Source organism: Somniosus microcephalus, chromosome 9 (genome assembly GCF_052327205.1).
Source record: "Somniosus microcephalus isolate GS21.2 chromosome 9, FLI_Smic_1.0, whole genome shotgun sequence".
NCBI lineage: Eukaryota > Metazoa > Chordata > Chondrichthyes > Squaliformes > Somniosidae > Somniosus > Somniosus microcephalus.
In genome coordinates, this window is record NC_140995.1 from 9,157,093 (window position 1) to 9,262,301 (window position 105,209).

Sequence of the window (105,209 nt, forward strand, 5' to 3'; positions counted from 1 at the left end):
CTTAACCTGAGCATTAACAGTGAGCTGCAGCCATAGCCACAGATCACCTGCAAAGGGTAGGAGGGATTAATAGAATCCTTGCTGCCTGTAGGCCTGCCAGAATTGATGCACAAAGAATAAATTATAATACAAATAATCCTGCTTATTTTAACACTCAACAATAACCGGGAACTACATTGTTGTCTGCCCTGAAGAAATGCAAGTAAAAGATTCAGTTTGATTAAAAAGCATTCCCCAACTGCAAATCAGATGAAGTATCTGTGCAGCCACTTCAGTTTCCAATAAAAGCACTTGGAGCCCATTTTAGAAATGTTTCAACACAACTTTTAAAAAACATATGTACAAGCATACAAAGATATACAACAGGAAGAAAAATGTACGATAGCAAAATATTGCAGATGTTGGAAATCCGAAATAACAGAAAATGCTGGAAAAACCTCAGGTCAGGCAACATCCGTGGAAGAGCCAAACGGAGATCCCGTCGAAGAGAAGAGCAGAACTTCGTCAAGGTAGGCATTCCTAGAAGAGGTGTGGCAGTGAACCAAACACTAGTACCATAGCAAAATACTGCAGATGTTGGAAATGTACTATTTTCTGGAAACTGCCAGACTGCAAAATTGGCAATATTAAATAAGTATAACAAATGAATAAAGGAAGCAGCTGAGGATTTGAATCATTTGAGCAAATAGGCACAGATAACAGGAGAAATTAAATATTTATAAAATGCAAACTTTGCAAATTGGAGGAAATAATATACAACACACATTGGTAAAAAAAAAAACACACCAGGAGACTCAGACAGACCTGCGAACAATAGAACTCATCACTCTCAATGTCTAGACCAGTGCTTCCCAAACACGGTTAACAGAGAGCATGAGGACACATGTTTAGTCCCTCAAATCCTGAGATTAGTACCAAAGCATCATTGACCAATGTGCTCATGCCATGTCAGCAACCCCCCCCTCCCGCTATATAACTGATGTCAGCTTGGTGTTTAATAATTGTGAATGAATGGAGAATTTTTTGCAGTGTATCGTTGATCCTGGGGAAAGAACAAGTAGAGCCGGCAAAATATGATCCTTCCTACTTGTTGTTGGGATTCACATTTACTGGTTCTCAATCGCAATGTGTTGTTTCTTGTGGGTTGGGGGAGGGGGGGGGGGAAGCACACGTGGGACATGAGGTGTAGCGAAAATGTTTGGGAACCTCTGATTTAGACAATGCAGTAACGCAATTTAAAAGTTAACATTGATGTAATCAGAACTGTTGAATGCCATTTTACTGAGGTTATGGTGAGGCTGTACAATGCACTGGTCAGATAAAAAATATCAATCTCTAGAGACTAGAGAGATGATTAAGGGGATGGCCTCATTAAGCAATATAAAATATTAAATGGCTTAATGTAAATCCTGAATACTTCAAAATAAAGCAGTATGGTAGGATGAGAAGTTGTTAACTATAAACTAGTAAAATGTAAATTTAGATCAGATGTATTTGAAGGAACGTCACACAAAATGTGATTAAATGTCAAGAATAGTAGACACAGATATTGCAGATGTTGAATACACAGTTGGACGCTAGAGTGGGCTGGGAAATATAAATGGCCTTTATTCATCCTTAACTTTACTAATACAGATGATAGAAATCCACTCACAATTCACAATTCACAATTCAAATCGCTTTATTGGCATGATAAGTTACATCTTATGTTGCCAAAGCATCAAAATACATTTATGGTTTACCACATAAACGCAGTTCTATTCATACAGTGTATAAACAGGTATATCCCTGAGTGTATAAATATACATTCGCATTGTTTATATATATTCTTTTCTTAGTTTACTGGTTGGCTCTCTGTTCATGGCAAGCTGTAACATAGCGTGCCGCCAGTGTTATACAGCTTCTCTCCTCTCCCAGTAGGAATGGGAGTTTTTGGTTGTCATTCAGATTTCTGAAATCAGGGCATATTTGTGAGAATTTTTGGTAGAAATTCTCCCTGATGCCCTGATATTTTCCACAAGCTGTGAGGAAGTGCATCTCTGTCTCCACCACTCCCTGACTGCAGTGCGAGCATATCCTGTCCTCTCTTGGCAGCCTGGTCTGCCTGTGTCTGCCTTTTTCGATCGCTAGGCTATGTTCGCTAAGTCTGTACCTTGTCAAGGTTCTTCCCAGTTTGTTATCCTTTACCATGGTCAGGTAATCAGCTATGTTGTATTGTCTGTTTAGGGCCAAGTAGCAATTGAGTTTGCTTTGGGTTTTTGTTGTTTCTGCCCAATATGTCAGATATTTTTCCTTTTGCTTAGCGACGATTGTGTTGGGTCGAATTCTTTGTGTTACCCTGTCACTGTCCTGGGGCTGGTTATTGTTAGTATTGTTAGTAGTTACTTCACTGAGTCCCAGGACTAGTTGACTGAGGGTATTCTTCTTTATGGTCAGCTCTTGGCATTTCAGGGCGTCGTAGTGATAGCATTGGGGATTGCTCATTTGTAGGTGATTCCAAAATTTGGTGGCTCTTTTTTGGATAGTGATTATTAATGGATATTGGCCTAGTTCCGCCCTGCATGCATTGTTTACTGTTTTCCTTTGAGTCCGGAGGATACTTTTACAGAATTCTGCATGTAGGATCTCAATTGGGTGTTTGTCCCACTCACTACCACAAACTAATTCTATGACCGACCATTGAAAGACCAACACCACCAAGGCTATTAGAAATAAGGGCATGGAAAAGCACATGCAATAGAGTTCAATTTTGGGCAGTTAACATTAATATACTGGCCTTAGAGGGAACTTCGTGCTGACAATAATGATGCATGGAACAAAGGTACTTAATGATGACAGACTTGGGTTATGAAATGAGGTGCCCTGATTCAGGTGTTTAACATAAATGAAGAAAACAGACTGGATAGCTGAAACGTGAATTTTCTCTATCAGGGAATCTGGAATTAAAGGACATAATTAGAAATAAGCCAGTTCAAAGTAAATCCAAGAAAAATGTCTACACTCAAATGGTTATGAGAATGCACTGCCCCAGAAGACCACAGATACACAAATCAAGTGTTTAGAAGGGAGACTAAGGGAGTGAGGCTATTAAGGGATAGAAGTGACTATGCAATTTGGTGCTCCCAGACAGGGAGCAGTGCTTGTATAGAGTGCCATATCACTGAATCATCCTTATAAAGTATAACAAATTGAGATTAAAAAGATATGGTGAGATTTTCTGCATAATCATAGTCAATAGGTAGAAAATCTAACCCTACAGAGAGCTACCATGGCTTACAAAGTGGCAGAGCTGACTCAATGGGTCAAGTGGTCAACTCCTATCTGTTTTTCTACACTCAATGCATCTTTGAAAAATTTGCACTGTCTGGCCACAAAAAGCAGAAGGGGAAGCCCAGGATACATGAAGTTCCAGCAGACTTCAGACTGGATCACAGCCTACCACTTTAGCAATAGCAGGCAAGGGTATGTCTTTAAAAGCAAAAAAAATTGCCATTGATTTGGTCAATCAAAAGAAGCTCTCCCCCTCATCATCATCTTTTAATGGTCTTCGTTTGACTAGACTTTGAAACTTTCAACAATGTTGGTCAAAGGAGGCTGGAAGAGGTGGAGAGTTGCAGGAATCAGCATTGAAGGCTCTCATCAAGACAGCAATTGAAACCAACATTAATGACAGTTAATGCTGAAGCCAACAATGAAGTCAATCCTTTCTGGATGAAGTGTTCTAACAAAATCATAACTTTATTAAATTATAATTGCCATTAGAACATCTAGGAGAAATATTTAAGTATTAGATTCTTCAAAAATAAGTTATGAAAGCATTGACATAATTATAATATTCTGTGTCAAAATGACAATGTGACATCTTAGCACAAAACACTGAACTACATTAGAATGTGTACACTTCAACAGACTGGTTTAATGGAGGCATATCATGGCTATTGGGTTGTGTAAGGAGGTATTCCTCTTTGCAAAATGGATTTGAAAACACAAATTCCTTTCCCAATAACTAACAGAAATAACGAGGTTGAACACAGCAAACATAAAACACATCTTACTGAAATCGATTTTTCACCTTTTTGAGGGGTGTACAGTTATTCTCATTTGCCTATTTTTTTTTCCCCCAGAACTATTATCTGAAGGACTGGAACAACACATTTTTAAATCAGCCTTCAAAAAATGATTTTGGTGCAATCTTAGCAACCTACAGTAAAACAGCTGAACTTAAAAAAATTGTCAATTTCAGATTCAAGAGTTGTTTGTGCCATGCAGTCTTCTCTCTTCATAGAACCCACAGTTATTTAGCTTTCTTGCATTTTCTTTTAGGTTTGAATGCTTCTGGTATATCAAACAGTCGAAGTTCCAGCTGACAAACTTCCTTGTGTAGTACGGAGAAGTCCATCCCAAGCAGGAAGGAGAACAGTTTTAGCACAAACAGGTAACTTCCAGGAAATTGTTTTTTTTCAGACTTTGTTAAGTGTCTGCAGTACCTGGTAAGGGAAAAAGAATAATAATCAGAATATTTTCAAAGTTCTCTAACATTCTGCAAAGTATTAAAAAAACCCCCAAGCTTTTTAACACTGAATTAAAATTTATAAAAAGGTAAAGGACACGCCTTAACTTCAACATCAGAATAACCTTCCTTCCCCTCCCCACACCCCCATCCCACCTCCCACAAACATCCCTACAACACCATAACATCCTTATGGTCTTTGAGAAAGACTGCCACTTAAATGCACCAGGAACTGACTTGAAACAGGCAAAGTTATTTCTCTTGGGATCCTTGCAATCAGCAGAGAGGGGAGACTTTTATCCTGTTAATCTTATAACTAGATCCTAGATGTGAAAGGATACATTTCCAAACTCATTCTGCAGAGGAGTACATCATTGCACTAGCCTCTTATTTTATCCATATAAAGTGGGAAGACTTAAGTCCCAATATTTGTCAACACATGCTGTCATTTACCATTCCTAAAGAAAATTACAATATTTGTTACAAATTCCAGGTCTGCTCCAGATCGTCCCTCAGGTTCAGTGTCACTGGCTGTCCTGTAAGTGGATCCTCATGATCAGAAGTGTACCTTTATTGCCCATATCTAAATCGAACAATAGGGTGACCTGAGGCCTTAGTGAGATAATGCCAGATGCAAATCACCAAGCTGCTTTGCATTACAGTTAGTGAGTGAACATAGAGTAAAAGTTATAGTACATCTCATCTTAATTCAACTTAATTTCAGGAACATAGGAACAGTAGATAATTCAGCGGCTCAAACCTGTTCTGTCACTCAATTAGATCAGGGCTGATCTGCACCTCAACTCCATTGATCGGTCTTTGTTCCATATCCCTTGATACCCTTGTATAACAATCTACCAGCCACAGTTTTGAAACCTTCAATTGACCCAGCATCTACAGCCTTTTGAGGGAGTGAGTTCCGGATTTCCACAACCCTTTGTGTGAAGCCGATTCCTGATTTCACTCCTAAATGACCTAGTTCTAATTTTATGATGCCGCTTTGTTGCTGGATTCCGCGCCAGAGGAAATAGTTTCTCTGTACCTACCCTATCGAATTCCTTCATAATTTTAAACAGCTCAATCAGATCATCCTCAACCTTCTAAACTTAAGGGAATACAAGCCAAGTTACCTCGTCTGTCTATGTCCCTTTGTAACTTCCTGCTCCCATGCGCATGTCACTCTGTTATTTAAGAAAGGTGAGGGGGAAACCTGGGAATTATAGACCAGTTAGCCTAACATCTGTCGGGAAATTACTAGAGCCTGTCAGTTGGAACATAGACTGTTTGAACATCTTGAACATTTTCAGCTGATCAGAGAGCCAGCATGGATTTGTAAAGTGCAGGTCATGCCTGACAAACCTGATTGAATTTTTTTTTGAAGAGGTGACTAAAGTAGTGGACAGGGGAATGTCTATGGATGTTATTTATATGGACTTCCAGAAGGCATTTGATAAAGTACCTCATAAGAGACTGCTAGCTAAAGTTGAAGCCCATGGAATTGAAGGCAAATTATTGACCTGGTTAGGAAATTGGCTGAGCGATAGGAGACAGAGAGTAGGGATAATGGGTAGGTGCTCTAATTGGCAGGATGTGACTAGTGGGGTCCCACAGGGATCCGTGTTGGGGCCACAACTATTCACTGTATTTATCAATGACTTAGACGATGGGAAAGAAAGCCACATATCCAAGTTTGCAGAAGACACAAAGATAGGCGGCATTGTAAGCAGTGTAGATGAAAGCATAAAATTACAAAAAGATATTGATAGATTAAGCAAATGAGCAAAACTGTGACAAATGGATTTCAATGTAGGCAAATGTGAGGTCATTCACTTTGGACCTAAAAAGGATAGAACAGAGTACTTTCTAAATGGTGAAAAGCTAGAAACAGTGGAGGTCCAAAGAGATTTGGGGGGCCAGGTACATGGATCATTAAAATGTCACAAACAGGTACAGAAAATAATCAAAAAGGCTAATGGAATGCTGGCCTTTATATCTAGAGGACTAGAATACAAGGGGGTAGAAGTTGTGCTGCAGCTGTACAAAGCCCTGGTCAGACCACACCTGGAGCACTGTGAGCAGTTCTGGGCACCACACCTTAGGAAGGATATATTGGCCTTGGAGGGAGTGCAACGTAGGTTTACCAGAATGATACCCGGACTTAAATTACAAGAAGAGATTACACAAACTAGGGTTGTATTCTCTGGAATTTGGAAGGTTAAGGGTGATTTGATCAAAGTTTTCAAGATATTAAGGGGAACAAATAAGGTAGATAGAGAGAAACTATTTCCGCTGGTTGGGGAGTCTAGGACTAGGGGATATAGACTAAAATTAGAGCCAGGCCTTTCAGGAGTGAAGTTAGGAAACACTTCTACACACAACGGGTGGTAGAAGTTTGGAACTCTCTTCTGCAAATGGCAATTGATGCTAGATCAATTGTAAATTTTGAATCTGAGATTGATAGATTTTGTTAATCAAAAGGTATTAAGGGATATGGGGCAAAGGCAGGTTAATGCAGTTAGGTCACAGATCAGCCATCATCTCAATGAATGGTGGAACAGGCTCGCGGGGCTAAATGGCCTACTCCTGTTCCTATGGTCAATCCACACAACTTGCTCTGTAAACTTGGATATACAATTCTCTATTCCTTCATCCAAACTTCCTCATTGTATAGAAATTACAAAGCATGGATAAATATTCACCCTTTCTAGCTTTCCGTAACCAGCTCTACATTAAACAAGGCAATTTGTCCAACCATCGTCTCCCTTACTGATCTCACAAAACTGACGATCATTTATTTTTGTCCTTTTGGCCAGAGGTGAACACGAAGCCAGTTCAGCCTCTGACGCAATCCCTTCCCAGGAGTTGGCCAGCAGAGCTATCAATTATAAACAGAAAATACTGGAAATACTCAGCAGGTCAGGCAGCATCTGTGGAGCGAGAAACAGAGTTCACGTTTTAGGTCGATGACCTTTTGTCGAGCTAAAACTGGAATGCCACATAAATAATTGCTTTAAAATAGAATGCATTTCAAGGGAATACGAAAATTACAAAAGTAAACGTGAAAGTGAAAGATGAGGGGAAAAAAAGATTTAAAAAACTCAGGTGGGACTTGAAAAGAGCAGCACTATGTAAACCGAGTGCTAAAATCAGCAAGACCTGAGGCTACGACTGACATTTGGACTAAAGGAGCAATGTACTTCAACTAAAGCCACTAAAATACTTATTTTTGCAGCCAGATCCTGTCTGAATGAACCATGTTAAAAAGTATGTTTCCTTTAACATGTATACAGGAAACACTCCTTTTACCGGCACCTAAATATCCGGAAATCTCTCTTAACCGGCAAAATTCAGGAGTAGGTTCAGGTAAGTTTTACTATATGATGGCCCAGAACTTGGTGTCGGGGGCTTGCCGCGCGTGCAAGCTCCCGATGTGCGCTCACCCTGCGCGCCGACATCTGAAACCGGGCCCGCAGGATTTCCTGTCAGTGGCCCGGTTCTGATGTCGGCGCGCTGTGCTAACCTGACCCAGCGGCGTAGTTAGTGCGGTGTGCCGGCTGGGATCAGGTGAGCACTGTTCAGCCAATCAGGGGAGGGGAAACTTCATTCATAAGTTTGAGTGTAAGAACTGTCAAACTCATGAGAAGTACTGCACCCCAAAACACTACTTAAACTTTAAATAACATTTTAAAAAACATCCCAATCATTAAATTAAGTATAAATAAGTTTAAAAAAATAATTTAAACAATAATTTTTTTTTGAAAAAATAAATTTTTAATAAAAAGGGTCTAAAACTAAACTTACCCTTATTGTAGATTCTTTAAAATAATAAACTTGTGGAAAAAAAAAATTCTAAATTGCACTAAAACACCACTTACCTGTAAAAATAAATACTTACGTGTGCTTTTTACAAGCGTAAAGACCGGAGGCCTTTACACATGCGCAAATCCTCCAAAACAGAGGAAATCCAAGACGCACGCACTGCCCCCTACAGCGCACGTGCTAGCCTCTTCACCTCTTGGGTTAGAGGAGAGGAAATGCTGGTTTTCAGCGCATGCGCTGTGCATGCTGAAAACCGGCATTTCCGCCAGCCAGACGCGTGAGTACCCCTTCCGTACTCACGCGTTTGGGGAGGAATTACTGCCCCATTAGTGGCCGTGCAACCGGGGCTCCTGCACCTGTGGCCGTGCAACCGGGGCTCCTGCACCTGTGGCCGTGCAACCGGGGCTCCTGCACCTGTGGCCGTGCAACCGGGGCTCCTGCACCTGTGGCCGTGCAACCGGGGCTCCTGCACCTGTGGCCGTGCAACCGGGGCTCCTGCACCTGTGGCCGTGCAACCGGGGCTCCTGCACCTGTGGCCGTGCAACCGGGGCTCCTGCACCTGTGGCCGTGCAACCGGGGCTCCTGCACCTGTGGCCGTGCAACCGGGGCTCCTGCACCTGTGGCCGTGCAACCGGGGCTCCTGCACCTGTGGCCGTGCAACCGGGGCTCCTGCACCTGTGGCCGTGCAACCGGGGCTCCTGCACCTGTGGCCGTGCAACCGGGGCTCCTGCACCTGTGGCCGTGCAACCGGGGCTCCTGCACCTGTGGCCGTGCAACCGGGGCTCCTGCACCTGTGGCCGTGCAACCGGGGCTCCTGCACCTGTGGCCGTGCAACCGGGGCTCCTGCACCTGTGGCCGTGCAACCGGGGCTCCTGCACCTGTGGCCGTGCAACCGGGGCTCCTGCACCTGTGGCCGTGCAACCGGGGCTCCTGCACCTGTGGCCGTGCAACCGGGGCTCCTGCACCTGTGGCCGTGCAACCGGGGCTCCTGCACCTGTGGCCGTGCAACCGGGGCTCCTGCACCTGTGGCCGTGCAACCGGGGCTCCTGCACCTGTGGCCGTGCAACCGGGGCTCCTGCACCTGTGGCCGTGCAACCGGGGCTCCTGCACCTGTGGCCGTGCAACCGGGGCTCCTGCACCTGTGGCCGTGCAACCGGGGCTCCTGCACCTGTGGCCGTGCAACCGGGGCTCCTGCACCTGTGGCCGTGCAACCGGGGCTCCTGCACCTGTGGCCGTGCAACCGGGGCTCCTGCACCTGTGGCCGTGCAACCGGGGCTCCTGCACCTGTGGCCGTGCAACCGGGGCTCCTGCACCTGTGGCCGTGCAACCGGGGCTCCTGCACCTGTGGCCGTGCAACCGGGGCTCCTGCACCTGTGGCCGTGCAACCGGGGCTCCTGCACCTGTGGCCGTGCAACCCGGGCTCCTGCACCTGTGGCCGTGCAACCCGGGCTCCTGCACCTGTGGCCGTGCAACCGGGGCTCCTGCACCTGTGGCCGTGCAACCGGGGCTCCTGCACCTGTGGCCGTGCAACCGGGGCTCCTGCACCTGTGGCCGTGCAACCGGGGCTCCTGCACCTGTGGCCGTGCAACCGGGGCTCCTGCACCTGTGGCCGTGCAACCGGGGCTCCTGCACCTGTGGCCGTGCAACCGGGGCTCCTGCACCTGTGGCCGTGCAACCGGGGCTCCTGCACCTGTGGCCGTGCAACCGGGGCTCCTGCACCTGTGGCCGTGCAACCGGGGCTCCTGCACCTGTGGCCGTGCAACCGGGGCTCCTGCACCTGTGGCCGTGCAACCGGGGCTCCTGCACCTGTGGCCGTGCAACCGGGGCTCCTGCACCTGTGGCCGTGCAACCGGGGCTCCTGCACCTGTGGCCGTGCAACCGGGGCTCCTGCACCTGTGGCCGTGCAACCGGGGCTCCTGCACCTGTGGCCGTGCAACCGGGGCTCCTGCACCTGTGGCCGTGCAACCGGGGCTCCTGCACCTGTGGCCGTGCAACCGGGGCTCCTGCACCTGTGGCCGTGCAACCGGGGCTCCTGCACCTGTGGCCGTGCAACCGGGGCTCCTGCACCTGTGGCCGTGCAACCGGGGCTCCTGCACCTGTGGCCGTGCAACCGGGGCTCCTGCACCTGTGGCCGTGCAACCGGGGCTCCTGCACCTGTGGCCGTGCAACCGGGGCTCCTGCACCTGTGGCCGTGCAACCGGGGCTCCTGCACCTGTGGCCGTGCAACCGGGGCTCCTGCACCTGTGGCCGTGCAACCGGGGCTCCTGCACCTGTGGCCGTGCAACCGGGGCTCCTGCACCTGTGGCCGTGCAACCGGGACTCCTGCACCTGTGGCCGTGCAACCGGGACTACTGCACCTGTGGCCGTGTAACCGGGACTCCTGCACCTGTGGCCGTGTAACCGGGACTCCTGCACCTGTGGCCGTGTAACCGGGACTCCTGCACCTGTGGCCGTGTAACCGGGACTCCTGCACAAGTGCCGTGTAACCGGGACTCCTGCACAAGTGCCGTGTAACCGGGACTTCTGCACCTGTGGCCGTGTACGGGGCTCTCATACCTTGGTAACTATACCTCTCTGTAATCCGGACTTTTTGATCAACCGGCACCACGTCAGTCCCGTCGGTGCCGGATAAAAAAAAGTTTCCTGTATAAAAATAGATATTTTATTGACCGGATCTTTCTAGCATTGCCAGGAGTACCATTTTGGAATTAGGTCTAGAAACTGCTAGGTCCCTCCAGGAGACTGTATTGCAATTAATAAGGCATCATACCAAGATATAAATAAATATATAATTGCTTATAAGCAATTGTCTTATAAAAATCTGTAACTATTGAATTTACATTATGGAACCAGTCTTGGTTGAAAGGATTATGTTTTTGCTGGAGTTTCTGATGCTGTGGAATTTGCCTCATTTACATGGCAGGACAGGCTCCACAGCCCAGCAGCAACACAAAAACAACCAAAATTTACGACTTTCATTTTTAACTACATTTTCCCCAGTGCCATTACCAGACATGGTAGAAGACCCATTCAGCCCAACAAATGGTAAACCACATTTGCTGGCCATTAATGGCAGGCTGATGCCCAGCCCACCTGTAACGAAAGAATAAAATGATGAGTAACAAGACACACATTGATAGTTTGGCACCTTTTCATTAAAAAAAAAAAAAAAAAAATTAATAAATCTTTTATTAAGTTTCCTACAAGGAGATTTTTCATTTGGGAAAAAATTCAACATTGTGCTTAACACAGAGTACCCTTAAAAGACTTTTTCCAGTTATGCAGGGTCAAATGGACAGGGTTTGAGATAGTTTACCACTTGCCTAAATTCATTTCAAGTGGCTCTGTACCACAGATTTTGCATTGATGCAAAACCAAAGATGTCACTGCAGAATAAAATCCAATTTACCGGAAACACCCTCTTTATACCAGCAGCAGATACGGGAATAGGTTCTTCATTACTGCTGTCTTGGTTGAACATGGGTATGTAGATACTTTCATTTTATTAGGTCTTCAGAAGCCTCGACAGCAGTAGACCTCTTAGTTTTTCCAAAGATGAAATGTATATACTATCCTTAACAGCATTTGGTTACCAAACAAGATACTGGACTCAAAGTCCTTATAAATGAGCACCCAAGTCAGAAGGTTGTGGGTTCAAGTCCTACTCCAGAGACTTGAGCACATAACCCAGTTTAACACTTCAGTGCAGTGCTGAGGGAGTGCTGCACTGCTGAAATTGCGGTCTTTCGGATGAGACGTTAAAGCGAGGCCCCATCTGCTCTCAGGTGGATGTAAACGATCCACATGGGTACTATTCCGAAGTTTTCCCTGGTGTCCTTGCCAATATTTATCCCTCAACCATCACTAAAACCGGTCAGTATCTCACTGCTGTTTCTGGGAGCTTGCTGTGCGCAAATTGGTCACCGCATTACAACAGTGACAACACCTCAAAAGTATTTAATTGGCTGTTAAGTGCTTTGGGACGTCCTGAGGCTGTGGAAGGTGCTATATAAATGTATGATTTTTTTTTATTTCTTCAGTTAACTTTGCCATGTTTATCAGCACAAAAAGGATTTAGGACACAAACTAATGCAACTGTAAAAAAACAGGACAGCTATGAAGAGCTGAATTTACAATGTAAACAGGGTAGCTCCACTGAACTTGGCACTAGAAATAAATATTGAGCAAAGGTTAAGACACCAGGACTCAGTGTAAACAAGGCACCGGTTCAACAGAGGAATTGAATCTAAAGCCTACAGCATTTATATTCATTCCATTCCAATAAAAGATGTCACATGATATATTGTATGGTGTTCATTATACATTTAACTTGTAGCCAAGTCTACTCATTTTATTCCTCAATGATACCCCTAGAAAAGTACTTTTAATGCAGAAAAAAAGAAAAAAATTTAAAATTACTCATAACTTGGCCTCTGCGCAAAAGTTTAGTCGTACGAAGGAACAGAAGAGCACTTGGGAAGTGTGTTTACTCTAAGGCGTACATGACTTATCATTTCTTTCACTGCTGGCTGGAAAATTCTGGATCACCCAGAATAATGTACTTGTACAACAAAGCCCATGTAATACAAAACTGTGTTTACTTTTCATCTGCCATACACGTTCAATAACCAAGACTACATTCAAGCATGTGCAAGTACGATAAAATGCAACAATATAGGCCACTGCTACCGACATGCACCACAGAATATTTTGCCAAACATAGACCAAATACTCATTTTTAAAAATCTTTGCCCGAGAGAGGACTTGAGTTAAAGCAGCGGCAGCGGTGAGAGGATAAAGAACGGCCTGGGAGCGGACCGGAATTAAAGCAGTGGCGAGAGGATAAAGAGCGGCCCGAGAGCGGACCTGAATTAAAGCAGCGGCAGCGATAAAGAGCGGCCCGGGAGCGGACCTGAATTAAAGCAGCGGCAGTGGCGAGAGGATAAAGAGCGGCCCGAGAGCGGACCTGAATTAAAGCAGCGGCAGTGGCGAGAGGATAAAGAGCGGCCCGGGAGCGGACCTGAATTAAAGCAGCGGCGAGAGGATAAAGAGCGGCCCGAGAGTGGACTTGAATTAAAGCAGCGGCGAGAGGATAAAGAGCGGCCCGAGGGAGGACCTGAATTAAAGCAGCAGCGAGAGGATAAAGAGCGGCCCGAGAGAGGACCTGAATTAAAGCAGCGGCGAGAGGATAAAGAGCGGCCCGAGGGAGGACCTGAATTAAAGCAGCGGCGAGAGGATAAAGAGTGGCCCAAGGGAGGACCTGAATTAAAGCAGCGGCGAGAGGATAAAGAGCGGCCCGAGAGCGGACCTGAATTAAAGCAGCGGCAGCGGCGAGAGGATAAAGAGCGGCCCGAGGGAGGACCTGAATTAAAGCAGCGGCGAGAGGATAAAGAGCGGCCCGAGGGAGGACCTGAATTAAAGCAGCGGCAGCGTCAAGAGGATAAAGAGCGGCCCCAGAGCGGACCTGAATTAAAGCAGCGGCAGCGGCGAGAGGATAAAGAGTGGCCCGAGGGAGGACCTGAATTAAAGCAGCGGCGAGAGGATAAAGAGCGGCCCCAGAGCGGACCTGAATTAAAGCAGCGGCAGCGTCAAGAGGATAAAGAGCGGCCCCAGAGCGGACCTGAATTAAAGCAGCGGCAGCGGCGAGAGGATAAAGAGCGGCCTGAGAGCGGACCCGAGTTAAAGCAGTGGCGAAAGGATAAAGAGCGGCCCGAGAGCAGACCTAAATTAAAGCAGCGGCGAGGCTCCGATTCAAAAACAATCAAAGAATGATGTCTCAGGAAAGCAGGTAGGTGATTGGTTGGAGCTTTTTTTGCACTCTAAGTTAGTAAGGCGGTTAAATTACGAGCTGAAAAACTGTAACTTGCTAGTACTTATTAAATTAACAAACTAGATAAAATAAAATACAACTAAAATATCGATTGAATAAAAGCAAATTAATTAATAAATAAAACAAGGTTAGAGATGGCGGGGCAGGTGGTGCGTCATAACTGCAGCATGTGGGAGTTTGTGGAGAGCATCGCGATCCCGAGCAACCACGTCTGCAGTGAGTGTCAGCAACTCGAGGAACTTTGGCTGAGAATTGTTGAGCTGGAGTACAAGCTGCAGACATTGCGATGCACCAGGGAGGGGAAGAGTTACCTGGACACTTTGTTCCAGGAGGCAGTCACACCCTTTAGGTTAAATAGTACGAGTTCATCAGTAGTCAGGGACAGGAGGGTGTGACTGCGAGTCAGGCAGGTATGGGGACCCAGGGTGTAGTGATGGAGGAGCCTCAGCCCTCAACCACCTTCAACAAGTACGAGGTAGTTACTAGCTGTAGGGATGAGGAAAAGGACTGCAGGGAGGATGGGCAAACTAACTACGGCACTGTGGTACAGGGGGCCATCCAAGTTTGGGGGGGGGGGGGGGGGGGGAAAGAAGGAAGGAATGTGGTAGAGGTAGGAGTTTCAATTAATGGGGCACTGGCACCAGTACTGGGGAAAGAGGGAGCTGTTCCGTTGGGACGGGCTCCAATTAAACCGGGCTGGGACTAGCGTCCTGGCGAATCAAAAAGCTAGGGCTGTAGATAGGGCTTTAAACTAAAAAAAGTTTGGGGGGGGGGGGGGGGTCAGGTGAAGGGAAATTTAGAAATCTAAAGAGAAAGGTCAAGACAATTGAGCAGTGTTGCGATTTGGGTAAAAATAAGCAGAGTGTGACAGGAAGGGACAGAGTTTTTAATGACATCAATGCAGCAGAGAATAAGGTCAAAGCAGGGGATAATGGTAAAAAATTTAAATTAAAGGCTCTTTATCTTAATGCACAAAGCATTCACAACAAGATAGATGAACTGGTGGCACAAATAGAGATAAATGGGTTTGATCTAACAGCCATTACAGAGACATGGTTGCAAGGTGGCCAAGGTTGGGAACTAAATGTTCCAGAGTACTTGACGTTTTGAAAAGAGGCAGAACGGAAAAGGAGGGGATAACCCTGATATTAAAGGATGACATAAGGACAGCACAGAGAAAGGATCTCGGCTCGGAAGATCAGGAAGTAGAATCAGTATGGGTGGAGATTAGGAATAACAAGCGGCAGGAAACACTGGTGGGAGTAGTATATAGGCCCCCTAACAGTAGCTGTACCGTTGGACAGAATATTAATCAAGAAATAGTAGGAGTTTGTAACAAAGGTAATACAATAATCATGGGGGACTTTAAATCTTCATATAGACTGGACAAATCAAATTGGCAAAAGGTAGTCTGGAGGGACGAGTTCATTGAATGTATTCGGGACAGTTTCCTAGAACAATACGTCATGGAACCAACCAGGGAACAGTCTATTTTAGATCTTGCATTGTGTAATGAGACAGGGTTAATTAGCAAGCTCATAGTAAAGGATCCTCTGGGGCAGAGTGATCATAATATGATAGAATTTCACGTTAAGTTTGAGAGTGACATGCCTAAGTCCGAAACTAGAGTCTTAAACTTAAATAAAGCCAATTACATAGGTATGAGGGGCGAGTAGATTGGAAAAATTGATTAAAAGGTATGGCGATAGATAAGCAGTGGCTAGCATTTAAAGAAATATTTAATAATTCTCAACAAAAATATATCCCATTGAGAAACAAAAACTCCACGGGCAAAGTGATCCATCCGTGGCTAACTAAAGAAGTTAAGGATAGTATTAGACTGAAAGAAGCAGCTTATAATGTTGCGAAGAATAGTAGTAAGCCTGAGGATTGGGAGTGTTTCAGAAACCAGGCTGGAGTGTCTAGAACTAGGGGACATAGTCTCAGGATAAGGGGTCGGCCATTTAAGACCGAGATGAGGAGGAATTTCTTCACTCAGAGGGTTGTGAATCTTTGGAATTCTCTGCCCCCGAGGGCTGTGGATGCTGAGTCTTTGAGTGTATTCAAGGCTGAGATCGATAGATTTTTGGACTCTTAGGGGAATCAAGGGATATGGAGATCGGGCGGGAAAGTGGAGTTGAGGTCGATGATCAGCCATGATCTTATTGAATGGCGGAGCAGGCTCAAGGGGCCGTGTGGCCGACTCCTGCTCCTATTTCTTACGTTCTTAGAATGTGGTTATAGAATTTGAATGCCCTTTCCTGCACAGAAAAATGTGCTGTACCTTTTCATCTTTTGACTTATATTTTAGCTTATTTATTGAGACTATTGGATATTTTTAGCAAATAGGTACATCAAATTGTGTTACATCAATATTGACAGTTATATTTAACCTCCACTACAGAGGTGATCTGGTACAAAACTGAACATGCTATTATTTGTTAATTCATCATTCAGAAATTTGATGTCAATTTCTTCTAACTGCAAAGTGCAACAAATTCAGGAGAACTGGAATTATTAAATAGGAGTACGTTTTCTTGGAATGAAAACAAATACATACTTATCTTTGCAAATTTTCAGACAATTGAGCCAGTAGTGCTCATTGACGGTTGCGATCTTTTTACTTTTTTCATCCTCCCATCCTTCTAGGCTGTCTCCATGAAAGCAAGGTCTCTCCAAGTTGCCTTCACTCCAACTGAACCAGAAAGTGGAAGGTCTCTTTTCCATCGCCTGATGGGAACTAGTGAGTCTAACAAATTGCTTCTTAAGACTGTGGATCATACCTAAAATTAATTTTAAAATAAAATAACCTCAAATTTCAAACCAGGAGAAAGCAATGCTCCATTTTTTTAAAAAAATATAAAAGTGGTGACTTCTGGCTACAGAAACCCCACAGTGCAGATAGAGGCCATTTCGGCCCATCGAGCCTGCACCGACACATATCCCACCCGATCCCCGTAACCCCACGTATTTAATCCCCCTAACACTAAGGGTCAATTTATCACAGCCAATCAACCTAACCCGCACATCTTTGGACTGTGGGAGGAAACCGGAGCACCCGGAGGAAACCCACGCAAACACGGGGAGAATGTGCAAACTCCACACAGACAGTCGCCCGAGGCCGGATTCGAACCCGGGTCCCTGGCGCTGTCAACTCATGTCAAAATTTTACGGTGGATTTTTTGCTCATCAAGGTGTGGGATATCAGTGCTCATTTCAGGTACCTCCCATCAGTTGCAAACACACCTGGGTCAGCAGCTCCAATGGCTAGTGAGTAAATACACTGCATGACATAACACCAAGCCATATACAGCAGAAGGTTTGATCTCCAAACTATTATAGATTGGGAGAAGGGGAAGTGCAACGAGACCTGGGTGTCCTTGTGCACCAGTCGCTGAAGGTAAGCATGCAGGTGCAGCAGGCGGTTAAGAAGGCAAATGGTGTGTTGGCCTTCGTAGCGAGAGGGTTTGAGTACAGGAACAAGGATGTCTTGTTGTGCAGGGCCTGGGTGAGACCACACCTTGAGTATTGTGTGCAGTTTTGGTCGCCTTATCTGAGGAAGGATGTTCTTGCCGTGGAAGGAGTTCAGCGAAGATTTACCAGGCTGATACCTGGGATGGCAGGAATGACGTATGAGGAGAGATTGGGTCGATTGGGCTTATACTCGCTGGAGTTTAGAAGAATGAGAGGGAATCTCATTGAAACTTATAAAATTCTGACAGGACTGGACAGACTAGATGCAGGAAGGATGTTCCCGATGGTCGGGGAGTCCAGAACCAGGGGTCACAGTCTAAGGATAAAGGGTAAGCCATTTAGGACAGAAATGAGGAGGAATTTCTTCACCCAGAGAGTGGTGAACCTGTGGAATTCTCTACCACAGAAGGCAGTGGAGGCCAATTCATTAAATATATTCAAGAAGGAGTTAGATATATTTCTTAAGGCTAAAGGGATCAAGGGGTATGGGGAGAAAGCAGGGACAGGGTACTGAATTTGGATGATCAGCCATGATCGCATTGAATGGCGGAGCAGGCTCGAGGGGCCGAATGGCCTACTCCTGCTCCTATCTTGTATGTTTCTATGCTGAGCTCAGCCAGGACATCAGTTGGGCCACTACAATTGGCCTCAGCTCCTCTGGGCTAGGGAGGGAGTTGGGGGGGGGGGGGGGGGGGGGGGGGGGGGGGCGGCGGCAGGGGAAAAAAATCAGACAGCGTGCTCTTCCTTGACTACTAGCCAATGAACCCTGCTGGAAAGTGTGGATGTCAGGTGAGGGTAATAGGCTCAGCTATAGTGGCCCTCCTCGGTCCAATATTGCACCAATGCTCACTGCCTAGGCTCACACATGAAATAGCTGTCTGGAAATCACAGTTAAGGAAGAGTCAGTACCTTAACAATTGAAGAGAAAACTGGGAGTTAAAAAAAAACCAAGTCAATTATAGCACAGCAGCCCCTCAACTTAGCCCCAACCTCATTAAAATATCCCCTACTAGAAAGTATCAATGACTATGTATTTTTCCACTTCCCCAAGCAGCCACCCTTCTGCACGGAGTGACGCTCTTAATTTGTGGCAGATTGCCAATTTTGTGCTATGGTTCTGCACTCACATAGAATTGAGTCCAGAACTAACTTGCATCTAGCTATCTGCAAACCATATATTACAGTGCCCTACCTCTACACTTGGTGGACCAAACACCAACTAGCCACCTAGCCCGTGACAAAATTCTATGTTATCCTGACTCTACATACTTGCTTTAATATGACGGTGATTTTAATTATGATCCAACGCCAAGTATTGATAAACTAATTAAGTGGCAGTTCTTTGCCATGCCTAGGGGCCTGTAATACCACTGTGAAGCCAACTTTGGCAGAATCGGAATCACAGAAATCACAGAAACCCCACAGTGCAGATAGAGGCCATTTCGGCCCATCGAGCCTGCACCGACACATATCCCGATTCACTGGCAGCCTTTTCTGAGACGGAGTTTGTCCCCATATTCATTTTTAATTTAATTCATTCCTGCAACTAAATTTGTCATTGAAAATCACCCATGTCTGGGAAAGCACCAAATTATCTCTTAGGCCAAAACTATTGCCTATTTCAAGAGGCAAAAAAAAAAATTGCTAGAATCTAGAATATCCTGGAAGTATGGATCTAAACACAACAACTTCACACCCTGGCTCTACCTCGTTGATACTGCAAAGATGGCATACACAAGATTCTCTTCAGACAACTGCGCAGGACTGTGACCAAGTTCAGCTCGACATTCCCCAGATCTTTAGAAGCCAATATAGCCATACCATCATATTTTTCTCCATTAAACTGTCTGGGCCATGCTCATACATATTCTTGCACTTTAGAAACTTTTGAAAATTGAAAAGGTTACACAAGAAAGATTTTCACGTTTCAAAAAAATCAATTTCATCAGGATCACATACACACAAACAAAATAAATCTACTTACGTTTCCTTTTGCAGATCACTGACTTGTCTTTTATCGAAAAGAATAGTGGTTTTTCACATTTCCACAAGTGCCTGTGAAATCCAATGCATATCTTAGCAGTGTTTTTTGGCACGCATGTGCTACAATTTATTTCATATGCTGAAATTTTTCCAATTAGAAAATCCACTGATGTCATTTGTCACCACATTTCCTCCGTAATCTGTGACTAACTAATGAGTGTGTTTCTTTTGGACAGGGCTAATCCTGTTCATTTTATTTCCCAGCATAAGATGAAGCACTCTGCCAGTCAGATGTGCTCCATTTACATATAAAGCTAAAATCCAGCAAAAAAATTAATTCAATGACACATCAGAACTATATTCTGGTAAAGCTTTCCCAGTATCTCTTTGCAGAAGAGTTATTGGGTAACTCAATTATCAGTCAAAACCAAGACATAATCTCCACGTTCTCCACTGAGATAGTTTAAAATTACAGGAAACTTTGTGCTATCCGGCACCGACGGGACCGAGCTGTTGCCGTCCCATCAAAACTGCCGGACAAACCAGCGCTAATGTTAAAACATACGGAAGCTTTTGAGCTCCGCATCTAGCAACAAACCCTGTTGCTTAGCAACAGCTTCTAAACAGTCGGCCGTAGCTTGCAAGCGTCTCTGTAGCTAAGCAACAGCTTTAGCTAGACCTTGCAGAGCCTGACTAGTGGAAAAAAAAAAAGCAATGAAAAGAAAAAAAACTTACTGAACCGACTCCTGAATTTCCAGTGGCTCGAGCATTCCGGACAGTTAACCTCTGGATAAACCAAAGTTTCCTGTAATTACTTTCACTGCCAATACCAGATATGGTTCGTCATCAATTAAGTGAAATGTTATAAAGTTAAATTTTTCCTGGGGCAAATCTTAAAGCAGACTCTACAATTCGGATTACAACCCAAGTCCTCCTAATAGGAATATTGATCAATATAACCCTAAGAGCCAAGACTGGGACTCATGTGGCATTTGTCAAGGAAAGACATCCTATCCTTTAAAGATTCTCTCATAGCATTCGCCACCACATCAAGTCTGTTTCAAAAGATTGAGAAATTGATCAAAATCTTAAAAGTTGTGCCGAGTGGAAAAGCAACAAAAGTAGAAGCTGTAATCGTTAGTAACTAGAAAGTTTTTGCAACAGGAATGCAAGTACTACAAGATCAGAAGGCAAAGACAATGCATCATCACAAAGTACTGTTTTACAAAACAAACAATACTCTACAGAGAATGATTCAGTACTACACACACGAGTTTCAGACTGAAGTTGACAAAAGGGAACACAAGAAAGTAAATGGCACCACTAATGGGAAACCTGCAAAAACACGAAGGTGCAGCCCAGGGTATAGTATTTATACTATGAACACTCCAGCGCAGTGCTGCACTGTCAGAGGTTCCCTCTTTCGAATGAGAAGTTAAACCGAGGCCTCGTCTGCCCTCTCAGGTGGACATAAAAGATCCCACGGCACTATTTTGGAGAAGAGCAGGGGAGTTATGCCTGGTGTCCTGGCCAATATTTATCTCTCAGCCAACATCACTAAGACAGTATCTGGTCATTATCTCACTGCTGTTTGTGGGAGCTTGCTGTGTGCAAATTGGCTGCGGCATTTCCAACATTACAACAGTGACTACACCTCAAAAGTATTTAACTGACTGTAAAGTGCTTTGAGGTCGTGACAGGTGCTATATGAATGTAAGTTCTTGCTTTGTTTTCTTTCTTTCTAGGACAACAGGGATAGGTTAATTTTAAGTCTTCAAGACTGGTTGCAAAGAGACCACTTCCTGGTGATTTCTCCAATTAGATCATTAGGTCAAGATGGAAGGTAAGTGATTGAGGAAGAATGTATGGGTATAGGTTCCATGAATCTTCACTCATCTTGAAAGAAACAGGGAAAAAATTTAAATGGAGAAAGGATACTATTTTCACAAAATAATCAATCTGTTAACCTTAATTGCCTAATTTTCTCAGTGGCTGTCTCCACGTAGAACAGATATTTGCAAATAATTATAAAGCAGTAACTTCTTCAAGATAAAAACCTGAGTGAAGCTTCAATAATTTACAGTAGTCAACTGAAATAATAATTCTAATAGGTCTAAGAGCGTTAAAAAAAACAAGCCTGAAGGCTTTGTGTCTTAATGCGAGGAGCATTCGTAATAAGGTGGATGAATTGGCTGCGCAAATAGAGGTAAACAAATATGATTTGGTTGGGATTACGGAAACGTGGCTCAAGGATGGCCAAACTGGGAATTCAACATCCAGGGGTATTCGATATTCAGGAAAGATATGCAAAAAGGAAAGGGAGGTGGGGTAGCATTACTGGTTAAAGAAAGAATTAACACAATTGTAAGGAAGAACATTAGCTTTGATGATGTGGAATCTGTATGGGTAGAACTGAGAAATACCAAGGGGCAGAAAACGTTAGCGGGAGTGGTATATAGACCTCCCAACAGTAAGGCAGAGGTTGGGGATGGCATTAAAAGGGAAATTAAAGAAGCGTGCAATAAGGGCACAGCAGTCATCATGGGTGACTTTAATCTACATATAGATTGGGCTAACCAAATTAGTAACAATACTGTGGAGGAGGAATTCCTGGAGTGTTTACGGGATGGTTTCCTGGACCAATATATCGAGGAACCAACCAGAGATCAGGCCATCTTAGACTGGGTATTATGTAGCGAGAAAGGATTAATTAGCAATCTTGTTGTACGAGGCCCCTTGGGTTGGAGCGATCATAATATGATCGAATTCTTCATTAAGATGGAGAATGAAGTAGTTGACTCAGACTAGGGTCCTCAATTTAAATAAAGGAAACTACGATGGTCTGAGGCGCGAGTTGGGTAGGATTGATTGGGGAATGGCACTCAAAGGGTTGACGGTGGATAGGCAATGGCAAACATTCAAAGACTGCATGGATGAACTACAGAATTTGTTCATCCCAGTTTGGCATAAAAATAAAACAAAAAAGGTGACTCAACCGTGGCTAACAAGGGAAATTAGGGATAGCATAAGATCCAAGGAGAGGACATATAAATTGGCCAGAAAAAGCAATAATCCTGAGGATTGGGAGCAGTTTAAGATTCAACAAAGGAGGACAAAGGGATTAATTAAGAAGGGGAAAATAGAATATATGAGAGTAAGCTTGCAGGAAACATAAAAACTGACTGTAAAACCTTTTATAGATATGTGAAGAGAAAAAGATTGGTGAAGTCAAGCGTAGGTCCCTTGCAGTCAGAATCAGGGGAATTTATAATGGGGAACAAAGAAATGGCAGACCAACTAAATACATATTTTGGTTCTGTCTTCACAAAAGAGGACACAAATAACCTCCTAGAGATGCCGGGGAACATAGGGTCTGATGAAAGGGTGGAACTGAAAGAAATCAGTATTTGTAGGGAAATTGATGGGACTGAAGGCGAATAAATCCCCAGGGCCTGATAAGCTACATCCTAGGGTACTTAAGGAAGTGGCCCTAGAAATAGTAGATGCATTGCTGATCATCTTCCAACATTCGATGGAATCTGGAACAGTACCTATGGATTGGAGGGTAGCTAATGTTACCCCACTATTCAAAAAAGGTGGTAGAGAGAAAACGGGGAATTACAGACCGGTAAGCCGGACATCGGTAGTGGGGAAAATGCTAGAGTCCATTATAAAAGATGTAATAGCAGAGCACTTGGAAAACAGCGACAGGATCGGACACAGTCAACATGGATTCACAAAAGGTAAATCGTGCTTGACTAATCTACTGGAATTTTTTTGAGGATGTAACTGGTAAAATAGATAAGGGAGAACCAGTGGGTGTGGTGTATCTGGACTTTCAGAAGGCCTTCGATAAGGTCCCGCATAAGAGATTAGCATGTAAAGTTAAGGCACATGGGATTGGAGGCAAGGTATTGACTTGGATAGAGAACTGCTTGGCAGACAGAAAGCAAAGAGTTGGAATAAACGGGTCTTTTTCCGAATGGCGGGCAGTGACTAGTGGGGTATCGCAGGGATCGGTCCTTGGACCCCAGCTATTCACAATATATATAAAAATGATCTGGACAAGGGAACTAGATGTAATATCTCCAAATTTGCAGACGACACAAAGCTGGGTGGGCGTGTGTGCTGTGAGGAGGATGTCGAGAAACTCCAGGATGATTTGGACATGTTGGGTGATTGGGCAGAAACATGGCAGATGCAATATAACGTGGATAAATGTGAGGTTATCCACTTTGGTGGCAAAAACAGGAAGGCAGATTATCTAAATGGCAATAGATTGGGAGAAGGGGAAGTGCAACGAGACCTGGGTGTCCTTGTGCACAAGTCGCTGAAGGTAAACATGCAGGTGCAGCAGGCGGTTAAGAAGGCAAATGGTATGTTGGTCTTCGTAGCGAGAGGGTTCGAGTACAGGAACAAGGATGTCTTGCTGCAGTTATACAGGGCCTTGGTGAGATCATATCTTGAGTATTGTGTGCAGTTTTGGTCGCCTTATCTGAGGAAGGATGTTCTTGCCATGGAAGGAGTTCAGCGAAGATTCACCAGGCTGATACCCGGGATGGCAGGAATGACGTATGAGGAGAGATTGGGTCGATTGGACTTGTACTCGCTGGAGTTTAGAAGAATGAGAGGGGATCTCATTGAAACTTATAAAATTCTGACAGGACTGGACAGACTAGATGCAGGAAGGATGTTCCCGATGGTCGGGGAGTCCAGAACCAGGGGTCACAGTCTAAGGATAAAGGGTAAGCCATTTAGGACAGAAATGAGGAATTTCTTCACCCAGAGAGTGGTGAACCTGTGGAACTCTCTACCACAGAAGGTGGCGGAGGCCAGTTCATTAAATATATTCAAGAAGGAGTTGGATCTATTTCTTAAGGCTAAAGGGATCAAGGGATATGGGGAGAAAGCAGGGACCGGGTACTGAATTTGGATGATCAGCCATGATCGCATTGAATGGCGGAGCAGGCTCGAGGGGCCGAATGGCCTACTCCTGCTCCTATCTGCTATGATTCTATGAATAATCCAACAGATCAAATGTAAAATCTCTGCAAATTTCTACACCTTTATGCCCCCTCGGTCCAGGCTCCGGCCTCCTACGCATGGTCCCTTCTTTCCATACCACCGTTGATTGTAAAACTTTCAGTCACCTTGACCCTACCCTTTGGAACACTCTTCCGAATCTCCTTTTGCCTCTCAACTTTCCTCCCAACCTTTTAAATAAGTTGCAAACCCATCTCTTCCATGAAGCTTTGGGTGACGTCACTCATTCTTCCCACTGCGGCTATATTGCGATATTTTCAATTTTATACAGAAAGCTTACTTTTTTGGTCAAGCTTTGGGCTGATCCTCGGTATGGATACCAGCTTTTAATCCAGCTGTATGACATTTATACAAGAGGATTAACAATTAGAAAGCTATTACTGCATTTTATAAATACAGGAAACTCTTTTTTATCCGGCACCGACGGGACCGGCGTGGTGCCGGTTTATCAGAAAGTTCGGATTACAGAGCGGTATAGTTAAAAGGTACGAGAGCTCCGTACACAGCAACAAATCCAGGCTTCCCTGTTGCTTAGCAACAGCTGCAGGAACCCCGGCCACAGACCAAGCGTCCCTGTTGCTTAGCAACAAGTGCACGAACCCCAGTTACACAGCCACAGATCCAGGAACATCCACTAATATGAAGTAAAACTTACCTGAACCTACTCCTGAATTTTGCCGGTTAACAGAGATTTCCGGTTATTTAGGTGCTGGTAAATCGAGAGTTTCCTGTAATCTGTAGTTGCTTACGAGAAAAATTCAATGTTCAGTAAATGTTCTATGAAAGTAATGGATACTTTACCTGGCTGTCTGCTCTTCCACTTCCTTCTCACTTTCATCCAAACAGTGTCTCATTACCTTGTACCAGTTTCTGTATTGAAAGAGTTTAATACCTAACAAAAAACACGAACCATGAAAGAAAACGTTCTAATGAAGGTGGATACTTGAAACATTAACCTGTCTTTTTTCTCAACCGATCCTGCCAGGATTGGGTGTGTATTTTCTGGTTTTATTTTATATCACCATGTTTCTTTTAACTTTAGAACCTAATTTTTTTGCTTAATTTACACTCTTCAAGGACAATGTACCAGAAGCAGGTTGGTATATTCAATATAAAACATTTCTTTCCCATCCCAATAATGTATACAAGCTTAAATTTTAAAAACTTGCCACTCATCAGTAGAAGCCCCCAATTAATTATTTCTCTACTGGTGGACCAGGATTGTTACTTCACTTGCAGATGCATATTCACACATATTTACCCCTCAGGGCTCAGTCCATACCAAGCTGAGTAGAAACTGACAGTCAAAATGAAGTAGCCAGTTTATAATTAATTAAGTGACTCACTGCGTTCCTTTCTCAATTGTATTTGAAAACAAATGTAGCCAACATTTACTTCCCTTTAGAAATGGAAAAATAACTACAGTAAAATGCACCATGAGAATGTGTGATGCTTAATATTGGAGACAAGAGAAGAAATGCAGAAAGGCCAATTCAAGATCAACATAACAATTACCACTCCCCACACATGCTCTAGACCAGACGACTGCTGGACAGACTGAATCTAGAAGGGGACCCTCCTACACAAAAACTGGTCATGCCTCCGGAGTCGTCTCCTGGATAGCAGCCCAGGAGACTACAAGGGCCATGACCAATCTTGCAATTGCACTGGACCCAAACAGACATTGCTGGGATGCCCACTGAAGAGCGAGGCCTCCCTGCAGGCTAGCACAGCTCTACAAGCTGCATTCCCCTTCTGTGGTGAAGTGCAGCCCTCCCCACAACAAACATGTAGCTGAAGCACATGCAAGACATATCCCAATCATAACAAAGGATGTACATCCTCCAACTGGAACTGGGGAAATACCGAGCCAGCTATGGAGGGGGTCCTGGAGGCTCACTCAGCACAAACTGCCTTCCACCCCCTCAGCAGATCAACTCACCACTGACCATGAAGGGCAATGGTCCCAATTAATAATACCACTAACACGCAAGGGTCTTTTCCCACCCTACTGCCCAGTCCTCAAGCCTAACTAATCTCAAGAACCAAGACAAAACGCGCTCTTTCAGCTGCTTGGCCCACCGTACTCGTAGTGCAAACAAGAGAGATGCCAAGAAACCTAGATTATCAACGCTTTCCTCTGCAAGCACTACTTAAGCCGTTATATAAATTTTATGAATCAAAATGTACATGTGAATGCACTTTTTCCAAGAGTTAAATTAATTAAAAAATGCAAATAAAGGACCAATAAAAGAGAGCCAGCAGAGATTTGTTAAGGGCAAATCATGTTTGACTAATTTGATTGAGTTTTTTTGTTGAGCTAACAGGTGGATGAGGGCCACGCAGTTGATGTTATGTATATGGACTTTCAAAAGGTGTTTGATAAAGTACCAAATAATAGGCTTGTTAGCAAAATTGAAGCCTATGGGATAAAAGGGGCAGTAGCAACATGGATACAAAATTGGCTACGGGATAGAAAACAGAGTTGGGGTGAATGGCTGTTTTTCAGACTGGAGGGAGGTATACAGTGGCGTTCCCCAGGGTTCAGTACTAGGGCCACTGCTGTTTTTGATGTACATTAATGACTTGGACTTTGGGATACAGGGCACAATTTTGAAATTTGCAGATGACACAAAACTTGGAAGTGTAGTAAACAGTGAAGAAGATAGTAAGAGACTTCAAGACAGACAGACAGACAGGCTAGTGGAATGGGCAGACACATGGCAGATGAAATTCAACGCAGAAAAGGGCGAGGCGATACATTTTGATAGGAAGAATGAGGAGAGACAATACAAGCTAAATGGTACAATTTTAAAAGGGGGATGCATGAGGAGACCTGGGGGTGTTTGTGCACAAATCTTTGAAGGTGGCAGGACGGGTTAACAAAGCAGTTAATAAAGCAAATGGGATCATGGCCTTTATAAATAGAGGTCACTGACCATCATCAAAGACCCTACCCACCCCAGCCACAGTTTGTTCGCCCCCCTGCCATCTGGGAGACGCTGCAGATGCATTCGCACCCGAACGACCAGATTTAGGAACAGCTTCTTTCCCAGGGCTGTCATCCTACTGAACTCCACAAATAAACTCTAAAGCCTGCACATCTGCCAATGCACTTTATTATGTTTATGTTTATGTTAATGTATTACAAGCCAAATGAATGTTGAATGTTAAATGTCTTAATCAAAATGTACACTCTCGGGAGCCGCAAGCCTACATTTCGTTGTACTGCACTTGTGCACTAACAATGACAATAAAGTTGATTATTATTACAAAAGCTAGGAAGTTATGCTAAACCTACATAAAAACATGTGTTTGGCCCGAGCTGGAGCATTCTGGGCACCACACTTTAGGAAAGACATGAAGGCTTTGGAGGGTACAGAAGAGATGTATTAGAATGGTTCCAGAGATGAGGGATTACAGTTACATGGATAGACTGGAGAAGCTGGGCTCGTTTTCCTTAGAGCAGAGAAGGCTAAGAGGAGATTTGATCGAGGGGCTTAAAGTCATGAAGGGTTTAGATAGAGTAAATAAAGAGAAACTGTTTCCAATAGCTGAAGGGTCGCTAACCACAGGGCAGATTTAAGGCAATTGGCAAAAGAACCAGTGGCGATTTGAGGGAAAACGTTCTTACACAATGAGTGGTTAGGATTTGGAATGCACTGCTCGATTGGGTGATGGATGCACATTCAATAGTAGCCTTCAAAAAGGAAATTGGATGAATACTTGGAGAAAAAAATGCAGGGATATGGGGAAAGAGTGTTGGAGTGGGACTAACTGGATTGCTCTTCAAAAGACCGGACGCAGATTTGATGGGCCGAATGGCCTCCTTCTGTGCTGTACTATTCTATTATCCTATGATTAGAAATTAAATTTTTTTTAAATGCTGGAACTGTACAGCAAGTCGCTCTATAGCTAAAACCCAAAATAAACAAATCATGTTGATTATTAAATGAGTTTTTAGTATGAGTTATAGAATCCCTGCCTCCATGACCACCATAAAACTGAAATGTAGATTTGCATATTCTACAGCAATGATAGTTAAATACCTTCACAGCTTTGTTTGTTTATCTCATCCACTCTGTTAGATAGCAACCTGTTAAATGATACAAAATTACAAAACAAAACTTTTAAAATCAGAGCGCTGCACCTTCTGCAATATTTTACTACAGTATATGCTGTACATCAAGTGACTTACCATTCATGTTTGTCATCAAGCACAAACAGCAGCTTCAGGGCCACCACAATTACTGCCACAGCCTGAACTTCATACTGAACGGTCTTTGCTTCTCCAGATAATGGGTGAAAGGTCAGAAAGTCCACCTCTCCGATGCCCATTTTCTTCACCAATCTTTGTATCCAAATATGCATGCTCTCTGGTTTTAGATTACCCCCAAAAAATTAAAACACAAAATACAATTTACTCAGTGGGAACTGCCATCGCAAAAGATTATTTAAACTCATAAGTAATTCGTAAAGCTAAAATAAAATGCTTAATATATATAAAATATATATGATAGATGTTGGGGGGGGGGGGGGGGGGGGGGAGGGGATTGCCCATCTTCTCCTTGTGCTTTTTCCCAGTAAAACCGGTTTGAGTACCACTGCAATCACACCTCTCGCCTGTATCGCCAATTCAAGTTTAAATTAATTTTTTATATTTATTTATAAACCAGATAGCAGGATTTGTTTTCATCGTCAGGCTATACAGTGCCAGTTTGCACTGGCCCTGTGGTAGCCAGCCTTTTAGTATTAATGACTATAAACAGTACTGACTGTAATGACTGTAAACTGGTGCCAACTCGTCTTTACAACTGTAACTGAAGGCAAAATAAAGAGTCTGCTGGAGTAGGTGGAGTTCACAGGAAAGTTGAGGTAATATTGTATTGCTGACTATTCTGGAGGTAACATCTTCAATCATCCAAAGCTGTAAAAGAGTTTATCCCCTTGCATAATGAATGCTTTGTGTACGGTTTATCGTGTATGCCGCAATGCAATAACATATACTTTTGTAAGAGACTAAATAGATGGAGAAGTATTGTTTGTGTCTGTTTCATACAACACCTAATGGGAAGTAAACAACATTTAGGGTATGTTGGTATAACTATTAACCTATTTACATGCCTGAAATTACACCTATATCTATTTATGCACAGTATCAGATAACAGTATTATTGGATAGCATTTTCTAAGAGACTGGGGTTTCACATCATTTGTAAAGTAATAAATGTATGTAAAGAGAAGTTAATATAGGGCCAAGTACTATGTTTGAAAGTACTTCACAACCTCTTCCCACCCATTTACCTTCTCAATGTACAAGAGCTGATTATTTTACACAGAAGGTAATCCCGCCAACCTAACGAAGGTTAAAATAACTATTATCACCTCTCCCCTGCCACCATGAGACCTGCATCTTAAGGATCCATACTCAGAGAGACGAAGAGCTAACTTTGACTATTAGCTCCGTCAGTAACTAGACAGAATGACGATATTCACGACTTTGTGGAGATGCTGATCAACAGGTCTTGAAACTGCCTGCTGAGTAGCTACCTCCCAAATAGCAAAGAACCAACAAACTTCGGAAAACTCTTACTTTGTAAGAGATTCCACATTTAAAAAAAAATTAACTTAACGAGTTGGGGGCGAGGGAAGAAGTACTTTTCACTGATGATCCTTCCCCCCAACACATCTGGTTCTGAACCTCACTGTTCCAGAGATGTATTTGTAACAGTCTACCTGGCAAGTTAGCTTCCATCAAATACTTGATGCAAAGTATATTTGGATGGAGAAAACACTTTTCAGTTATTTCAGGAAAACGAGGCATGTCCAGAAACACAGCAAGTTGGTGCATCTTCCTTTGGACCTCATCATAGGATGGAATGGACTGCAACAGATCAGCACAGGAGGATCCGGTATTAAATTAGCGATATAACAAGCATTTAACGTAGAAAAACATCCCAAAGCACTAAACAGAGATGTAATCAAAATTAAGACATTTGTGGTCATTAACATTAATTAGTTACTGCCATTTAATCCACACAAAAGAACATGGGATGCGAAACAGTGAGGGAGCCCACACTCCAGTCAATTAGGTATTCAAAATTATCACACAACTTTGCTCATGTGATTGAATTTAATTCCTAGAGCAAATAAAATTCTCATTTTCCTTTCACCTCAGGAACCTAAGATTAAGTCCACCCAGGACAAATGAGATGAAAGGCTTACGAGGATGGCTGTTGTGGGAAATGGAAATCTCTGTGTGATGAAGCACTCTTCTGAGACTGGGGTTAAGGAACATTGTAAAGGCAACAGAGGGAAGCCTGATGTGCACTCTGGATGCAGGAAATAGAAGGATGTTTCATTGTCCAGCACAGACATCCCTCACTCATTCTCGCCCCAAAAAAGTTAAAATCGAAGGATCAGGGAAGTGCTTTACGCCAGGCCACAAAGCAAAAACAAGATGACAAGACAGACACTGATCTGCAGCTTTCATCTTGAGATCATCTCAGCAGAATATTATTTACAGATGTCTGCCTGGCAGAATGACAGTTCCAATCTAGGAAGTACTTACAATGTACTGTCCTTGTTTAAATTTAAAAAAAGATCTCCCCTATTTGTTTGAGCCCAGCATTTCACCATCATGGAGTGAGCCGAGTCAGCAGTTGACTAAACTGAATGCAGTTCACCATCCTTTTCATTCTTATATAGCCAAGCCACAGCAGAGGTGGATTCCATAAACCAGAACACGACCAAAATGGGATTAAGGAATCAATCGGATCTCTGGATTAGCATTTGCATTTTCAACCCTTGCACTTGCTTCAATAGGCTAATATGAAAAATCCTTCCTTTTCCCAATTATATGATACGCCCACACTCCTCATAGGAATAACATTTCTATTGTTCAATGTTTTATTAGCCTCAGGCTGGTTTCATAAAAAGAGCTACTTACAGCAAGCACAGCAACTGTTGTGACAATTCATGTAAGGGTTAATCAGTCTGGCTACACTAAGTCTGAAAAACCTGGCGTTGGTATAAATGATCACACCCACACAAACATGGAGTTAGACTAGAACTCGTCACCGCAACAGAGTTAGCTTCATTTAAGTATCCTTTTCGTGATGAATACTGTTCCTCTTTTTCCAATAACTTAACATTCACCATTATGAAGTCACTTTCTTGCTATAGATTCCCCCCCATCTCTCATTAGCAACTTCCAAGACACCTCACTGCAGTAACATATTCAGCTATGATCTAAATAAAAAAATACCATACTTCCTTTGGAAGAACTTTGGGCAAGATGACAAAACAATTGCATCATGATACAAATGGGCTCAAACAGCATTCAAAAATGAGGCATGCAATTCTCTGATCCTTGTAGCAGATGCCAGTGCTACGAATGGGGCATTCAGGTAAGGGATTTAAGGTCACAGGAAGATATAAACTCAAATAGAGGACTAGGTTACAAACAACAATTAATTCAGGGGCAGAAGGGTTTTCAGACTTAAGTCTGGATATATGAGCAATATACTCCCCTGGGTAGCCATCTTCCACAAGGAACTGGGTGATTAAGATGAGCCTAATGCGCCAAAGTTGCATTCCAGGCCATTGCTCACTAAACTTGAGGTACCAAAGGATTTGCAAAATGTCACATTTGATTGGGCAGCAAAACATGCTGGAAAGGACGTGTTAATTCAGAGCAGCAATAACTAGTTTTTCTTCTTCTCAACCCATTAGGAAATTCCACCTGATTTTCTTTCTTTCGAGGATATCCACTATTCATTAGTGTAAACCACTGCAAGTTTAACAAACTTGCTATTTCTCAAAACTTAAAAAAAATACAGAGCATGATCGACTGGTGCTATATAACCCTGTCTTTTAAACTGTAATAGTACTGTGCTTGATCAATGTGATCAGATACAATCCTACCTTTTAGGAGTCAACCCAATCCTGCCCCCTCCTCCACTGCCACCCCCACAAAAGTTAAATAGGCTGGCAGGATAACTGCACACATGCTCGGTCTATTTTGACAATAGAGCAGAAGGTACTAAGAAAATAATTTGTTTCCCTTTGCTAAGAACACAATATGCAACTTCACAGATATTCAGAAAACCAGCCAGGGGTTAAAAAAAAAAACTTAATTGAAATACTACTTCTCGTGCCAAAACCACAAAACTTGAGTAAAACTAGATTCACAAGCCCACAATATTACATCACCTTAGTGTACTGATACAAAACAAGTTTATTTTTCTTCCACACTAATTTCTTTCCTTCCTCATCTAAAGGATTGACTGACTCCTCGCTGAGACTGCGATACAGTTTTACCAATGTCAAATGCCCTGTAGTACCTTGCAGGGAGCCATTACTTGTATGAGAGGAATGAGATAGTTGATGTTCAATCTTTCTATTGTTAATATTCTGTGGGGTTTTCTGATTTTAAAATACGTTCAAAAATAATAAACAGAATCTTGAGATTTTGCAAAAAAAGAAACTTTTAGTTGATAATGATTTAAGTCATTGAAGATTAAATGTAACTGTGCTCATCTATCACCTCAAGATTAGCACATATATGAGGGAAAGAATGCCTTGGAAGAGGGGGAAAAACAGGAAGAGGAACTTACATCTGTCAAGATGGAGAACAAAGCACTTGCAACAACAATTGTCAATACTTAGGATCGCAGTGGTCTTTCTGAAGAATATATTGCAAACCACCCAAATAAACCAGTACTACAACCACTAGATCATAGGTCAAAAATACCCCAAAAAGTTAAACTGCCTCAAGTTCAAAGTACCTCAAAATCCAGTGCACGTCATACCTTCATGTAGATGTGTGATCATACACCAATCAGTGCAATTCATTCCTTTTCCTCAAATTGGTGTAACAGTCATACATGCAAATTTTACAAAAGTGAGACGAATCCAGTAGATTTTAAGATATCAAAATATCACCGTCCATTTTTGTAAAACACATTTTACTACAAAAGCTCGACCCTAAAGGAGTAACTGCCGTCCATAAAGATCACAGAATCACAGAAACCCCACAGTGCAGATAGAGGCCATTTCGGCCCATCGAGCCTGCACCGACACATATCCCACCCGATCCCCGTAACCCCTGCACGAACACAGATCTCCAACCTTTGATCTTAATTTTTGCATCAGATGGATTTTCAGTGCACAAACATTGCACTCTACATTCACCATTATCTTTGTCCATATAAAAATGCAGTACTGCTCGGACCGGTTGGAATTAATCTTCTACTTAATTACATGCAAAATCAAAACAAGGAAGATGAAACCCTACACTTTTTGTGGTGGGAATACTAGACATAAGATCACAAGGCAGTGCAGCAAGCTGCGAAGAGATATATTTTAACAAGGTACTATTGTGACAATATTACCCTTGTATTGCCGACACAATTTTTTTTAAATTTAGGAAGACGTAAAGGTTTAGTCCAAGATAATAAGCCTTTACCTGTACTTGAAAGATTCGAACATCGGGTCCATACAGTTTCATCTCTTCAGGAAAATACTGGAATGTGTTTAAATATGGTACATGTCGTTCTGAAACAAACCTTGCAAACAAATTAAAAATGTATTGAATAAAAATTTATGGTTAAATTGGACTTCAGAATACAGTGAAGTTGCATTCCCCAACAAATGTTTATTTCATTGAAAAAAATGGTAGAATTTAAAGAGATACCAATGAATTCAAGTAACACCTGGCAGCCTAGAGTTGGAAAGTGTTAGTGACTTGAATGGTTAAAGAATAGTTACCATCTCGTGGAACAAATTCTCAGAACAATGATTTACCATTAAAAATCAAGCATGTGCAGTTGAACATATACAGGAAACTCTTCTTTATCCGGCACCGACGGGACTGGCGCGGTGCTGGTTTATCAAAACGTCCGGATTACAGAGAGGTATAGTAAAAGGTACGAGAGCCCCGTACACAGCAACAAATCCAGGCTTCCCTGTTGCTTAGCAACATGTGCAGGAACCCCGGCCACAGATCCAGGCTTCCCTGTTGCATGGCAGCAGGTGCAGGAACCCCGGTTACACGGCCACAGATCCAGGAACGGCCGCTAATATGAAGTAAAACTTAGCTGAACCTACTCCTGAATTTTGCCGGTTAACAGAGATTTCCGGTTATTTAGGTGCCGGTAAATCGAGAGTTTCCTGTACCAATAGAGGCATATAGGGAGAGGGAGGAATAAAACAAACAGCACAGCTGCAAGGCACTACGCCGGTAAAAATGTAGCAGAAACCTCCCCCCAGCCCCTTCATGGGATGATGTTTTTGCCTCCTTAACCTAGCAAAAGGCATCCAGATCACTGAGATCCTGAGCTGAGCTCAGACAGCCAGCCAAATTACTACTGAGCTCACAAACCAGGGAACCAAGAGTAGAGATTCAGAGCTAGTAAACCCAGTCACAAAATCAGAGACACAGAGTGAAAATCAGGACTTGTCCAAAATGCATTTCTTAGTGATGCGAAATGAGATCAGCAACACATAGGAGATTAATTGGGTAAAAGACCAAGATATAAATCAAGCGTTTACCATTGGAAAGAAGAACTTAGACGATCCAAGAGAAGGAGCTTTAGGCAATTCAAGAAAACTCTATAAATCAAAATGATAGACAATAACAACTTGCATTTATATAGCACCTCTAACGTAGTAGCGCATCCCCAATGTGCTTCACAGGAGCTTTATCAGACAAAATATGACACAAAGCTACATAAGGAGATCCTAGGACAGATGACCAAAAGCTTGGTCAAAGAGGTAGGTTTTAAGGAGCGTCTTAAAGGAGAAGAGATGGAGAGGTTTAGAGGGGGAATTACAGAACTTGGGGCTTAGAACGCAGGGCTGCCAACGGTGGGGCGAAGAAAATCAGGGATGCACAACAGGCCCGAATTGGAGGATCGCAGAGTTCTCGGAGGGTTGTAGGGCTGGAGGAGGTTACAGAGATAGGGATGGGGCGAGGCCATGGAGGGATTTGAACATAAGGATGTTGTTGGACTGGGAGCCAATGTAGGTCAGCAAGCACAGGGCCGATGGGTGAACGGGACTTGGTGCGAGTTAGGACACGGGCAGCAGAGTTTTGGAACAGCTAAAGTTTACGGCGGGTGGAAGATGGGAGGCCGGCCCGGAGAGCACACAGCCGTTTCTGACTCATACTGGAGCCAGGGTAAGCAATATAAAATGGTTGGAAAAACGAGAACAAGTAGAACAACCAGAAGTCATTGTATATGTAAAACAGGCGACATGGTAAAAGCAGGAAGTGATTGAGGAGCTAGGGATGTACTAAAGTTTAAAACCTCAAGGGTAGCAATTTCATGATTGCTCTCTAAGGTTTTAGATTGCTGGATCAGTATCATTTTTAGGTAAGATGAAGCTGGATAGGTGTGGCCGGCTTCACTTGAACCAGATTGGTATCAAGGTCCTTACAGGGAGGGTGCATTGGAAAGTCAGGGAGGATTCAAAATACAGGAAACTTTGTGCTATCCGGAGGTGAGCTATCCGGCAATCAGGAGCCACCAGCAAAAATCAGCCGCCGTTTTTTATTCTTGGTTTGGTTTTTTTGCTTTGTTTGAACAGTCAAGCTGTGCAAGGTCTGTAGCTATAGCAACAGCTTCAGCTACAGAGCTTGCAGGCCACACCCGAGTGTTTAGAAGCTGTTGCTAAGCAACAGTGTTTGTTGTCAAATACGGAGATAAGAATCTCCGTATCTCTCAACATTAACTCTGGAGAGTACGGCAGTTTTGAGGCAACGGCAGCAGCTCGGTCCCGTGGGTGCCGGATAGCACAAAGTTTCCTGTATTAACTTTGTTTACTCTTTTCTACAGACTTAAGTGTAAAATACAGAATGATGAAACTAGGAAAAGTACAAAGCCAGATGTTACAGAATAGAGGGTATGATAAAGGTGATAAACGTATAGCAAATCAAAGATCAAGGTCAATGCCTGCAAGGGAGACTATGATATCATGAACATGGCTAAAAATAATATAGATTGCCGACTGGAATTTATCCGAAGGACATGACTGAAATGACATTAGAAAATGCTTGAAAAACACCACAGGTCCATCAGCAACTGAAAAGAAAGAAGGTAGCCTACTGTTTTAGTGTAGAACTGTAATCACAACCCAACCATAACAGAGATAGATAAATTTGGACCAGGTGCAGATGAAGTGGAAATGTTGTAGATCAAGGCAAGTGAGAAAGAGAAAAACAACTGGGATCTGTTATAGGCCACAAGTTCAAGAACATGGATGCAACCAGGAATTTATACTGAAACAACAAAAGCACAAGATATCACACACAATCGTTATGAGTGACTTCAATTTACCAGTGATAAGATGAGAGGATTAAAATGCGATAAAATGAGCGAACATACACCTCGACATGATAATGACAGATGATTCAAACGGTCAAGGAATCAACAGGTGTTATAAATCTCATCATCATGAAGAAACGACTCATGAAATAACGCTGGACGGCCAGCTGGTGGCGCCGTCCAAGGAGTATAAATACTCGGGCGTGGGCCCAGCTTGCCCAGGGACATTTTGTAAGACAGGAACTAGTGAAGGACAACTAGACCTCCATGTTGTGAAACAAGTTGATTTAAGGCTTGCTTTATACTCGAACCAAGTGCGTAGTGAGTTTTCTTACGTCAACAGGTAAGGGGTAGTTTCAGACCTAATAATACGTAGCAACGAGAGGTTGGTAGGGAAGATTATGGCTTGAAAGCAAGTTGGAAATAGTGATCACAATATGGTTGAATATAAAGTCAGCCTAACAGTGAAGGCGGCGAAGGAATAGAAAAGAAATTCTTAACTTTGGGAAGATGGATTTTGAGGAAATAAGAGAATGGAGTGGGGTGGGCTGAATTGAAGCATACTTTTAGGAGAGGAGCATGAAGAGAAATGGAATTCTCTACAGAAAATCGAAAGTAGCCGTGTAAAACTGTGAAAGCAGCAAATCATTTTACTGTTAAGGGAAAACAAATACTTCACCCCAACATGAAACATTAGCTGCCTGGGAGCAGGGCCTGGCACATACATCAAAATACCCATACGCAGAGCTCTTGTTGCTGCAGCTCAGTGCCAGTCAGATTTCAGCTAGTGTACACCAGTGTTGTCCAATAGAAATTGGCGACGAGCCACAGGTGCGGCTACGGTGACACCCTTTTAGCTACGTGCACTAATTTTAGTCGAAAATGCCTTAATACACTCACAACACAGGTACATGTACGTCACACGTGTATATTTACTTAACATCTACTACCATCCAGTAACCAACAAAATAAAGCACTCAATGATCAAAAAACACTTTTCGTCTTACCATTTTAACCAAATGCACAAAAAAGTTAAAGTATACATTCATACACCGTGCAAATAGGAGTATTGGAAACACAAGGACTTGTTTATTACTCATTTTTATTTACTAATCAGAAATGCAATTAGTCACATTTGAATTCCCAATTAGCCACATGTGGCCAGTGGCTAATGTATTGGACAACACTGGTGTACACTATAAAAAAAGTGTGCCAATTGTGCACTGCCACTGGGAAATAATGCTCAGGACATTAGTTGCAATATAACTGCAGCATTAGTCTGCACAAAAATAGGAACAAGTGGACAAACTACAGATAGAATTGCAGGAGGCTGACAAGTGGCAAATGTTTAATGTGAATAAATTTAGAGTGATGAAATTATGGCAGGAGAATAGGAGATGTGAATATAAACTAAACTGTGGTAGTCTAAAGGACACAATAACGCTGTCTACGGAGGTCACGGACCATCATCAAAGACCCTACCCACCCCAGCCACAGTCTGTTCGCCCTCCTGCCATCTGGGAGACGCTACAGATGCATTCGCACCCGTACGACCAGATTTAGGAACAGCTTCTTTCCCAGGGCTGTCATCCTACTGAACTCCACAAATAAACTCTAAAGCCTGCACATCTGCCAATGCACTTTATTATGGTTATGTTTATGTTAATGTATTACAAGCCAAATGTATGTTGAATGTTTAAATGTCTTAATCCAAATGTACACTCTCGGGAGCCGCAAGCCTACATTTCGTTGTACTGCACTTGTGCACTAACAATGACAATAAAAGTTGATTTGATTTGACAATACAGAGGAATTCAGGGGTACTGGAGGATAGATAACTTAAAACACCAGCACAGTATGCAGCAGCAATAAACACAGCAAACAAGACTTTGAAGCATGTAGTTATCATACAGAATAGGTTCCAGGAAGGGAAAAGGAGTTTGTACAGAGCACTGATCAAGCCATACCCAAGAACTGCAAACAATTTTGATTGGTTACTACAATTGGGTCATTGTTGTTTTGGAAAAGGGTGACAATTAATATCTGGCATTCGGCTTCTCAGCTATACAGAGACGACAGTAATTGGTAGTGGTTACACTGAACTGGTGACTCAGGGAGATCTTACTGAAATATAGAAGACGCTTAGACAGAGAGAATCTTACTAAAATTTTTGGTTAAGTCATAAATTTGACAAGGGGGCACAGATCAAGCTGAGGAATTACAAGAGTGATGAGAATGTGGAGTGAGCTGCCTTGGAAGACAATGTGCGCTGGTAAATTTAACAGGAAGTAATGATAGGCATAAGAAAAAGAGGAACAGAAAAAATCTCTGGTCCATCGAGTCTGTTCCATTCAGCTGTGCTGCAATTAGGCAACACAAGTCCCAATACGTCCCACCCACCAGCAGTAATTTCATCTACCAGAGAAAGATTGGTTTTAAATCCCGAGATCAATTCAGAGAAAGAACAATTCTGGGTAATTCCTCTCCAACCCCTGTAGGTGAGCAGAAATGAGTTCCAGGAGTACAAAGCAAGGTATATCGGCCAACACCCCACCTAATTTTTGTGTACGGCAATATCAGCCTCCTCCAGGACCTTGTCCAGCTCCCTTTTGAACGTTTACTATGAATCTGCAATCACTGCATAAGCTGGCAACTTATTCCCAAGGTCAATGATCCTCTGGGAAAAGAAGAACTTCTAGATATCTAACTTAGTTCTATGCCTACATAGTTTGTATGCATGTCCCCTCATTCTCCCTAATTTATCCAATTCAAATAATCTGTCAACATGTACACAGTCTAGTCCCTGAATCATTATAAATACTTCAATTAAGACTCTCGGAAGTCTTTTTTAAAATAAAAATACCCACCTCCTTGAGCCTATCAGGATAGATTAATACTCAGTGTAAAAGTCTTTGGCTAACAGTCCTCTGAACCTTTTCTAGGGCCTCTACATCTCTCATCACACAAGATGACCAGAAATGGACACAGTATTCTAGATGGTGCTTAACCAAGGTCTTGTACAAGGCTACAAGATGGATATTTGGCAAGGAAATTAATCGAAGGGAATGAGGGAGGGAGAGAGTGGTGCATGATATTTACTAAACTTTGGGGCCAACTTAGTGGACTAGAATGCTCTTCTCTGGTTCTGTACATTTCTAATATAACCTGCTTGGTGGAGGGGGGGAGGCAGGGGGAGAAAGAGAGAAGGGGGTTGACAGACTGGAGATAAGGAGTTCCATTTACTTATTAGGCTACACTATTCTACTAGCTTGGTCACGCTCAATTTTTAAAGAAATATGTGGAAGATTTGCAAGCAATTTTTTCATGAATGAAATCCCAATAGCAGTTAAATGTAAAAACTTCAGTTTAAACTCCCACTTGTAAGAGCAATTTTTCTTGCCCTGATGGTGGTGTCACATAATGCAATCTGTGGCACCATCCGACTCTTCCTGTAATCACTTTCAGAATGCTGTGGGACTCAAAAATGATTATGCATAGCGAGCAATGAGAGTGTGAAATTCATCCTACTGATAACTTTAGTGCAAAAAAGTTGGTTCGAGTACAAAATGGCTAGACTCTAGTTATATGTTTTACATTAATGCATTGGCCCGAGAGATATTAATGACACCAACACTTGTGTGAAAATAATGCCTTCAGGAAAGGCAGCATAATATCTTCTTAAAATTCATCAGAACTGGAAAAAGTTAGAGATGTAACAGGTTTTTAAGCAGGTGTCGGGGCTGGGAAAGGGGGGAGGGGAGGAAAGAACAAAAGGGAAGGTCTGTGATAGGGTGGAAGGCAGGAGAGATTAAACGACAATAGGTATGATAGTACAAAGCAAAAAGAGATGGCAATGGGACAAGTAAAGAAACAAGAGGAGTCTGGAAGAGGTGCAAATGGGAATGGCAGAGACATCAACAGCTGCCATGTGGAAAAAAATAGGGGCCGAGGTTATGGTCTGAAATTGTTGAACTCGATGTTGAGTCCAGAAGGCTGTAAAGTGCTGAATCGAAAGATGAGGTGCTGTTCCTCGAGCTTACGTTGAGCTCCATTGGAACAGTGTAAGAGGCAGAGGACAGAGAGGTCAGAGTGGGAGTGGAGCAGAGAGTTAAAGTGACAGGCGACCGGAAGCTCGGGGTCACTCTTACAGACTGAACGGAGGTGTTCTGCAAAGTGGTCACCCAATCTGCGTTTGGTCTCCCCAATGTAGAGGAGACCGCAGCGTGAGCAGCGAATACAGTATACTAAATTGCAAGAAGTACAAGTAAATCGCTGTTTCACCTGGAAGTAGTGTTTGGGGCCCTGGGCCGTAGGAAGGGAGGAGGTAAAAGGGCAGGTGTTGCATCTCCTGCTCTTGCACGGGAAGGTGCCAGGCGAAGGGGATGGGGTGCTGGGGGGTGATAGAGGAGTGGACTAGGGTGTCGCGGAGGGAGCGGTCCCTTCGGAATGCTGAAAGGGGAGGTGAGGGGAAGATGTGTTTGGTGGTGGGATCACGCTGGAGGTGGTGGAAATGGCTGAGGATGATCCGTTGAATGTGGAGGCTGGTGGGGTGAAAGGTGAGGACAAGGGGAACCCTATCGTGGTTCTGGGAGGGAGGGGAAGGGGTGAGAGCAGAAGTGCGGGAAATGGAACAGACACAGTCGAGGGCCGTGTCAACCACGGTAGAGGGGAATCCTCGGTTGAGGAAAAAGACAGACTATCGGAAGCACTAGTATGGAAGGTGGCATCAGCAGAACAGATGCGACGACACAAAACAAAATGATGTTTCAAAATAAAAGTGCACTTAAATAATTTACAAAAACTGCACGAGAATTTCAACACAAACTATTAAAAACGTTCCTATAATAAGAACACAAGATCATAAGAAATAAGAGTCGTCGGCCATTCGGCCCTTCGAGCCTGCTCTGCCATTGAATAAGATCATGGCTGATCTTCGACCCCATCTCCACCTTCCCGCACTATCCCTGTATCCCTCGATTCCCTTAGTATCCAAAAATCTATCGATCTCTGTCTTGAATATACTCAACGACTGAGTCTCCACAGCCCTCTGGGGTAGAGAATTCCAAAGATTCACCACCCTCTGAGTGAAGACATTTCTCCTTATCTCAGTCCTAAATGGCCGACCCCTTATTCTGAGACTGTGACCCCTGGTTCTAGACTCCCCAGCCAGGGGAAACATCCTCCCAGCACCTACCCTGTCAAGCCCCTTAAGAATTTTGTATGTTTCAATGAGATCACCTCTCATTCTTCTAAACTCCAGAGAATATAGGCCTAGTCTACTCAACCTTTGTTGCACTCCCTCCAAGGCAAGTATATCCTTTCATAGGTAAGGAGACCAAAATTATCTATGCTTAATTTACTCCAAGACTATGACTAGAGAAATAATCTAATCATTTTATAGATATTATTACAAGATGGAAAAAGCATATTGTTTAAGGCTGAAAAATACAGAATATAGGTTTGATCCACCCCGCTGCTGAGAACACCCACACCATCATACTATAAGAGGCAGGGTAGGGCAGCAACTTGAGCATCGACTGATCTAGTCAAGACCAATGATAATAGTAGAACATCTTCCTACAACATCAGGTTGATAGTGGCCTTGGAGGCCCTTTACTAAAATAGAAAAGTTCAGGGTATTATCAGTCACAGTGATCCCCACCAACTCGGTGAAAGACAAAAAATAGCCAATGCATATACCTCAATGGGACTGAAGTTCTAGCTCAATGGGTCTTTTAAATTGTAAAGGACTTGAACCCGACAAGGAATCTGATTCTTATTTTTGTACAGCTTTTTCCAGTTACAATTAAATAATTCTTGAGGATAATAATCTAAAGAGTCTATTAAGGTAGTTCTGATATTTGAGATTTTCCTATTCAGTCGCTAACTAGCTCACAAAATGTCCTCCACTATACACATTGGATGGCAGTACGGTAGGAGACTCTGGGAGGATCAGAAGTTCTGAAAACAACAGTTTAATAAAAACTACTTGCATTTATATAGAACCTTTAACATAGTGAAATAAAACAAGGCCCTTCACAGGAGTAATATCAACAAAATCCGACACCGAGCCACATGAGGAGATATTAGGTGGTGACCAAAAGCTTGGTCAAAGAGGTAGGCTTCAAGGAGCATCTTAAAGGAGGGGAGAGAGAGAGAGAGAGAGAGAGAGAGAGAGAGAGAGAGGTTTACGGAGGGAATCCACAGCTTACGGCCTAGGCAGCTGAAGGCACACCGCCAATGGTGGAGCGATGATTATCGGAGGTGAGCAACAGGCCATATTGGAGGAGCGGAGAGATCTTGGAGGGTTGTAGGAGTTTACAGAGATAGGGAGGTACGAGGCCATGGAGGGATTTGAAAAAAAAAGATGAGAATTTTAAAATCGAAGCATTGCCGGATCGGGAGCCAATATACGTCAGCGAGCACAGGGGTGATGGGTGAACAGAACTAAGTGCGAGTTAGGATATGGACAGCAGAGTTTTGGATGAGCTCGAGGCTCGAGTTTAGGGAGGGTGCAAGGTGGGAGGCCGGCCAGGAAAGCATTGGAATAATCGAGTCGGGAGGTAACAGGGGCATAGAAAACAAGCCTCTCACAAGGCTTTGCATGATCTTGTAGTATCATTAATATTTCAACAACCTTTAAAAGGAAGAGGAAACTGTCTTTACAAACCGTTAACTTTCTTGATATTTCTATCTATCTACATATACAAAACAGTTTTGAGAGTGACCATCACACTCCAAAGTGTCAAAAGTACATTTAAAAATAAATGCAGTCATTCCATACTTTTTTTTTTCCTGACCTGGGAATTTACACGCATCTTTCAATCTGCAAACAGCAATTAAACCCTGCTTGACCTCAAGCTACAGTTCCTTACAGGAATGAGACTTTATGACCTTGGAGGCAATTCAGCTAAAATACAACTGCATTTCAGTAGCAGAATTATGCATTGCTTGATGCAATGTTCCTGTCCTTAGAATAGTGTACTATCCGATTTACAGTGAATAATGCCACAGAAGATCCATTAGTTTACTAAAAAATCAACTTGAACATTTCACTTTTAATATGAAACAGTTAATGTAGCAATAACAGTTCTATAAAAGGTGAAAAGTGAGTGCCACTGCCTTACCGTAGGAGGTCTGCAAGAGTAATTGATTCTCGAAGCCATAGCAGCGCCAGATAACAAAATGCCAGCGTCATAGGCATGGACATCAATAATCCCTTATGACATGCAGCACGTAGATATAGACGTCCATCAATAGATCCTGACTGTATTGATGTTGCTTCATCCTCTAACAAAGAAATGCATCACAATATTTATGTATTATTTTGAAGACATGAAATCCCTCCAGTCCACGAGACTCTCCCCAACAATTCTTCCACCACATTCAGAGAGACACTCCTAGCCTGCCTCAACACCTCACTACAGCAATAGAGCTAAAATTAACAGCACAGTACAAGAAACAAACCATATCATCGATCACACTGCTTCGTCAAGCTGCTCCATCAGGCTCTCATACTCAAAATAACATTACAATGCATACAAGATGCTTTTTCAATTTCCAATTCAAACAAACACCATTCTCCCACAACCAGAGAAAACAGCTGACCTCTGCCCATTCCACGAGATAACCAACCATAAAGAACTAAGTGGAATTGATCTTGCTCAGATGTTTCTTTTTTCCATGTGGGTGAACATCAGATTAAATTGGGAATTCTCTGTGGAAGATTATGGATGTGAAATAGTTCGTACCAATCTGGTGCAGTGTGGTTGGTACACCAACCTGCAGCTCTCTCGGACTGCCCTATGAAGAGGTCTCTCTTTTAAAACAAACTTACAACTGAACAACATATCAATATTTCTATACAACTCAAGACAGACTTCAGGACTCTACTGCAAACAGTAGAATTTGCTGTTTTGCATTATTTGCAAAACATTGAATTGGGATGGATGAATATACCATAGTACTGTATGATGTCCCATCAACTGATCATTACAGCCATTAATTTGTTACCGTGAACACCATCATACACAATTGCACATAGGGTTCTTGTCGTCAATGTCTGCCATGACACCCACTGCCAAACAGAAGTCTGTTAATACTAATCCATCCACATGAATGCCAAGAGTATATATATTACTAAAAAATGAAGAAAACCAAACCTACATGGGAATGACTGCAAGGAAGTGATCTCAAGGTACACAGTTATTGGGGGGGGGGGGGTGTGGGCAGGAGAAATGAGAATAAGTAGATGAGAAAGAGGTTGTAATCTTATGGCAGGAGATAGATGGTCTAGCATAGAAACAGTAAAATATCACAAACACCAAACACATTAAATACAGGCAGAGTCTCATACCTGATCCAGGATTGGATAATTGAATACTGCTGTCTTGACAGACACTGTCAGCTTCACTTTCAGACAATGAAGACCATCCACACAAGAGTGCCAAATCTGACTCGCTCTCCAATCCTGATGAACCAGAACTGACCTCTGAAATCTGTATTAAAGTAAACGTTTATTAAATTTCAGCATTTGGAAAGGGGAGGGCGATAAGAGAAAATTAAGTTTATGGAAAGCACTTAATTTCAGGAGCTTACTTAGGCAATATGGTAATGCAATTAATAAGCCTATGAATACTGACTTAAAAAAAATAAAAGCACATAACTATATTTGCTTTGTAAGAAACCTACTTGGTTTATATCCATTTAATTTCATCCTACTTGTTCTGCATAATTCTGTTCTCCAATTCACCTTTGTTTAATGTCACATATTATTAAACAATGATTTGCTCCATTTAATTTAGAACCATGTTGGGTAAAACAACTTATTCTATTACTCTGCCAAATGTTTCCTTTTGCAGTAGCAGCACTGCATTTACTACAAGCCCACTGACTCCCACAGCTACCTGGACTACACTTCCTCCCACCCCGCTTCCTGTAAGGACTCTATTCCATTCTCCCAGTTTCTCCGCCTCCGCCGTATCTGCTCCGACGATGCCACCTTCCACACCAGTGCTTCAGACATGTCTTCCTTTTTCCGCAACCGAGGATTCCCCTCTACCGTGGTTGACACCGCCCTCGACCGTGTCAGTTCTATCTCCCGCACCTCTGCCCTCACCCCTGCCCCTCCCTCCCGGAACCACGATAGGGTTCCCCTTGTCCTCACCTTTCACCCCACCAGCCTCCACATTCAACGGATCATCCTCCGGCATTTCCGCTACCTCCAAAGTGATCCCACCACCAAACGTATCTTCCCCTCCCCTCCCCTTTCAGCATTCCGCAGGGACCGCTCTCTCCGAGACACCCTAGTCCACTCCTCTATCACCCCAAACAGCCCTTCCCCTTCGCCTGGCACCTTCCCGTGCAAGCGGAGGAGATGTAACACCTGCCCCTATACCTCCCCCCTCCCCACTGTCCAGGGCCCCAAACACCCCTTCCAGGTGAAACAGCGATTTACTTGTACTTCTCGCAATCTAGTATACTGTATTCGCTGCTCACGATGCGGTCTCCTCTACATTGGGGAGACCAAACGCAGATTGGGTGACCGCTTTGCGGAACACCTCCGTTCAGTCCGTAAGGGTGACCCCGAGCTTCCGGTCGCCTGTCATTTCAATTCACCGCTCCATTCCCACTCGGACCTCACCGTCCTTGGCCTCTTGTACTGTTCCACGGAAGCTCAACGTAAACTCGAGGAACAGCACCTCATCTTCCGATTAGGCACTCTGCAGCCTTCCGGTCTCAATATTGAGTTCAACAATTTCAGATCATAACCTCGGCCCCTATTTCATTTTCACTTATATTTTTCCACTCCTTTCCTTTCCCCCCCCCCCCCTTTCCTTTTGTTTCTCTCTCACACCTGGCAGCTATCTTTTACCCTGCCAGTACACTTTACACCTAATCACAGCCTATTACCATCTCGTCTAGCTTCTAATCTCTTTTACTTCTTTTGGTTCTTTTATTCTTTTGTCCGATCGCAGCCCTGCCTTCGATCTAGTTCCTTTTCTCTCCAGTTTTGAAGGGTCAAACCCGAAACGTCAACTCAAATTTCTCTCCACGGATGTTGCCTGACTTGCTGAGTTTTTCCAGCATTTTCTGTTGTTATACTGCATTTACATTGTTGGTTTGGTGCCAATGGAGAAGAAACAGGCGTTATGTCACCATTAAAGCCTCAAATGTTTGTCATTTGTGTAGATAGTTCAGTACTATCATAGTGTGAACTTGTACTGGGAACAATCAATTATACAGACAACAGTGAGGAGACACCTTCACACACATATGCCATTTCGTTACTAACATCCAACAGTTTACAAGACTACCTCCAATTTACGTTAAATTAGAAATGAAAATCAAGTTTAAATGGCAAGGAGACCACACCCAGTGTTCAGTTTATTACTGTTGCACAAACTTTCTGGTGTCTAAAGGGCAATTAAAGAAACCTCAAACATATCGAACCTATTTCACTTTTTTTAAATGCAAATTCAATTGGCACCGTAACATGTTTAACATGCAGAAAGCATATTTCAGTAGTTTGTGGAACATCTTCATGAAATTAGGTGTACTCAAAATGTATTTTATATATATTTATTTATCTTTAAATAAAACCACTAATTATATACAATTGCTGTTAATTACTACTGTATTTAATCCTTACTTTTTGGTAATTTCCAACAGTTAATAATGGATACAGTCAACAAAACAAAACTGCAACTTAACTGCTGAAGCGCGTGATTTCTTACTGCAATGATTCATCCATTGGGATTCAGCTTCTGGGCTTATCTATGATTATTATATCTGATTTGGTTTGAGATGGTTATATCTGATTCTGTTTGCTAGTTTACGGGCAGCAAAGTTGTGCCAAGTGTTAAAGCTCCAAGACCTGACACTGCCAAGTGGTGAGGCTGTGCAGTTGCTAATGAACAGGCACTAAATGAATGCCAAAAACTTCCTCGCACAAAAGAGAAAAAAAAAAATGAAGGGACGGTGAGCACCAAAATACTCATGCGCTTCCAGCTGCTGGCTCAAGAACAGTTGTGGCAGAGACATCGGAGCCAAACACAGGGGTATTACGTACAGAGCGGTCTGCTCATTTACACAATACGCTGGCCGGAAATGAAAACCAAATGTTGCAGTGTAGACTTTTTGGGGTAGATTTTCTTATTGCACTTGGGTTTCAAGAATTATTTGAGCACAGCGCACAAAGAAAAATCAGGTAGGAAGGATTGAAAACCTGTAATGGAGCATGCCTGGCCACGGTCATGTGGTCTTCCCCATTCTCTATGCGCTGCAACCAGATGATTTTTTTTTTACACTGTAAATTAAGGAAAATCTGCCAATTTATTTTTAAGTGACTTGATTAATGCATAAAATTAACTTACCACTCAAGTTTAATCAAAATCAGTGCTCACCAAATAAATTTTATAAAGAACAGAAATTAAAGTACAGAGCGTACCAGAGAGGAATGGACGGTTTAAAAAACAGAAATAGAACAAACACGCTGCTTCAGCTTCAAGGAAGATCTGGGGAATCTCGAGTTTGTAAACTTAATTGCTCCATCAAATCAATCTGATCAATTAACTCTATCCTAGCCCTTGTGAAAAAATATGTAAAGCATATTACATTCTAAGTACTTAAAAGAAAAAATGTGTCCTGTTGGCGCCATCAGTTTCTATAGCCACAGCTTGCTTTTTAAAGGGCTATATTATGCCCCTGTACAGCTCATTGTAGGTACTTTGTTTCAGCGGGGAAAAAGTGCACTTGCTGGAATCAACCTCCTGCAAGGTTTTTGAATGGCAGGGATTGCGTTTGATTCATGTCCAAACATGTAAAAACATGCATGTAACCAAAACAAGAAATAGATCTACATATTAGAGTATAGTGTGCTACACCAGGTATTTTACTCTGCTCTATTGGTATTCCTATATCTGGACAAAAGCAGCACACACAATAATCCCGAGAGAGTTTTTTATCCAGTATTTAATGACTTCTGACAGAAGATTGTTTTGATTCCTTCCAAAAGTAAGGACCTATTTAGAGCGTTCCCTTGTAGCACAGGAAACTTCCAAAAACTGCACTAAAGGGCAATAGCAATAATCTTTTAGATCTAGAGAAAGTAGAGCCAATACATATATATATATATATTTTTTTATAAAAAGGGTGACGTAAGAAAACTACTAGGCACTTGGTCTAAGCGTTAAACAAAGCTTTAATCAACTGTTTTACAACATGGAGGTCTAGTTGTGTCCTTCACTAGTTCCTGTTAAGAATGTCCTGCGCAAGCTGGGCCCGTGCCCAAGAATTTATACTCTCCCTGGACAGCGCCACCCGTAGGCCGCTCAGTATTATTTCATAAGTCTTTCTTTCATGAATGACTGATTCATGTCAAAGGCCATTGCTTTTTTCAGGTATATGGAATACAGCAAATCCAAATATTAATGTTTTTGCTTTATACAAAATTAAACTGGCCAAAATTGTGCTGGGACAACTTTCATTATGCAAAAATTGATACACAATTCAATAGGATAATTACAGGGTGGTTAGGTTAACAGCTGTGATAGAGAAAAGGTTGAAATCTTTAATTAAAGAAGAAAATGACTAAGTAACTAGGTAAAGAAGCAGCCATCACAGATTTCAGAAGGGATGATTGTGCTTGACAAACCTGATGGAGTTCTTTGAGGAGGTGACAGATGTGATGGATCGGGGAAATGTAGTGAAGTAACAGAAAGCATTTGGCAAGATACCACAGAGACTATTGAAGAAAATTAAAAGTAATGCAGTTAAGGAAAGAGTATTGGTTAGAAGAAAGGAACCAGGGAGTAGAGGTTGAGGACAGATTCCAAGACTGGTTGGAAGTGGGTAGCAGTGTCTTACAGGGTTCTGTTCTGGGACCGGTTCTGTTCACCGTGTACATCAATGATTTGGATGTAGGGCCAGAGCGTGTTGTCCAAATTTGAAGACCATACTAATTACAATATGGAGACAACAGTAAATAATTCTGAGGACCAAAGGAATCTACAAGGGGATATTCACAAGATGAGGGAATGGGCAAAACAGTGGCAGATGGAATTCAGTGTCAGTAAATGTAAAGTGGTACATTTTGGTTAAAAAAATTATACTTCGAATGGGAGAAAGACGGGTGATATGGAAGAAGAGAGGCATTCACAGGTTCACAAGGCATTAAAAAGCAACACCTCAAGTGGATAAGGCCATCACTGCAGCAGTTTCTCAGGGCAGTGTCCGAGGCCCAACCATCTTCAGCTGCTTCATCAATGACCTTCCCTCCATCAGGTGGTCAGAAGTGGGGATGTGCTCTGATGATTGCAGAGTGTTCCGGTCCATTCGCAATTCCTCAGATAATGAAGCAATCCATACCCGCTTGCAGCAAGACCTGGGCAACATCCAGGCTTGGGCTGATAAGTGGCAAGTAACATTCTTGCCATGCAAGTGCCAGGCAAAGATCATCTCTAACAAGAGAAAATCTAACCTCAGAGGCAGAGTATTCTGTAGCAAGTGACTCACCTCCTGACTCCCCAAAGCCTTTCCATCACCTACAAGGCACAAATCAGAAGTGTGATGGAATGCTCTCCCGTTGCCTGGATGAGTATAGCTCCAACACCACAAGATCCAGGACAAAGTAGCCCGCTTGATTAGCACCCCATCCACCACCTTAAACATTCACTCCCTCCACCACCGGCGTACCGTGGCTGCAGTGTGGACCATCTACAAGATGCACTGCAGCAACTCACCAAGGCTTCTTCAACAGAATCTCCCAAACCCGCGACCTCTACCAAAAGTTTTCATTAGAAGATAAAGAGGTGATTGGTTAGTGGTGTTTAAAATTATGAAAGGATGGGCCACGTTAGGCAGAAACAGATTGTTTGCAGTGATCGAAGGGTCTAGAATGAGAAGATATAAATATAAGATTAAATGCAAGAGATTTAGGGCAGACAGCAGTTTTTACACAGTGGGTTGTGAGACTGTGGAATGCACTACCAGAGTTAGTGATTGAAACAGAGGCCATGTCCAGATTGAAGAATAGATTAGAATAGGTGATTGAGGGAAAAGAAATAAAGGTATATGGGAACAAGCCAGGCATACGGAATAGGGCTACTGCTTGTGTTGAAGATAACCACCAACATGGACTAACAGGGCCAAACGGCCATTTCCATATTTATATTTCTAAGTACAGAGGTCAAATATTTCCAAATGTAGTTGGGAATTAAGCAGCTCCTACTCAATGCCAAAAACACAGAAGTTTTCTTACTTTTATTTGAGACCACCAATATTTTTCGTTTAACCAGACTTACCGTTCTGTTTCTGCTATGGTCATCAATTGGTTTGTTCGTGTAGGCCTGTTGACTTTTTTGCAAGTAACGCCGCCAAATATTGCACAGAATTTCATCCTAGGGAAGAAAAATACATTAATCCATTATGCTGCAATTCAGGGAGTGGCTCAGTGACAGTGTACTGGTGTTCAATTGCACTGCACAGTGAAGGGTTAGAATGCAAGTTCCCACAACATTCGAGATCACAATCTCACTCTATTGGGAAAGATTCAGAGCAGAAAATCAGGATGGGAAGAAGCCATGAGAATCAGAGGCAACTAACTCACCCAGAACCATTCTAGCAAATTTCCCAGTGATGTTTTACAGATCAGCACTGCAAAGTTGGAGAACTAGTGTGCATTGCCTCCTGCTAGGATACAGTTCCAGAGACACTGGTCATCCTTTGGTAGCTCATCCTCATGGCCATTCTTCATATGCAAATTTAGATAGGTTATTCAACTGTGGGCGCCATCACATCCAGGCCACAGCCCAATCCAGTCCTTACCAGACATGCACACAGACACTTTCCAGCAGGGATTACTGGATTCCAATCAAGAGTGGGAACCCTGTCTTAATTTCCCTGCCTATCTCAGGGACACAGAAACTACTGTAGCATATTTGTGGTCACCTAACTCAGCGCAGACTGGAAATCAAACTCAAAATGTTCAATGGACCGCCTCTAGCTGAGGTATCAGGAAGCAGATACCTCCTGTATTGTCTGCAACGAGGCGAAAATAAGAAATGTGCAATTGTCCACTTTGCCACTTTTAGTGTAGGGAATTTAATTAATCAACCACATTGTTTTTAAATCCTGCCCTTTGCATTGTAGTAGTCAAAGCTAACTACCGAACACGTGAAGATTCCAAAAGCCTAGTGCAGCTAGAGTGTAGCCCAGACTATTTACTGCCCCTCCCCCAAACAATGGTCCTCAAGGGAGCTACTAATTTACTTCCGATTTTACCTTAAACAAATACATTAACCAGAGAGAACATCACTGCTCACTGAAGATCCATCTATTCCTCAAATCGAGCATATTCTGCAGTATTTATACTGGGACTCAATGGAATAAGTTCAGAAATACAACTCACTTTAGCACTCTATTTTCCTGATTTGTAACGGACATCATTGCTGGGGTCTCCTCTGTATATTGAGCACTTTACTTTCGCTGTTTCATGCTTGCAAAAATGAAGTGCAACCTATAAACCTGATATTTTGTCTGAAACTTTGCATTGTATGGGTCAGAGAACCATAATATTGCACTTAAGATATCAGGTATGTCTCACGTCTTCCTTGAGCTTTAGAACTCCTGCGATAATTCCAAGCATTTTCAACAAGCAAAGTAACATAGCTATTCTATACCCTGTATTTCATAGGATTATTGGAGAAGGATTCAAGCTGTATGGAGTACCTGTTTTACAACCACTAGCTTTAGCATTAATATATCATTTGCTATTATCTACCTGCTTACATTTGGTGTGAAAAGCGATTTGTCTAAATGCCATTTAAAATGGATAATAAAAAATCAAAAATTAGTCAATATGTTGTAAAATTATTGCTAAATTAACTTCAAGAAAAAAAATAAGTCCATGCATACAGATTTAAAATTAAATAAAATGTGTAGAGTACAATAAGTTAAATAACCCGATCTTAAAGTCAAAGAGTGCCCCCTGCTGGAATTTTTTTAAATGGTGAAGGATGCTACATACTTTTCTTTCTCCCCCACCCCCGTCATAAAAACTTGATATCACAAGATAGGCAACTGGAAAACATCAGAGTGTCACCAGTCCCTTTAAGAACATAAGAAATAGGATCAGGAGTAGGCCATACAGCCCCTCGGGCCTGCTCCACCATTCAATAGGATCATGGCTGATCTGAACATAGACTCACGTCCACTTCCCTGCCCTCTCCCCGTAACCCCTAATTCCCTTATCTGCTAGGAAAATGTCTATCTCCATTTTAAATTTATTTACTGTCGCAGCTTCCACAGCTCTCTGGGATAGCAAATTCCATAGATTTACTACCCTCTGAGTGAAGAAGTTTCTCCTCATCTCAGTTTTGAAAGGGCAGCCCCTTATTCTAAGATTATGCCCCCTAGTTCTAATCTCACCCATCAGTGGAAACATCCTCACTGCATCCACCCGATCAAGCCCCCTCACAATCTTATATGTTTCGATAAGATCGCCTCTCATTCTTCCGAGCTCCAATGAGTAGAGTCCCAACCTACTCAACCTTTCCTCATACGTCAACCCCGTCATCTCTGGAATCAACCGAGTGAACCTTCTCTGAACCGCCTCGAGAGCAAGTATATCTTTTCTTAAATATGGAAACCAAAACTGCACGCAGTATTCCAGGTGTGGCCTCACCAATACCCTGTATAACTGCAGCAAGACTTCCCTGTTTTTATACTCCATCCCCCTTGCAATAAAAGCCAAGATTCCATTGGCCTTCCTGATCACCTGCTGCACCTGCATACCAACTTTTTGTGTTTCATGCACCAGGACCCCCAGATCCCTTTGTACTGTAGCACTTTGCAGTTTCTCTCCATTTAGATAATAACTTGCTCTTTGATTTTTTCTGCCAAAGTGCATAACCTCACACTTTCCAACATTATATTCCATCTGCCAAATCTCTGCCCACTCACTTAGCCTGTCTATGTCCTTTTGCAGGTTTTTTATGTCCTCCTCACTCACTGCTTTCCCTCCCATCTTTGTATTGTCGGCAAACTTGGATATGTTGCACTCGGTCCCTTCCTCCAAATCGTTAATATAGATTTTAAAGATTTGGGGTCCCAGCACTGACCCCTGCGGAACACCACTAGTTAAGAGTTCCCCCCGCCCCATCCCACAGAGGAACACTCATTCTCTCAACAATTACCAGAGCAGTGTGCCATGATTATCAAGCATGCAATCTTCCAGAAGGAAATAAATGTGCTAATCTTCATTTTTTTTCTTTTTCAGAAGTATTAGATATGACAGAATCCTGCTGTCCTTTTGGGATAATCACAAAGTAATAGAAGTAACACTCACCTCTCTTTCATAACTACGTACTGTGTATGAAAATTCCTTTATAACCCAGGATTCCAACACATTTCAATTTTTAATAGCATTCCTTGGTGTACACACAAAAACTTGGGTGAGTGAACAGTAACACCAACCCTATAGATGAGGCTACCCTGATGCAGGTATCTGTGGCAATTTCATCCCCTTAAATAGCTGAACCTGGTTAAAGGCCCTTCCACTGGAAACAATATTCTTTGATAGTCATGAATCAGGGCAAACCACCCTGAACCGCAATATCAAGCAAAAGAAGAAAAACCAACCAACCCTCGACCTTCCTGCTCTGTAGAGCTCAACTACGCATATAGAAACATAGAAGATAGGAGCAGGAGTAGGCCATTCAGCCCCTCGAGCCTGCTCCGCCATTCAATGAGATCATGGCTGATCATCCAAACTCAGTACCCGGTCCCTGCCTTCTCCCCATATCCCTTGATCCCTTTAGCTCTAAGAAATATATCTAACTCCTTCTTGAATATATTTAAAGACTTGGCCTCAACCGCCTTCTGTGGTAGAGAATTCCACAGGTTCACCACTCTCTGGGTGAAGAAATTCTTCCTCATCTCTGTCCTAAATGGCTTACCCCTTCTCCGTAGACTATGACCCCTGGTTCTGGACTCTCCGACCATCGGGAACATTCTACCTGCATCTAGTTTGTCCAGACCTGTCAGAATTTTATAAGTTTCGATGAGATCCCCTCTCATTCTTCTAAACTCCAGCGAGTATAATCCCAATCGACCCAATCTCTCCTCATATGTCATTCCTGCCATCCCAGGGATCAGCCTTGTGAATCTTCGCTGAACTCCTTCCATGGCAAGAACATCCTTCCTCAGATAAGGTGACCAAAACTGCACACAGTACTCAAGGTGTGGTCTCACCAAGGCCCTGTACAACTGCAGCAGGACATCCTTGCTCCTGTACTCAAACCCTTTTGCTATGAAGGCCAACATACCATTTGCCTTCTTCACCGCCTGCTGCACCTGCATGCTTACCTTCAGCGGCTGGTGCACAAGGACACCCAGGTCTCGTTGCACTTCCCCTTCTCCCAATCTATTGCCATTCAGATAATAATCTGCCTTTCTGTTTTTGAGGAGAGATTGGGTCGTATGAGGAGAGATTGGGTCAATTGGGCTTATACTCGCTGGAGTTTAGAAGAATGAGAGGGGATCTCATTGAAACTTATAAAATTCTAACAGGACTAGACAGACTAGATGCAGGAAGGATGTTCCCGATGGCCGGGGAGTCCAGAACCAGGGGTCACAGTCTAAGGATTAGGGGTAAGCCATTTAGGACAGAGATGAGGAGGAATTACTTCACCCAGAGAGTGGTGAACCTGTGGCATTCTCTACCACAGAAGGCAGTGGAGGCCAATTCATTCAATATATTCAAGAAGGAGTTAGATATATTTCTTAAGGCTAAAGGGATCAAGGGATATGGGGAGAAGGCAGGGACAGGGTACTGAATTTGGATGATCAGCCATTATCTCATTGAATGGCGGAGCAGGCTCGAGGGGCCAAATGGCCTACTCCTGCTCCTATCTTCTATGTTTCACTGTCTTAACCAGCTGAGCCACTATGGGAACCGGCGACAGGCTGGACTTTATTGCAACTGCAAAGGAAGACAGTGATCCTACACTGAACAGGGGTGGGGTGGAATCCACTGTGATTCATATTTAGAGGTCAGTCATCTTATATTCGTGATTTGAATCCAAATTGCAACTGCAAATGTTTGAATCCATTTCGCAATATATCAAAGTTAACTTAGCATCAATGCAGTTGAGAGTTCCTGAAATGCCTCAAAACTTCTACACCTGTAATGGCAGTAATCCGTTAACCCTAATCTCTAATAATTACAAGTAATCTGGTCTAGCACTGGTTTAGGTCAAAAATGTGATAAGCAAATAGAAAGCATTAGTCTTGTGGGTCAGAATGCCAGCCAGAAATGAAAATTTTGAGTGTAGCATAGAAAGGATTTTAAAAGACATATATGAACATTTAACAAATATTAGATTTCACAGTATATCTTCAGGAAACATCCTCAAATGATAAAAGCTATGTGCTAGCACAAAGACAACAAAAAAAAACTTGACTGCTGTATATAGGGCCAATCCAAAAGAAAAATATGAGCAGCCGTTAACTCGAAGATAACAGATCAGAGGCCGTTCAGCCCTTCCAATTCATCCTTCCATCGAAATTTAAGAAAGCGAATGGAAGAAAGGAAAGACTTGAGGGAGGTAAAGAAAGGGGGAGAAAGGAAAGTTAGGGGAAAGGACAGAAATAACTTGCGTTTCCATAGTGCATTATCAAGTCTCCCAGCAACATCTCAAAGCACTTCACATATTAGTTACTTTGAAATGTAGTCACCATTTTATAGAGACACATGGCAGCTAAAATATACACACAGCAAGATCCCATCGGCAGCAATGACATTTATGGCCAGTTAACAAATTATTATTAGTATTAAAAAGCAGAAACAAGGTGCACAGAAGACTGGGAGAGGCAGTTAGAGTTAAAAATACTACAGAATTAGGTGGTATCATAGAAAATACAGAGGTCCGTTAGGTTTGGAGTGCATGTGTGTAAATGCACAAAGTTTGGTTAATAAGGTTGGTGAGCTGCAGGTGCAAATAGCCACAGGGGAATGATATAGTGGCGATAATGGAGACCTGGCTTAAAAAGGGGGATGATTGGATGCTTAATATTCCTGGGAACAAGGTATTCAAGAAAGATAGGGAAGAGAAAAAAGGAGGGGTAGCAGTTTTAATTAAAGAAAATATTACAGTGCTAGAAAGAGACAGTCATTGAGGGGTCAAAGATAGAATCTATTTGGTTAGAGTTAAGAAACAATAAAGGTGCTATTATGATACTTGGTGTATTTTATAGGCCACTAAATAGTAGGAAGGAGCTAGAGGAGCAGATTTGCAGGAAAATTACTGAGAGGTGCATCGACTATAGAGTCGTGATAATGGGAGACTTTAACTACCCTAATATTGAATGGGGTAGTGATTGTGTTAAGGGCAGAGGGGGAGGATTTTCTGAAGTGTGTTCTGGAGAACATTCTTGATCCGTAGGCTCCCTTCCCAATGAGGAAGGAGGCATTGCTGGATCTAGCCCTGGGGAATAAGGTGAGTCAAATGCAGAATGTCACACTGGGGGAACATCTCAGGAAGAGTGATCATAGCATCATAGGTTTAGATTAATTATGGAGCAGGACAAGGAGAAATCTAGAATAAAAATACTTAACTGGAGGAGGGCTAATTTCAGCAAATTGAGGAGAGATCTGGCCTGGGTAAATTGGAGTCAAAGACTGGCAGGCAGAAATGTAATTGAGTAATGGGAGGCCATTAAAGAGATGATTCGGGTACAGTCTGGGTACATTCCCACAAGGGGAAGGGGAGGGCAACCAAAGCCAGAGCTCCCTAGATGATGAAGGAGTTAGAGAGTAGGATGAAGAAGAAAAAGGGGTTGTATGACAGCTATCAGCTTGATATTATAAGGGAGAATCAGGCTGAATATAAAAAAAGCACATAGGAGAAGTGAAAAGGGAAGTAAGAGGGGCAAAGAGACAATACGAGAATAGATTGGTGGCCAACATAAAAGGGAATCCAAAGGTCTTCAGCAGGCAAATTAACAGTAAACGGGTCGTCAGTGGAGCAGCTGGGCCAATAATGGGCCAAAATGGAGATCTACTGGTGGAGGCAAAAGGCATAGCTGAGGTACTAAATGAGTATTTTGCATCGGTGTTTACCAAGGAAGATGAGAAGGTTGTCAGGATGCCGGACGAGATAAAAACAGATAAAAAGGAGGCACCAGAAAGGCTGGCAGTACTTAAAGTGGATAAGTCACCCGGTCCGGATGGGATGCATTCTAGGTTGCTGCAGGAAGTAAGGGTAGAAATTGCGACAGTGCTGGCCACAAGCTGCCAATCCTCCTTCGACACAAGGGTGGAGGCCAAAGGACTGGAGGATTGCAAATCTTACACCCCTTGTTCAAAAAAGGGGAGAAGGATAAACCTGGCAATTACAGGCCAGTCAGTTTAACGTCAGTGGTGGGGAAGCTTTTAGAAAGAAAAATCTGGGAGAAAATTAACAGCCTCTTGTTAATTTTCAAGTGGCTGTTAATTTGAATTCGCTGCCCGATAGGGTATTGGAAACAGATTCAATAATAGCTTTCAAAAGGGATTAGATAAATACTTGAAGGAGAAAAAACTGCAGGGATATGGAGGTGAGCTGCAGGTACAAATTGCTACGTGGGATTACAGGTTGAACCCCGGTAATCCGGCACCTGACGGTCCGGCACCTTCAGTGGTCCGGCACGAATTGAAACCGGCGGTCTTTAGTTTGCGGAGCAGCCGCTCAGTGGCGCCACCGTTTCCCGCGATATAAACAAACATAATATTGTACCTAATATTGTTATTTTAGGTGTTTTACTTAACCTTCAGTGGTTCGGAATTTTCAATGGTCCGGCACCGGCCTGGTCCCAAGGGTGCCGGATTACCGGGGTCCAACCTGTATGACGCGATTGCATTAACATGGCTTAAACAAGGCCAGGAATGGGTTCTTAATATTCCTGGTTACCAAGTATTCAGGAATGCTAGAGAAGGGAAAAGAGGAGAGGGCGTGGCAGTATTGATAAAGGATGATGTTACAGCTATAAATAGAAAGGATTTACTAGCTGGCTCTAGGATTGAATCTATTTGGCTTGAGTTGAGGAACAGAGGGAGAGCGGTTACATTGTTGGGAGCTCTATAAAAAAACTCCCAACAGGGAGGAGAGAAATGAGCAAATTTGTCAGCAAATTTCAAAGGCGTGTAACAAAAATAGAGTAATAGTAGGAGACTTTAATTACCCTAATATAGACTGGGAATAAACACAGTGCTAAGGTTAGGGAAGGAGAATAATTTCCGAGATGTGCACAGGAGAACTTTATCGATCAATACGTCTCCGGTCGAACAAGGAAGGGAGAAGTGTTGCATCTGGTTCTGGGAAATGAAGTAGGACAAGTGGAGCGTGTTACAGTAGGAGATCATCGAGCTAACAGTGACCACAACATAATCAGTTTAAAGTAATTATAGAACGAGACCAGAAAATATCAAAGGTAAAATTGCTAAACTGGGGAAGAGCTCATTTCAGTAGGGACCTAGCACAGGTGGATTGGGAAAAGCGATTGCAGGGTAAAGCAGTAACGCAGCAATGAAGGGCATACAGTGAAGAGATAGTTCAGGTACAAACTAGGCAGATTCCTTTGAAGGGAAAAGGTAGAGCATCCAAAGCTAATGTGCCCTGGATCACAAAAGAAATTTAAAAAAGTTAAAATAAGACAGAAAAAGGAGGCTTGACAAATGCCAGGAGCAAAATTCAGTTAATAAACAGGAAGATTATGGAAAGTACAGGAGGGAATTGAAAAAGTTAATTATGGGAGACAAAGAGAGGTTACAAGAAAAGATTAGCAGGCAACATTAAATTGAACCCTAAAACTTTTTATAAACATATAGTGTAAGCAGTTTTCTAGGGAAAAAGTTGAACCTATTAAGGACCCAAAGGGAAATCTTCATGTGGAGGCAGAGGACATGGCAAAATTATTAAATGAATACTTTACATCTGTCTTCACAAAAGGAAGTGGATGATGTGAAGGTTACACTAAAAGAGAGGGAAGTTATGGATAAGATAATAACAGATAGAGAAGACATACTAAAAAAAAATCAGCATTATTGAAAGTTGGTAAGCCACCTGGTCCAGAGGGAATGCATCCTAGGTTACTGAAAGAAGCAAAGGTAGAAATAGCAGAGGCATTGGTCACAATCTTTCAATCCTCATTGGATACAGGAGTAGTGCTGGAGGACTGGAGGGTTGCTAATGTTATACCACTTTTCAAGAAAGGGGAGAGGGCTAAACCAGGAAACTACAGGCCAGTCAGCTTCACATCTGTGGTGGGAAAGTTATTGGAAACCATCATCAGGGACAAATTGGACTTTCACTTGGACAGGCATGGGTTAATCAAGGAGAGCCAGCATGGATTTGTTAAAGGCAAATCGTGTCCGACGAACTGGATTGAATTCTTTGACGAGTTAACAGAGAAGTTTGATCAAGGTAGTGCAGTAAGTGTTGTGCATATATGGACTTGCGGAAGGCATTCAACAAAGTGCCACACCAGAGGCTTATTAAGAAGCTGGAAGCCCATGGAATTAAGGGGAAAGTGGCAGTATCAGTAATGCCAACTTCTGCAATTTAATCGCGAGACACGCGATTTTTAATGAAAATTCTCCCCAACTCACGATGCCATTCATAAGTCTTAATTATTATTTTGGCTGTATTAATCTTGCTCACTGCCTCTTGTAATTGGCTGCTGGGGACACGTGGGTTAGGTCAGGGGTTCTCAACGAGCGAAGTGTTGTGTCGCCCTCTGAGAAGCAGCACGTGCTGCAGGCAGCAGCTGTCGAGGAGCCAAGCTCAGCCATTAAGAGTTGTTGAGAGTTTTAGCAGGATGTCTGGTCGCGATAAAACTGGCGAGAAAGGAAAGGACGTGCCAAATCAAAGACTTGTTCATCCAGAGCCGGTCTCCAATTTCATGTCGGCCGCATTCACCGGCTACTGCGCAAGGGTCACTATGCTAAACGTTGTCTGGGCCGGAGCCCCCGTCTATCTGGTCACTGTTCTCGAGTACCTGACCGCCGAGATCCTGGAGCTGGCAGGCAACGCAGCCCACAACAAGACGACGACCAAGATCGCCTCCCATCACCTGCAGCTCGCCATCCACACGACAAAGAGCTGAACAATTTGCTGGGAGGGGTCACCATAGCCTTCACAACAACTTCGCAAGCGAGGGGAAAAAAAAAAATCAAAACAAATACTCCAAGACAAAAAAAAAGTTGTTGAAAGAGGCTTCTCGTATCGTACGCAAATAGTGCTGCAGATGTTCGCGATCATGTGCTTCGGCGTATCTCCCCTGTCCGAGGTTTCCTTCTGCCTCTTCTTCTGATTTTGCTACATTTTTGCATTTGATTCATTATCGCCAAGAAAGAGTTACACGGCGACGTATTCTCTCGCCTCTCGGGATCCCACAGCAGACCAGGCAAGAAACTTTAACCTCCCCCTCCCCAAGAGAGAAAAAAACACATCATCCATACTCTGCTGGCCCTGCACAGTCCGGGACCGGCCTTTCCAATGTTAAGTTTCGCGCATGGGCTTAAAGGGACCACACACCCAAAAAAAATTAGGGGGAACATTGCTACTGACTGTTCCTAAATTCTACATATGCAGTTGAATTGTAGCCATTGCTGCTATATGGGTTTATATTTTGTGTTTGCTTGTAGCACAAACAACGTTCCAATAAATTAACAGCCATTCTAACACCTAATTTCAATCTTTCCTGGTCTGTTGCGGTTTAATTACACTGGTACATTGAAGAGTGTTGAACACTGGCTTACAGGTTATGTTATCTGAAAGGAGGAAATTAATTGGCCAGAAGTCAAAACCAACAACAACTTGCATTCATATAGCACCTTTAACATAGTAAAGCTTCCCAAAGCGCTTCATAGGTGCAATTATCAAACAAAATTTGACACCGAGCCACATAAGGAGATATTAGGGCAGGTGACCAATAGCTCAGTCAGAGGTAGGTTTTAAGGAGCATCTTAAAAGGAGGAAAGAGAGGTAGAGACACGGAGAGGTTTAGGGAGGGAATTCCAGAGCTTAGGGCCCAGGCAGCTGAAGGCACGGCCGCCAATGGTGGAGCGGGATGCGCAAGCGGCCCAAATTGGAGCATCGTAGAGATAAGAACATAAGAAATAGGAGCAGGAGTAGGCCACACGGCCCCTCGAGCCTGCTCCGCCATTCAATAAGATCATGGCTGATCATCGACCTCAACTCCACTTTCCCGCCCGATCTCCATATCCCTTGATTCCCCACGAGTCCAAAAATCTATCGCTCTCAGCCTTGAATATACTCAAAGACTCAGCATTCACAGCCCTCTGGGGTAGAGAATTCCAAAGATTCACAACCCTCTGAGTGAAGAAATTCCTCCTCATCTCAGTCTTAAATGGCCTACCCCTTATCTGAGACTATGCCCCCTAGTTCTAGACACTCCAGCCAGGGGGAAACAACCTTTCAGCATTTATCCTGTCTATTCCCTTCAGAATCTTGTATGTTTCAATGAGATCACTTCTCATTCTTCTAAACTCCAGAGAGTATCGGCCCATTCTACACAATCTCTCCTCATAGGACAACCCTCTCAACCCAGGAATCAATCTAGTGAACCTCCGTTGCACCGCCTCCAAGGGAAGTATATCCTTCCTTAGATAAGGAGACCAAAACTGTGCACAGTACTCCAGGTGTGGTCTCACCAAGGCCCTGTACAATTGTAGCAAGACTTCCTTACTCTTATACTCCAACCCCCTTGCAATAAAGGCCAACATGCCTTTTGCATTCCTTATTGCTTGCTGTACCTGCATGCAAGCTTTGTGTTTCTTGCACTAGGACACCCAAATCTCTCAGCACCAACATTTGAAAGTTTCTCACCATTTAAAAATATTCTGTTTTTCTATTCTTTCTACCAAAGTGAATAATCTCACATTTCCCTACATTATACTCCATCTGCCACCTTACTGCCCACTCACTCAGTCTATCTATATCCTTTTGCAGACTCTGTTCTCCTCACAGCTTACAGTCCCACCTAGCTTTGTATCATCAGCAAACTTGGATACATTACACTCGGTCCCTTCATCTAGGTCATTAATATAGATTGTAAATAGCTGGGGCCCCAACACTGATCCTTGCGGCACCCCACTAGTTACAGCCTGCCAACCTGAAAAAGACCCGTTTATCCCTACTGTTTTTTCTCCATTAACCAATCCTCTATCCATGCTACCATATTACCTCCAACCCCATGAGCCCTAATCTTGTATAACCTTTTATGTGGCACCTTATCGAATGCCTTTTGGAAATCCAAATATACTACATCCACTGGTTCCCCTTTATCTACCCTGCTAGTTACATCCTCAAAAAACGCTAATACATTTGTCAAACACGATTTCCCTTTCATAAAACCATGTTGACTCGGCCTAATCATGTTATGATTTTCTAAGTGCCCTGAGACCACTTCCTTAACAATGGATTCCAGCAATTTCCCAAAGACTGATGTCAGGTTAACCAGCCTGTAGTTCTGTTTTCTCTCTCCCTCCTTTCTTGAGTAGCAGTGTTACATTTGCAACCTTCCAATCCGCTGGGACCAATCAAAACTATCTCTTCAGCCACCTCTTTTAGAACCCTAGGATGTAGGCTGTCGGGTCCAGGGGATTTGTCAGCTTTTAGTCCCATGAGTTTCTCTAGTACTTTTTCTCTACTTATATTAATTACGTTAAGTTCCTCACCCTCATTAGACCCCCACCATTTTTGTTTTGCTTTTTGTGTCTTCAACTGTGAATACAGATACAAAATATTTGTTTAACGTTTGTGCCATTTCCTTATTCCCCATAATAATTTCTCCAGTCTCAACCTTTAAGGGACCAACATTAACATTTGCTACTCTCTTCCTTTTTACATACTTGTAGAAGCTCTTACAATCTGCTTTTATATTTCTTGCTAGTTTTCTCTCATTCTATTTTTTCCCTTTATCAATTTTTTGGTCATCCTTTGCTGGTTTCTGGAACTCTCCCAATCCTCAGGCTTACTACTATTCTTCGCAACATTATAAGCTTCTTCTTTCAATCTAATGCTATCCTTAACTTCTTTAGTTAGCCACGGTTGGATCACTTTTCCCGTGGCGTTTTTGTTTCTCAATGGAATGTATTTTTGAGAATTATGAAATATTTCTTTACATGCTAGCCACTGCTTATCTACCGCCATACCTTTTAATCTATTTTTCCAATCTACTTTAGCCAACTTGCCCCTCATACCCATGTAATTGGCTTTATTTAAGCTTAAGACTCTAGTTTCGGACTTAGGCATGTCACTCTCAAACTTAATGTGAAATTCTATCATATTATGATCACTCTGCCCCAGAGGATCCTTTACTATGAGATTGCTAATTAACCCTGTCTCATTACACAATGCAAGATCTAAAATAGCCCGTTCCCTGGTTGGCTCCATGACATAGTGTTCTAGGAAACTGTCCCGAATGCATTCCATGAACTCACCCTCCAGACTACCTTTGCCAATTTGATTTGTCCAGTCTATGAAGATTAAAGTCACCCACGATTATTGCATTATCTTTGTTACAAACTCCTACTATTTCGTGATTAATATTCTGTCCAACGGTACAGCTACTGTTAGGGGGCCTATATACACGACACCCACCAGTGTTTTCTGCCCCTTCTTATTTCTTATCTCCACCCATACTGATTCTACTTCCTGATCTTCTGAGTTGAGATCCTTTCTCTCTACTGTCCTTATGTCATCCTTGATTATCAGGGCTACTCCCCCTTTTCCATTCTGCCTGTCTTTTCGAAACCCTGGAACAATTAGTTCCCAACCTTGGTCACCTTGCAACCACGTCTCTGTAATTACTATCAAACCCATTTATCTCTATTTGTGCCACAAGTTCGTCTATCTTGTTACGAATGCTTCATTCATTCAGATAAAGAGCCAATTTAAGTTTTTTACCATTATTCCCTTTGACCTTATTCTCTGCTGCACTGCTATTAAACTCTGTCTCTTCCTGACACACACTGCTCATTTTTACCCAAATTGCTAAACTGCTCTATTGCCTTGACCTTTCTCATCAGATGTCTAAATTTCTTCTCACCTGACCCCCCCCACCCACCCTTTTTTAGTTTAAAGCCCGAATTATTCGATTCGCCAGGACGCTGGTCCCAGCCTGGTTGAAGTGGAGCCCATCCCGATGGAACAACTCCCTCTTTCCTCAGTACTGGTGCCAGTGCCCCATGCATGGAAACCTCTTCTTCCCACACCACTCTTTGAGCCATGCATTTAATTCTCTGATCTGCTTGACCCTATGCCAATTTGTGCTTGGCTCAGGTAGTAATCCAGAGATCATTACCCTCGAGATTCTGCTTATTAATTTAGACCCTTGCTTCTCAAACTCCCTCAGCAGAACCTCATTCTTAGTTCTACCTACGTCGTTGGTTCTTACATGGACCATGACAACTGGATCCACCCCCTCCAAGTCCTTCTCCAGCTACGAGGAGATATCCTTAACCCTGGCAGGCAACACAGTTTTCAGGACTCTCTTTCGCGGCTGTAGAGAACGGTATCTATCCCGCCTGATCTCGGAGGGTTGTAGGGCTGGAGGAGGTTATGTTCCAGAAAGAGTAACGGTCAAAAGCGAAGCCAGCCTATGAGTGATGCTACAGCAGGGCCACCGATCCACCTACTCCTAGTTCTTAGGTTATGTCAGTAATCTGTTAGTGACAGCCAAATGCGCTTCCTGTCTGGGAGCAATGGTTGTGAAATGCACTTCCTGTCCAGGAGCAACGGTCAGCAAGGGGTCAGGTCAGGAAAAAAAGAGCCACTTATGATTTCTATAGAAAATCTCGTTTTTTTTTTTTTTTTTTTTATAAAAGAGTTTGTCTTCTGATTTATGAGGCAGTGAGGTTGGCAATATTGTGGTATGGATAGAAAATTGGCTCAGTGGTAGGAAACAAAGGGTAGTGGTGGGTGGATGTTTTTCAGACTGGGAGGTGGTTTGCAGTGGTGTTCCCCAAGGGTCAGTTTTGGGTCCATTACTCTTGGCAATTTTTATAAACGACCTAGACTCGGGTGTAGAGAGCAGCATTATAAAGTTTACAGACGATACGAAACTTGGCGAAGTATAGATCATGCGGAGGATAGTTAAAGGCGCCAGGCTGAGAGACAGGATGGTGAAATGGCCAGGAGCATGGCAAATTCAATGTGGAGAAGTGTGAAATGATGCACTTTGGGAGGACCAATATGGAAAGACAGTATGCTATAAATGGCACGTTTTTTAAAAGTGTAGATGAGCAGAGACACCTTGGTGTCCATATACACAAATCCTTAAAGGCGGCAGGGAAAATTGATAAGGTGGTCAAAAATGCTTGGGTTACTTGATTTTATAGATAGAGGGATAGAATATAAAAGCAAAGTGATCATGCTAGAACTTTATAAATCATTGGTTAAGCCTCAGCTGGAGTATGGTGAACAATTCTGGCACCACACTTCAGGAAAGATATAAAGGCATTAGAGAGGGGACAGAGGAGGTTTACTCGGATGTTACCAGGGATGAGGGACTTCAGTTATGAAAAGATGTTGGAAAAGTTAGGACTGTTCTCCTTGGAAAAGAGAAGGTTAACGAGCTAATAGAGTTTTTCCCCAAGATGAGGAGGGGTTTTGGTGTAGTAAATAGGGGGAAAATATTCCCTCTGGCGAGTGGGTCAATAACCAGAGGTCATAGATTCAAAATTATTGGAGATCTCTCTAGAGGGGCGATGAGGAGAATTTTTTCCACTCAGTTGTCGGGATCTGGAACGCTCGACCTGAAAAGGTGGTGGAAGCCGATTCAATAAATTATTTTAAAATAGAATTGGACAGGTACTTGAGGATGAGCAACGTACAGGGTTAGACAAAAAGCAGGGATGTGGGACTAAACACGACTGCTCTTTCAAAGAGCCGGCACAGGCACAACGGGCCGAATGGCCGCGTTCTGTGCTGTAAGTTTCTACAAATCTATTCTATGAATCTATGGATATGGGGAAAGAGTGGGGAAGTGGGATCAATTGGATTGCTCTTCGAAAGAGTTGGCGCAGACTCGATGGGCCGAATGGCCTCCTTCTGTGCTGTACTATCCTATGATTCTAGTGTTGGGTGAGTGAGGATTGTCGGCCAGCACAGAATGAAAAATCCCTGTTCATCGAATAGGGCTGTGGGGTCCTTAACACTCATCTGAGCAGCAAACATCTCGGTTTAATGTCGCACCCGAAACACAGCACCTCAGATAATGCAACATATCCTCAATATGGATTCAGCCTAGGCTGGGGCTTAATTGCACAACCTTCTAGGTCAGAGGCAAAACTACGGTCCGTGAAATAGTTCTTCCTCATGCAAACACAAAACACCTATGTATTTATTTGATTGTCACAACAGTAGGTTTAAGCATGAAAGGTCAAGTTTGTAGAAAGGTTTGCAGGCTGCACCATATTCCCTTTTTGACAGAAGAATAGTGTGGAAGCATAAAGGCAATTTGGAATGGGGAAGAAACAGTAAATAGAGAGGGGGGAAATAAATAAAAGGCCAAAAAAAAAACAAATACATTTTGGAAAAAATACCAAATTGCTGAAGTGCAACTGAAGTGTTAAATATAGTTTACAGAATTCAAAACTGATTCAGTGACTAAATTCTCAATGCAGACAATTAAAAATGATTGCAATGTAATTTAGATGCATGAATAGCACGATGCTATTTTAACATTTCACATGGTTGAGTCTGCAATACTGGATGCAGTGATCACTTGTCCATGTGCATTTACACTTAACAAGTTTCTACATAATAGAACTGAAGTGATAGTGACAAAACAGGCAACATGAAGATGAAAATACCATCCATCACAGCCAAGTTCAATTAACCCTGCTGAACTTACTACACGGGGAAATGGCTTCACTTACGGCACTACAAATGTAAGTTTAAAAATTACAGTCTCCCATTATAAACAGAAGTTTCAAAATAACATGATCATCAGTGTGTAGAAAAAGGGTAACCTATTCCTTTTTTTTTAGTGCTGTGGATGATCCAATTGTTGTTGGGTTGTGGGAGGATGGATAGGGGTGTATCGGAGATAATACTGTTGACAATTAGATCTTTGAAGATAGCTTTTAACTGGCCAGACAGCAGTTTTTGCAAAACTGCTTCCACCTACAAAACAAACTGTGCAAACTGGGAGGCAGAAAGAAAAAGGTAAGTGATTGGAGTTAGAATACTAAGGCAAAAGGTTAGAATAGGGAGAATATCAATTAGAAAAAAGACACAGAAAAGGGAATAAGGGAGAGAGGAAAGGGCAAAAGTACAACAGGGCAAGCAGAGGTAAAGGTTATAAAAATGTTTATGCAAAATTGTGTTTTAGTACTTAGTTTATTATATCATTACAGTAGGCTGATACCTGGGATGGCAGGAATGACGGACGAGGAGAGATTGTGTCAATTGGGCTTATACTCACTGGAGTTTAGAAGATTGAGAGTGGATCTCATCGAAACCTATAAAATTCTGTCAGGCCTGGACAGACTAGATGCAGAAAGGATGTTTCTGATGGCCAGGGAGTCCAGAACCAGGGGTCATAGTCTAAGGATAAGGGGTAAGCCATTTAGGACTGAAATGAGGAGGAATTTCTTCACCCAGAGAGTGGTGAACCTGTGGAATTCTCTACCACAGAAGGCAGTAGAGGTCAATTCATTAAATATATTCAAGAAGGAGTTAGATATCGTTCTTAAGGCTAAAGGGGTCAAGGGATATGGGGAGAAGGCAGGGACAGGGTACTGAATTTGGATGATCAGCCATGATCTCATTGAATGGCGGAGCAGGCTCGAGGGGCCGAATGGCCTACTCCTGCTCCTATCTTCTATGTTTCTATGTAAGGTTATTGCTTAAGTGGCTTTAATACATCAAGTATTTTTTCCAGTATCATGGAGTACAAACTAAAAATAAACAAACTCCCCAAGACCGAGTTTCTCTGAAGCTGCTGGTACTCAAAGGTTAAACAGAGAGTGTTGATGACATCAATGAGAACACTTGCTTTGAGAAATTTGCTTAGCCAGGCACAGCAAGATCTGAATTATCATGCACTGTTGAAAATAAAGAATCCTGGAGTTAATCATTGTATCTCTACTAATCTTAACACATTGTTGTGTCATGCAAATCTTTCAAGTTCGTTCCCCAATGAGGTCATCAGGTCTCTCACTGATGAACAAAAAAAAAATCAGAAGAAACATACGTAACGTATTCTTAAAGCCTCGTGGGATTAGTATATTAATTTTCAATATACTGTGCTACACATTTTTATACATATCTAAAGCATTGTAAAGGATCCCATCAATGTTTATCTAAAGAGCACAGAAACAATAAGCAGTAGTCAGCATGGATTCAAAGACATTTGCTCATGCCGCGAGTAATTCACTGGAATTCTCGGAGGTGGTAACTAAACTAATGGATGAAAGCTTTCCAGCAGATATAATTTAGCTGCATAAAAGTTTTGCATATAAAGATTTTAAGAAAGGTTAAATCTCACTGAATTAGATGGCAAATTAGTTCAATGAGTTGAATACTGACAATAAGCAGATGATAAATAGAAAAATCACTAGCTATGGAGTAGCAACTAATGGCGTTCCACAGGGGTCTGGTTTGGGTCCCCTGCTGTTCACACTGTCACATAGAATAATTATGAAATTTGCTGAAAATACAAAGCTATGTGGCCCTATGATGAACACAAGGGACACTGATAAGATTCAAAGGCATCTGTTTCAATTAATTGGATGGGCTAAAGAACAGCAAATAGGATTTAAATTGGATAAATCTAATTGAAACTAGGTGAATGAAATGTGCATATAGAATGAGCAATTTTTTTTTTTTTTTTTTTTTATAAAAGGGGCAAATACTCAGTTGACTGCAAGTTACTACAAAAAAAACGATATCGTAAGCATACAATACTGCCCCAAATTTGTCTTTGGGGCAGTGTCACGTGCCCACGATATAGCTGCGTTCTTTGTAGTAACTTGCAGAATACAAACCAAAAATTAAAAAGCAGCATATAGAACTTGAATAGAGGCAAATGTCGGTCACAGGTCCACCATGGGAAATAGAGAAGTAATTGACAACCACTGAAAGCTTCTAGTCATTATGAAGCCATTATCAAAAAGGTTAATCAAGAACTAGGATGCCTCTCAAAGGCATTTGAAGTCAGAACAAATTATTCAAGCCTTGTGTAGAATAGATCATGGATGAGGTAACATTTCGAACAGTATGTACAATTTTTGGCACCTTGTCTTTAAAATAACACTGATGTATTGGGAGTGCTCAGAGGAACGCAAGTATAATTCTGCAATCTAGGAGTTTTAAGTTATGAAGACAGACAACACTGAACTGAATTCTAAAATGGTAATAAGGCTTAGTTAATGTAGGTAAGCAGACTACTTAACATGGACTGTCAGCAAAGAGCTAACGAACACAAGTAAAATTTAACCAGCCTCAGGCAAAACTAAAGGTTAAAAGCAACCCCCCAGAGTACTGGATATATGGAACAGATGGAAAAAGCACTGTGTCACAACTCCTTCAAAAAAGAACTAGACAAATATTGTATCTGGTTAGGAATAGCACTGAAAGTTAAAGATAACTAGATAGATAGATATCAAATAATCTGTGAAACATTAGTTTCAGTGCTGCCATCTGTGGTGTTGGTCAGGTTTGAATAGTGGGAATGTGGGGATGAAGAGATATTTTAGAGTTTCATTGGATCACCTTCAGCGTTCTAGGAGAAATTATGCGGCGTTTTGCTCCAGAGATTAAATATATGCAACAAAGTCCAAGATGTGGGATATAATCCTATCTTTGTTTTAGAAGTGGATTGATCTGTTGTATATTTCCGGTATCTTCTGTTTTTATTGCCGGATAGATTGTACCCAGTCTGTGGAAGCAGCCAGTTTATGAACCAAATGTCCTTTCCTCACTGACAAAAGGTCTTCGACCTGAAACGTTAACGCGGTTTCTCTCTCCACGGTTGCTGCCTGGCCTGCTGAGTTTTTTCCAGCGTTTTCTGTTATTTCATCCTTTCCTCATTCTATACTTGGCTGTTAATTGAATTTTACATAATTTGTCACAATTTGGCATGAGATGTTGGAATATTAATGTTAGTACAAGAGTTTAAAAACCACAAGATTGAACTCATCACCAAAAAGAGCTCTAGGACGCAATGTGGATTCCGTAAGAATTCTTCTCACAACCTGGAAGACAGCTTAAACTAGGTACAGTAGCACTCTACAATAACTAAAGAAGCTGGAAGGCAGGCAGAATAACCTCACTTCCAAGCTAAAGTAGGGATCTAAAAGCACACCCACTGCCTTCTAGCACTGAACAGGCCTCCAACCTCATATCCTAGCACCCATGCTCCAGCTACAAAGAAACAGGCTAGTCTGTGCTTCTCAGCAACTTCCCTCCAGCAAAACACAGGGTCCGTCTCCTCAACTGACCTGCCAGCACTCTCATATTTCAGGCTCCCCTTCAATGAGCCAAGCTGATTAATAGGCCACCAGCTTTCGGAGGAGTGCACATGCACCATGCAGACCTCACACTTCCAGCAGTATCTTCACCTTCCCCAGTCAGGCCTTGTCTGATGAATCCACAATACTGTTGAATCTGACCTCAGGAGCAGTTAGCTAAATGAAAGCAGCTCCTAAATGCTCCTTTAGGGTTGCTAAATCTTGCCACAGAAGATGGCCAAGCAGGAGCCTTTCTGAAGCATAGTTCAACACACATCTCCAATTCCCTTCTCAAACTTAATCAACAGAAATAAAGCCCCTCAAAAAGGAAACAATATTCCCTCCTCCTTACAGATACACCCCGAGAGACAGCTCCATGTCAGTAGTAACCAGACATGAGAGTATAGCTGCAAGTCCTAGGAATCCCATAATTAATCTTCCCTAGGGACCAAGAGACTCTACATCAAGCACACATTTCTCACAATCCATCAATGGCTAAGCCACCAACCCAAGCAAACCTCAATTACAAAAAAATAAAGGCAAGGACCTTACCTCACCCCTATCCTATAGATTCGTACCTCTTTTCAATAATAATGACTACAAAATTCTGGCCATATTGGACGCGGTAGCCTTCAAACTATTCCATCCCATCGGAGCTCTCGGAAGAGGAGGAGCAGAAGGAACGAGGCATGCCGATCGAGAACATTAGGGCCCCGATTTTCCCCGAGCCGTTGGGTGGGGTTTCAGGCGTTGGGGGGGGGGGGGGGGGGATCCCGAATTTGGGGTCCCAACACCATCCCGCCCAAAACCCCGCCCCACACAACTTTCAGGGGCGGCAGGTACCTGCCCCACACTGGGACCTGCCGAAACCAGGCGGGAAGGGATTAGTGCCAATTAACTGCCTGTTAACAGGTAGTTAACAGGCAGTTTTTAGCCTAATCCCTATTTTGAAGGGTGTCGTGTGGGATTCCCGACGGCTCCAAACCACGCCAGGTTAGAGTAGGCGGGCCGTCGGGTTGAAAGAGTTGGAGGGGTCGCGATGTCGGTGCTCAGGTGAGTGATGGGTGCATGAGTGCAAAGGTAAGTGTGTTTGGTGTGTCTAACGTGTGTAAAGAACTTTTACTTACCTGTACTTACCTTCACAGCCTTTCTTCCTCTAGGCGTCGGGAGCGCATCACTCAGCCGGAACTTAAAGCTGAGCGGCTGCGATGTGAAAAGTGACAGCCTTCAGCTTTTAGTGCTGCTGAGATTTCTAACTGAGTCTGCGTAGAAGGACTCAGCTTAGAAATCAGAGTGTCATTGTTTCACAGCTTCAAACAGCTGTGAAACACTGATATTTCATCTGTCAGAAATCTTGACGGATGAAATTGCAGTCTGTGACGTCACCTGTTGCCGGGTGGCCCTTAATTGGCCTGCTGAGCCCGCTGGGCGGACTCAAGGTCAATCAAGGGAAAATTGCGCGGATTGACCGGACGTCGAAGTAGGCGGGTCAAAAACCCGGAAGTTGAAGTCCCGCCTTCTTCCCGACAGGTTCGGGAAAATCGACCCCTAGGAGTCTATTTAACATGGTTCACTACTGCAGTAGCACCAAAACCTACTGCTATCAATGTATGCTCCTGCAAATACTAGGTACAACTGCACCAACATGCAAACCCAGTGTACAATCTTTAAAATATACAAAATTAATCGAGAAAATTGGATAAAATGATAAATTTAAGCTATCTATATATTTAAAGTCTTGCACATAGTTCCTGCCTACAAACCTTACTTCTTCCTATGTAAATACTTATAATGGAAATTCTATATCATTTTATTTCTAATTATTTTGAATTATTTAATATTTGGCACCACTTCACAATTCTTTTCAACTAACCAGTGAACATCTCCTAGCATTGCTCACAGCAAGTCAGAGGATATAATATTTTAAGGATATCAGTGTTATGCTTTTGGGGCGATTTATTTATTAAAGGGCAGTAGTGAGAATGGAATTTACAGACTAAGATTGGGGGAATTTATTAAATTAAGGGCAGCAATGGAATACACTCCACTGGCATTTCTTCACTTATAAGATTGATGGCACTGAGTATTTATTTATTTATGAATTTGAAGACTGGGGAGATTTAATTATGAAAAAGCATGGTAGTGGGAATATATAATTTATATATAGGGATTATTTTTTTATTTAAAATCTGGGCCATTTATTTATAAAATATGAGAGCAGTGGAAATGGAATTAATATACTGTACATAAAGATGGAGGGATTTACTTATAAGATGCTAGCATTCAGAATTATTTTTGGAAGGATGAAATTGCAAGAACTGGTTATTTATTTCTAGATACATCGAGAGCAGGGAAGTGAAAAAGAATGCAAAAAAATTGTTTCAGCTGCTGAGGGATCAAGGGATATGGGGAGAAAGCAGGGACAGGGTACTGAATTTGGATGATCAGCCATTGTGATATCCGAGTGGTAAGGTCAGAAACTGAGAGAAGTGAGATATTAGGAACAAACCCCAACTGGTTATTTACACGGTGTAGCAGAGAAACATCTCTTACCAGCTGGAGGCAAGGCACACAATTCTTACTGCACGAGCACAAGATGGAGGAACAACCTCTCAGTCATACCCATAATGCAATGCCAAATTACCGTATTAACTGGTGTACCAGGACATTGAATACATGACCCATTACCTTAAATACTGGTGAATGTAAACCCTTAATATTTGGCTCCATCTGGTGGATAACTTAAACATTACATCCCAGATTACTATAGCCATGATCTCATTAAATGGCGGATCAGGCTCGAGGGGCCGAATGGCCTACTCCTGCTCCTATCTTCTATGTTTCTATGAAGTCAAAAGACTGCAGCATCTAAAATAATTTTTCCCGGTTTTCCCTCTCCCTCACAAAATGTAGGTTTGCCGCTCTGAGATGGGAGGTTTAGAGATAGTAAACTACTTACTTATTTCTGACACAGCAGGAATTATTTATTTACTTTACAGCCAAAGCAAATGGCATATGGCACAAATGAATTATTTAATTTGCTCAATTACAGAGTCAAATGTAAAAAAAAAGAAATCCCTCAAGGTGGCAAGTAATTTAAACCAAGGGGCAATGGTAAATAACTAAATATATAAATCATAGAATGGTTACAGCACGGAAGGCGGCCATTCAGCCCGTGTCGACTCTTAGCTAGTCCCACTCTCCCACCCTTTCCCCGTAGCCCTGCAATTTTTTTTCCTTCAGGTACTTATCCAACTCCCTTCTGAAACCCGTGATTGAGTCCGCCTCCACCACCCTTTCAGGCAGTGCATTCCAGATCTTAACCACTCGCTGCATAAAGAAGTTTTTTCTTGCATAGCCTTTGGTTCTTTTGCCAGTCACCTTAAATCTGTGTCCTCTGGTTCGCGACCCTTCTGCCAATGGGAACAGTTTCTCTCCATCTACTCTGTCCAGATCCCTCATGATTTTGAACACCTCTATCAAATCTCCTCTCAATCTTCTCTGCTCCAAGGAGAACAACCCCAGCTTCTCCAATCTATCAATGTAACTGAAGTCCCTCATTCCTGGAATCATTCTCGTAAATCTTTTCTGCACCCTCGCTAAGGCCTTCACATCCTTCCGAAAGTGTGGTGCCCAGAATTGGACACAGTACTCCAGTTGGGGCCAGACCAATGTTTTATACAGGTTCATCAAAATTGCCACACTTTTGTACTCTATACATCTATTTATGAAGTCCAGGATCCCATAAGCCTTTGTAAACTGCTTTCTCAACCTGCCCTGCCACCTTCAACAATTTGTGCACCCCCTTGGAGATTGTACCATTTAGTTTATACGTCCTCTCCTCATTCTTTCCCCTAAGATGTATCACTTCACACTTTTCTGTGTTAAATTTCACCTGCCATCTGTCCGCCCATTTCACCAGCCTGTTTATATCTTCCTGAATTCTATCATTCTCCACTATACGTCCAAGTTTTGTGTTATCTGCAAATTTTGAAATTGTACCCTGTACACCCACATCCAAGTCATTAATATATATCAAGAAAAGCAGTGGTCCTAGAACTGACCCCTGGGGAACACCACTGTATACCTTCCTCCAATCCAAAAAACAACCGTTCACTACTAAATATATCAGTAAATAATTCACTCTCGGGATAAAATTTAAATGAATTGAATAGAGGATACCAGCATTAAAAAGGATCCAAATTGCCTTAAATAAAAATCTAGTATACATAAGTAATAAATAGGAGGTAAAGGGGTACTAAAATAAAGTTAACAAAAAACAAGACTAATTAGTTACAAATTAACCTGAAATCAAACTAAATCCATCTACTAAATATAATCCAGATCAAGTAATTCTTTTAAATCTAGAATTAAATTACAACTAACAAATAAATAAAAATGAGAAATGGCAGTGCAGGTTGTGTGTTGGGACTTTAATATGTGGCAGTTTGTGAACAGTGAGACTGTCCCGGATTGCCACATCCACAAGAAATTTCTCTGCCTTGATACACACCAGCTCAGAGTCCTTGATTTGGAGTGCGAGTTAGTGACACTCTGACACATACGGGAAGGGGAGGAATTTGTGGGTAGTTTTCTCCAGAGTACAGTCACACCGCAGAGGAAAGCACTGGTGCAGGAAGGGGAGAGAGTAATCGTCGGTCAGCAGAGTAGAGGGAACGGAGGGGAGATAGAGGAGGAGGTCCCGCAGACACTGGCCCTGTCCAACAGGTACAATGTACTTGATACTGTGAAGCTAAGGAGAAAGACTGCGGAGAGGAAAGCCATAATGCTGACCTAGGCGCTGTGGAGCAGGAGGCTGTCTAAAGGGGGTTGAGCAGAATAGAAATGTAGTAGTTAGAGCGGATTCAATAATCCAGTTGTCGTGGTCCATGTCGGGACCAATGACATAGCGAAGAAAAGGGAGGAGGTTCTACTGAGGAAGTATCAGCAGTTAGGAGCTAAATTAAAAAGCAGGGCCTCAAGGGTGGTAATCTCAAGATTATTACCCAAGCCACATGGTAATTGGCATAGGGACAAACAGATCAGGAAGGTGAAGATGTGGCTAAAGGAGTGGTGCGAGAAGGAAGGATTCCATTTCATGGGACACAGGCACCAATCTTGGGACAGGAGGGCCTTGTACCATTGTGACGGCTGCATCTTAACTGGGCTGGGACCAAGGTCCTAGCAGAAGGGATAAATAGGGTGGTATAAAGGACTTTAAATTAATAAATGATTGGGTGGGGAGGGGGGCTCAGTCAAAAACAATAGTAACAATTATAGGTTAAAGATTTTTTTAAAGGGCTAAGAGCAGAGTTCAGGTCAGAGACAGTGATATCGTTACTCCAGATGAAAGGAATAATAAAATAACTAAAGTAGTTACAGCAGGAGTGACAAATAAGAAATGTGTTAAACGGTGTGAGAAAGCATCAGGGCAGAAGGACAGGTTAGGGTAGGGTCCCTTGCCCAAATAAAAGTTTTATATACTAACGCACGGAGTACAAGAAATTAGAGACTCAAATACAGCTTAGAGAGTATGACACGATAGCCATTACAGAGACATGGCTACAAGCTGGTCATGATTGGGAGTTAAATATTCCAGGTTGTAAGGTCGTTAAAAAGGATAGGGAAACTGGAAGAGGAGGAGGAGCAGCCTTATTGATTAAAAATACTATTACAACATTAGTAAGAGAGGATATAGGTATGGGAATGCAATCAGCGAAGACTCAAAGGTTAGAATGGAGAAATAAGAGGACTTAAAATTGTAATGGCAGTTGGCTACAGGCCTCCCGATAGCAGCAATGAAATGGCAGAATGGATTAATTCAGAGATTAGGAGAGGCTTGTAGCAAAAGCAAAGTTGTTTTAATGGGAGACTTTAATTTTCATGTAGATTGGAAAGAACGGAGTACCTCAAGTCAGAAAGGTAGTGAATTTTGAGAGTGCATTCTCTGGAGCAATATGTCCTTGAACCAACAAGAGGGCAGGCCATACTATAGATTTAGTAATGAGTAATGAGCCAGACTTAGATGAATGTTCCCTTATGTTAGATTAGTAACTAACAGCGATCAGAATATGATCGCATTCAATGTTAGGTTTGAAAAGGAGAAACTTAACACAGTTACTAAGATTCTAGATTTTGGTAAGGTTAACTTTTACGGGATGAGACCGAGACTGAAGATGGTAAACTGGTCAAAACTGTAATCGGGTAAAATTACTGATGAACAGTAGGGCCTAGAAATTCACTTGGGCGCGGGCAGCTCGCTCGCGCCCAAAAGTTAGCGCTGGGCGGGGAGGCATTAGCGCACGCCGTATATTCGTCTTCTGCGCCCCAATTCGGAAGCGGGCGCTATACCAGGGTGTGCTCGCCTCCGTTTGGGGTGCTGCAACTGAATATCGGCGCGCTAGTTGCCGCAGCGCCACCCGATGCGGTGCGGCAGGCTGCGGTACTGCAGGCCTCCTCCTTCTCTTAAGGGGGAGGTGCCTGCAACGGCCGGAGCCCCGATCGCGAGTGCCGGCAAAAGAGCCCGGCACAACGGAGAAGTGCCGGGCTCCACGGAAACCAGCCGGCAATGCCGCGGGGGGGGGGGGGGGGGGTGGCGGTGGAGGAGGCCGGGGAAGGAGGTGCGGGCAGGCGGCCGCCGAAAAAGCGGCCGGCCGCACCTTCAGCTTTAAAGCGCCCCACTATGGCAGCAGGACGGCCCCGTTTTCTGTTCGCTGTTTGCGCCCGCTTCAGAGGAGGCGGGCGCAAATAAATATGGGGATCGGCGCGGTTTCGGGGCGTTACGGGCCACCACGCACACCGATGACGTCATCGGTCCCGGCGCAGCACTAACGGCTACCGCCGCCAATACCGCTGCACTCAATTTCCGCGCTACCACCCCGCCGGCGCAAAAGACCTCTTTAGGCGCTAAGTGGGCGCAAGGCCCACTGAATTTCTAGGCCTAGGTGTTCAAAAAAGAATTTAGCTTTAATACAGGACCAATGTATAGCTCTAAGGGGAAAAGAGCCCTACTTACCAAATAAAACAACCATGGTCAGCAAAGAGGTGAGAGAGAACATAAAACTAAAGACAAGAGCATATGAAAGGGCAAAGAATGGTGTAAATCCAGGGGAGAGATATATAAAGAACAGCAAAGGAAGAAAAAGACAGATAGTAAGAGCTGCAAAAATGGAATACCAAAAAGAAACTTACAAGGGATACCAAGATTAACACATATTTACAATTCTATTCGAAGAAATGGGATAGTCAAGGGTAATGTGGGCCCTTTATAATACTGCAAATTAAAATAAGGAAATTATTGTTGAATAATTACTTTGCCAGTTTTCACAGAAGAGGAAGAGGATGATATACCTGACATTCCAGGGAAATGAATAATGAATCAAGGATTGGAACTCACTAAAGTTAACGCAAACAAGAAAACAGTACAGGTAGACTACCTTTTATCCGAACTTCCGAAAACCGAAACCCTCTAAAAACCGAAGGTTTTTTCGTTCAGCGTACGACATGACCAGAGTGGCGCACGACCCCGACCCCCGCCGCCGACCCCCCGTGGACCCCCACCGACCCCGACCCCCCCGCGGACCCCCGCCGACCCCCCCCCCCCGCCGACCCACCCCCGACAAATTTCCCAGTCTTATAAAATACCTTCCGAAATCCGAAATTTTCCGAAAACCGAAACACGGCTGGTCCCGAGGTTTTCGGATAAAGGATAGTCTACCTGTATTAGAAAAAAATAATGGCACTAAAGACGGACAAATCCCCAGGACCAGACGGTTTCCACCCCAGGGTTTTAAAGGAAGGTGAGGAAATTGCACACACTTTGGCCATAATTTTCCAAAGCGCTCTCTATTCAGGAATTGTCCCTTTTGATTGGAAAATAGCAAATGTAACTCCATTATTTAAGAAAGGTGCACGAGAGAAGCCATGAAATTATAGACCTGTTACTCGAACATCTGTTGTGGGGAAGTTATTGGAATCTATAATTAAGGACAGAGTGACTGAGCACTTGGAGAAATTGGAGCGGATTAGAGAGAGCCGACACGGATTTGTAACGGTTAGGTCATGTCTAACGAACCCAATTGAATTTTGAGCAAGTAACTAAAGTAGTAGATGGAAATGTCTATGGATGTAATTTATGTGGTCTTCTAGAAGGCATTTGATAAGGTTCCACATAAGAGACTGTTAGATAAAATTAAAGCTCATGGAATTGAAGGCAAATTATTGACCTGGTTAGGAGATTGGTTAGGTGGTAGAATACAGAGAGTAGGGATGATGGGTATGTACTCAAATTGGAAGAAAGTGACTAGTGGTATCCCACATGGAGCTGTGCTAGGGCCTCAACTATTCATAAGAACATAAGAAATAGGAGCAGGAGTAGGCCAATCGGCCCCTCGAGCCTGCTCCACCATTCAATAAGATCATGGCTGATCTGATCCTAACCTCAAATCTTCTACCCCTCTCCATCCACCCGAACCCATGTGATCTCCCGGGAGAGGCGAAAAACCAGATAAAAAAACCAATGGCCAATTTGGGAGGAAAAATCTGTGAAATTCCTCTCCGACCCATCTAGGCGATCGAAACTGGTCCAGGAGATCACTCTGTCCCTATATTTTCTACAGTACTTACCTTCTGTAAAGGCGATCTCCACCCAGCCAGGAACAGGAATAAAACCATCTCCTGAAATCTAACAAAGAATTAGAACACAAGAAGTAGGAGCAGAACCAGGCTACACGGCCCCTGGGCCCACTCCACTACCCACAGGGCCATGACCATCTGAACCTAGACTCATGTCCAATTTCCTGCCCGCTCCCCGTAACCCTTCATTCCCTTTACTTCTAAGAAACTATCTATTTCTGTTTTAAATTTATTTAATGATGTAGCTTCCACAGCTTTCTGGGGCAGCAAATTCCACAAACCTACCACCCTGAGTGAAGAAGTTTCTCCTCATCTCAGTTTTGAATGAGCAGCCCCTTATTCTAAGATTATGCCCCCTAGTTCTAGTTTCACCCATCATTGGGAACATCCTCACCGCATCCACCCGATCAAGCCCCTTCACAATCTTATATGTTTCAATAAGATCGCCTCTCATTCTTCTGAACTCCAATGAGTAGAGTCCCAATCTACTCAACCTCTCCTCATATGACCACCCCCTCATCCCCGGGATTAACCGAGTGAACCTTCTTTGTACTGACTCGAGAGCAAGTATGTCTTTTCTTAAGTATGGACACCAAAACTGTATGCAGTATTCCAGGTGCGGTCTCACCAATACCTTGTACAACTGCAGCAATACCTCCCTGTTTTTATATTCTATCCCCCTAGCAATAAAAGCCAACATTCCATTGGCCTTCTTGATCACTTGCTGCACCTGCATACTAACTTTTTGAGTTTCGTGCACCAGGACCCCCAGATCCCTTTGTACTACAGTACTTTCCAGTTTCTTGCCATTAAGTTATTCACTATATACTTAATGACTCAGATACACAATAGAGAGCCATATATTCAAGTTTGCCGATGACACAAAGATTGGTGGTATAGTAAGTAGTGTAGACGGGAGCATAAAATTACAAAGGGCCATTGATAGATTAAGTGAATGGTTGAAACTATGGCAGATGGATTTCAACAAAGGTCATCCATTTTGGACCAAAAAAAGGATAGATCAGAGTACAGGAAGCCTCTTCTTACCGGCACCTAAATATCCAGAAATCTCCCAACAGGCAAAATTCAGGAGTAGGTTCAGGTAAGTTTTACTATATATTAGTGGCCGTGTAACCGGGGTTCCTGCACCTGTGGCCGTGCAACAGGGACTCCTGGATCTGTGGCCGTGTGACCGGGACTCCTGCACCTGTGGCCGTGTACGGGGCTCTCGTACCTTGGTAAGTATACCTCTCTGTAATCCGGACTTTTTGATCAACCGGCACCACGCCGGTCCCGTCGGTGCCGGGTAAAAAAAGTTTCCTGTATTATTTAAATGGTGAAAAGCTAGGAACAGCAATTTAGAGGTCCATGTACACAAATCACTAAAATGTAGCAGTCAGGTCCAAAAACTAATCAAAGGCAAGTGGAATGTTAGCCTATATAACTAGAGGGCTAGAATATAAAAGGGAGGAGGTTTTGCTACAGCTGTACAAAACCCTGGTTAGACCACATCTGGAGTACGGTGTACAGTTCTGGGCACCGCATTTTAAAGGAGATGTTGGCCTTGGAAGGAGCACAGTGCAGATTCACCAGAATGTTACCAGGGCTTCCACTGACTTGAATGGAACTGAATATCGGATGGGGCGTATTACAGGCGGCCAATGCATTAAATAGAGAAAGTCTGGATGTGAATCACAAGAATGACATCCCACAAAAAACAATCACTGTTACAAGAGAAAATGTGAATCAATGTTCACTGTTGCATCGATCATAAATGGACATACAACGGATTTAAAAAAAACAGGAAATTTGTTGCGAAATTATGGTCTGAACACACAAGATTTTAAAGAAGCAATACTTCCTTTATGTACTGTGCAGCAAAAACCCATTACTGTTTTAAAAATATCAAAAATGTTATTGCATTCCCCAACCGGCAGCAAAAGAGGGGAACTCTCCTTCACCAGGACCACCATTTCAGAATTAAGCCACCGCACAAGCAGATCTACCTGCAGCCTGACGCTATGGACGATGTCAAACACAACAGGCTCAATATCACACTTGTCATTGTACTTTATACCAACATCTGTTCACTCGGGAATAAATGAAGTCAGCATGTGTTACTTTAACAAAAGATAATTCAGTTTCAATCGCAACAAATTAAAATAATACATTTAGACAGCATGGCAGCGTTAAATGTAGAATTGAGTGGCGATTCTGTTAAGTGATAAACTTACTTTGATCAGGGAAGACGTCCCCAAGGCTACCAAGGCCTTAGCTTGCTGATTCAAGATGTACTGGAAGCCTTCACAAACGTACCATTCACAGCCTCGATCTAAAACACAACATAGCATGGATGCATCACAGGTTAGGTTCTGGATTGAAAACTAATAATTTACAAGCACAGCTAATCATGACTTACATGGACCAAAAAGACATACTAGATGAGTAGGTATAGCATTCTATGTATATGACAAGATTTCTTTCTTTTTCTGGAGAGGGAGGAGGGCGAAGGTTGTACAATTACAAATCTTCCTCTAGCATATATGCAGCAATAAAGGTAATTTTAATCCGTAAACTTGAAGTCATCCAAATCTCTGCTGCCCGTGTCCTAACTCGCACCAAGTCCCGTTCACCCATCACCCCTGTGCTCGCTGACCTATATGGCTCCTGGTTAGGCAATGCCTCGATTTCAAAATTCTCATCCTTGTTTTCAAATCCCTCCATGGCCTCGCCCCTCCCCATCTCTAACCTCCTCCAGCCTCACAACCCTCCGAGATATCTGCACTCCTCTAATTCTGGCCTCGAGTATCCATGATTTTAATCGCTCCATTGGTGGCCGTGCCTTCAGCTGCCAAGGGCCTAAGCTCTGGAATTCCCTCCCTAATCCTCTCCACTTCTCTTTCCTCCTTTAAGAGGCTCCTTAAAACCTACCTTTTTGACCAAGCTTCTGGTCATCTGCCCCAATATCTCATGTGGCTCGGTGTCAAATCTTGTTTGATGATGCGCCTGTGAAGCACCTTGGGACGTTTTACTACGTTAAAGGGTCTACATAAATACAAATTGTTGTTGCAGGTGAACTTTGCAATTAAGTGAAATATAGCAACAGTAATTTTTTTTCTATATATTTTGCACCAAGTCAATCTATCACTATAGTAAAACATCTCAAGGTGCTTCACAAGAGCATTATCAAACAAAATTTGACAGTGAGCCACATAAGGAGATATTAGGGCAGATGACGGAAAACTTGGTCAAAGAGGTAGAGTTTAAGGAGCATCTTAAAAGGAGGAAAGAGTAGAGAAGTTTAGGGAGGGAATTCCAGAGCTTAGGGCCTAGGCAGCTGAAGGCACGGCCACCAATTGTTGAGCAGTTATAATCAGGGGTGATGGGTGAACGGGTGCGGCCCGGTGTGTGTTAGGACACAGGCAGCCAAATTGTGGCTGACCTCAAGTTTACGTAGGCTAGAATGCGAGAGGCCAGCCAGGAGTGCGTTGGAATAGTCAAGTCTAGAGGTAACAAAGGCATGGATGAGGGTTTCAGCAGCAGATGAGCTGAGGCTATGTTACCTAGGTGGAAATAGGCGGTCTTAGTGATGGCAAAGATATATGGTCGGAAGCTCATCTCAGGGTCAAATACAACACCAAGGTTGCAAACAGTCTGGTCCAGCCTCAGACACTGGCCAGGGAGTGGGATGCAGTCAGTGGCTAGGGAACGGAGTTTGTGGTGGGGAATCGAAGACTATGGCTTAGGTCTTGCCAATATTTAGTGGGGGGAAATTTCTGCTCGTCTAGTACTGGATGTCGGACAAGCAGTCAGACAATTGAGAGAGACAGTGGAGGGGTCGAGAGAGGTAGTGATGAGGGAGAGCTGGGTGTCGTCAGTGTACATGTGGAAACAGACGCTGTGTTTTCAGATGATGTCACCGAGGGGCAGCATGTAGATGAGAAATAGGAGGGGGCCAAGGATAGACTAAATTTCACTTACAACTTTACGTTAGGGACACAGGTCCAATAGCATTCGATAAGCTGACGAAGTGCTATGCCTCCTTAATTTTGTATTCAAGGAGGTGCAAGTTAACTATTCAAGTGAAATCTGATGTATTGATTTTCTTTTTTACTTTTAATAAACACGATTCACGGTTAAGAGTCCCAGTCACATGGTCCGATACATCATTTATTCTTCTGCTAGGAAAACACATGGGCTCATGTCAATTTCAGGAAGCAAATTGAAGTTGTTTAATCCCCATCAATGCTGTATTAACAAATATTTTGCCACGATGGTCATACTAGTTCCGAAAGAACAAAAGCTCGCATACGGGTTTTAAAAGTATTTCCACCAAGATTTTTTTCCCCCGGGCTATCCTGGATCAGAGTGTGCTGTAACAGCGCAGCAGCGCTTTCAATAGGGGCATTCTACAGATGGACAGAAAGAATGGGGGGGGGGGGGGGGGGGAAAAAGAAAGCAAGCAGAGATTGATCTGATAACTCACCAGAGTGATATGCCCAGCAGGAACTACTGTAACTGATAGCTCATCAGTATTCTGTTTATAGTGCTCACACAAGTCATTTAAATTGCAAGGCTGAAGGTTAAATGCAAATTTTCATTGGAGGAATTAATCTGATGGAATGATTCCAGTAAAGTCACTGTGAAAACTCCCCCGCCTTCACAGAGCCATTTTCCCTCAGTCCCGTTATTGTTGTGAAGATAAAAGTATTTCATGATAACGAAATCATGTGCGGTATGATGGATCATGCCATTTTTGCACAGATTCAGCATAAGCATGTTTTACTTACAAATTTATTTTAAAGGGACTATAGGCAAGCAGTGAAGGCTCTTTATTACTTCCCATTAGATCATGTTCGCCTCCTCTCACATCATTCCTTGAGCAAGTGGCCTCAATCTTAAAATCTCTTTCTATGGATGTTAAATTCATATGAAGTATCTCACTCCAAACTAGAATGGTGCAAATGCATAGTCAGAAACATTCCAAGTGCATTATTTTTACACTTTTAACACTCTGAGCACTCTTTCCTAAAATGTTATAATTATGCAGAAATCAAATGCAAGTTGCTGATCAAAAGACCCAAAATTATAATCCAGCAGGAAGAACAATCGACACCCACCAACTTTGTTTCTCTTCCTTAGTCCTCTGCTGATGCTGTTGATTCTTGCGTTTTGCATAAAAACCTCAGAGGCAACGTCTACTGTTTTCTGTCAGAACAAGAAAAAAAAATAGCATTTTTAAAATGAACCGGCAAGTTTTTTTTTTACAACACTGCCGAAACAACACAGCACTTGAGTATGCTCCAACAATATTGAAAGTGGTGGCGTTCAGAATGGTGCCTTCCCAAATTTCATACAATTAAACTTTGCAATCCCACAGAGGAAAACCAACAGTGAGAGCAAACTACTACCCTCGCCTTCCAATAGCTCCCTACAGAAAAAGAGTATTTAAGGACACGGACAGAAATCGAGACCATTTGTGTGACTGTATCCAAAAGGGGGCCGCGGGATTTGATGGCCTCGGCGTCACGACTGAACAGAGACAGAGATGGAAATCTTTTTGCTGCGTTCCGACACAGCCATACATCACTAGGTGAATACTCGAGCATTACATTTGGTCCTGGCCAATCAAGAACTTCAAGGACAAACAAATACAGAACACTTTTCCTTAAGAGTCTAAATTGCAAAAATAGCTGGAGGAGAAAATTGGGCTTTCCCACGAAAGCATTCCTTTAAAATCTCCGCTGAGATTATTGAGCGACAGGATAATTCTGATTCTTCCATCAAACTCTTCGAAAAATCAACTGTCAATATAAATATTTATCCTGGTCACAATGATGCTCAGAAAGATAACAAGTAGTTGAAATATGAAAACTGGCATTCACATGTATAAATGCTCAGAGTTAGCTAAATTGTCTTCCTGCCTGAAATAATGAATTGTTGGCCATCATAGTTTTTCCTCGATTATTGTAACCACAGGATTCAAATGTGACTTTGTGATACATCATAACATATGCATTACACAACGCAGACCTATAGGTGGCATAGAGGGACTTAACTCATCAGGAGAAATGAAAGCAGTACTGACTAATTATTTTCCTCTCCCACTACTTGATGTCTGATTTCTTCCTTCCCCGCCACAGTACAGCTTTACCTGTAATTTAGCACTAAATTAGAAGTCTCATTCAAAGAGGCATTAAGTATAGATATTGTTGGAAGTAGAAATGGCACACCAATACAGTGTAGTGCAATAATACAGGGTGCTTTTCTGAGGCTGGCAGTGTAGAGACAGATTTCCATTAAACTTGCTGCTTCCACATCTGCTCCTCCTTCCCCATGCTGTGCCTGTACCTACCATCATACACCTGCTACCCAATGTCTCGCACGCCTCTGATGCATAGTGCTCAACACCTCCACCTATGCCCTTGGCAAGTCTCTGAATCACCTTTCCTCCCATCCTCTGTAAAGTCTCCCTCTCTCCCTAATTTGCTTGTCTCTCTCTCCCACCCCCACACAACCAAGTGCTGCAATGTCCTTTATCCACACGTTTATCATATGGCAATGGAATTAGCTAAATGTTGCTGACCAATCATTTCTAATACTTTTATGGCACTGACTCCAGGTCAGGGGTGGGGGAAAAAAGACTATTCCGCCCTTGAAGCTCATCCCTTTAGTGCATTAACTCTATCGTCTAATTCTATTTTGCATAACCATGGTGTGGAGATGCCGGAGTTGGACTGGGGTGGACAAATGTAAGTCGTCACACAACACCAGGTTATAGTCCAACAGCTTTATTTGAAATCACAAGCTTTTGGAGCGCTGCTCCTTCGTCAGGTGAAGTGGAGAAATGCATAAAGACACAGTTTATATAGTCAGAGAATAATGTCAAATGTTTACAGGTAATCTTGCCAACTGCCATTTATCACACCTCGGCAGAGAGATAATCACAGCAATCAAAGGTGTGAATGGTGTCCAAACAGGTCAGTCAGGAAAACATTACATCAAAGAACAATGAGGTGAGGTCACAAGGGGTCAAATATTGCAGATGCTGGGGTCTGTATGGAAAAACAAAAAAAGACAAAAAACATTTTTTTTGCTGGAAATCACAGCAGGTGATCGGTGTAGAGAGAACAAGCCAACGACGATTCGAGTCTGGATGACCCTGCGTCAGGTGGGGTTACATGTAGCGTGACATGAACCCTGACTGACCTGTTTGGACACCATTCACACCTTTGATTGCTGTGATTATCTCTTTGCCGAGGTGTGATAAATGGCAGTTGGCAAGATTACCTGTAAACATCTGACATTATTCTCTGGCTATATAAGCTGTGTCTTTATGCATTTCTCCACTTCACCTGACGAAGGAGCAGCGCTCCGAAAGCTTGTGATTTCAAATAAAGCTGTTGGACTATAACCTGGTGTTGTGTGACTTCTTATATTTTGCGTAACCTCATTGCTTTTGCCTCTATTGTCTCCGATTTAGAGTGTAGGAGAAAATTGGTAGGCTGTGGAATTCACTTCCAGGGTAAGTGGTTGAAGCAGAAACTGTGTCAATATTCAAGATTAGGCTGCATGAAGGGTTATGGGAACAGAGTGGGTAAAAGTGATTAGAACTATTTTCTCACGTGGAGTGTAAACGTCGATATGGGTTAACATAGAAGATAGGAGCAGGAGTAGGCCATTCGGCCCTTCAAGCCTGCTCCGCCATTCAATGAGATCATGGCTGATCATCCAAATTCAGTACCCTGTCCCTTCCTTCTCCCCATATCCCTTGATCCCTTTAGACTTAAGAAATATATCCAACTCTTTCTTGAATATATTTAATGAACTGGCCTCCACCGCCCTCTGTGGCAGAGAATTCCACAGGTTCACCACTCTCTGGGTGAAGAAATTCCTCATTTCAGTCCTAAATGGCTTACCCCTTATCCTTAGACTATGACCCCTGCTTCTGGACTCCCCGGCCATCAGAAACATCCTTCCTGCATCTAGTCTGTCCAGGCCTGACAGAATTTTATAGGTTTCGATGAGATCCCCTCTCAATCTTCTAAACTCCAGTGAGTATAAGCCCAATCGGCACAATCTCTCCTCATACGTCATTCCTGCCATCCCAGGTATCAGTCTGGTGAATCTTCGCTGCACTCCTTCCATGGCAAGAACGTCCTTCCTCAGGTAAGGTGACCAAAACTGCACACAATACTCAAGGTGCGGTCTCACCAAGGTTGGTTGGACCAAATGGCCTGTTTCCAAGATGTAACTTCAACCTACTTCTCGCCTAGTAGATTACTTCGAGCATTTCTCAGAGCAAATTTATTAGTTCTAAATTTACTCCTCATTAATTTCCACTTGGGTCTCCTGCTCCCACTTTCATGGTACTTTGAAGTATCAAAGCTTGGCACAGTTGGCAGTACTCTTCCCCCCCAAATCATTGAATGCGAGAAGGTTACAAATTCAAGCGCCACTCCAAATTAGAACATGTATTCTAGGTAGACAGTTCAGTGCTGAGGGATTGCTACATTGCCAAAGGTTCATCTCTCAGATAAAACATTAAGCTAAAGCCCCGTCTGCCTCATGGTAGTTCATGTGGACATTAAAGATCTCATGGCATTATTCGAAGGACAAGGAGTTTTACCTGGGTCTTGGCAACATTTCTCTCCCAACTGGTGATTCATCTCACTGATGTCTGTGGGACCTTGATGTGTGAAAAATGGCCGCCACACACCTGTGCAATGTAATTCATTCTGTTTGAAGCACTGAGAAATTTGGGTAAGCCGTGATAAGGCACTACAGGAAACTCTCTTAACCGGCACCTAAATATACGGAAACCTCTCTTAACCGGCAAAATTCAGGAGTAGGTTCAGGTAATTTTTTTATATATTAGTGGCCGTGCAACCGGGGCTCCTGCACCTGTGGCCGTGCAACCGGGGCTCCTGCACCTGTGGCCGTGCAACCGGGGCTCCTGCACCTGTGGCCGTGCAACCGGGGCGCCTGCACCTGCGGCCGTGTAACCGGGGCTCCTGCACCTGCGGCCGTGTAACCGGGGCTCCTGCACCTGCGGCCGTGCAACCGGGGCTCCTGCACCTGCGGCCGTGCAACCGGGGCTCCTGCACCTGTGGCCGTGCAACCGGGGCTCCTGCACCTGTGGCCGTGCAACCGGGGCTCCTGCACCTGTGGCCGTGCAACCGGGGCTCCTGCACCTGTGGCCGTGCAACCGGGGCTCCTGCACCTGTGGCCGTGCAGCCGGGGCTCCTGCACCTGTGGCCGTGCAACCGGGGCTCCTGCACCTGTGGCCGTGCAACCGGGGCTCCTGCACCTGTGGCCGTGCAACCGGGGCTCCTGCACCTGTGGCCGTGCAACCGGGGCTCCTGCACCTGTGGCCGTGCAACCGGGGCTCCTGCACCTGTGGCCGTGTAACCGGGGCTCCTGCACCTGTGGCCGTGTACAGGGCTCTCGTACCTTGGTAAGTATACCTCTCTGTAATCCGGACTTTTTGATCAACCGGCACCACGCCGGTCCCGGATAAAAAAAGTTTCCTGCATATATTAATACAGGCTCTTTTTTAATCATCTGAAATGACCTCATCTAACATTTAATATGCTGCCGCCTCCCAAGTTTCTCCTGCACTCTAAATCGGAGACAATAGAGGCAAAAGCGTTGAGGTTACTCAAAATGCAAAGAAGTTGTAAAGTTTAAGCTTCTCTAATCTTTCCTTGTAACCACTTTTTACAGTTGGGACAAGTCCTGTTGGTAGTTTCTGTATCCTTTCTTTTTGTTCTCATCTCTAATTTTCTCCCTTCCCCTCTTCTAAAAGGTGTCAAATCCTTTGCTGGGACACTGTTGCAAGAATGGCAGTCACTCTCTAGCACCTCACCCAAGTGCTTATTGCTCATGCGTGTGCCTTAAGACTAAGCGATGGTTTGTGGTGGAGGACATAGTGCCCTTCTTAAACACATGATCCGAGAATGGGAAGACTCGATTATTTTCCCTTCCCTCACCCCGGAGCAATGCCCAACTGTGGCACCACCTCCCTCTGTCCTTGCTGAGATCAACAAATACACCAAGACAGAATGTGTGACCTTACCTCCGAGACATAGGTGACCTTGTGTCCTTTCTAAAGCAACTATATCTTTTGGTGGCATAATGACAAAAACTAACCACATTATTAAGTCAAGGCTGGCCAGTGCATTCTAAGACTTTAGGATGACCATTGCAGACTTGTATTCTAATGTTCCGATTATAAACTCCAACATCCTATTAGCTTCTTTAATTGATTTAGCACATTATTTGGGAATTGAAAGAGACATGACTGATATTACTCCCAAGACCCCTTTCAAGTCCCCTGTGCTAAATCAATTTGATGCATTATGCCCCAGATTTTCAAACTGTGAAATAATTTATATTTATCAGAGTTAAATTTAATTTGCTATGTATCTGCCCAGTTGTATAACTGAGCCAAGTCATTTTGCAATCCTATATCTCCGCTGCTCTCCCTATTTTTGTTATCTTCAAGTTTGACCAGTTTACAGTTGGTTTCACCAGCCACATCATGTGTGTATTAGAAACAATTGAAGTGCAAGTACTGACTCTGGGAGACTCCATTTCACACTCCAGTTTGACATTATGGCTGCAATTTTGCCGGCGCTCAGAGGGGCGGGTCAGAGGTTAAAGTCCTATTGATCGACAGCGGGTCCCAAACCCGCCTCCAAACAGCCTTCCCAAGTGTCGGGTCCCCGATTTGCGAATGGACCAGACACCTAGCAGCGGAAAACGGATTAAAGGCAATTACCTGCCTATTAACAGTAGTAGTGTTCAGCCTGTTTTTCAATTTTCCTGCTTCTGGGTCGGGTTTCACGCCATACGGACACCACGCCAAGTAAGTGTGGCATGTTGTGAGTCTGGTGTAATGTTTGTGAAAAGATGACAGCTGCAGAAGTGGTGTGAAGGATGCAATGTCGCACATGGTGAGTTTTCAGAACAAAGAAAATGTTGGTTACTGCATTTTTATAATATATACAGATTTCTTTAGCTTACAAGTTTTTAAATCCAACTATATGTCCAGTGCCACCTCATTGGGAGAACCTTTCTCACCAGTGACAGATCGCTTCTGTCATCTCACCTGCAGCTGCCATCTATTCCAGCGTATGAAGGGAGTCATTGGAGAGCCAGGGTGCAAGAGTTCACCTTTGTGCAATGATTGTTAGTGTTTTCAGCAGCACCTCAATGCTGTCAAACCCGGAGAAATCAACTGTCAAAATAAAATTGTGCACGGTCCCTTTAAGGAAACTGGCAGATGACGTGTCATCAAATGACATCATCAGACCTGCTTCCTGTTAAATGGCCGGTAAGCCCGCAGGGCGAGCTTAACAAGGTCAATCAAGGGAAAAGCACGTCTGTGGAGCGGAGGCAGGACCGGAACCCAGCTGACCCCCCACCCATCCCGACGACGAACGCAAAATCGTGGCCTACATCTCTCACAAATATTCTTTTTCCTATGTTTTTAAAGCAATATCTTATTGTTCTACCCTGGATTGTTGTAGCTTTTAATTTAATTATAAGTGTTTCACATGGAAATTTATTTATTTAGACTTTAAGAAAGCTTTTAACAAAGTTATGTGGTGTGCAATTATTGACTTTACCTGTAAAGGGCTCAAAGGAGATTTGTCAGTGGCTTCTCCTTCATAGTCATGCTGGCTGCTTTGCATTACATTACGGTACTACACAGGCGCTCCTTCAGCTTGCCCCTTAGCAGGAGTCCATTTTTTTGCCCCTTATTGATGTTGGTTAAGGATCTACAGTTGCCTTGGTCAAATTTTTGTCCTTTATAAATATCGGCACTATGATTACCTGAAGAACTTCACCGGTATTTAGCAAACTTATCATGACAAGAGACAATGAAAGTCATTATTGAATCTGCTTCCACTGCCCTTTCAGGCAGTGCATTCCAGATCATAACAATTCACTGCGTAACAAATGTTTTCCTCATGTCGCCTCTGGTTCTTTTGCCAATTAACTTAAATCTGTGACCTCTGAAAGACTTGCATTTATATAGCGCCTTTCACGACCACCGGACATTTCAAAGCGCCAACGAAGTACCTCTTGTATTGTTCCACGGAAGCTCAACGTAAACTCGAGGAACAGCACCTCATCTTCCGATTAGGCACTCTGCAGCCTTCCGGACTCAATATCGAGTTCGACAATTTCAGATCATAACCTCGGCCCCTATTACACATTTTTTCTTGTAATTTTTCCACTCCTTTCCCCCCCCCACCCTTTCCTTTTGTTTCTCTCTCTCACACCTGGCAGCTATCTCTTGCCCTGCCAGTACACTTCACACCTAATCTCAGCCTATTACCATCTCGTCTAGCTCTTTTGTTTCTTTCACTTCTTTTGTCCGATCGCAGCCCTGCCTTCGATCTATTTTCTTTTCTTCTCAGTTTTGAAGAAGGGTTCGACCCAAAACGTCAACTCAAATTTCTCTCCACGGATGTTGCCTGACCTGCTGAGTTTTTCCAGCATTTTCTGTTGTTATTTCGGATTTCCAACATCTGCAGTATTTTGCTATGGTACTTTTGGCGTGTAGTCACTGTTGTAATGTGGGAAACTCTGGTTACCTTGGCTTTTGCCACTGGAAACAGTTTCTCCTTATTTACTCACCAGTCATGATTTTGAACACCTCTATTAAATCTCCCCTTAATCTTCTCTGCTCCAAGGAGAACAACCCCAACTTCTCTAGTCTCTCCACATAACCAATGTTCCCTCTAATTTTTATTGGTACTGGGCGGGCAACAAACTCCACTGAGCACGACAATTTTGCCCATGGACACTAACAACGACGACGCCGCCCTACCCAACAACAGAAAACTCTGATCTTTCATTATTTTTGTTCATTGCGCAAATGAATTTACTAGAATTTTGCCAGGGATGAGGGACTTCAGTTATCTGGAGATTAAAGAAACTGGAAATAACAACAGGAAACGCTGGAAAAACTCAGCAGATCAGGCAGCATCGGTGGAGAGAGAAACAGAGTTAACGTCTCAGGTCGATGACCCTTCGTCAGAACTGGGCTTGTTCTCCTTGGAGCAGAGAAGGTTAAGAGGAGATTTAATAGAGTGTTAAAAATTGAGGGGTTTTGATAGAGTAAACAAGGAGAAACTGTTTTTGAAAAGGAAAAATTTGCAGGGTTATGGCGAAAGAGCAGGGGAGTGGGACTAATTGGATAGCTCTACCAAAGAGCCGGCGCAGGCATAATGGGCCAAATGACCTCCTCCTATGCTGTATGATTCTATCTGCTATCTTTTATCAAGCCCAAAGGCAGGTTGAGGGCAGGTTCGGGTATGTATGGCGGGGGCTCCAGGCCCCGGATGCTGGGCAGGGGGAGTTGGGGAACTTTTTAAGAATTGCATTAAGACAAATTACAGCTTTTTATTTTCTGACTTAGGTTTTCATTATTATTGTCTCTAAATCCCACTCAAACTTGCACAATAAGTGAAAAGTTGTAACTCCAGACTTATATCATACAAACTTAAATGGAATGGACATGATAAAAAGATTTTATCCAATATTCTTTAACCATATAAATTTTGATTTAGCACTTGCTTTGTTTATGATTTACTTTGCTTTTTTGATGTTTTTATCTTGTTTTTGGCCGTTTTTTATTTTGTTTTTGCTTTTTTTCCCCTCCCCATTTTCAATGAGTTTATTTTGTCTTTTGATGAATTTTATCTCGTTTCCAACTTATTTTATTTTGCTTCTCTAAATGTTGATTGGTTTATTTTGTATAACTTTGTTGTTGGGCTGGGAGGGAGTTGGGGGAAGATGAGGCAATTCACATTTCCACATCGATTGCACTGAAGCCCCATTGAAACACAGCACCAATTCTAACCCTAGTTGTAACAGTCCAAGTTGATTGTTGCAAGCACTCTGAACGATGTATTTACATCCAATGCCAATCAGACTCAAGAGAATCAAAAGGCAGATTAACCAGAGCATGTTGACATTGACAATCCGTGCATCACTTATCTCGCTCTCAATTTTCAGAAACGTTTTCTCTTCTTTCCAGCGGTTTACTAAATAAAAGCAATTAGATAAGGCATTTTTTTAAAAAAATTTTTATAAACGGCTGACAGGCTGGTGGAGAAAGGCGATAATATTTCGTGACAGGCGAACCCTTAACTGTACTGGCTTTGATCTTCTCTTTTCTGTGAAATGCAACACACTCGAGCAGCATAACAAAATGCTGCTTTATTTGAAAGCTGGCGCTAGCGGTACAGAGGTCTAAGGAGAGCAGCAATATTCATGCATTTTGGAGAGAAGGGGGTTGTGTAATTTAACTAACCTTTGAGTTTAAGCAGAGTTTAATGGTCAGCTGCTGCCGTTAAACCAAAGGGTATTCACCGTGCTTTTGTGTTTGGCCCAGGATTTATTCCAATAGCGTTTTAATGCAGATTCTGTGCACATTAAACTTTGCGATTAAAGTTTGTTCGGTGCAAAAAGACTTTATGAATTATTTTTAAAAACTATGCTTTACTATCAATCAATGCCGAAGAGGTGGGAGGGAGGCGTCTTAAATGCTAGAACACGGGAGCATTACAGAGAAACCGAACGTCCCACAGCACTGCACAGCACTCACTGACTGTGCCCGTTACACTCGCTGCTCGCATCTTGCAGGCGTGCAGTCCCATTTGCCCTCGTGAACACCTCCTTCCTGCTCTCCGTCCTACTGCTCCGGCCCGGCGAACTGCCGGCCTGTGAAATATCTTCTATCACACAATGGGACGCCCGCCGCTCCTACAGACCGAAAACGGTTTAGGTACGGGGGAAAGTCATCCAGCACCCACCCCCTCTCACCTGCTATCGACTAATCTTCAGGACCCAGCCCCTTGCTATTGGTTATAGTCGACGCCAGTCACAGAAGGTTGGGCATTGATTGGTGGAGCAGGCTGTTAGTCAGGGTGGGTGAGGCCCCCCCATAGAAACATAGAAGATAGGAGCAGGAGTCGGCCATTCGGCCCCTCGAGCCTGCTCCGCCATTCAATGAGATCATGGCTGATCATCCAAATTCAGTACCCTGTCCCTGCCTTCTCCCCATATCCCTTGATCCCTTTAGCCTTAAGAAATATATCCAACTCCTTCTTGAATATATTTAATGAATTGGCCTCAACTGCCCTGTGTGGCAGAGAATTCCACAGGTTCACCACTCTCTGGGTGAAGAAATTCCTCCTCATCTCAGTCCTAAATGGCTTACCCCTTATCCTTAGACTGTGACCCCTGGTTCTGGACTCCCCTGCCATCAGGAACATCCTTCCTGCATCTAGTCTGTCTAGTCCTGTTAGAATTTTATAAGTTTCAATGAGATCCCCTCTCATTCTTCTAAACTCCAGCGAGTATAAGCCCAATCGACCCAATCTCTCCTCATACGTCATTCCTGCCATCCCAGGTATCAGCCTGGTGAATCTTCGCTGCACTCCCTCCATGGCAAGAACATCCTTCCTCAGATAAGGCGAACAAAACTGCACACAATACTCAAGGTGTGGTCTCACCAAGGCCCTGTACAACTGCAGCAAGACATCCTTGCTCCTGTACTCGAATCATCTCGCTATGAAAGCCAACATACCATTTGCCTTCTTAACCGCCTGCTGCACCTGCATTCTTACCTTCAGTGACTGGTGCACAAGGACACCCAGGTCTCGTTGCACTTCCCCTTCTCCCAATCTATTGCCATTCAGATAATAATCTGCCTTCCTGTTTTTGCCACCAAAGTGGATAACCTCGCATTTATCCACATTATGCTGCATCTGCCCAATCACCCAACCTGTCCAAATCAAACTGGAGTTTCTCAGCATCCTCCTCACAGCACACACGCCCACCCAGCTTTGTGTCGTCTGCAAACTTGGAGATATTACATCTAGTTCCCTTGTCTAGATCATTAATATATATTGTGAATAGCTGGGGTCCTAGCACCGATCCCTGCAGTATCCCACTAGTCACTGCCTGCCACTCGGAAAAAGACCCGTTTATTCCAACGTTTGCTGCGTTATTGAAGCCCCTGATGAGAGCTTGAGCGGAGTGCGCGGACCGTTTCTTTTACTGCGCAGCACAGTGGAGCTTGCTGCGCGGCCGCAGCTTAGCGGGAACATAGCACATAACTGGAAGCCCTCATCCATGGCACCATTCTAGCAAATATCCTCTGCACCCTCTCCAAGGCCTTGGCATCCTTCCTAAAAAGTGTGCGTCTTAAATGCATCCAGGGTTTTTGCTTCCACCACGCTTCCTGAAAGTCCACTCCAGGTGTTGATCACACTCTGCGTGAAGAACTTCCTGATGCGAATCCTAAAGTTACCCTTTACCGGCATAAACCTGTGGCCCCTTGTCCTATGGCCACAACTTAATTTTAAGTAACACGGACTTAGACCAGTGCCAGGAGTGGTGGAAGGCCTAAAAATAGCAAGTGTTAGTGTTAACTATTAAAAGTAACAGAAGCAGGCATCGCCGTTTACACTTTAAGCATTACCAATTGTCACAAAAACATTACTAAATTGTGAAATAAATAGGAAGTATGCATGACAAACATAAAGTCAAGAATTTTAAGAAACTATAGACATGGTAAGATATTGTAAATGAGATGGGAAGAACTTTAGTACAATGTTATACTCAACCTCCTCAGCTCTGTGCTTCTTCAGGATCCTCTTTGCACAACTAATACCCCTCGGAATTGTTTCAGCAAATTCCTGCTCCCAGAGCTCTCTCCATGTCACTGGAGATTTATTCAGTTTGTTTTCCTTCTAATTCCCATTTTAATTGACCTATTCATGTATTTTGAAGAAATTATTGAACATCCATTTATTTTTCTTGGACATATATACCCGTATTTATTATAGAAACATAGAAGATAGGAGCAGGAGTCGGCCATTCGGCCCCTCGAGCCTGCTCCGCCATTCAATGCGATCATGGCTGATCATCCAAACTCAGTACCCTGTCCCTGCTTTCTCCCCATATCCCTTTAGCCTTAAGAAATATATCCAACTCCTTCTTGAATATATTTCATGAATTGGCCTCAACTGCCTTGTGTGATAGAGAATTCCACAGGTTCACCACTCTCTGGGTGAAGAAATTCCTCCTCATCTCAGTCCTAAATGGCTTACCCCTTATCCTTAGACTGTGACCCCTGATTCTGGACTTCCCGGCCATCGGGAACAGCCTTCCTGCATCTAGTCTGTTTAGTCCTGTCAGAATTTTATAAGTTTCACTGAGATCCCCTATCATTCTTCTAAACTCCAGCGAATATAAGCCCAATTGACCCAATCTCTCTTCATACGTCATTCCTGCCATCCCAGGTTATCAGCCTGGTGAATCTTCGCTGAACCCCCTCCATGGCAAAAACATCCTTCCTCAGATAAGGTGACCAAAACTGCACACAATACTCAAGGTGTGGTCTCACCAAGGCCCTTGAAAAGTGATGACTATGCAAAAAAAGTTGATAAAATTAATGTCTAGGTTAATAATTTTATATTAAAAATTCAAATGTTCTGGGATTTTCAGTCGATCCAACAATACCATATTTAAAAATTGGCATCTGTATGTACTTCCTATCTGCACAACTGCAGCAAGACATCCTTGTTCCTGTTATCATGCCTAATCAACACCATTCTTTTGAAGTGTTCGGCTTTTGCGCAACAGATATGTTTTATCAATATATTTCAAAACTAATTTCTTCTAGTTTCATCCAGGTTACTTTGTAGTTTGCCTTTTTAAAAACATACCATGATTTTTTTGTCCTGGCTTTTACTGGTGCAGATTGGCAGATAATCCTAAATATAATTATATGGCAATTAAATTATTGCCATCAGTATCATGGCCTAATCCCTAATGAAGAGACTATAACTTAAAATATTGAGCATTTAACCTTCACTTAATTGTACTCACCTCAATAACATTATGGCAGGACTTGCAAAAGAACTTGCCTTCATCGGAGATCCCCCAGTTAATCTCACAGCATTGTTCGCACGGCTGTCTGAAATCTCTCTGAAAAAGATACAAATATCTCAGCAATTACTTTCAGAAAAAAAAGCATAAATTCAAGGATTATTTTGTGTTTTAGGAAAGGGGGTTAAAGAAGCCAAGTTGAGGAAATGGTAGTGTATCATACCACCTCATACTGAGGTGAAAATACAAATCCACGGTGGTAGCAAATCGCCTTGGTACGCTAAAGTGCCATGGTGTGTTCACACATATGGCAAGTTCCCAGTATATATTAATGTATTTTTTTCTAATTCAGAGAAAGTTAACCCAAGTTACCATCACATCCAACTAGTTCATAAAACATGACCATAAATCTAGCAGCAGGCCACCCCATTACTGTCAGATTAAAAATGGAGGGTCGTCCAAGTGAGAGGAGCCGCCCGCCCGCTTCAGGCCGCCGGCTCCGCTGGGGTGGGAGAGAAAGGGGGAAAGAGAGAGGGAGAGAGAGAGAAAGGGGGAAAGAGAGAGGGAGAGAGAGAAAGGGGGAAAGAGAAAGGGAGAGGGAGAGAGAGAAAGGGGGAAAGAGAGAGGGCGAGGGGGAAAGAGAGAGGGAGAGGGAGAGAGAGAGAGAGAGAAAGGGGGAGAGGGAGAGAGAGAGAGAGAGAGAAAGGGGGAAAGAGAGAGAGGGAGAGAGAGAGAGAGAGAGAGAAAGGGGGAAAGAGAGAGGGAGAGAGAGAGAGAGAGGGAAAGGGAGGGAGAGAGAGAGAGAGAGAAAGGGGGGAAAGAGAGAGAGAGAGAGAAAGGGGGAAAGAGAGAGGGAGAGAGAGGGAGAGAGAGAGAGAGAGAGGGAAAGAGAGAGAGGGAAAGAGAGAGAGAGAGAGAGAGAGAGAGAAGGGGGAGAGAGAGAGAAAAGGGGGAAGAGAGAGAGAAAGGGGGAAAGAGAAAGGGAGAGGGGAAAGAGAAAGGGAGAGGGGAAAGAGAAAGGGAGAGGGGGAAGAGAGAAAGGGGGAAAGAGAGGGGGCGAGGGGGAAAGGGAGAGGGAGAGGCTGTTCCCAGGTCATCAAGTCCTGAAAAAATGGTGCAGCAACACAGAACATGCAATGAAGATCCTGAACAAAGAATCCCTTGGAAGCCCCAAATGGCTTGTGATCCACACAGGCACAAACGACCTACGCACCCTACGGGAAGGCACTGCTAGGGCGGTGAGCAGGATGGCGGAAAAGGCCAGCAAGGAATTCCCCGAGGCGCGGATCGTGATCTCCACACTACTGCCCAGAAAGGACACCCCAGCCTATATAATCCACAACACCAACAGGGAGATCGACACGAGATGTTCTGTCTTCCCCAACGTCTACCTGGCCCATCATCCAAACATCAACACAAGGGACCTCTATGACGAAATACATCTACTCAAACAGCGGATGTGGGTCTTTGCAAAAAACCTCATAAACACTGCCAAAAGACGCAGCCCTCCCACCCCCTCTACCATTGGGAGCCGTAACCCAAACAGGACCACCAATGTCCCCCACCCCCCCTTTACAAAACCAACAACAGAACCGTGCTTTTATACCTGACCCAAGACCCCCCTCTAGACCACAGACTGTAGACCAAGAACTGAGAAAGATCATGACGATGCTGAACAGCCTGATAGAAAGCCGGAGAAATTATTAATATTGTTATTTATCATTATCATTATTGTTATCTTATCAGTATTATTACTACTATTAGATAGATATATGTGCATGCCTCATGAAATTTATACTAAATCATCATTTAGCATTATAGAAAATAGTGTTTCCACACTCATCCCACAAAATAGGTCCATTTTATTTCGTTTTATTGAACTATATAAATGCGTTCTTTCCACATAAGCTGCTGGAATATCCAGGGCCTCCGCTCCTCAACTTTTGGGATGAAGAGTACAGACCCTGAATTCCTAAAAGCTATAAAAGACATTGATATAATTGTGTTAACAGAAACATGGTGCCAAAAGGACATGCCGACCCACTGTCCCCCAATGTACCATGAAATTATTGTGCCTTCAGTAAAGAACATTAAGACACGCAAGGGCAGAACCTCCGGGGGAATCCTAGTGTGGTATAAAGGAGAACTGAACAAACACATCTCACCGATAAAACAGGGAAAATCACACGTATGGCTAAAATTAGATAAAAATATAGGAATAGCAAAAAACGATGTTTACTTATGTGCGATCTACATACCTCCAATAGAATCGCCATATTTTGAAGAGGAGATATTTGACACTCTCCACATGGAAATCAGCCATTTCCAGGCCCAAGGAAAGGTGCTACTATGTGGGGACCTAAATGCAAGGACAGGATGTGAACCTGACTTCATAGACCCACAGGGCAACAACCATGTGTTTGGCCAGACCCCTCTATATGTCACACCAGCCATCGCAAACCGAAACAACCTCGATTGTGAAATAAATAAAAGCGGTAGGGAGGTAGTGCAACTCTGCCGAGCCTTAGGCCTGTACATAGTTAACGGTAGGTTCAGAGGGGGACTCCTTAGGGAGACTCACATATTCCTCAACTCTTGGGTCTAGTGTGGTGGATTATACAATCACTGACCTGGACCCCTGCGATATCAACGCATTCACTGTCAGGCAGCAATCCCCCCCTCTCAGACCATAACCAAATAAATGTGTACCTTAAACTTTCTGCCTCAAACTACAGACACAAAAAAGGAACCCAGTAAGCTACATAAAATAAACCAGACATACAGATGGGCCCCAGACAGTGGAGATAAATTCATCACAGCACTAAATTCACCTGATCTCACAAGTAAAAATTTCAAAAATTTAAAGAAAATCTATATGAGATCACCAGAGATGGGGTAAACATGGCCATAGAGGATATAAATATGATCTTTCATGAGGCAGCTGTAAAAGCCGACCTCGTGAAACAGAAGAGGAAGAGTCACAAAAGACAAAATAAAAATAAGAAATGGTTTGACCACGAATGCAAAAATGCCAGAAAAGACCTGAGAAAAATATCAAACCAAAAGCATCGCCAACCAAACAATCCGGACCTACGTACTAGATACAATGAAACCCTCAAAAGATATAAACACACCATTAGGAACAAAAACACAAAACTATACCCACAAAATACTAGAAGAAATTGAAAACTCCACCAACCCAAAACAATTCTGGGAAATGTGGAAATAACCTGAGTACAACACAATTGCAAGCATTACCAATCCAAGATGGCGACATCTGGAGAACACATTTTGAAAACCTCTACAAAAGACATCCCAATAAACGAAACAAACCCAAGTCAACAATCAGGTCACAGAAAAAAACTCCACACATTAGAAGCAACAATCAAAGACAACCAAAACCCTCTAGACTCCCCAATCACATGGAAAGAAATGGCCACAAAAAAACAAAATCTCTCCACCTAAAGAAAGCCTGTGGCCCAGACAACATCAAAAAATGAAATGCTCAAGTTCAGCAATATGGAGATGCAGGGTGCGGGTACTCAAATTATTCAACATCATATTACGTTCAGGCTGTTTTCCCGATATCTGGTGCCAAGGGACTAATCTCCCCCCATATATAAAAGCGGAAACAAATCAGACCCAAATAACTACCGCGGCATCTGTGTCAACAGTTGTCTAGGGAAGTTATTCTGCAGTATTCTAAATAGTAGATTACTTGATTTTCTTAACAAACATAATATCCTCAGAAAAAAACCAAATAGGCTTTCTTCCAAAACACCGCACCGCCGACCATATCTATACCCTTCACACCCCTCATTGAAAAACATATACACCAAACAAAAAAAATGGGAAAATATTCGCCTGTTTCATCGACCTTCAAGAAAAGCCTTTGACTCTATAATGGCACGAAGGGCTCTATTATAAACTTCTTCAATGTGGAATAGGGGGCAAAGTCTATGACCTTATTAAATCAATGTATCTGAAAAAACAAATGCGGGGTCAAAATTGGAGACAAACGCACCGATTTCTTCACCCAGAGAAGAGGCGTCCGGCAGGGGCTGCAATTTGAGCCCCGACCCTGTTCAACATATACATAAATGAATTAGCAGACATGCTGGAGCAAAGCGAGTCACCAGGTCTCCGTCTCCTAGATGGAGAAGTGAAATCCCTGTTCTATGCGGACGACCTGGTTCTGCTGTCTCCCACAGAACAGGGATTACAGCAACAACTAGACCTACTCGACAAATACTGCCAAAAATTGGGGCTCTAACAGTAAATCTAAAGAAAACCAACATCATGATTTTTCAAAAAAAAGGCCCAGATGTCAGGAAAACAAATACCAGTTTACCCTCAGTGATATCACTATAGGGACACACTATGAGCTACACCTACCTTGGTCTAACTATTACAGCATCAGGGAGCTTCAGCATAGCAGTGAATGCACTAAAAGAAAAAGCCCGAAGAGCCCTAATATGCAATAAAAAGAAAATTCTACAACATCCAAATCCCAATCAAAATCTGGCTCAAAATATTTGACAGCATAATCCTGCCCATTGCACTGTACGGTAGTGAAGTATGGGGCCCCGCTAAATCACCAAAGCTACACTAAATGGGAAAAACATACAAATAGAAGCCCTACATGCAGAATTCTGCCGAAGCATCCTTCGCACCCAAAGGAAAACGCCAACAAATGCATGCAGAGCCGAACTAGGCAGATACCCCACTGATAATAAACATCCAAAAAACGAGCACTAAACTTCCTAAATCACCTCAAATCTAGCTCCCCAGACACCCTTCATTTCAAAGCCTTTCAGACCCAAGAGCTAAACCCAGAAAAGAGTCCCCTGAGTCAGCTGCTACCGGAAACTAAGTACTCAGCCGGACCCTGACCAGCCCCAGACCAACACAGCCGTCCAAACACCAATCCGAGTGAACCAAATCATTAAAAAATGCAAAGAAACCTACCTGGAACATTGGAACAAAATAACCGAAAGCCAAAGCAGATTAGAATGTGTTACCGGGCCCTAAAAAGAGAATATAAACTGGCAGACTACCTCACGACCATCAGAGACACAAAAACAGGAGACAGACCCTCACCAGGTACAGAGACTAAGCGACCACCAACTGGAAATTGAAAAAGGCAGATACAAGAAATCCTGGCAGCCTAGAGAGAATAGAATATGCGATCAATGTCTGGCTGGCGAGGTTGAAACAGAAATGCATTTCCTCCTAAAATGCGAAAAAATTCAACACATCAAGAAACATATTATTCAACAAGCTAAGCCAAAACAACCCCAGATTTCAAGGAATTGGATGATCTGTCAAAATTGAGATTAGTCCTAGGAGAAGGAGACAGACCATTACCTTGGGGCCAAATATGTAACAACATGTCACAAACCTGAGGACTGTTTTAAAATTAAGACTGTTTAAAATTAATATTGAACGTACCAAATGAAGTACAAAGACTGTTTAAAATTAATATTGTTTTAAAAGTAATATTGTATGTACCCAACAAATGTCAAATCGATTGACACCTACAGAATGTTGGGAAAACTGTAACCTTTTTTGCTATGTAAAGCTTTGGCAATATGGTTCTCTGTAAACTTTCATGCCAATAAAAGCATTTTAATTGGAATTGGAATTGGAATTGGAGAGAGAGAGAAGGGGGGAGGAGGGAGAGAGAGAGAGAGAGAGAGAAAGGGGGAAAGGAGAAGAGAGGGAGAGAGAGAGAGAGAGAGAGAAAGGGGGGAGAGGGAGAGAGAGAGAGAAGAAAAGGAGGGGAAAAGAAGAGAGAGAGAGAAAGGGGGAAAGAGAGAGGGAGAGAGAGAGAGAGAGAGAGAGAGAGAAAGGGGGAGAGAGAGGGGAGAGAGAGAGAAAGGGGGAAAAGAGAGGGGGAGAGAGAGAGAGAAAGGGAGAGAGAGAGAGAGAGAGAGAGAGAGGGAGAGAGAAAGGGGGGAAAAGGGAGAGAGAGAGAGAAAGGGGGGAAAGAGGGGAGAGAGAAGAAAGAAAGGGAGAAAGAGAGAAAGAAAGGGAGAGAGAGAGAGGGAGATTCCAGCACCCAGTGACCCCGCGGGCGGGGTTTGGATGTGCCAGTCCCCCCCGGCCCCACTCACCGTGTCCTCCTCGTCCATCCTCCCCCCCCCGCCCCGCCCCTTCGGCCCGTCGGTCAACAACGGAACCCGGACTACTTTCGCCCGCGCGCAACTTCCGGTCCGCCGCTAACCCCCCCCGCCGGTAAGATCAGTCTTTTTCTCTCTCTCTCTCTGCTTTAAAATATTCCAGCATGAAGCCGGAATCCCGCTTTTAAAAAAAAAAAAAAAATAAAGCTTAAATAGATGTTTATTGTGGTTATATTTCACTCTTTTAAATCAACACTGACGATCCGTTTCTGCGGAGTCTCGACAATAACTTGACAACTTCAGCTTGTCAGGCCAGAATTTCAGTAAGTTCCTGTGGAAATGTTGAGTTTTGTTTAAATGCAGCGATTAATGACCAAACACAAATGCTCATATTTGCAGAAGGATTTAGATCAGTCGGATAGAAAAAATTTGGAACTGAAATTTAACAACTGATAAACATAAACGATTGCTCGCCGTTTGAAGACTTAAAGACACAAACATAACGATATACAACTAGCTGGAGTGCCCGGCGGTGCCGAGGGTCTTTTGAGGGCATGTTGTTGTTGGAAGAGAGAGAGAGAGCGACTGGGGGGGGGAAGAGAGAGAGAGCGACGGGGGGGGGAAGAGAGAGAGCGAGCAACTGGGGGGGAAAGAGAGAGAGCGACTGGGGGGGAAGAGGAGAGCGACTGGGGGGAAGAAGAGAGCGAGCGAACCGGGGGGGGAAGAGAGAGAGCGAGCGACCGGGGGGAAAGAGAGAGAGCGAGCGACTGGGGGGGAAGAGAGAGAGAGAGCGACTGGGGGGGGAAAGAAAGGGCAACTGGGGGGAAGAGAGAGAGTGACGGGGGGGGAAGAGAAGAGAGAGCGACTGGGAGTGGGGGGGGGAGGAAGGAAGAGGGGGGAGGGGAGTGGGGGGGGAAGAAGGGGGGAGGGAGGAGTGGGGGGGGGGGAAGAAGGGGGGAGGGAAGAAGGGGGGGAGGGAGTGGGGGGGGGGGAAGAAGGGGGGGAGTGGGGGGGGGAAGGAGGG

General features: G+C 43.2%; 1 protein-coding gene across 4 annotated transcripts; it reads right to left on the minus strand.

Moving 5' to 3' along the window:
- Window positions 1-1,588: 1,588 nt before the first annotated feature.
- Window positions 1,589-104,243, minus strand: taf1b (TATA box binding protein (Tbp)-associated factor, RNA polymerase I, B). Of its 4 annotated transcripts, none has more exons than XM_085996336.1 (15): window positions 104,180-104,243; window positions 98,064-98,162; window positions 85,265-85,352; window positions 82,379-82,476; window positions 51,292-51,387; window positions 45,345-45,486; window positions 44,116-44,278; window positions 34,129-34,228; window positions 30,396-30,543; window positions 28,858-29,035; window positions 28,709-28,755; window positions 25,461-25,551; window positions 19,618-19,688; window positions 16,720-16,942; window positions 1,589-4,487 (listed from the first exon to the last, which is right to left on the minus strand). In XM_085996336.1, exons 1-15 carry the CDS (start codon window positions 104,195-104,197, stop codon window positions 4,295-4,297), a joined length of 1,755 nt encoding a protein of 584 aa, XP_085852462.1. In that variant the 5' UTR covers window positions 104,198-104,243; the 3' UTR covers window positions 1,589-4,294. The 4 variants fall into 4 exon arrangements, with proteins under 4 accessions (XP_085852462.1, XP_085852463.1, XP_085852465.1 ...); XM_085996337.1 differs by lacking the exon at window positions 104,180-104,243 and adding an exon at window positions 98,436-98,531; XM_085996339.1 differs by lacking the exons at window positions 16,720-16,942; window positions 19,618-19,688.
- Window positions 104,244-105,209: the final 966 nt, after the last annotated feature.

Coding starts and splice junctions, on each gene's coding strand:
- taf1b (XM_085996336.1), bottom strand. Junction 45,487..51,291: donor ACCATAGCAGAAACAGAACG/GTAAGTCTGGTT, acceptor ACTTTAATACAG/ATTTCAGAGGTCAGTTCTGG. Junction 30,544..34,128: donor TTCGAATCTTTCAAGTACAG/GTAAAGGCTTAT, acceptor GATCTGTTGCAG/TCCATTCCATCCTATGATGA.